General features: G+C 37.7%; 5 protein-coding genes and 2 non-coding genes across 13 annotated transcripts; all 7 read left to right on the top strand.

Moving 5' to 3' along the window:
* Positions 1–20498: 20498 nt before the first annotated feature.
* Positions 20499–29954, top strand: LOC110767851 (serine/threonine-protein kinase TIO-like). Of its 5 annotated transcripts, none has more exons than XM_021971514.2 (22): positions 20502–20812; positions 20905–20979; positions 21066–21158; positions 21309–21383; positions 21502–21594; positions 22168–22231; positions 22339–22423; positions 22841–22913; positions 22996–23064; positions 23165–23245; positions 23441–23543; positions 23636–23767; positions 24053–24191; positions 24871–25042; positions 25342–25440; positions 25521–26057; positions 26259–27419; positions 27651–27887; positions 28446–28589; positions 28693–28773; positions 29014–29202; positions 29314–29954. In XM_021971514.2, the coding sequence occupies exons 1-22, from the start codon at positions 20723–20725 to the stop codon at positions 29557–29559; spliced, it is 4038 nt and encodes a 1345-aa protein (XP_021827206.2). In that variant the 5' UTR covers positions 20502–20722; the 3' UTR covers positions 29560–29954. The 5 variants fall into 5 exon arrangements, with proteins under 5 accessions (XP_088106884.1, XP_021827206.2, XP_021827204.2 ...); XM_021971512.2 differs by having other exon boundaries at positions 23624–23767; XM_088250757.1 differs by lacking the exons at positions 20502–20812; positions 20905–20979; positions 21066–21158 and having other exon boundaries at positions 21234–21383; positions 23624–23767.
* Positions 29955–30819: 865 nt separating this feature from the next.
* LOC110767863 (CASP-like protein 1C1) lies at positions 30820–31933 on the top strand. The gene is made up of 3 exons (XM_021971528.2): positions 30820–31044; positions 31166–31268; positions 31397–31933. The coding sequence occupies exons 1-3, from the start codon at positions 30890–30892 to the stop codon at positions 31628–31630; spliced, it is 492 nt and encodes a 163-aa protein (XP_021827220.2). The 5' UTR covers positions 30820–30889; the 3' UTR covers positions 31631–31933.
* A 3437-nt stretch (positions 31934–35370) lies between these two features.
* Positions 35371–38700, top strand: LOC110767842 (formin-like protein (DUF1421)). Of its 2 annotated transcripts, none has more exons than XM_021971500.2 (3): positions 35371–35732; positions 36606–36893; positions 37344–38700. In XM_021971500.2, exons 1-3 carry the CDS (start codon positions 35580–35582, stop codon positions 38487–38489), a joined length of 1587 nt encoding a protein of 528 aa, XP_021827192.1. In that variant the 5' UTR covers positions 35371–35579; the 3' UTR covers positions 38490–38700. The 2 variants fall into 2 exon arrangements, with proteins under 2 accessions (XP_021827192.1, XP_021827191.1); XM_021971499.2 differs by having other exon boundaries at positions 35372–35732; positions 36603–36893.
* A 14368-nt stretch (positions 38701–53068) lies between these two features.
* LOC148295823 (small nucleolar RNA R71) lies at positions 53069–53175 on the top strand. The gene has a single exon (XR_015834867.1). It is a non-coding gene; the product is annotated as a small nucleolar RNA R71 (small nucleolar RNA).
* An 8422-nt stretch (positions 53176–61597) lies between these two features.
* Positions 61598–68417, top strand: GSL05 (glucan synthase-like 5). The gene is made up of 2 exons (XM_021971527.2): positions 61598–67099; positions 68083–68417. The coding sequence occupies exons 1-2, from the start codon at positions 61796–61798 to the stop codon at positions 68086–68088; spliced, it is 5310 nt and encodes a 1769-aa protein (XP_021827219.2). The 5' UTR covers positions 61598–61795; the 3' UTR covers positions 68089–68417.
* Positions 64743–64822, top strand: LOC148295822 (small nucleolar RNA J33). The gene has a single exon (XR_015834926.1). It is a non-coding gene; the product is annotated as a small nucleolar RNA J33 (small nucleolar RNA).
* Positions 68418–72455: 4038 nt separating the features above from the next.
* Positions 72456–95885, top strand: LOC110767832 (two pore calcium channel protein 1-like). Of its 2 annotated transcripts, XM_021971490.2 has the most exons (24): positions 72458–72718; positions 72845–72988; positions 73094–73201; positions 74495–74590; positions 75761–75891; positions 76494–76554; positions 77747–77913; positions 79746–79851; positions 80022–80099; positions 81118–81179; positions 81446–81518; positions 83907–83972; positions 84080–84223; positions 85529–85586; positions 85955–86062; positions 87691–87754; positions 88902–89070; positions 89903–89967; positions 90090–90180; positions 91108–91194; positions 93785–93862; positions 94328–94365; positions 94466–94573; positions 95497–95885. In XM_021971490.2, the coding sequence occupies exons 1-23, from the start codon at positions 72584–72586 to the stop codon at positions 94551–94553; spliced, it is 2217 nt and encodes a 738-aa protein (XP_021827182.2). In that variant the 5' UTR covers positions 72458–72583; the 3' UTR covers positions 94554–94573; positions 95497–95885. The 2 variants fall into 2 exon arrangements, with proteins under 2 accessions (XP_088107066.1, XP_021827182.2); XM_088250940.1 differs by lacking the exon at positions 80022–80099 and having other exon boundaries at positions 72456–72718.
* Positions 95886–104087: the final 8202 nt, after the last annotated feature.

Raw genomic sequence — 104087 nt, 5'->3', positions numbered from 1 at the left:
TAATTGAATTACAACAAATGTGATAATGTTAATTCCCAAAATGGAGTTTGGCAATGTGATTGTCAAGCTGGTATTTTTTAAGTTACATAGAATATTTGTTTTTTCGGGAAACTGCAATGTGATTTGGGTTTTGGTTATATTTGTTTTGTTTTAGTTAACTGGTAATTTTTTTTTTTTTGGTTAAATGCTATTTGTTTTGTTTTGGTTAAATGTTATTTGTTTTGTTTTGGTTAAGTGTGTATGTAAATATTAGAATCTGTTTTAAGTGTCTTGAATCTATATTTTTTTTGCAGCTCCCTTAATAGATACAACTGAATCTGTTATGATCATTTAGCTTCAATGGAGGTATGATTTAGCTTCTTGGAAGGGTTCTGTTTGGATTTATTATTATGTATTTTGCAGTTGTTTGTATCTGTTTATTATGTTTATTGAGATAATGTGATCTGTTTTAAGAGTTTTAAGTTAAAAATGGGTTGTTTTTAATGTCTTGATTGAGTGTCTTTAAAATTTTGAAATTGATAGGAACCTGCTTCTAATGAGGCTCAAATGCATGGAAATGATACTTTTGTACCTTGTAATGATACTACTGATTTTTCTTATTTGAATCTATTTTAAGTATATTTGAATCTTATTTTTCTTTTCTTTTATTTTTGTAGAAGTAAGGAGCAAAACGTCCACAACAAGCTTGAATAATACTACTACTCCCTCTTTAGTATGATGAGGATATGTTGGTAGGTTTTTTGTTTCTTTTCTTGTATCTTATTTTAATAATGATTCGTTGATGGTGAAACTGTGTTGAATCTTCAAGTGTTGTTATGTGATCGGTTCATAATTGTATATCATTTTGTACCCTTCTAGCTTATGATTTGGTTATGTTTTTGAGTTAAACTTGTGCTTTTAATCCTTTTTGTGTTTATCTTTCAGCTTTAGGTAACAATGATGGCTTTGGATATGAAATGATGTAATCCATGCATGTTAAAGCCTGATTTGGATAAAGGGAAGAAGTGCTTAAAGACAAACTCATTTTGGCTACAGCCCCCTGCCAGTCCAGTTCCGTAGGTCATATTGCAAGCTTTGTTTTAGCAACCTACATAGCTCGAATGAGGCCACATTCTTCATGAAAGTTGTTCCAACTGGTGTGTACTATAACATATCCAAAATTCAGCCCCATTGGATAAATCTGGAGTCCGTTACCTAGCAAACACAGAACCATGCTCAGGATGGATCTTATCAGCGCGGAAAATGAGTTAGCAATTTGTTTCGGCCTTAACTTCTTCCTCCGACCTTGGATTGGCCCAAATAACATATGGCTGGAAAGAAGACATTCTGAACTTCAATTTCGAGTGCTTAAAGTCCTAATTTGATTAAGAGAAGCCCAAGTTGTAAGCCCTTGAAGTTGCTGGTCATGCTGACCTTAGCATGTGCTGGTTGGATGCTTGGTCATGGTGAGCTAGGTATGAGCTATCATTTCTGGTTGGAAGCTTGGTCATGGTGACATTAAGATGAGCTAGGGCTGCTGGTGGGATCTATTGGTGAAGTGCATCAACCAATTCAAGATTTTCTAATACAAGTGCATCACCCAATTTAGATTTTCTAATACAAGTGTTGTATGCATTAGCCATATTGAATTCAGATTTTCACTTCCCCTAGGCTTATAAATAGGGAAGTTCTCTAAGCTTGTAAACACACCCCAAGGGGGGGAGCTCTCAAACACTTCTCTAGAGCTCCCTTCCCTTCTCTCCCTCAAATTCTCTTAGTTGTGCTTTCTAGTTCTCAATTCTAGCTTTCTTTAATGTTTTCTTAGTTGTAATTTATTTTTCTTGTAATGTACATTCTTTCTTAAGTATTCAAGTTTAATTAGTTTCCAAGTTTCAATTATGGTTTTTGTTCTTATTCATTATGCTTATAAGTTAATATGCTAGTTTGAATGATTGATCACCATTTAGGCTTGCATGTTAGCTATCTTGGTTTGAATTAAGAGTATACACCATGCTTTAATTCGAATTGAACTATGAATAGGAAGAGTATGTATGGACATTCGACAACAGGGATTAGATACATGCTTGGTTGTTTAAATTGTTCTTCTATGCTTAATGGGTTCCTAATGCTTAATTTTAGGTTAGACAACAAATGATCAAATTAGGGAATTAGGAACACAAGGTTATGACCACACACCATGGCTTAATCATACTTTAGCTAGAATCAATCCATTAATCTAAATTGAACTTGGGAACTTATTTGCTTGAGTTACTTATTTCTTTCTTCCTTGTTTTATGTTCTTTGTTTTTGTTTCTATTTTGTGTAGGGAAACTAAATTGGATCATTCAATCACCAATCCTCGTGGGATCGACCTCGCACTTACATATGCTATACTACCTAACGGCTCGTGCACTTGCGAGTATCACAAGTTGAGGATGCAACTGAATCCATTTTGGTGCAGTTGTATCTACACAACATTATGCATGTTTCTTTGTTAAGGCTTTTGGATGGATGCAACAGCTGTTTTGTATTTTGTATCTTTATATGCATTTTTATTATGAATTGTAAGATGTTACATTTGTTTCGTTGGTTGATGATTGTATTAATTTGTGATGGATTTAGTTGTTTAAACACTTAGATTATAATTTAGAATGATGGATGAATATGCATGATTTGATATTCTAGAAAGAAAGAAAAAAGAAAAAAGAAGGGATTTGATTTTAGCAAGTTTTAAAGTACTTGACGCTAAATTTTGACCTGATCCGACTCGAGAATCGCCAATTTGATCGGTTCGGCCCACGGGTCAGCCAAAATCTGATCCGACCAAAACCGTGCCCAGGCCTAGGGCCTTTTGGAGCGGGGGTAACATGTCGGAGGATGCCAAGCCTTTTACCCTTGTGTTAGCTGGCAAGGAACGAGTTGGTGGCTTCTCGAAGGCTTACCATGCTTATTGGAATCACTACTTTGCCTTCTTCAATCGGTTCCATGCTGCTAACTGCGATAGACTGTGTCTCACAACAATTCGTTATGCTCGCTTAGTGTCGAAAGAGAAAGTCGTCTCGTTGAGCGAGAAGCGAAACTTGCCTTTCACTTCCAAGAGTGGCGAAATTGTCAGGGACTTCTCCAAGTTGAAACATAAACTGGAGAAACTGGGAGGAGCGTTGTATGGGGAAATCGAAAGCGGGAGGAGAGTTGCGGTGCTGAGTAGAATGTCAAGGAGCCGAAGAGGTTCATCCCCAAGGTGGCAGCAAGTGGTCTGCCTAGAGCCAAGGGGAATGTTCCCTCGGAGCCCTCACTACATCGGGAACTTGTGGCTTCTGGTGGCAGCAAACATGTTGGTGAGACGTTGGAAGCTTTGCCTTCTCATAGTGAGTATAGATAGTTGCTAAATATTTGTAACTCGTGCTCATGTCATTTTCACCTCTCTTTTTTTATTCAATTTGTTTTGAATTCCTTCTCTTCCTCTTTTTTTCTATTCTCGCAGGTACCCCTTGGAGTAAAAGCAGAGACAACAAAGCCCCCATGATCCCGAAGAGCTGGAGCATGCACATTCTTCAAGCGAGGTTTGCCGATACTCGCAGAGGTAAGGATGAAAGCTTCGGAGCCAAGGTTGTGGTGACGGTTGATGACAGTATAAATGACGAAGGTGATGCTGCAGAGATCAAGACCGGCACCCATGAGCAAGAGAGCATCCGCGACGTAGGTGGCACGGACGAGGATCTTGATGAAGATCATTATTACAACCGTGATGAAGGCGCATACACGAGTCTTAACACTCGTTTGGAGGAGCCGGATAACTTAGGCGTCCCTCTTGGATTTGTTGGTGACCACGAGCGCTATGTTAGTGTCGAATCGGTATTCGACACTCTCTCTGCTCGTTTTATTTATATATACATGTTGTATGTTGCCCGTTCCAACTCATAACTCATGCCCCTGCCTTCCTTTTGCAGGTTGCCCATATTGTTGAGAACAGGGTAGATTGTTCACCAGAGGCTTGCCCTAGCCTTCTTGCTGCTATCATTCATTTCACGTAAGATGCCGACAAGGTATCTATTGCTTGCTTGCTTCCGCATACGTTGTGCTTCTTTCCATCCTCTATCTTCTCTCGTGCCTTCGAGCTCTATCATTTCATTTGCTCTCCTCTTCTCCCCCCCCCCCCTGATCGGTTCATAATTGTATATCATTTTGTACCCTTCTAGCTTATGATTTGGTTATATTTTTGAGTTAAACTTGTACTTTTAATCCTTTTTGTGTTTATCTTTCAGCTTTAGGGAACAATGATGGCTTTGGATAGGAAATGATGCAATCCATGCATGTTAAAGCCTGATTTGGATAAAGGGAAGAAGAGCTTAAAGACAAACTCATTTTGGCTACAGCCCCCTGCCAGTCCAGTTTCGTAGGTCATATGTCAAGCCTTGTTTCAGCAACCTACATAGCTCGAATGAGGCCGCATTCTTCATGCAAGTTGTTCCAATTGGTGTGTACTATAACATATCCAAAATTCAGCCCCATTGGATAAATCTGGAGTCCGTTACCTAGCAAACACAGAACCATGCTCAGGATGGATCTTATCAGCGCGGAAAATGAGTTAGCAATTTGTTTCGGCCTTAACTTCCTCCTCCGACCTTGGATTGGCCCAAATAACATATGGCTGGAAAGAAGACATTCTGAACTTCAATTTCGAGTGCTTAAAGTCCTAATTTGATTAAGAGAAGCCCAAGTTGTAAGCCCTTGAAGTTGCTGGTCATGCTGACCTCAGCATGTGCTGGTTGGATGCTTGGTCATGGTGAGCTAGGTATGAGCTATCATTTCTGGTTGGAAGCTTGGTCATGGTGACATGAAGATGAGCTAGGGCTGCTGGTGGGATCTATTGGTGAAGTGCATCAACCAATTCAAGATTTTCTAATACAAGTGCATCACCCAATTTAGATTTTCTAATACAAGTGCATCAACCATTTCAGATTTTATAAAACAAGTGTTGTATGCATTAGCCATATTGAATTCAGATTTTCACTTCCCCTAGGCCTATAAATAGGGAAGTTCTCTAAGCTTGTAAACACACCCCAAGGGGGGGAGCTCTCAAACACTTCTCTAGAGCTCCCTTCCCTTCTCTCCCTCAAATTCTCTTAGTTTTGCTTTCTAGTTCTCAATTCTAGCTTTCTTTAATGTTTTCTTAGTTGTAATTTATTTTTCTTGTAATGTACATTCTTTCTTAAGTATTCAAGTTTAATTAGTTTCCAAGTTTCAATTATGGTTTTTGTTCTTATTCATTATGCTTATAAGTTAATATGCTAGTTTGAATGATTGATCACCATTTAGGCTTGCATTTTAGCTATCTTGGTTTGAATTAAGAGTATACACCCTGCTTTAATTCAAATTGAACTATGAATAGGAAGAGTATGTATGGACATTCGACAACAGGGATTAGATACATGCTTGGTTGTTTAAAATGTTCTTCTATGCTTAATGGGTTCCTAATGCTTAATTTTAGGTTAGACAACAAATGATCAAATTAGGGAATTAGGAACACAAGGTTATGACCACACACCATGGCTTAATCATACTTTAGCTAGAATCAATCCATTAATCTAAATTGAACTTGGGAACTTATTTGCTTGAGTTACTTTCTTATTTTCTTCCTTCTTTCATGTTCTTTGTTTTTGTTTCTGTTTTGTGTAGGAAAAATGAATTGAATCATTCAATCACCAATCCTCGTGGGATCGACCTCGCACTTACATACGCTAAACTACCAACGGTTCGTGCACTTGCGAGTATCACAAGTTGAGGATGCAACTGAATCCATTTTGGTGCAGCTGTATCTACGCAACAAGTTTTTGGCGCCGTTGCCGGGGATTGGCAACATAGTTTGGTTCTATTTCTTTTCCCTACTTGTTTTATTTTTATTTTTCATTTTCATGTTCTTCTAAACAATTTCAAGTTTTAAAGTTAATGATGTTAATGGACCAGTTGTGTTTGTAGTCCAACAGAAAAGGACAATTGCCCAACAAGCAAGAGAACTGGGTTTAAGTCCCAGCTTACACAACCCATTGATGCTTGTTGCTTTGAAGCATGGAATTGGATGTGTGTTGATATTCCTTTTCATTTTAGTTTTTATTTCCTAATCCTTTTAATTCCATTTCAAGTTTGTGTGTTTGTTTTAGCAATTTATGGTAGCTTAATAAAAATGGAGAGAGATGGCAACCTCAATCATAAGAATGGGAAGTGTGGAGCAATGGGAGAAGTCGCGACCTCCAAGTGCATCCATGCTCGACCTAATCGCTTCAAGGGGGAGCATTTCAATCCTTTCTCTTCTTTGAATTCTGTTTATTTCCGTAGTTGTTTTTGCCTTTTGGTCCGCGTTAAGTTCTTTGTTTTTCTATGCTGAATCCAACCATATAAAGAACGTAAAATTTGAACTTACGGTTGGAAAGTTATAGCCTAAAAACTGAACAGAGGTCGAAGCTGAAAAACATAGAAACGAATCTGTCCAAATGGTGATAAATAGGTGATAGAAAGTGCTGTTTGTTTTTTTTTGTTTCTTTGGTTTCTTGGTTTGTTTCTTTTAGTACAACAATTTATTGAGTTTGTTTGAGTTTGTTTAGAGTACTTAGTTCATTTTCGTTTATGGTTTGTTGTTTCATTTATCTTAATTTGTTTTTGTTTCTTTTTCTTACGAGAATATCTTTAAAAAATTTATTATAAAAAAAAAAAAAAAATTATTTTTCATATGAGCTAACTTTTGGTAACTCCAGTAAGCACTTCCGTCAATACAGTGTCTAGGAGTTCTTTAGGCGACACCTTCGGTGTCTAAGAAGTTTGGGTTTTAAGCGGGACCATTGTGACCCCTCCAACCTTCCCGGATCCCCTGGCTGTGTTTTCTGAGGCCCTTAACTGGTCATCCGTGAGTTGCTTGTATATTCGTGTGTTTTTAAATTAAGTTTTATTTATTTATTTATTTTCTTTGTTTTCTTTTCTGTATAGTCTTTGTTTTTGTTTTGTTAAGTTAGTTTATTTATTTATTTACGTGGTATGGTTAGTTAGTTTATTTCTGAGTGTTAAAACACATTTTTATTTCAAACGCTGCATTAAAAACAAAACAAAAAAAAAAAACAAAAAAAACAAAAAAAACAAAAAAAAAAAACAAAAACAAAAAACAAAAAACTTATTCTTCTTCTTCTTCTTCTTCTTCATCTTCATCATCATCATGGCTTGCCTCTATTTTCTCTTACTTGCAGAATCTGCAGCAGCTCGACATGGTCCTCATTTTTCCTCTGCAGTGCTTCCACGTGCTGATTGGCACAGTAGAGCCGCTTCTGCAAGTCCGCCACCATAGCCTTCAAGGAAGCTATTTCCTCGCTCATCGCGGCACACTCCCTTGTCCTCGCTAGTAGGCGCATGCCCAAATTGGTAGCGGAGACCGCGTGGAGCACAGTTAAATTGTGGGACTCCTCTACCGCTGCCTTATCAGACCTCTGTGCCACATGCAGATGATCTGTCGGAGTGAGCTTGCTGCTAATCATGCCTCCTAGCAGCACTGCTTTGTTCGACAGTACCTCAGAAAAGTTCGGTATTACCTCAGCAAAGTTTGAGGCCGTGCCGTGATGATATGAAGAGTTTGGAAAGACAGTGTTTGGAGGAGCCCTTGTCTGGGCATTCGGTGGTGCAAGTGAGAGCTCAAGGTTGAGATCATCAAGGTGAGTGCATGAGGATGCCATTTTTTTTTGTTTCTGAATTTTTTGATGTTTTTCCTTGAGTTTGCAGGAAGAAATGCTGGGTATCATCCGCTTGCAGAGGTGTGGTTTAAATAGACATACGCTGATGAGAGAGAGCCAACACCATTTCGGATTTCCCGGGCATGCTCGACCTAATCGCTTCAAGGGGGAGCACCTTTACTTTCACTTTACTTTTCTTTTTTCCGTGTTTTCTGGTGTTTTATGTTTTTGCCCGTTACTTTCATTTTCTAGAGCTTTGTGTTTTTGCTTTTCCCTTTCGGCTGTCATCTTTATTTTATTTTAGTTAGGGAACTGTGCTTTCTTTTCCGTTTTCTTTTTCCTTCTGCAACTTTACTTCCGAAAAAAAAAAAATAACGAAAATACAAAAACAACAAAATAAAATAAAAACAACAAAAATGCAGTAGGAAATCATTTCTTCTCAGTGCTTGGTGTCTCGACCATTGGAGCTTTGAGTTTGGCCCTCTGGCTGTCCTCTTCCTGGGCTTCACGCACAGCTTCTTGGGGCTCATCACTTGAGCTCCCAAAGATCGCAATCTTAGCTTGAGCGTAACTACTCTCGCGATCTGCTTGTTTGCGTTTACCCGGTCGGTCTAGGTCCTCCAGTTGTTTTCGCATGTCGCGAGAGTACAACTCTACCATTTTTGATAGGTTTTTATTCTCGTCCCGCAATACTTCTAGCTGGTGTCGATTCACCTCCACTATCCTTGACCTCTCCCTTTTCAAGCTTTTTATAGCAGTCTGACACTCCTCAACCATACTTCGCTCCGCCGCCAACTGACCTTTCAGCACCTCTACCTCATGGGACTTCGCAAGTAGGCGATGACCCAAACTTGCGACTGTTGCCGTACTCTGCACGCTCAGTGCCAGGGCATCGCTCACGACCCGGTTGTCATCCCTTGTCCCCAGAACACGTATATCTTTAGGAGTCACTAAATTTCTAGCCACTCCAATGGCAACATCGTTGTCCAGGAGTATTGAGTCAGTTACTGTCACAGGCCCCCGTGCGGAAGCAAAGTAGGGCATCCATACTGGTGCCGCTGCTTGGCCTCGTGTCTGAGTCGGTGGAGCTAGGTTGAGATCCAACGAAAATGGGTAGTTAGAGGCCATTTGATTTCTCACTCTCTTTTCTCTTTTGTGTGTTTATGAGTTTGTGTTTTTTTTTACCCTTTTTTTTTACCTTTTATAGACTTAGTCTGCTAAACCCTAGCCGCTGCGGTTCTGAGTTCTGTGCGGCCCTTACGGCTTATCTCTATATGTCGCCGCACCCGTTTCCCAACCCCCTTAATTGCATTTTCACCTTTCACCACCTTCTAGTGAAAAAGTCGTCCCGCTTCACCCAAGAAGCCAATAATTCTGGCTTGGGGGATGTGACAGCTGCTTCTGCGCGCCGACACGTCCCTCACCCCTTTCACCCGTGACTTCCCAGGAACCAAGGCATCAGGGACCACACACTTTCTTTTCAGAAATCCCGCCTTCGCGCTCCCAATTCAAGTTTCATTTTATTTATAAAAAATAAAATATAAAAAATAATATAAAAAATAAAAACATGTGGGCTTTAGATTTCATTGTGGGTTGGGTTTTCACCGTTGTTAGGTTTCAAGGTGGTTTAACTTTCTTTTGGGTTGGGCTTTCAATTGTTTGGGTTTTGGTTTGCGTAAGACTGTCTGTTTAGGGCTTACTGTTTTGTCTGTTTAGGGCTTTCTGTTTCGAGTGTTTTACTGTTTCTTTTTTTGTTTGTTTTGTAATTTTTATTTTTGTAACTATTTTTTTTTTTTTTTTTTTGTGTTTTTTTTTTTTGTGGTTTATATTGTTTTTATTTTTATTTTATTTTGTTTGAGTCTTGCTTTTATTTTTATTTTTATTTTTATTTTATTCACTTTCTGAACACATTTGATGAGATTGTGATAAATGTTTGCATGACTTAAATGAAAATTGAATTTTATTTATTTATAATTTATTTTATTTATTTATATTTATTTATTTATTTATTATTAATTTTTATTGTAAAAAAAAATTAAAAGCAACCCTTAAAATTAAAATTAAAATGAATAAATAATTTTGGCATCGTTCTAGCATTATATGTTTGAAACCTTCTTTGCACTTGCCATTTGTTTCCTAATTTTCCAATTAAAGGATTTGCATGATCTAAAGAATTGTATGAAGCATAAATTAGACTTATATAACCATATAATGTGAGCTTTTTGAGCCTTGTGCTTCATTTCATGAGTGTTATACACATACTCTTATTTTCTTGTCATCAAAGTTGTTGTTTGATCTCATTATTCATTGATTTGGTTGAACACTTAAAAGTCATTCATTCTTATGCAATTTGATTTCATGACATTTAAGAAATGATATTAAGGCCCTCTTTGGATCGCTTGTGCCTTTCAAGCTAACCTTATGCATGCTTAAGCATGATTTTCCATTGTTTACCATTTTGAGCCTACATGTAAACCTTTTCTTTCATTTTACCAATTATATTTCCTCGCCTTAGCCTGAAAAACAAATATTTACCTTTCTAAGGAATTCATGAGCTCTAATTCGGATATGTTTTTCATACTAAGTTTGGGAAGGGGTGTTACATTTCGAAGAAAAAAAAAATTAATTGGTGAAAGAAAAGAGAAAAATTGTGATTAAGTGGTGGTTGAATGAAATTTCATTTTTGGGTTTCATTTTTGGGCCTTCAAAATAAATTGGTGTTTGTTCAATTCAAGGAAAGGAGTATGAATCAATGTAAATGAAGGTATAAGGAGTTTTGATCATGTAAAAGAAAAAAAAAATCTAATCGTGATGATTCGAAGTCTTGTAAACAATTATTTTATGCTCTTATATTTTGAGTTTCTTGGACTTTGTTTTACCCATACCCTTCATTTCTTACTCACCTTACACCCTTGGCCCCATTACAACCTATGCTAAAGACCTAAATTGATCTTAAATGTCATGTGGTTGAATTGCATTTATTTTTCTACTTTTAAGTGTTTGACATCCTTCTTGAGATCATATTAATGCAAGTTCTTCATCTTTCTATTGCGAGTTAAGTCCCTTATGGTTTAACTCTAATCTCATGTTTATAACTGAGTGTTGCATTGTAGCCCTCTTCCGAGTGATTCATTTATGAGAGGACAATTTTGGTGAGATTTGAAGTTGAATTTGTGCTTTGTATGATTTTTGAAATTATGTGGAAACTAAGATTGGAGAATTTGTTGCATTTGGCTATCACACTATACACTTTGAGCATGTTGTGTTTTGAACTTTGCCACCTTGTAAATAATGTCTAAAATTGAGTTTTTATTGTTAAAACTTTTGAGTCATGTGCATGAGTCATTTCTCTTCAGAAAATGTTCGGAAAGATTGTTTTGAGTTCTTTTTATTTTTGTTTTTGTTTTTGTTAATGTAATTTTATTTATTTTGTTTTTTGTGTTTTGTTTAAGAACTAACAATTTTTTTTATTTTTTATTCTATTAAGTTTTCTAACCATTTTATTTTGTAGAGTTAGAAAAACGTTTGTGGGTATCGTATCTGTTAAACCCTCAGGAGACACAACTCCTCCTACTAGGGATGCCTAGAGGTTTAAAGGCTTGTTGCATACGCTCAATGCAATCGAGTTACCTACGAAAGTGGTCTAGTTAACTTCTTGTTTTGTTTTTAACTTTGTTTTGTGTTGTTTTGCTCGAGGACTAGCAAAATCTAGGTTTGGGGGTATTTGATCGGTTCATAATTGTATATCATTTTGTACCCTTCTAGCTTATGATTTGGTTATATTTTTGAGTTAAACTTGTACTTTTAATCCTTTTTGTGTTTATCTTTCAGCTTTAGGGAACAATGATGGCTTTGGATAGGAAATGATGCAATCCATGCATGTTAAAGCCTGATTTGGATAAAGGGAAGAAGAGCTTAAAGACAAACTCATTTTGGCTACAGCCCCCTGCCAGTCCAGTTTCGTAGGTCATATGTCAAGCCTTGTTTCAGCAACCTACATAGCTCGAATGAGGCCGCATTCTTCATGCAAGTTGTTCCAATTGGTGTGTACTATAACATATCCAAAATTCAGCCCCATTGGATAAATCTGGAGTCCGTTACCTAGCAAACACAGAACCATGCTCAGGATGGATCTTATCAGCGCGGAAAATGAGTTAGCAATTTGTTTCGGCCTTAACTTCCTCCTCCGACCTTGGATTGGCCCAAATAACATATGGCTGGAAAGAAGACATTCTGAACTTCAATTTCGAGTGCTTAAAGTCCTAATTTGATTAAGAGAAGCCCAAGTTGTAAGCCCTTGAAGTTGCTGGTCATGCTGACCTCAGCATGTGCTGGTTGGATGCTTGGTCATGGTGAGCTAGGTATGAGCTATCATTTCTGGTTGGAAGCTTGGTCATGGTGACATGAAGATGAGCTAGGGCTGCTGGTGGGATCTATTGGTGAAGTGCATCAACCAATTCAAGATTTTCTAATACAAGTGCATCACCCAATTTAGATTTTCTAATACAAGTGCATCAACCATTTCAGATTTTATAAAACAAGTGTTGTATGCATTAGCCATATTGAATTCAGATTTTCACTTCCCCTAGGCCTATAAATAGGGAAGTTCTCTAAGCTTGTAAACACACCCCAAGGGGGGGAGCTCTCAAACACTTCTCTAGAGCTCCCTTCCCTTCTCTCCCTCAAATTCTCTTAGTTTTGCTTTCTAGTTCTCAATTCTAGCTTTCTTTAATGTTTTCTTAGTTGTAATTTATTTTTCTTGTAATGTACATTCTTTCTTAAGTATTCAAGTTTAATTAGTTTCCAAGTTTCAATTATGGTTTTTGTTCTTATTCATTATGCTTATAAGTTAATATGCTAGTTTGAATGATTGATCACCATTTAGGCTTGCATTTTAGCTATCTTGGTTTGAATTAAGAGTATACACCCTGCTTTAATTCAAATTGAACTATGAATAGGAAGAGTATGTATGGACATTCGACAACAGGGATTAGATACATGCTTGGTTGTTTAAAATGTTCTTCTATGCTTAATGGGTTCCTAATGCTTAATTTTAGGTTAGACAACAAATGATCAAATTAGGGAATTAGGAACACAAGGTTATGACCACACACCATGGCTTAATCATACTTTAGCTAGAATCAATCCATTAATCTAAATTGAACTTGGGAACTTATTTGCTTGAGTTACTTTCTTATTTTCTTCCTTCTTTCATGTTCTTTGTTTTTGTTTCTGTTTTGTGTAGGAAAAATGAATTGAATCATTCAATCACCAATCCTCGTGGGATCGACCTCGCACTTACATACGCTAAACTACCAACGGTTCGTGCACTTGCGAGTATCACAAGTTGAGGATGCAACTGAATCCATTTTGGTGCAGCTGTATCTACGCAACACCCCCCCCCCCCCCCCCTCTTTTTTTTTTAAGGTTGGGAGTGCTTCATAAAGCGCAGAGGATATGCTTCATGCTCCTCCTCCTCCTCCTCCTCCTTTTTGAAGTGCCCGACACAGCTACCGACATAGTTCCACATCTTCCAGTAATGCCGCCCCGCGATGAGATTACTGATGGTGGTTGTCAGGTTGGTGATGCCTCCATTAAGATTGGTTCTTCCGAAACCATCACCACAACTAGGCCAGTCACCCATTCTCGACATAGTCTCATTTCCTCAATCGTTGCTGCCTCCAATGAAGCTACGACATCGGCTTTGGCCAACTCTAACTCTTCCAGCCGAAGCTTCTCTCGAAGCTCATCCAATCTATTAAGTTGGGCTTGCCTTTTGTTTGCCCATGCAAACTCTGCATTGCAAGTGGCAGCATATTGCCTCTAAGCTCTTCTTGTTTGAGTTTTCCTCAGAGGTATTGGAGGAAGCTTTGAACCTCTACTCCTATACCATTGACCCACCTTGGTGTTTGGCATCTTGAAAGTTGGAACACACTACCATCTGCTGGGTGAGGTCTTGACACATAAGCCACATCTTGGCTTTTTCCTTCCACCACCGAAACCCACATGCTTCTATTTTAGTTTTGGCTTGGGTTCAACGGATCAACATCCTCATACCTCAGTGGCACTTGTTGATTTCTTCTCTTAGGCTAATATCGTGGTCTCTCGTGCCTATCTTGGTACTTATGTAATGGTCGTTTGTTCAACCTTACTTATATCACCCTCTTAGGTTATGCGGGCCGTAGTTCTCGGCTAGGCTTGTTATATATTCCTTCCTGAACTTCTAGGTTTGCTCACCTGGACGTGATCCTTGATTGGCTCCCTAGTTGGCTCCTTGGTTGATTCCTTAGGCTTTGGCGGAATCACCTAAGGTGTAACCTCACATTGGCATCAGTTGCATAGCACGATCGCCTTTGGAGGATCTTTTTTGGTTGGAGCCCTCTGCTTGAGAACCTTGGCCACCTCTAAGTACATATTGGCCTTGCCTTTTGCCTTGGGGTTCATCGAAATCTCCCTTGCTCTTCTCTCCGCCGTGGCCTTCGCTGAACCACCTAAGTCCAACCTTGATCTAGGTTGATTTGGCCTTGGAAAGTTGGCATTCACCATGTTGACTTAAGCATTTGGATCGACACCCATTATAGCTTTCTCCGGAAACTTCAAGATCTTTTGATCGATGAGGTTCTGCATGACTCTCAAACTTGACTTACATGGATGAGACAAACAATTGAACTTCTTCTTATTAGGATTTCAAAATAAAATGGATGAGAATGTTTTTTCATATTCTGGTTTGGATGAGAAAACGTGATTAGATTTTCAGTTTTTTGTAAGCTTAGATGAGAAAAATTGAGAAAATGTTAGAATAGATTTTGAGTTAGCTACAGATTTTTATTCATGTCCATTGCATCATTTTATATGTTGAGTGATTGTAGATGATTTTTGGGTATCCATGACTCACTCCAGGCAGATTACAAAGTAGCCCAACTCCATTTGCCTTTTTGAAACAGATTTATAGTTGTGCCTTATAATGGTTAAAACTCAATTTTCTTTAAACCTGCACTTCTATCCCAGTGCATGCTTTTAGCTTGATCGTCTACATTTAGTCATCATTTTTTTTTCATGTCATCTACTAACCTATTTGGACTCAAACATGAAATAGAAATAGAAAAGGAAAAGAGATGAAACAACAAAATCAAATAGAAACAGACTTTTGGTAAAGTTTACACTGCTGAAGACTTTTTGCTATGTATTCCAGACACTTTTTTCTTATTTATGTACAACTACTTATTAAGTATCATAATTGCCTATTCATTTCCTCAAACTAATGCAGGAGCTATCCAAGCAAAAATATCACCACTAGGGTGGTGCAAAGCCATTCATCCAACATGCTATGAAGGCCCGTAAGGTAAATGAAACTACAGTACATAGCTTAGTAGTTAATTTGGTTATCCTTATGAGATGTCTTAACATCCTCCATACTCATAGTATGCCAACCATACAACATGGTTTCCAAAAATTGCCCATATGAATGGAGTAAAGAACGCAACAAAATCAAAACTTGATCATCATCATCAATTTTCACATCCATGGCCTTCAAATCCATGAAAATCTTATTGAACTCATAAAGATGGTTTTGAATATGAGTACCTTCAACCATACGAAGAGTGTACAACTGTTGTTTCACATACAACCAATTTTCAAGGGATTTGGTCGTGTGCAACTGCTGCTCACAGCCGCTCCAATCGTGGGGGGGTACTAATGGAGGGCTACTTTGATTACTTCATATTGGCTTTGATTTGGCATGTCACAACATGCATCAGAGGGGCGTCGACGACTAAAGGGAAAAAACCGGAATATTACAACCCAACAGTATCTAATCACTTTGTGCTCTATGGCCTTTGGTCTGCAAAGGAAAGTACTCGTGACTTTACCGACTGCTTGTCTCCTTATAAGTAGGATGATACCTTGGTGGAACTTTTAACTATTTGCTTGTGTTGTTTTTTTGTTTCTTTCCTTTTTCTTCTCTTATCTATCTTTTTTTTTTTGCAGGTGAATAATATAGCTCAAACATTGTTGACTGCATGGAATCCATTGTTTCCTGACAAGAAAAATACATTTTGGAAGGGTGAATGGCTTAAGCATGAGACTTGTTGCAAGTTTTACCCTGAAAGAGTACTTTGACTAGTCTCTAAGCCTTTACGTTGGAGTTGTTTGGAAAGAAGAATATCAAACCGGTGGCTAGTTGTCTCATGTAACTGACGTAAATCCAAAAGTGGTTCCTTCTGTTATTGATATTTTATTGGAAAGTAGGTTGCTCGAATAACATGCTATAAGAGAAATCTACTGAGGATTCACATTTGCTATATGTTGGATCTAAAGGAAGTCAAGAATCGTGATTAGACGGAAGAACACCAATTGAAACCTTTACTAGTCGACGGCCGTGCAAGGCGATTCTCTATTCGAAGAACTGCTTCTTGTCGCCACCACAATCGGGGTTCATTCAGGCCAATTTCGTCCACCTCTAACCACTCTGTTTGTTGCAAAACAATTCCTTCACTTTCCTTTTCAAAGCCCCTAGACTACTCATTTGGTCATCGTGTGTGGCGGATTGAAGTTGGAGATTTTCATGGCCACCAAAGTTGTTCTGATGATTTTCCGGCCATATGGCCACCATTGACCTCCAACCTATGTATAAAAGTTGTTCCCTTGTCATGCTTGATCTTTTGACAATTTGTCTATATATACGGGGTTTTCACCTATTTTTACTTGGTTTGCATAATTTTCCTCTTGATTTAGTTTACTAAACCCTATTGGGAAGCGAAAATATATAAAACAAACATGAACAATTTTTGGAAATGGAGCATTAGTGTGGCTCCCTAAACACCTAATATTTATTCCAACTTATGAAATTTGTCATCTTTTGAAAACAAGAGATGCAAATCTAACTCTATTATAAACATAAGAGATAAAGATAACTTAAATAAGAACTCTCTATGTAATAGGCGAACCTACCCAGTCTCCCTTCTTTTTGATTCTATTTGTTTTACATTATATGTATTTATTTTAATTTTTCATTGTATTGTACCTTATAAAATGACAAATGTGCACTCATAATTAACATAAAATTGGACGGAGTTAAAAAAACTTAATGGGAAGTTCTAAAGTGGAAATTATTATAATAAAGTTGACTATCCCTTTCAAATTCATATTTCCTTACTTGCAACCCATCTTTTTATTTTTCTACATTTAAAACCTTATTTTTCTAAGTTAAACCCAATGACTACGATTCAACTCAGCAAGTTACCAAATTAAGCTTAAAACCTGATTTATTTTACTTTTCACATTCCAAAAGTACCCATAATTAAAATTGAAAAATGTTAGGGACACCAAATTTATGCACCAAATGACGTGGCACACACTGCATCATCATGTTTTAATTAGTTGACACATGTATTTAATAAGAATTTACTTATTTTAACATAAATTTTTTAAATAAAATTGCCACATAATCAAGTCACCACTGCAGAACAATATGTTTTATATCCCTCGTCGCCCCCACCCCCCCACCTCAATTGTGTCGCCTGCCACACAACCTCATTGCCCATCACCACTATGGCTAGCTCCCCAACCCAGCTGCACTGCCCTCACCACTACTACATATTGTTCTTACTTTTTGGGGGAGCATTTGGGTGTTCCATTATCAAAGCCAGAAGCCCAACCTTGAAGGCCCTCTTTGGGTTTTCATGAAACCCTTTCTACAAATCCCATAGCATAGGAAACAAATTTCCCTTTCTACTTCTTTATTTTTCTAATTCAATAATCTAAACTCTCTCAATCACCTGAATCAAGTTCTGATTAGAAGCCTCAAATTGATGAAGAATTTTCCACCAGTTGAGTTGAAATAATCCAAAATTTTGAGGATTCTTTTCTACTATCAATATTGTTTTTTTTTTTTTTTCAATTTTCCTTAAAGATAGAAAACTCCTCATTGCTCACATAATATTGGATGAAGTGGTAGTGAGGTGCGGCTGGGTTGGAGAGCCACAATGGTGGTCTAGTGGTGAGGGGTAGTGTCGTTGTGCAGCGGGTGGCACGACGAAGGGGAGGATTGGTGGTGGTAAAACACGAGTGTTGTGCAGGGGTGACTTTTAGGTTAACCTAAAAATTAATTTTTTAATTTGTGTTAAAAAATTATTAATTATTGTTAAGTATATGTGTCACTTTTAATAAAAATATGATGATATGGCAGACACCATGTCATTTGGGACTCAAATTTGGTGCATAAATTTGGAGTGCTGTTATTTCCACCCACCTGTTTTATTTCCCCACTCACCTTATCTTTAAAAATTTTAAGACAGATTTATCCCATTGTAAAATGACTTTTAAAGACAAATATACCCCTCTCTATGTTTCTCACTGTTGTGTGACTGTCCATTTGTCCAACCAAACACCAAACCATGAAAGAAACAACAAATGGGGAAACAGAACAACCGACATCTCATCTTTTCATGTTTTGCAAAATTACAAGCCCAAAACAAAAAAGCAGAACAAAAAAATACAAAGAAAGAAATAGAAAGATGAAAAGGAAACAAGTTAAGACCCATGAATGTATATATGTAGAAATCAATGTTGTTTGATGTTGTTGTCTCTCCCTCAATTTTGGCTTCGTATGCAAACCCTTTTTTGAGCTCCTAAAGCTGTGGGGTGACCTACCCTTTCTTGACCATCTCTTGATCTTAGCCGCCGATCTTCCGCCACCCCATATTTTTCCGATTGATCCATGCTGGCAGGATTTGGCAGTGGTGAATGGGTTGCATCCAGGGGCGGAGGTACTCTAGGGCCTGAGGTGGCCCTGGCCCCTCCACAATTTTTTCTTAACAAAGTAAAGCTTGGGTTTTAGTTCATATATTTGACAATGCAAACCATATAATCATTCTAATGGCCCCCCCAATTGCAATCCATAATAACTTCATTTATAATTATATGTAAAATGTTTGTGGGCCCATTACACAACTGACATAAAAAAGGAAGTATTAATCCTTTAATAATCAAACCGATGAGCCAAAGGAATAGAAAATAGTTTGACAAAAAAAAAAGGGAATATAAAATAAATATTTTAAAGGGAAATGAGATTTTATCAGTAGACTTTTCCGTTTTGATACATGAAATTGAGTATAAAGTTCTAAAAAATGTCCATTTTTTCTTATATATATATTATTGATGTAAGATTGAATTTTTTTTTCTATACTTGTATTACGGTTTGGCCCCCTACACATACAATTCTGGCTCCACCACTGGTTGCATCAGTATGAAGTGGGCAGCTACCTCAGCGTCTCCTCGTTTCAAGTACTTAGTCGATGTGGCCGACAATGGCTCCGTTGTTCTGGAGCCTTCTTCTTCTTCCCTGAAGAACAACGCTACCACTACACCAACAACAACAACAAAATCAACCAATCCAAATCCAGACAAAACCTAAGTCTAATTGAAATTCTTTCGAATTTAAGAAAACTGATAGTAAGAAGAACGTTCAATGGTAGGACTGTGTTTTTTCAAGGGTATTTTAGGAATAATGGTGGGTGGAAAGATGAGATTGTGTTTTTTCAAATTTACATGGTGGGTGGAAAGATAAGGTAGGTGAGGAAATATGACTCAGGGGTGGAAATAGCAGCACTCTAAATTTGGTGTCCATAGCATTTTCAATCCAAATTTACCGTGTTATGTGGGGTGTATTATTGTGTTGATTTTCTTCCCTCCTAAAATGTGCTTATTTGATGGAATTTATTGCAAATTTGTCTACTCACATATTAATCCTCCTAATTGTTTTAAATTTCAACTTGTTTCACACACACACATATATATAATCCATTGGAAACATAAGCCCTAAAATTAAAGAAATAATTATTCAACATTAAATAAAGTCTTTTTGTTTTTGTTTTTGATACGTTAAATTGAGTTGCAAATTTTGTAGGTACATTATCTTAGCCCAACAAAAAAAAACGAATTATAGGTAAGTTTTAGCCACAAAAGACACGTTGAGTTGCAAATTTGAATTGCAAATTTTGTGAAATATAGATAACTTTCATATTCATATAAATACACCGAAATCCGGAGCATCTCCAAGGGAGTATGCAGAGGCTCAGGATCTAGACAGTTTTGTAGATAGTACATGCCATATTGATACAAAATACCACCCCAGCACGGCATCATATATTCATATTGAATATGTTTTTTTTTTTTTTTTTTTAGACATATTGAATATATTTTCTATGATGTACATATTAGGTTAGGTTAAAAGTCACATGCAAACCAAGGTGGTTGGTGTGAGTGGTTCAACACTCTCATTCCTTAAGAGAGGTCAGGGGTTTGATCCTTGCTCCCGTATGGAGTCACCACTTTGGCCAGCACTTTACTCCTTACGGGGCGACCCGGTGTGAGCGGAGATTAGTTTGTGTTGTGGTTAAGGTTTAAAGGTGCCACCCATAATTAAGGCCCATCTAGGACCACCTCGTGGTTCAGACCAAAAAAAAAAAAAAAAAAAAAAGTCACATGCATGGGCGAGAACTGAAATTGATTATGATTTGAATTGTTAGAAACATAATCCCTAAAATTGAGGATATAATTATTCAACGTTTAAGTCAAAAAATAGCCTTATGGATATGCTATAAATTAGGAGCTGTTATTATGAAGAAAAAAAAATTGTAACATTCGTACACAAAACTTGAATGTGCATGTGGTATCGATTGTAAATTTGGGTTTTCGTTGGAAGTAAAAAAAAAGTTGAGTTTATGTCTAGAATATATTAACTTAATTTTATGAGGTTATGTCTATAAAAAATATAACATTAGTTCAGATGCTAAATTGGCTGAAAATTTAGTTTAGGTAAGTTCGATTAGGGTGAAATTAAAGTGGGCGGGAAAAAATCCAAAAAGCCCGACCTCTCTCTCAGTTCCACTCTCTCAGAAACCAATTTTTCAAAACTCTCTTCGCTCGCCCTCTCTCTCTAATCTCTGTTTCAGGTTCAGATTTTAGATTAAATGTTATGGTTGTTGAAACCTAGAGTTGCATCAATTTTTCACTGAACCTAGATTTAAAGGATGGGTGTCGAGGGCTACCATGTGATTGAGCTTGTAGGCGAAGGTTCATTTGGGAAGGTATACAAGGGAAGGCGCAAGTACACTGGGCAGGTAGGAAACCCTTTTGCACATCTAATTTTTCCTTCTCTATTTTTCTTCCTTTTCGTTTATGCGGCGGTTCATTGTTTTTATCACTGCTTCAGACGGTTGCAATGAAATTCATTATGAAACATGGGAAAACCGACAAAGATATTCACAATTTAAGACAAGAAATTGAGGTAATGGACTCATTTATCATCTCCGATTGATATTTCTCGGGGCGTTTTCAGTTGTCTGATGATATTCACTGTTCCTAAATGTGCAGATCCTAAGAAAGTTGAAGCATGAGAATATAATTGAAATGCTTGATTCCTTTGAAAGCCCACAAGAGTTTTGTGTTGTCACAGAATTTGCACAAGTACGGATCCCATTTTTCTTCACTATGACTGCATTAATTTATCTATGCTATCTTGTTATTTTGGAAACTCTAGCACGTGCACAGGGATATCTAGCCTGTCGTGGAATATGTTGAGACATATTAACTATCAACGAATTCCTTGATATGCAGGGTGAATTATTTGAAATTGTTGAGGATGATAAGTGCCTTCCTGAAGAACAAGTTCAAGCAATAGCAAAGCAGTTGGTAAAATCTTTATCAGGAATTTGGGTTCCATCTCAATTCTTTATCATATTTGACTGTTTAGTCTTTCCCATTGTGAATGACGAATATAGTAACCTTTCTTTGTTATTGAATTTTACAGGTGAGAGCATTGCATTATTTGCATTCCAACCGTATCATCCATCGTGACATGAAACCACAAAACATTCTCATTGGTGCTGGTTCTATTGTTAAGGTTAATTCTACTGATAATCTCAATATGTAATTTATGAACAATTGAAGCAAATTAATTGATTTTCTTAAGTAATCTTATTGTTGTTTCTGTTTTGTCCGCTCTTTATACTTTATACATGTGGTGTGCTGTTTAGAAGAGATAGCTAAGGTGGTTTAAAATAAACTTCATCTATGTTTAAAACATGTTTAATGGTTTGCCTGTTTAGAACTTTCAGTTTACCCACTTTATGAAAAATAGAGGTTTGCTTTTGCCTTATGATCATTAGTTCAATGTGGTTGATATTTGGAGTAACTTCTCAAAGTTGAGTACCCATGTCTTTCTCATGTCCATTGTATGAACTATGGAACTATGTAAATTACTTTCGTACTGGAAAATGACTACTGTACTGTTTTCTACATAGTTATTTATTATGTTATCATTTATATTACTATCTATTTATGTTGTTAAGTTCTCATGGTGAGATATCTAAGTAGTTCCTTGTGTTCCTGGTAGAGCTTATACAAGCATTCTTATGTAAGTGCATAAGTGCATATTTGGTATCAGATAACTTTTAAATTATCTTGTTTGTCACAGCTCTGTGATTTTGGGTTTGCACGTGCAATGTCCACAAATACTGTTGTTTTGCGATCCATTAAAGGTTAGCTTACAATTCTAGATTACCTTTTAGGAAACTCCCTGAAGATCCTGGAGGAATTATGGTACTTTGATTGCCCATTCAGTGAAGTTTTCATTAATGTTCATTAGGTACTCCTCTGTACATGGCACCTGAACTAGTACGGGAACAACCCTACAATCACACCGCAGATTTATGGTCTCTTGGAGTAATATTGTATGTTGCATCCCTACTTTTATCTTTCAAAGAACAATATTTCTTTGAGTTTCTATTCCACTGTTCTACTTCTGGTTTGTTAGATTTTGACTCTTGTTATAATATATTTCTGTACTTCAATAACTTAGTTCAAGAGGATTTCTAATTTAATCTATTCATTCACGTTATGTGCTTTCTTTCCTTATTTCATTTTTAGTCTGGCTGACGTGTAAGATTTCATAAAGGAACTCTTTGCAATTTTCAATATATCATAATCAAAATATAAATATAGTTTTGATTGCAAATTCCGCAGCCTATTTGGGTTTGCTCCTTTTTCTCCCCTATTTTCTTTCTTTTCTTTTATTTTGGTCACATATTTTTTCTTTTCTATTTCCCCATATGTGTTATATTTTTTTTTTGGGGTGTACTCAACAACAGATATGAATTATTTGTTGGCCAGCCTCCTTTCTATACAAATTCTGTATATGCACTCATCAGGCACATTGTTAAGGTACATGTAATCAAATTTTTGTATGAGTTTTGTTAGGTATGTCAGTTAAGGCATAATCTAATGCTACTTTGAAATGTTTCAGGATCCAGTTAAATACCCTGACAACATGAGTCCAAGTTTTAAAAGCTTTCTGAAGGGATTGCTCAATAAGGTTGTTGTAATTTGGAATACATGGCTTTTCAGTTGAAAATTTTCATTGTTTATCTCTGCCAACTTCCATTATTAACTGGTGTTTTTATTCTTGAGAGCAGGTACCTCAAAATCGATTGACTTGGCCAGCTCTTCTGGAACACCCATTTGTTAAAGAGACGTCTCATGAACTGGAGGCTAGGGTAGTGATATCTCAGTGCATCTACATTTTCCATGTTTGCTTTTATAAAGTTTAAAATAGTAAAAACCTTATATATTGTTTCACAGTGTTTTAATATAACATGACATCAAGACAATACCAGTTCTTTGTCTTGTATTTACAGAGACATCTGTCTGGATATCTAGTTCTAACTGTGCAATCATTAAACCTTTTCCAGGAAATGCGTTCTGCAACTGCTGCAGAAAGAGTATGTGTTGCTGCATGGAGGTGTGAAGGAAACACAGTTCAAACATCAGTTGGTTTGGCTGTTTCTTCTTCTGGTAGTTAACTTTTTTCCTTACTTCAAATGATTTCTTTTTCTTTTGTCTGTCATTAACTACTTACCATGTCATACGTAAAGTCAACTCTACAGCTTCTTCAGAGAACAACAGTGGAATAAGTTTTCAGAATGATGCTCAATCAGACATTTATGACTGCACAACAGTCAATTCTTCCCCAAATGAGTTCCCAGGATTTGCAAATCTTAAGGAAGTTAAACAGTCAGGTATATGAAGCTTCCATAACAAGGAAGATCTTCTGATTCTATTTTGAAAAGGAAGTGGATACCTTTTGATGGAGCTACAAAGTTGACATCCTGACCCTCTCTTGATTGTCTGTGTGTTTAAATATGTCAAGATTAAGAATTTGATTAAATTAATTTTGTATATCATGCTTGAGGCCCTGGATCTGTGTTCATTAATGGAAAAGCATAAGCATTGCAGTTATTACTTCATAAGTTTATACATGATGTTGCTATTATGAGGTGAGCTTAAGTAATGTTTTGCTTCAGGTTGCCAAATTTTGGACAGATTGGAAAATAACTCTGGTACAGTCAAAGGTGCACAAGTAATTGGTCAAGACAATGAAGCATTAGCACAGGTTTTGCTACCACTAAAAAGATGTTCCCAAGGATCCCTAGATTCTTCCTGGTAAAGCTGAATTGCACTCTTCGACTAAATACAATGTAAAATTTTGTTTCTTATTCTCCTGTCAAGTTATGTTTGGAACCATGCTCTACACACTCAGTATGGAATGCTTTGACTGCTTCTGTAAATGATGATAGCTTAAGCTCTTTTATTTGTTTTAAATGGTCCATAACATGTTTTATTCTTATTTTTAAATTAACAGATCTCCTAGTAGCTAGTCAAATGATGGCGAGAAAACAGTGTAAAGTTATTCTTATGTGTACTGTTACCACCAAGAACTACGGCAAATTAGTGTATATATAGGCATATCAATTCTACATAGTACTGCTCCAGTAGGGACTGTTTTTTTTTATAGAAGTGAAACAATTGTATTAAAACGAAGAACAAAACACAGAGAGTGGGATAAAGCATCCACAGCCAAACAAGACAAGAAAAAAACAGGAACAAAAAAACAAAAAACTAAACCGAAACAGAGAGAGGAAGCAGCACAGAAGCGAGAAGCACACTCTCGCTTCACAGCTGCTACCAAGTTCAACATAATTATAGAATATTAGGACTGTTATATACAGCTCTTGGAATTTTTTTTGGTCAATGCTGGTTCTTTATTTTTTGGACAATGGTATGACCAGATACCTACCAAACTTTTTTCTGAAAGACTTGATTGTTTGTCATATTTATACAGGGATCAAGATATTCTTAATTCTAACCAGTCTTTGAGAATCCTTTCAAATTTAGTTGCAGCTGGTGCCATCCATTCCAGTGCGCTGCTTGATGAAATTATACATGTACTTCTTGTTTACACTGGCATCATTGTGAGCATGAAAACTTCTGAAGTAAATGAGTTAAAAGCGAAGGTATTAGAAATTTCTTACTTCTAATCTTTGTCCACACATCCCAATGGCCTTATGCTTGAAATTGGTTTTTCCATTGGCTGTCAATAAATTACTGTGCTTTTTGCAGACTTCGAATTGTACCTTTCTCAGGCTTCTCTGTTATATTCCTTGCATCTGCACACTGCACCTCTCAATATCCATTAACATTTCGAAAAAAAAAAGGATTCTAGGCTATTATGTCCTCCATCCCCTGCCATGTCTACTTTAACTTCTGAAATGTGTTTTCTATATCTTTTGAAACTTTTAATTTACTTTTGCAGAGCTTCTCAATAATTAAACTTTTGGTAGACAGTGCCGGAAGTGGCACTGGAGACTCATATTTCAGGCACTGGGTTGCTTTAACTGATATTTTTTCGCAGGTATGGTTCTTTTTAATATGGTGCATATTGCTTTATGGATACAATTCGAAGGTCCTGTTCTCATCTTGTTGAATGTGTAGGTTGTTGGTTGCAGTGAAGATGCATCTGGAAGAGTTCTGTATGCGTCAATTGCTTGCATTACTGTAGTGTTAACAAGAGTCACTCAGGGCCTTAAAGCATGTTCTTCAACTTCAGCTCCTGAGGCGGTTTCTGATCTTAATGGAACATTGAAACGTATTTTGGATCACGCTAAAACATCTGGTCTAGTGGATCAACTTTGTCTCTGCTTAGTTACTGCAGGGTCAAGTCTTATTTCAGGTTCTTCAAATATGCTGCGTGCAGCTTGTGAAGCATGTAGGGCTATTTGGTTGCTGATAGATGCATCTGAAAATATTTCTACAAAAATAAATGCCTATTCATTTCCCCTAAGCACTTTGCGCAGTCCTTCACTCCAATTTGACATTAGGGATCAAGATCAAAGTTCATTAATTGGGACAGAATCCGCAAAACTTGTTGCTGCAGTGACTAGAGCATTCCTTGGATCAGAAGCAGTACAGGTTGCTATCCATTATTGCCTTCATCAACGACTTGAGGCTTCACTGTATGCTAGCATTCAGGTGTTTCTCTCATCCTAACCATGTTAAGAAAATTTCTTTGCCCATGTCAACAGCCATTTATGTGTAGTCTTTCAAAATTGTAAATAATGAGATGTCAATTATCTTGGAAAATTTTACCATCAGTTTTCAATTACCATTTGTGTCTGCATCTAGCTTTCATAATTTGACATAAAGGACTGCAATTTTTCTTCCATGTTTCAGCTGTTGTTGAGGTGCTGCTTGCATAATGGAACTGTTCCCGGTATGCTCTGTGGTGTGCCTAGTTCCCTACCTGTCACTACTGTTGTCAGTGGTGGGGGTGATGGAACCATTATTTCAGAGATATTCTCTTTGTTGTCTTTCTGCATTTCATCTCAAAATAAAGATCCACAAGCAATGGAGACAACCAACTTCAAGTGCAAATTAACCAATCCCACTACCTTCGTTCTGCATTCATGCCTCATCCTTGCAACAATTGCACAATGTTTGAAGGTATCTGGTAGAAATTCTGCATTATTTATGTTGACAACCTCCCCAAAGAAGCAGCTTTCTCGACTTTCTGTCCTTGCTCATCATTTTTCTTCTGATGAGACCACAAACACTTCCTTTCAAACTCATACTGCATCAGCCATGCTGGCACTGGCTTCCATATTGTCGCTTGAATCTGGAGCTTCTGTTAGCTCATCTGTCTCCAATGTAGCAGTGCCTTTGATTCCTCGAAGTACCACACTATGTGAATACCTCAAATTTTCATCAGGCAATGGAATTGAATTGGGTCCTAATGACACCAATGGTGCTCTCTCATACTGGCATGGTCTTCGGGATGGATGTGTTGGCTTGCTGGAGTCCAGACTGAGGTGGGGAGGACCCTTATCCATAAAACAGCTGTGTGCAAGCAATATCCCTCTGCTTCTAGTCAGTTTGTTAGCCAAAAACCAACAAAATGTGTCTCCACAAGAAGTTGACAGCATAAATGATCAAGTTGGGCTTTCCCCTATAGGAGTTGTGTGGACAATATCGTCAATATGTCACTGCCTCTCAGGTGGAGCCTTAACTTTTCGTCAGGTTCTGCTCAGAAGTGATCACATCAAGAACATCTCTGACTTGATATCTGATATGCATCTCAAGCTTGTAAAGTCCTGGGTTGGGCCTGGTGGAGGGAAGGATGGTGTGAGAGATATAATAAATACAGTAATTGATCTCTTGGCATTTCCTTTTGTGGCCGTACAGAATGCTCCAGGATTTCCACCAGCCACTGCTTCAGTGAACAGCGGGGCCCTTCTCAACATGGGTTCACGAGGTGCGAGAGTTGGCATGGAAGACAAAGACATGGTGAAAGTAATTGAGGAAGACCTGGGAAAGTATATTAGAAACCTTTTGGAGGTTAGGTCTTCTTTCGTTTGTTTTCCTCTTTGTGGGCCTAGGGGCTGGGTTTGTTTAGATTCTTTTTCCAGGATGGTGTCGTGAGATACTTGACATTATCATTTGGAGGATACACAGCTATAGCTCATTATTTTATTAGATATGCAGATTGAGTTAATATGCTGAATCTTGATACCGTCATGTACTCAGGTGCTGATATGTTTCTCATTCAATTGCTTCTGAAGTTTTCAGGTAAGAGTGCCAGGCATCATTCTTCGATGTTTAGAGCATCTGGAGCTAAAGGATATAGGAAGGCCTGTGGCCTTGCTTGCTAAAATGATTGGTCACCAACCATTGGCACTTCACCTTGTGCGTAAAGAAGGCTTGTTGGAGCCTACTAGAATGAGAAGATTGCTTGATTGTTCAAGCCCAAGAGAGGTGGTGCTGGATGTTCTGATGATTGTTTCTGATTTGGCTCGCAAGGACGAGGTCAGATTTGGTTTTGATTGAATAATCGTTGCTGCATTTAACATCCTGGGTCAACATATGTTCTCCTTTCCTTTTTACTATAAAGTGTCCGAGCTATGGAAGGAACATCGTATTGTTTAGGGGAATCCTTGTCTTCTAGGTAATACCAAACAATATTGACGTCAGATCTTGTTGGATCCTTGTCTTCCAGATATTTCCACTTAATTCCTCAAATATTTAAGCACAATAGTCAGATTTCAGTGGTCTTTTTTTCTCGTCTATGTGGTGTTGCATCCTCCGTAATTTAATTTTTTTTTTTATTAATACAATTTTAATTTCTATCAAATTTTACGACATATTTCGGGGACCTGTATTGTGATTAGACATCTCCAAACCCAATTTCATATACTTTTTGTGAATGGTTATCTAATATTGGGGAGTAAGAAACCTAAGAGAGGACGCACTTGATTTTGTTTTGTCCCGCATTTGACAGCCTGATAAACAAACCATTAAATGGAAGAAGAGTAATGCATAAAACAGTTTTTGTTTTCTTCTTACTTCTTACTTTTTGGTGTTTAGGGATTCTATGGATGTATTAATGGAGCTTCTGTACTGGAGTTCTTCAAGGAATTTCTTACCCATGAAGATTCCAATGTGCGGTCAAAGGCTTGCAGTGCTCTGGGGAATATGTGCCGGCACAGCTCCTACTTTTACAGTGCCCTAGTAAGTAGTGAACAACATATTGTTTTAAGGTTCTGTCAATCTGTACGTATGAAGGAGGTTGGATTGCTATTTTGGTATCTTACAACAGAATATGATGATATAGGCAAGGCATCAAATTATTGGCCTCCTTATTGATCGATGCTCTGATCCAGACAAACGGACACGAAAATTTGCTTGCTTTGCTGTAAGTTCTCTTGCCATGCAATATTGCTTTCAGCTGTCTGTTGCAAGCCTATTCTTTTTCACCATGCTATTAAGAAAATATGTCAACCTTAATTGTTTAACTCGGTTTCTTCCACAATAAGAAAAATTATGTAACTTTGGTTTTTGGGCTGAAAACTTATGTAGAGTCAGTCCCAAAGAAATAGAAAGAAACATATGCGGCCTTGCAGATATGCAGCTACTTATCTCTCTCTCTGTGCAGATTGGGAATGCTGCCTACCATAGTGACATGTTATATGATGAGCTACGAAGATCCATACCCCATCTTGCCAAATTTCTGGTTTCAACCGAAGAAGACAAGACTAAAGCAAATGCTGCAGCTGCACTAAGCAATCTTGTCCGCAACTCCGACAAACTTTGTGAAGATATTATATCTAAAGGAGCCATGCAGGTTTGTGGTCTTGATGCCTTTCTGTTTAGATAATTTAAGTATCCATGATTTTGGAAATTGAATCACTTTGCAAATGGAAATTCACTTGTGAGGTGTTTATATTCGTTGCAGTCTTTACTGAAGTTGGTGGCGGACTGTTCAGTGGTAGCACTGAACCCAGGTGGGAAAGATTCAGTAAATGAGTCACCTCTAAAAATAGCTCTCCTTTCATTGGCAAAGATGTGTTCGCATCCGCCCTGCAGACAAGTCCTCCGTTCATCAGAGTTATTCTCAGTGATTGGACGGCTTCAGCAATCTCCAGAATCAAGAATTGCCAATTATGCCACTGACATTATCTCCAAAGTTGCTGATTCCTGATCCTGAAGCACCAAAGCAAAGTTATTAGTTACTCCCATAAGCTTCGTTACCATTAATCAGCTGTGGCCATCGCAGGCAAGAAAGTTTGCAGATTATGGGTTATGATGCTAAATTACCAACACCTGTCATCATCATTATCATTCAAGAATATTGAAGTGGACTCTGTTTAAATGTCTATGGCACTGTTCATATTGAACCCCTTGACTTGAGGGCTAGGAGCTGGAACAAACATTAAAATATAGGAAAATGCTTTTGATTGTGAGCAACTCTCATGTAACGACCGTTACAAGTAAGTTTTTTTTCGTATTTCTGAGAGCCACTGAGTGAGTCAGTAACTCAGCTTTGATTCAAATCCACTTATCCACAACTCTTTCAAGTGGTCCCCAATCTTTCAACTTCTCCTCTCATGTGATCTCTTCGAATTTTCTCCTCCCTGCTCCCATCTTGTTCATAGTTTATGGGTTCTATTGTTCTATTGTTCATTCATACCACTCTTTCGGACATGGCTTTCTTTTCTACATCAAACTTACAGGAATCAATGACTTAGCCAAACAAGTGGGGTGGGACGAGTTAAAATATTAGCTTCGTAAATCGAAAAATTATATTGAGGGGCATACGGTCAAAATTTGGATGAATTTGTAAAAAATTAAAGTGTCCTCAAATTACTTTGAATTGAAAACTATAATGCTAAAATTGAAACTATGAAGACCAAAATGATAAAATCGACAAATTACATGGACCAGTAGTAAACTTTTTTGCCTTGAATTTTTGTATTAATATTTACATAGATGGACCTAGCTAGAAACTTTTTCTTTTCTTTTTTTTTTTCTGTTCTTTTTGTATTAGACACTTTAGTTTTGAGTTTCAAATATATGTTAAGGTCTGTATGGTTGAACTCCTAAATCTGCCCAACTTTACAAACACAACTCTTTTTCAGATTACCCACATCAAGATAGATTAACCTACATGAGGAAAAGAACTTGTATATTACGGGATACCCAACTAATTACATGAACTAATTACGTTTCACCATGGGATATATAAGTTGTTCTCCTATAATAGCCAACAAATTATCACCATTGGCTTACACTTTGAAAAGTCTAATCTTACAGCAGAAGTAGATGAACTTCTACTGGACTGTGGTGGTGACAGTTGAGAATTTCAACTAACAAAAGACAAAGAAGTAAGAATCCGTACACCCCCGTCATTTTCCTTCCTAACACTCTACCCCACGTAGGCTTCCATACAAAGCAGCATCAACCTCTTTGCAAATTACAAAGCCAAGCTATAGCTATTTCCTTGTGCACCCAAAAATCTCATTGTAGAATCCATGGCCAATACAAAGAGACTCTGCACCCTTTTGTTGAGGCTCATGGCTGTGGCTGCTACCCTTTCGGCCGCCATTGTCATGGTTACAAGCCATGAGAGATCCAACATCCTTGGATTATCTTTTGAAGCAAAGTATAACCATACACCAGCCTTCAGGTATAAGTTATTCCCAATTATCTCTTCTTCTTTTTCTTTTCTGGGATTATAGACTTGCATAATTGCACATTTTCTTCAGATATGTATCTATGCTTGTTGCTGATAGCTTTCCCTTTTATAGGTACTTTGTAATTGCAAATGCTATCGTAACCGCATACGGGTTTCTGGTCCTTTTTCTTCCTTCTAAGAGTCAGCTATGGAGACTAGTCGTGGCCTTGGATTTGGTAAATATGATCTTATATATAACATTTCTTTAGAAATGTTTCTGTTTTGATTTATATGATCTTTTTGGTTAAAGGAGTCGGCAAAGGACTTATAAACTAAGCTGCAGTTAATTTGTTTGAATCATCAGGTGCTCACCATGTTACTCACCTCAGGCATTTCAGCAGCTTTGGCTATTGGCAGTGTGGGCAGGCATGGAAATTCATATGCAGGCTGGCTGCCCATTTGTGGCCAAGTCCCCAAATACTGTGACCAAGTAAAGGGAGCTCTGATTGCAAGCTTTGTTGGCCTTATAATATATGTTGTGCTGCTTCTTTATGCCATCCACAATGCCCTAGATCCTCTCTTCTTGCATAAAACTTAGGTTCTGATCAAGGGGTCAAGATCTCACTCAATTGTATCCCCTTTCTCAATGAGTTATAGAAGACAGAGAGACAGCAAAATAAGTTATAGCCTGTACCATTTCTAATTGATCATCATGTGCACACATCAGGATTGAAATACACATTTTTCATGTGGAACATGTTTTGACTATTGGGCTATAAGTTAACTCATTTACTCATATATTAATCTAGACAGAACATTATCATAATTTCCCTTTGGATTAACTCCATTGTACTTTCCGCATTAAAAAAACTCCATTGTATCTTCCTGAACCTTTCAAAATTAAAAGTTTTTAGCAAATTGCAGTTGTGGGTTAGGCCAGTTCGTCAGGATGGTGTGTTTGCCCCCTTTGTATCCAAGTCTGAATCCCCCTCCCATAAATTAAAGTAATTTAAAACATCTCTTTAAAAAGCGAAGAAGTTTTTAGCAAATAATTCGCTATATTAAATTGAGTAGAGAGAATATAGTTGCACTTTTACAACTTTAGCTCTATGACCTTAGTCATATTGGGTGTACCTAATCTTTAGGTTTTTCTAAAAGTAACCTTAGAGAGAGGAATAGGGGCACACAAAAATCAAAAAACCCGGGAAGGAACATACATGGGTTGACAAATGCCAAAACCAAGCGAAAATAAAAGCAAGTTACATAAGACTAACGGTAAGAGATGGCAAAGCATTTGCCTTGCCTCACCAACTTATTAAAAGGAGAAACCACATCTAGAACACAGTCCTTATCAAAGCATTTGCCTCACCAACTATCAAAGTTTTTTCACAATAAAGGTTGGAAAAACTATCTACCAATTGCCAAATTTTATTGAAAGAAGCTCGAGTTCGAATTCTCCCATTTGATACAATTAATTAAAATATGTTTGAAGTTTTTTTTCTCTTTTTTTGGTCAACATATGTTTGAAGTTGTTGGAAACAACGTAATGACGTGAAATTCACCGTCTTGGAATCAAGATGCAATGTTCTAAAGTTAGTAATTTCACTTTTTCTCTGTGCTTGAAAGAGCCCACAAGGCTCATGCCCAATCTTTTGATAATTAAATATTATTTACCTACTAAGCCCAAACTAAAAGTAAAGCCCAAATTAATAAGTGAGACACAAAAAGTTACGTAATGCTTGAACCCTAAATATTTTTTAAATTAAAATTGTTGATTTTGAATGGCTATTACCATGTCGTCATCCATAGCAATATTGTCATCCTTGATAGCTTCAATGTCTAACCTCAAACTAAAAATGTTGGGCAAGGCCGGTCCTGAGAATTTGAGGGCCCTATGCGAACTGAGCCCCTTACATCATCTAATACAAAACTCAAAAACCACAATTTACCATGAATTAATTTATGCCATAAACCAATAAAAGTAATCAACACTATTTTTCATGGAGACATCAAACAAGGCCTTCACTAACAAACTATGGAATGCTGGAAAGTTTGTATTGTCGGTCAACATGACGCATTAGCTTGGGAAAATATACTTGATATAACTATGACATATGTATCCATTTGTGAATGTCTGTGCCTGCTTGTGTTTTATAGAACAAAAGAGAAGAAAAGCAAATGCTTGAAATACTGCAGAGACTTACATTATATAGATGTTTATTTCTTTATTCTTGCATTAGCTAAAAGCTTTCATTATCTTATGGTAGCTTTAAAACAATTTCCATGAAACTGCTGCCGGCTGAGGAAGATATAAATACATAATGTCTCTCTAGTCCTCAGAAGTGCATTTGGATCTCTTGTATCTTTTTCATGTAGACAATTAAATCACTAAAGTTGGCTTCTCTGCATTAAAAAGAGGGGGAGAGTGGATCACAAGACAAATTTGGGGTTTGTTATGTTTTTATTCGTGTGGACTTAATTCTCTTTTAGCTGTTTTTGCGAAGATGGTTAGCTCTTAAATGTGTGTACGGTTCCATTTTAGGTGGACTGCTTGCTTGTTCACCTCCGATGTACTGTCATCCATGCTAATTGTTGGTGCAGAAAATAAAATAAGAGAACAATATTATCCGAAAAATACAATATGTAGCTATGAAAGAATCTTGGGAAGAGTCGTGGACTAAGTTGCATTCTTTAAGACATTTCGCGGCTCTACCCCATTTATGCAAGTAGTTCAGAAAAGGCCACTATGTCCGCAGGATAAAACAACCCCATAATCTCCTTTGTCTAGATTCTTCCTTGTACTGAGTAAGGACCCAAATATGAACACATTTTTGACTATGTTGCTCATAATCTCAGTACATGAAGTGAAAGAAAAAGAGGATGTGAATCAAAATGAAAATTGGAAGAAAGGATCCTTTGTAAAATTCTCAACATTCATCATGCTATATAGCTATATATATAGTGTGTAAAAAAAGAAAAGAAAAAAAAGAAGCGTTGTGGGGTAATAATAGGAAACTAGCCATTGAGAAAGATCAGCCCAAATTAAATTCCTGCTATTAAAGATATTTTAACTCTCATTTTTAAAGATAATTTAATGTCATTATTTAGAATTTTATTTTTAAAATAAAAATACCAAATTTCAACAATCCCCGCTTGTTTATTTTAGAAATAAGTTCATTGAGCAACATATCAAGGAATCTGCATAAGAAGGTGTCTTTCAACTTGAACCTTTACTTAGTGACAAAGCTCCAGAATATACAAGTGTAACATATAGTTTTGAACTCTTTCTCTGACAGCACCACACAAGCACAACCCTGTTAAGGTGAAGTTCAAAAGCCAACACGTTACGACCATGTGCTTATATCTCGATATAGTGAATCCTCTAGAAAATTTCCTCCAAATTTTCATAGAAAGCGGCCTCACTTCCACATTCACATAGGTGAGACTGTCAATGATATTCCTGTAGCTAGATATCCCACTCAATATAGAGACTCATTAAGAGTTATAAATAACTCAATCTTAAATCGCTTCAAGATTTCATGCTTCTAAGGATGGATTTGGAACAATACTAGCATGACTCCACTCATATCACTAAATGACTTGTTATTACCCATTGAACCAATTTCTTGGAATTTCTAGTCTATAGGTTGGGTTACCATCACAAGTGACTCAACTTTCCAGGGGTTTTAGTTCCATTCCTTTTGAGGTTTTCCAAACATTTTCTCATGCTAGTCCTTTCGTCAAAGGATTAGCTAACTTCTCATCAGACCGTACATAATCCAGCATTACAATGGATAAGGACAATTGGTATTGATCTCTCCCACAAGGGGGTATCAGTAAGTTTTTCAACCAACTTGTTTTCACTAGCCATTGCTAGAGCTATCATCTCTGATTTCCTTATAGATTGAGTCATAATAGTTTGTTAATTTTATATGGAGGTTAATTATTTTTAACTTAATATCAAATATTTTTTAATTAAATAAATTGACGGAATTGAGACATTGTACTGAATTTGTTAACTACTGCAATTACGGTGACAAAATCGAGAAAATTAAATCATGGTGACCAAATTTAATTTTGAGCCAAACTCCAATAACCAAAAATGTAATTAATTCATTAAAAAAAAAGAGAAAAGAGAAGAACAAAAACAAAGTCAATGTATTGTGATATAACACTTTGAGATTTGGTGATTTTATGAAAATAAAAGGAAATATGGGGAGAAATTAGAGAAGTTGAAAAGTGGACTTTTATACAAGCCTATATCTGCAAAATCAAAAAGCATGGTCGGTGAGCCTCATCCTTATCTTACCGCAAACTCCAGCACTATCTTCCTCGTGTTTCTTATTTTTATGCAAAATAAATTAAAAAATTCCTGTTCCCATTTTATTATTACGAAACTTGCTTTTGCAGGCAAACCCAAAACCAAAAATCAAAGTCTCTCTCTCTCTCTCTTTATCATTCTCTGCATCTCTCTATCTTCTTCACCTCGATTGTCTCTCTCTGGAAAACCCTAACTTTCTCTCTCTACACTTCCGATCACTCCCAACATGGCGTCTGGATCATCGGGTCGGGCCAACCCAGGCTCACAGGGCTTCGATTTCGCGTCGGACGACATTCTCTGCTCGTACGAGGACTACGGCAACCAGGACTCATCCAATGGCAACCACAGTGACCCAGTGATGGGAAATAATCCCAGCAAGGTACTTTTACTGCTTTCATCTATGGACGTTGTAGAGAGGCTTTGGTTCTGGAGGTTGCCGGATCTAGGGCTTGGCTGATTGTGCATTAATTTCGTGGGATTTTAAGGGCTTTCTTTCTATTGGATTAGGATTTCCGATCTTTTGCATAATTGCGGATAATTTGTTTTATGGCATATTTAGCATATATATTTGGTATGGATTGGTAAAGCTCTGATTTTTTTAGCTGTAAGTTAATCCCAACGAGGACGAGGAAAGCAGGTAATTTTTAAAATCCTTTATTTTCCTTTATTTTTCTAAAAATGAAATTGAACAATGGGGGGTTGCAAATTGGTAATAAAATGACACGAGCTTGATTTTTTCCCTCACGGGCAATTGAGAGAGGATTGGTTTTGTGCGTGCTTGTATATTTTAACTGAGAATTGCTGATGAGAGAGGATAGTTTTTGTGCGTGCTTGTATATTTGGACTGAGAAAGATGGTAGTTAAGAACCAGAGCGTTCTATTTTTTTATTCATTTTGTTGGGGAAATTACTGTTTTATTCTTTTTTTTTGGGGGAAATTACTGTTTTATTCATTTTTTTGGGGAAATTACTGTTTTATTCCTTTTGTTGGGGAAAATAATTGTCACCCAAAGTAAGTACTATAGTTTTGTAGTTCAAAAGGTTATTGGTTTAACCACTCGCTATGTTGGAAGTTGAAGAACCTTTCTACTTCTCTTGTTACAAAGTTCCATTTTTATCTATTGCATTCATCAAATCTTGCATCTCACCCTAATACACAGTTTATTGTTACCTAATCTTAAAAAAGGTTTTAAATTACAAGTATAATAGAACTTGTTCATTTTGCTAACTAGTGGCTATTATGTAAGCAGCAGGATTTTCATAAAAGTAGGATGGCGAGACAATCAATGTTTTCTTCTGCTGCCTATAGCCAGCCGGAAGATTCTCTCCACCAAGATGTAATTGCTACTGTTGAAAAGAGCATGAAAAAATATGCTGACAATCTCATGCGCTTTCTTGAAGGAATAAGTTCACGGCTTTCACAATTGGAATTGTATTGCTACAATCTTGATAAGTCAATTGGTGAGATGCGTTCTGATTTAGTTCGTGATCACGGGGAAGCAGATTCAAAGCTCAAGTCTCTTGAGAAACATCTTAATGAAGTGAGTTGCAACTCTGAATTAAGTGTTTCAGAATCTTCAGATTTATGTTAAATTTGTTCAGTTTGGGATATGATTTATATGTCTTTCTTGTTGTCATTGTTTATCGGTCTTTTTATTCACCTGCATAATTGTGTTGATATGATGCTTTTGGTATTCAACTGTAGTGATGCTATATTATTTGGGTTTTAAAGGTTCTGTGGTAGAAAAGTCTTGGCGGGAACATGAGGATGATCCTGTAGCCCTGTATAGTTTTTTGGATAGAACTGTCTTTTTCTTAGTTCTTTTTGGAATATGACATGTCTTGATTTTGCTTTTCAGTACCTAAGGTTTTTGCATCTGATAAATAGTTTTGGTGTGATGTATACTGATTTGGAGCCTCAGTTACACCAGAAAATTATTGTTTGATGGCAAAGAATTCTGTTTCATTGTTGTGTAATTGACCCATTTCAGGTTCATAGGTCTGTCCAGATCCTAAGGGACAAGCAAGAACTTGCTGAGACTCAGAAAGAATTAGCCAAGCTTCAGCTTGCACAGAAAGGATCTGGTTCATCAATCCATTCCCAGCCCAATGAGGAGAGAGCTTCCCCACCTACCTCTGATGGTCAGAAGACTGACAACACACCTGAGACAAATAACCAGCAATTAGCTCTAGCCCTGCCCCATCAAGTAGCGCCACAACCACAGCCGGTGGCACCTCCCCCACAGGCCCCAACTCAGAATGTGACCCAACAACAATCTTATTATTTATCTCCAACCCAGTTACAAAACCCACCCCCACCACAGCATTCTCAGAATCAATATTTGCCTTCTGATTCTCAGTATCGAACCCCCCAAGTGCAAGACATCCCTAGGGTGGCACCACAGCCAACACAATCTCAAGTAAATCAGACACCACAAGTCCAATCTTTCCCTCAGTATCAGCAATTACCACAGCCTCAGCAGGTGCAATTTCCCCAACAGCCCTCTATGCAACCCCAGATGAGGCCTCCATCGACGACAAATGTATACCCTTCCTATCCACCAGGTCAACAGACAAACCCATCTCCTCCAGAGGCTGTGCCAAGCAGCATGTCAATGCAAGTGCCATATTCCAGTATTCCTCAGCAAGGATCTGGTCGTTCTGATGCCATGCCATTTGGATACAGTGGAGCTGGTAGACCAATACAACAGCAGCCTCCACCTCAGCAATTGAAGGGTGCTTTTGGAGCGCAAGCAGGTGAGGGATATGCTGCTGCTGGGCCTCACCCTGCACTTCCTCCAGGGAGTACATATATGATGTACGATGGTGAAGGGGGTAGAACTCATTATTCTGCGCAAGTGCCTCATTATGGATATCCTCCGACAAGTGCCCCTCATCAGACTCCACAGCCAACAACAGCTCCGAATCTTATGGCTCGGAATCCACAATTCATTCGTAACCACCCTTACAGTGAGTTGATTGAGAAATTGGCATCCATGGGCTTCAGGAGTGATCATGTTTTAAGTGTGATTCAGAGGATGGAGGAAAGGGGGGAGCCCATTGATTTTAATGCCGTGATTGACAGGTTGTCAAATGTACATTCGTCTGGGGGTCCTCAGAGGGGATGGTCAGGGTAAAAGAATCAGCATATTATCTATCTTCCATTTGGGTGACAATCATTGCGTGTGTTTTATTACGCATTGAATAAAGGCTTATGGTGTCCTCATATATATGGTTTGAGAGATACTAGGATTATTGTATATTTGTGACCTCATTCGAAAACGTTATTGGTTGTTTTATGCCATGCTTTGCTGTCGAGCAATAGTAACATGATCTCTGTTTCCCTTACCTCGCATGATATTGCGCAGATGACTTAAACAAATATTCGGAATTTGCAGGTGCTGTGAAGTCTAACTCGATGTTTGGGACATATATATGTGATGCTAGTACTTTCGCAAGTATGCACTCTTGTCGAGATTTAGCAAGTTATGCTGGTGTTTGATGAGGTTGAGCTTTTAGATTGGATTGTTATGGTCAGTGAATCGACTTATTATTGGAGGCATAGATGTGTCCCTAAAGATTACAAGGGCCCTCTTTGGTCGAGAAAAGTTTCATTACTTGGAAACAGAACATTAGACAGGCCAAAAGTCGGTTCTCTTTCAGGTTTTTGTCCAAGTCCAAGTGTTTAATTTTGGGCAAAACTCAGGTAAGATCATCCGGATGGGTCATGCTAGGGAGACAATTTTAGATACCAACTTGTGTACCAACTCTCTAATAGAGGTGGAGCCCACCAATACAATGGGTCTCACACTCTATTAGAGAGTTGGTATCTAAATTGGTCTCCCTAACATTTTCCTTCTCAAAATGCCAAAATTTGAATTTGGATATATGGGGTCGATGGTGGGGTCCATCCAGCGTATTGATGCTTCAGGTTATATTTGACATCTTCATTATTAAAGAAAATATTCTTTTAGTACCTTACCACTACCTCAAATCATTGAGATTTAATGGCCGAATGATCTTGTTCAATTTCGATGTGTGCAATTTGGATTGGTTCAACCCAAAACTCGACTTTTGACCCAATTGGGTGGGTTAAAATAAGGTGAAAAGTGAACCGAATTGAAACCTAAAACAACCTCCACTCAATCATTTGTTGAGTTCGGTTCGGTTGAGTCTTGCCCTTGGATGCTCAACTCAATTTGTAACCTAAATTCATCCCAATACATATTACCCAGGGCACTTCATATTATACGATCTATATGTATATTTGGATAATAGATGATGGTGTTGCTTTTCTGTTTCTTTAGGTTGAAACTTAGAACTAGAGTTGTTTTGTATATGTTATTTCGTAGTTTAATTGCAATTTTGCATGGTTGAAACTAGACCTGGCAATATTACACACGACCCATTAACACGATACGAATTTGCACGAAATTATCAGTATTTGGATTGAGTTTAATAGGTCGGGTTGAATACGGGTGAACCTGTTAGCCACCCATTAAACTAACGGGTCGTGTCGGGTCAATTCGCGAATATTCGCATCCACCTGTTAAGGAGGGTAATCTTGTAATATTGCCAAACATTTTTTAAAAAAAATATCTCAATTCCTAACACCGAATAGACATTTTGTTGTTTTCATTTTTCATCTCTCCATCTCTCCTACTCTCTTTTTTAATATTATTTTCATCTCTCTTCATGACTCACTTTTTTTCTTCTTTCCCCTTCTCTCCATCTCCCTTTTTTTCCCTTTTCTTCTTCCCTTTTCCGTCATTCTCTATCTCTCCCTTTTTTTTTATTCTCTTCTTCTCTCCACTCAATAGACTCAGCCCAGCTAAGAGAAGACTGTGGTGAAACGGAGACCTCCATCATGGCGACGTCACTTGAGATTTTAGATTTCTTCATGTACTTCCCCATCTCTCTCGGCCTAGGGCCTCTATCTCTTAGTCAATTTTCTTTATTCCTCTGTTTTTTCTGTTGTTGTTGGGTTTTAGGGTTAGATTGAACGACTGTTAAAGTGGTGACGCGCGAGAGAGAGAAGGTTTTTTTTGGGGGGGGAGGGGGGTGGGTGGGTTGAAATGATGAGGGAAAGAGGGAAGAAGAGTTAGCGTTGGGCGACAGTTTTATTTCTAGTTTATTCTTGACGGGTTGTGCAGGTTTTTCGCGAATTGTAACGGGTCATGTTTGGGTTTAATATTTTTCACTCGTTAAGTTAACGGGCGTGTCGTGTCAACCCGTTAACTTAACGGGTTAATACGAACACGACCCCAAACCCGTTAAAATGACCCATTTGCCAGGTCTAGTTGAAAATTTGGAACTCGTACTGATGCTAATTTATTTTAACTTTTGAGTGGATGTTGATTTGTGGAATTTAGTTTTGAGTTTGTATTAATCTAGGATTAAAAACGGTGATGGCAAATCAAGTTATAGGCAAGCAAAATCTTGCAAGATAAGGTGTTCTAGGGTTGAGCCCGACCTGATAAAGCTGGGCACTCCGAGCTTAGCCTACATTATGAAGTTTGGGTTAGGATTGTGTTGAGCATCTAAACTGCTCGAGTTGCACACTTATGATTGAATGACTCTCATATTTTTTTTTGAGTTAATTTCAGCTTGATATCTTGTAGTTGTATTCTTAAGGCATGTTAGTACCGTGTTTCAATTTTTACAATCATGTACCCTCAATTTGTAATTATTATTTTTTTACAATGTGGCTTTGCCATTACAATGGATAGAAGAGAAAATAGAGAGGAGAGAGGAGAGAGAGGGGGACGAAGTGGGGTGCGATGGAGGTCCCAACAATCGCCAAGTCTCAATAAGAATTGTAATAAGTTTCTACCAAGTGCATTCATGACTTGTGTTGTGATGTTTTAGACAACCTGCAAAACATAGATTATTTCATACATGCATTATACTCGCAATTGCACGAACCGTCGGTAATAAAGTTTATGTAAGTGCAAGGTCGATCCCATAGGGATAGGATTGCCTAATTCCATTTGATTTCCTAGTGAAGATAAGAAAAGAAAAAGAAAGAAAAACAAAAATTACAAAGTCAAACAACTCCAAGGCTAAAATTACACTTTATACACACAACACATTTTGCCCGCTTGTGGGGTGGGGGGCTTGAAATGAGAAACTAATTCTAGAAACACTTGTGAAAAGAAATGCTAACTAAGAAGATTAACAAACGTAAGTGATAAAATGTAATCTAAGACAACTAAAACTAGAACACTTGGAAGTCATCCCTACACTTTTACTCATGTTATTGAATACTTAAAGCAAATAAACTCTAAACACATTGATGATCACAATCAAGACCAGGTTTAATGGCTCAAGATGCATGATTCTCTCTAAAATAAGTAAGGTGTGTGTTTAGTGCTACAATACTCTTGCTTCCCGTAAAATCAATCTAGATGTGCTTAGTACTTCAATTTAATCATATGAAAAACCCATTAAGTTTGAAGAGAATATGAACATCACAAGAACCCTAATAGCTGGTGTTTCCATTAGGCATTTAAGAAACCATTTCACATGGATGATTCTTACTTCATCCATTAGTTGCTTAGGAAAACATGAAGGTACATATAATCCCAACAATCTTAAGAAGCATGCTTTCAAAGGTGATCAATCAAAGGAAAACATACATCAAGGATAAATTATTTTAGTGAAGAGGAATTCATCATTTGTTGTCAAGAAACCAATTTATATGATGCTCACTTAGAAAAGATTCAATCATTTGTTGATAATTAGAAATTATGTTTTTGGGTATCTTACACAACTTCTCAACTTTAGCTAGAAGCATACAACCTAAGGTGATCAATCAAAGGAAGTAAACACATAGCATATGATTAATTTAGTGAAAAGGAATTCATCAACAATATCTAGAAATCCATAAACTCAAAGCATCAAAACAAAAGTGTAATCATGTTTAGGGCTTCAACCTAAGCCCCAGAAAAATAAGAAGTTACAATGAAACTAAGAAAATATAAGACAAAAATAAATTAAAAGAAACTAAAAACAAGGAGGAGAAAGAGAATTGCATCTTCAACCCCTTGGATCCTTGCCTCAAGTCTCCCCAAGGTTCTCTCCAATTATCATGTCATTCACCCTTCTCTTTGTTTGCTCCTTGCTCTCCTCATTCTCTAAAAATCAGAAATTGTAAAGTGTAGAGTGAATGAGCTTGCTTGGCTGCTGCCCCTTAGCTACCTTCTCCTCTTTCTCTCTTCCTACTCATTACTCCATAGAATACTTCACATTTCACCCAAAGTTCTTTGGCCCTTCTCTCCACTTGTCTTCACTTTCATCATTTCTTTGACTTTCAATATCTTGAGGGAGATTCCAGCTTATCTAAGTGAAACTTACCAAGTGGTGTGGTAGCGGTGGGAATCGAATTTTAGCAAAACTCTAGGTCAAATATTTCCTTCCATTTGGGGATTCTTGCCTTGAATTAGGGATTTGATTATCATTAAAATCCCTAATTGATTTAAATCTCTTAAAATTAGGAAAAATAATTCTTTTCCCAACAAGGATTATTTTTCTCCAAACCCTAACCCTACGAGGCTCTATAAATACGAGGCTATGCAAGGCATAAGGTAAGCCATTCTAAGCTCACAAAAATACTTCAGAAATCCCCTCATTGCCGACTGCTCTCTCTCTCTCTCTCTCTCTCTCTCTCTCTCTCTCTTACACAAGGCTCCGGCCGCCCGGTTCACACCATACATACATCTCCATACCCTGCTTAGCTATTGTTTCTTTATGAATTAATCGAACTAACTTAAGCATCAGAGTGCCTTTGGCCAACCACCCCGCCCCCGCCCCCCCCCGCCCCCCCCGCCCCCCCCCCCCCCCCCCCCGCGCGCGCGGGTGTGGTCCTCTTATTCCAATTTGTTTTGTAGGGAGAAAGAGCTAGAGGAAGAAGAAAAGGGATTCTATTGATCGAATATTCTCGTGGGACGAAAATCGCTCCCACAAATTGGTGCTTTCATTGAGATTGCGAGATATACTCAAAGCGTGCTCCAAACTTATTTTTCATACTTTGCTCCTATCAACCATGGTTGATACAAGACGTACGAGGAGCAATACCACCACGACGAGTCCCAACCCTCCATTTCATGATGCCATGACGGAGACCTTGCTGCTACAGCATGGAATTGCAACAGATTCCGCCTCATAGCCACTTCTTGTGGTGGCCGGTACCTCGCAACCTCCAGCTGCAGTGGCTGGAACAACCCAACTACTTGCCAAGCAGCACCGCGCCACCACTGCTGAAACGCAGCAGCAGCACGCAACAACCACCAGAACCGCAGCACAACTCTCATTGAGGGTCGACGACCAAAACAATCTAATTGGGCAACTACTCAGACAGTTCAACTTGAATCAAGGCCTTGACCTTAGAGCCCTCGACAAGGAGAGAAGGATCCGCGAGCATACCGACGAGCATTTTGAGAGATCGCAGACTAGTCGGACAGGGATAAACGAGCAGGGGAGATAACGAGGTCGTGCTGAAGAGACGCAGACATCTGCAAGCCGTACTCTGAGCTGGTCAACAATCCATTCAAGGTTAGGTCCAAGGACCAACGTGCACAAGAGGTTAGGCCACAACCCAATGTCCATGTTCGCTTGGGTCCGCAAAGAAGTATCCATTCTAGGTTGGGCCCACAAAGGGCACGAGTTCGTGAATGATTGCGTGACGAACGCTCACCAACTCGCTCGAGAACCAACTCACGACGACAACTCGTGGAGGAATCCTTGCAAGCTAAATCTACTAATCTGCCCCATAGGCAGGGCAACCAAGGAGGTCAACCTCTGCGAGTCAACGAGGAAGTCAACCATCTGTTGTTAATATTATGTTAACTCGCAATTGTACGGGGCAATTAGTAGTATAGCAAGACAAGTACGAGGTCGTACCCACGAAGACTGAGAAGTTAAAACTAGTTATGTACTTAGATTACCAAATTCAAGAAAGTAGGAGGTTATGTCTAAAACAGAATTTAAAACAAGAGTGGTTGTGATTGTTGAACAAAAGAAGCAAAATGAAATTGCAAACAAAAACAAGTAAACAAATGTAACAAAGAGTGGTTTTAAGAGTTGGAAAACAGATTTTGAGACTAGGGCATTCGAATCACCATAACAATTCAATTCTGGGTTATAAAGATTCAAGTAACAAGTCTAATTCAGATTCAAAGATTGATTCTAGCTAAAGTATGATTAGGCCATGGTGTTTGGTCCTAACCTTGTGTTCCTAATTCCCTAATTTGATCATTTGTTGTCTAACCTAAAATTAAGCATTAGGAACCCATTAAGCATAGAAGAACATTTTAAACAACCAAGTATGTATCTAATCCCTGTTGTCGAATGTCCATACATACTCTTCCTATTCATAGTTCAATTCGAATTAAAGCATGGTGTATACTCTTAATTCAAACCAAGATAGTTAACAAACAAGTTCTAATGGTGATCAATCATTCAAACAAGCATGTTAACTTATAAGCATAATGAATAAGAACATGAATCATGAATCAAACTTGAAACTCCAAACTTATAAACCCAGAATATTCATGTTAGGTTACATCGAAGCCCTAGTTATGGATTTAGCTACTCATAATGGAAAAGAGACTTGAACAGAAATGAGAAAACATAATGAATACAATAAGAGTAGAAAAACCCTTTTTCTGAAGTTCTTGTGGTGTCCAAGGCTTCTCCAAGTGCTTCTCCACTTCTAATGCTTCTCCAAGAGCTTCCCCACTTCTAGAAAGATGTATGAAGGATATGGAGGTGATTTGGGATGAGTTTGAGTGAGTGGTGATGGCTAAGGAAGATGAAATTCGTAGGGAAATGGAAGAGAGGTTTGCTGGAGTTGTTTTGGTGATTGTTGGAGTGTTTGGGATTTTGAGAGTGTTTGAGGATGGTTGGAGTGAATTGTGGGGGTTGTGAATCTCAGGATTTGTTGTGTCTTGAATGTGGAATGGATGTGGTATTTATAGGGAGAGGGGAGTGACAAATCTGAATTCAATATGGCTAATGCATACAACACTTGCATTATAAAAGATGAATTGGTTGATGCACTTCACTAATGCATACAACACTTGCATTATAAAATCTGAATTGGTTGATGCACTTCACCAATAGATCCCACCAGCAGCCCTAGCTCATCTTCATGTCACCATGACCAAGCTTCCAACCAGAAATGATAGCTCATACCTAGCTCACCATGACCAAGCATCCAACCAGCACATGCTGAGGTCAGCATAACCAGCAACTTCAAGGGCTTACAACTTGGGCTTCTCTTAATCAAATTAGGACTTTAAGCACTCGAAATTGAAGTTCAGAATGTCTTCTTTCCAGCCATATGTCATTTGGGCCAATCCAAGGTCGGAGGAGGAAGTTAAGGCCAAAACAAATTGCTAACTCATTTTGCGCGCTGATAAAATCCATCCTGAGCATGGCTCTGTGTTTGCTAGGTAACAGACTCCATATTTATCCAATGGGGCTGAATTTTGGATATGTTATAGTACACACCCATTGGAACAACTTTCATGAAGAATGCTGCCTCATCCGAGCTGTGTAGGTTGCTGAAACAAAGCTTGCAATATGACCTACGGAACTGGACTGGCAGGGGGCTGTAGCCAAAATGAGTTTGTCTTTTAAGCTCTTCTTCCATTCATCCAAATTAGGCCTTAACATGCTTGAATTGCATGAATTATGCTCTCTTGCTCTATTGGCCTACAAAACACACAAAGGGAGGGAAATAACTTAGAATTATAGGAACTAAGCAAAAGAAGTAAGTAAATTGGGCATGTATATGTATGAAATTATGAGCTTAACACACCCCCAAACTTAGATTTTGCTAGTCCTCGAGCAAAACAAAAGAGAAACAAAGATAAAAACAAAACAAGAAGTTAACTAGACCACTTTCGTAGGTAACTCGATTGCATTGAGCGTATGCAACAAGCCTTTAAACCTCTAGGCATCCCTAGTAGGAGGAGTTGTGTCTCCTGAGGGTTTAACAGATACGATACCCACAAACGTTTTTCTAACTCTACAAAACAAAATGGTTAGAAAAACAACTTTGAAATCAACTAATGAAAATGAAAGAAAGTTTTAGTCATACCTCCAACACCATAGAGTTGCCAAGATAGGTCATCAATCAGTGTGTACAAGTGGAAGCTATAGCTCAAAGGCACACAGTTTCAAAGCAAGCACACTCAAACCTTGAATAGAGAACATGCTTCGACTCTAATTCTCACAGATAACACTCAATCACTCAGAACCTATGTTTTAATTCTCTCAAGAAAGCATAAGTGAGTGTATGAAATAGAAGCACAAATTTGGTTAGATCTCATGAAAGGAATTAAATACTAAGAATAGAGATACACACATACTTACCAGCACCCATGAATACATCCTCAAAGATCAGCTAGGTCTTTCACAATGTTGTAATGAAAGGCTAAGGTTTAGGGGAAATGGAAGAATTGGAAGGAAAAACAAATAACTTAAGAACATACCAAGGTTGCATGCTTCATTAATCTGCAAGGCATCATTGATTTAGATTGGCATGGCAGCAAACTTCATGGTATCTCCTGGCATAGACTTTATTTTTCACACTTAGATCAAATCGAAACACTTTCATCTTCGTTGATTTGATCTGCATCTTCATTAACTTCATTGCACAGATTCACATCATCTTTATTTAGGTACATGGCTGCAACTTCCTTGCTTCAAACTTTATCTTGGCACACCTTGGTATATTTCTAAGCTATAGGGTATGGCTACAATAGGTCAAGTATCTCAGATTGAGATACAAAGGTAGGGAAATGATGAGGGTGATAGAAGAAAAGGCTTTAAGTGTTTGGCTTCAAGAGGGTTGATGGAACACACATATAGGTAGGGTGAAAAGAAAGCACATAGAATGGTTATGCACACATAGCCTAGCATCACTTCAATGAGTTCATTCATGAATGAGAGCAAGCATATGATATCTGCAAAAGAGAATCATCCTTAGTATTCGATCAAAATGAAATGATGAGATCAATTAGAGTGAATTGAAGAAAATAAGTATGGATGAGAAATAGAACACTTTAAACCCTCTCAAGAAAGCAATTAGGCTCGATATAGCTCACTAGGGTAGTCTCCACTATTTTCCTTCAAGAATTTGAGCATGGTACTTTAGCCACCAGAATTCTAAGAGCCAAAGCTTTGTGAAGTGCAAAATTCTGATATGAAAACCTCAAATAGCAGCTCCATAGCATTGATTGTATGACATTCTTTAAAAAATAAAAATAAAAAAAATAAAAATTAAAAAAATTAAAAAAAAAAAAAATTGTGACAAGAGAACGAAAATTGAAAACACAAATGGATAAGAAAATTGAAATTGAAAACCTTCCCCCCAGACCTGAATTGAACATTGTCCTCAATGTGAAAGCATACAAAAGATGATTGAGAACAAACAAATGATAAAGGGAAAAGTTTAGAAGAAGGTTTAGGAAAAATAAAAAATAAAAAAAATGAATATATAAGCAACTCATGGATGACCAGTTAAGGGCCTCAGAAAACACAGCCAGGGGATCCGGGAAGGTTGGAGGGGTCACAATGGTCCCGCTTAAAACCCAAACTTCTTAGACACCGAAGGTGTCGCCTAAAGAACTCCTAGACACTGTATTGACGGAAGTGCTCACTGGAGTTACCATAAGTTAGCTCATATGAAAAATCTTTTTAAATTTTTAAATTTTTTTATTTTTTTTAAATTTTTATAAAAAAAAAAAAAAAAAAAAAAAAAACAGAAATTTAAAATAATAACAAGTAAAGAGAAAGGATTGAAATGCTCCCCCTTGATGCGATTAGGTCGATTGCTACCAAGCACCTTCTTCTTGAACACATGGGTTGCCTCCCAAGAACCGCCTTAGTTACTGTCTTGGCAAGACATTGTGCAATCAGCTAAGTTGATGGTACGAAGGGAAGTTGATCTACCACATGGCCAGTTTGGATGCCAGCTGAAACTCCCTCATAGAATGGCTTTAAACGTTGTCCATTTACTTTGAAAGTCGAGCCATCTTTAGGGTTTTGAATCTCCACAGCTCCATAGGGAGAAACATTGACCACGGTGAATGGGCCTTGCCATCTAGACTTCAATTTTCCTGGAAAGAGACGCAAACGTGAGTTAAACAAAAGAACTGACATACCTTTGGAGAACTCTTTCCGTTGAATGTTTCTGTCATGGTAACTCTTGGTTCGTTCTTTGTAAAGCTTTGCATTCTCATAAGACTCATGTCTAATTTCTTCCAATTCATTGAGCTGAAACTTTCTTGCATGGCCTGCCTTGTCTAGATCAAAATTTAACTTCTTGATGGCCCAAAAAGCATTGTGTTCAAGCTCCATTGGCAGGTGACAAGCTTTCCCAAACACAAGACGATAAGGGCTCATTCCAATGGGAGTCTTATATGCAGTCCTATAAGCCCATAATGAATCATTGAGCTTAGCTGCCCAATCTTTCCTTGTATTGTTCACCACCTTCTCCAGGATGTGCTTAATTTCTCTATTGCTTATTTCCACTTGACCAGAAGTTTGCGGATGATATGGTGTAGAGACTCGATGGGTGATGTTGTACTTCTTCATGAGTGCTTCGAATGGCTTGTTACAGAAGTGGCTGCCTCCATCACTAATGACAGCCCTTGGAGTACCAAACCTTGTGAAAATATTATCCTTCAAGAACTTCAGCACCACCTTATAATCATTGGTTTTGGTGGCTATGGCTTCCACCCATTTAGACACATAATCAACAGCAACAAGTATGTAAGTATAACCAAAGGAAGATGGGAATGGTCCCATGAAATCAATACCCCACACATCGAAGAGCTCCACAACAAGTATGTTATTCAATGGCATTTCATTCCTGCGACTTATGTTCCCCATCCTTTGGCACCTATCACACTTAACACAAAAATTAAATGCATCTTTAAATAGAGTGGGCCAAAAGAAACCAGATTGCAGAATTTTAAGTGCTGTTTTCTTAGCTCCAAAGTGACCTCCACAGGCCAATTCGTGGCTATGCCTAAGTATGCTTTCTTGCTCTTCTTCTGGAACACATCTTCTGATGAGTTGATCCGGGCAATGCTTGAATAAGAAAGGTTCATCCCATACATAATGTTTCACCATGGAAAAGAACTTCTTCTTATCCTGAGAAGTTAGATCATTTCTAAGAACACCACAAGCAAGATAATTAACAAAATCAGCATACCATGGCTCTTTGACTTGGGCAGCATATAGTTGTTCATCAGGGAAAGTCTCATTCAAGGGTAGCACAGCTCCTCCTTTTTCTTCAACCACAATTCTGCTCAAATGATCAGCTACCACATTCTCACATCCCTTCTTATCTCGAATCTCCAAATCGAATTCTTGCAGCAAGAGAATCCATCTAATCAAGCGTGGTTTGGCATCCTTCTTAGTGAGCAAGTATCTAAGGGCTGCATGGTCAGAATAAACAATTACTTTAGAACCAACAAGGTAAGAACGAAATTTTTCTAAAGCAAAAACCACAGCAAGCAACTCCTTCTCTGTTGTGGAGTAGTTGATTTGAGCATCATTCAAGGTCCGGCTAGCATAATGAATCACATGGGGCAGCTTGTTCTTCTTTTAACCTAAAACTGCACCAATAGCAAAGTCAGAGGCATCACACATTATTTCAAATGGTAAAGACCAATCCGGAGCTATGATAATAGGGGCTGAAGTTAGCTCCCTCTTCAAGGTAGAAAAAGCTTCCATGCAAGCTTCATTAAACTCAAAAACAGCATCCTTAGCAAGGAGATTACACAATGGCCTTGTAATGCTTGAGAAATTTTTGATGAACCTTCTATAGAATCCAGCATGACCTAGAAAGCTTCTAATTCCTTTAACAGAGGTAGGGGGTGGAAGATTTGAGATGAGGTCGATCTTGGCTTTATCCACTTCGATTCCCTTGCTTGAAATCACATGGCCTAGTACAATGCCTTGTCTCACCATGAAGTGACACTTCTCCCAATTCAAAATCAGATTTGTTTCCTGGCATCTTTTAAGCACTAGAGACAAGTGGTGAAGACAATTATCAAAAGAGGAACCAAAAACTGAAAAATCATCCATAAATACCTCAATGAATCGTTCCACCATATCTGAAAAGATTGACATCATGCATCTTTGGAAAGTTGCTGGGGCATTGCATAAACCGAATGGCATCCTTCTATAAGCAAACGTACCAAATGGGCATGTGAATGTGGTTTTCTCTTGGTCTTCCGGAGCAATGGGAATTTGATTATAACCTGAAAAACCATCAAGAAAACAATAGTAAGCATGGCCAGATAAACGTTCAAGCATTTGATCAATAAAAGGTAAGGGGAAATGATCTTTTCTAGTGGATGTGTTCAACTTCCTGTAATCAATGCAAACTCTCCAACCAGTGACAGTTCGTGTAGGAACTAGCTCATTCTTCTCATTCTTCACAACGGTGATTCCGGACTTCTTTGGAACAACTTGCACAGGGCTCACCCACTTAGAATCTGAAATTGGGTAGATGATTCCTACATCGAGTAGCTTTAAAACTTCAACTCTAACCACCTCTTTCATGTTGGGATTTAGCCTCCTTTGGGCATCACGAGATGGTTTGCTGTCTTCTTCCATTAAAATCCGGTGCATGCACATGCTTGGACTAATTCCTTTGATGTCTGCTATGGTCCACCCAATGGCTGTTTTATGCTCTTTTAGAACTTTAATTAAGCTCTCTTCTTCATGTGAGGAGAGACCTGCAGCAATTATAACAGGGAGAGTTTCGTTAGCACCCAAATATGTATATTTAAGATTATTGGGAAGAGGTTTAAGTTCTAGCTTTGGTGGGATGACAATGGATGGCTCCAATTTCGTGGATGATGGTCCAAGAGGCTCGATTGGTGGCCTAAAGGATGGTGGGTATGGCGGAAACACTTCTAAGGCAGCCACCACTTCTTGGAACTCCGGTTCACAAAGATCTTCCTCTTCTTGTGTTAAGACAGCTTCTAGAGCATCATTAGACTTTCTCTGCAAAATTTTGGAAGAAACCTCATGATCCACAACATCAATTGAAAAGCAAGAATCAAGAGAGATAGAAGGTTGAGATAGAGCATTAAGCATTTTAAATTCAACAGTTTCACCCAAAACAGTCATGGAGAGAGTGCTATCTTTCACTTTGATGATTGTGTCTGCAGTGGCCATGAATGGCCTGCCTAGGAGAATGGGATCAACACGATCTCCATTTGGATTGTCTTCCATGTCCATCACTACAAAATCAGCAGGGAGAATTAGTGTATTAACTTGAACTAGAATATCTTCTACAATACCTTTTGGATATTTTATAGAATGATCAGCTAGTTCAAGTCGCATTGAAGTCTTCTTCATCCCTTCTAAGCCAAGCTCTTGATAAACTGAATATGGCAAAACATTGATGCTTGCTCCCAAGTCCAACATGGCTCTTCCAACCTTCTTGCCTCCAATGTTAATGGGAATGTCAAAGCTGCCAGGATCATCTAGTTTTGGTGGAAGCTTCCTTTGCAATACAGCACTTACATTCTGGTCGAGCTTTACTCCTTCATTTGGAGCGAAATTGAGCTTGTGAGTTTTCAAGTCCTTGATGAATTTTCCATATGCAGGAATCTGTTCAATAAGATCAAGCAAAGGCAAATTGATATTAACTTTACTCAAAATATCATAAATCTCTTTAAAAGCCTTATCTTGCTTTGCTTTCTTAAGACGGCCTGGAAATGGAATCTGTGGAACATATGGAGCGGGTGGCACGTATCTATCTTCTTGAAGATGTGGTGGCACAAATTTGTCATCCCTTTTATGCAATTGGAATTGATCGGATTTCTGAGAATCTGATTTGGCCTTAGGAGCAGATTGAGAAGTTTTGAGTTGTTCTCCTTCCGTGGCCATGGTCTCCTCCTCTTCATTTTCTACAATCACAACATCATTTGAAAGATTAGAATCATCTTTATTATCAATGATCTTACCTGATCTGAGCACATGAATTGCCTTGGCTTCTGGGTTCTTTGGATTGATCTCAGTTTGGCTTGGCCATTTCCCAGGCACTCTTTGAGTTATTTCAGCAGCTATTTGGCCTAATTGGACTTCCAATTTGGAGATGGCAGCTTGTGTAGTTTGCTGAAAATTGGATTGGTTGATTGCCATCTGCTTCACTATATCTTCCAATGATAATGATGATTGTTGTGGCCTTTGGAATGAAGGGGGATTTGCTTGATTCTGGGTATTTCTCCATGAAAAGTTTGGATGATTCCTCCAACCTGGATTATAACTTTGAGAGTATGGATCATTTCTTGGACCTTGGTTGTAGGAATTTACCAACTTAGCTTGCTCTTGCACAAATTCTGGATATCCAGCCCCAAGTGGACAAGCTGTGGTAGCATGGTCATGAGATTCACAAATGCTACACACTTCCTTCGGAGGGCTTCTTGAGTTTAATGCAAGAAGAGCATCTAGCTTTTGTTCCAGTTTTGAAATCTGCACACTAGAAGCATCATTAGAACCACTAATAACACGTTTACCTCTTGTATCCGTATGTTGGGTCTCCATTGCTATCTCCTCAAAGAGTTCGTACGTTTCTTCTGGAGTTTTGGTTTTAAAAGAACCACCTGCAAAATTGGTGACTATATTATGACTAGAAGGGGTTAGTCCTTTATAAAACATACGCATTTGAAGCTTCAATGGAATCCCATGATGAGGACATTGGTTGAGCAACCCATTGAATTTCTCCCATGCTTCACAAAACGATTCATCATCTTGCTGTGCAAATAACAAGATCTTGTCCCTAAGCATGTCGGTCTTTTGCGTGGAGAAGTATTTTTCTAGGAACTTCTTTTGAATGGCAGACCATGTAGTGAGTGAACCAGGCTTCAAAGAATTCAACCAATACTTCGCCTTATCCTTTAAAGTGTATGGAAACACTCTCATTCGAAGTTGATCTTCTGTCACACCTGTCAAGGGAAAAGAACTCACAACATTAAAAATATCCTTTATATGAGTCAATGGATCTTCATTAGGTAAACCATAAAAGGAAGGCAGCATATTAAGATGAGAAGATTTAAGCTCATAATTTCGAGCTACAGTGGGCAGCAAAATGCTTGAAGGAGATGCTGGAATTGTTGGGATATCAAGTTCTCCCATGAACTCAATGGCAGCCATCATTTCTTCTTCTTCTTGGTCTGAACTTGCTTCCGAATTTGAAAGTGAAGAACCGGGAAGTTCAGTGTGGAGAGCAAGACTTGTAAATGTAGCAAGAGCTTGCTCTTTTGCAGTTGACAACTCCCTTTCTAGACGATTCTGAATTTCAGAGGTCACTCGTCTGGGTTGCAATGATGGTCCTGCGTTCAAAGATCTAGAACGTTGGAACGAAGACCTCACTTGTTCAAGTAATGGATTTTTAGACATAAACTACCTGAAACAGAAAATTAGATTAATTAGAAACACTAAAAAGAATAGGGTAACCTTGGGCACATAACCAGGGAAGAACTTTCGTTCAGTCCCCGGCAACGGCGCCAAAATTTGTTGTTAATATTATGTTAACTCGCAATTGTACGGGGCAATTAGTAGTATAGCAAGACAAGTACGAGGTCGTACCCACGAAGACTGAGAAGTTAAAACTAGTTATGTACTTAGATTACCAAATTCAAGAAAGTAGGAGGTTATGTCTAAAACAGAATTTAAAACAAGAGTGGTTGTGATTGTTGAACAAAAGAAGCAAAATGAAATTGCAAACAAAAACAAGTAAACAAATGTAACAAAGAGTGGTTTTAAGAGTTGGAAAACAGATTTTGAGACTAGGGCATTCGAATCACCATAACAATTCAATTCTGGGTTATAAAGATTCAAGTAACAAGTCTAATTCAGATTCAAAGATTGATTCTAGCTAAAGTATGATTAGGCCATGGTGTTTGGTCCTAACCTTGTGTTCCTAATTCCCTAATTTGATCATTTGTTGTCTAACCTAAAATTAAGCATTAGGAACCCATTAAGCATAGAAGAACATTTTAAACAACCAAGTATGTATCTAATCCCTGTTGTCGAATGTCCATACATACTCTTCCTATTCATAGTTCAATTCGAATTAAAGCATGGTGTATACTCTTAATTCAAACCAAGATAGTTAACAAACAAGTTCTAATGGTGATCAATCATTCAAACAAGCATGTTAACTTATAAGCATAATGAATAAGAACATGAATCATGAATCAAACTTGAAACTCCAAACTTATAAACCCAGAATATTCATGTTAGGTTACATCGAAGCCCTAGTTATGGATTTAGCTACTCATAATGGAAAAGAGACTTGAACAGAAATGAGAAAACATAATGAATACAATAAGAGTAGAAAAACCCTTTTTCTGAAGTTCTTGTGGTGTCCAAGGCTTCTCCAAGTGCTTCTCCACTTCTAATGCTTCTCCAAGAGCTTCCCCACTTCTAGAAAGATGTATGAAGGATATGGAGGTGATTTGGGATGAGTTTGAGTGAGTGGTGATGGCTAAGGAAGATGAAATTCGTAGGGAAATGGAAGAGAGGTTTGCTGGAGTTGTTTTGGTGATTGTTGGAGTGTTTGGGATTTTGAGAGTGTTTGAGGATGGTTGGAGTGAATTGTGGGGGTTGTGAATCTCAGGATTTGTTGTGTCTTGAATGTGGAATGGATGTGGTATTTATAGGGAGAGGGGAGTGACAAATCTGAATTCAATATGGCTAATGCATACAACACTTGCATTATAAAAGATGAATTGGTTGATGCACTTCACTAATGCATACAACACTTGCATTATAAAATCTGAATTGGTTGATGCACTTCACCAATAGATCCCACCAGCAGCCCTAGCTCATCTTCATGTCACCATGACCAAGCTTCCAACCAGAAATGATAGCTCATACCTAGCTCACCATGACCAAGCATCCAACCAGCACATGCTGAGGTCAGCATAACCAGCAACTTCAAGGGCTTACAACTTGGGCTTCTCTTAATCAAATTAGGACTTTAAGCACTCGAAATTGAAGTTCAGAATGTCTTCTTTCCAGCCATATGTCATTTGGGCCAATCCAAGGTCGGAGGAGGAAGTTAAGGCCAAAACAAATTGCTAACTCATTTTGCGCGCTGATAAAATCCATCCTGAGCATGGCTCTGTGTTTGCTAGGTAACAGACTCCATATTTATCCAATGGGGCTGAATTTTGGATATGTTATAGTACACACCCATTGGAACAACTTTCATGAAGAATGCTGCCTCATCCGAGCTGTGTAGGTTGCTGAAACAAAGCTTGCAATATGACCTACGGAACTGGACTGGCAGGGGGCTGTAGCCAAAATGAGTTTGTCTTTTAAGCTCTTCTTCCATTCATCCAAATTAGGCCTTAACATGCTTGAATTGCATGAATTATGCTCTCTTGCTCTATTGGCCTACAAAACACACAAAGGGAGGGAAATAACTTAGAATTATAGGAACTAAGCAAAAGAAGTAAGTAAATTGGGCATGTATATGTATGAAATTATGAGCTTAACACCATCCCTACTCGAATCACGAAGATCACCAATGTGATCGGCAAGCCATGCGCACGGAAGATGTCAAAAAGCTTGTAAACGACCGACTTCGAAACTTAAAGATTGGCGAAAATTTCGAAGATGCTCTATGCCTTTTACTGCCGAATGTGGACAGACGTAGGGAGTCTCGGGGTAAGAATCTCTTGGAGGATTACTTTATCCCAAATTCGTTATATCCTAAATATAAGTTTCGAGAGAGATATAGAATGCAGCCACATTTGTTCCAAAAAATCATGCATGATATTTGTAATTACGACACATATTTCATTCAAAAGCATGATGTTATTGGAGTTTTGGGTCTTATCCCGGAGCAAAAACTTACAGCTGCTTTGCGAATGCTTGCTTATGGGGCATCTGCAGAGCAGGTGGATGAGATTGCAAGGATAGGAAAATCTATTATCCTAGAGTGCTTTGTGAGATTCTGTGATGCAGTGGAAAATTTGTACACGAGGGAGTACCTTCGCAAACCCACGCCGAGGGACCTGCAAAGGCTTCTACAAAAAGGCGAGGATCGAGGTTTCCCAGGAATGATTGGAAGCATCGATTGCATGCACTAGCAGTGGAAGAATTGTCCTACTGCTTGGCAAGGAGAGTACGGGAATCGAAAGGGCCAAAAAAGTATATTTTTGGAGGTCGTAGCTTCATTCGATTGTTGGGTTTGGCATGCCTTCTTCGGGGTTTCCGGATCTTAGAATGACCTTAATGTCCTTGGTCAATCCTCGGTGTTCGACGAGGTGTTGCGAGGTCATTCCCCCCAGGTCACGTACCAAATCAACAATACTGTATACTCTGGTGCGTACTACCTTGCCGACAAAATTTATCCTAGGTAGACGACATTCGTGAAAACAATTCCGAATCCCCAATCCGAGAAGGAAAGAAGCTTTGCTTCCTTTCAAGAAGGTTACAGGAAAGACGTGGAGGGGTGTTTCGGTATCTTGTAAGCTCGTTGGGCAATTATTAGGGGTGCTGCTCGGATGCTAGATGAGGAGGTGCTGCGAAGTATTATGATGACTTGCATCATCCTCCACAACATGATTGTGGAGGATGAGTATGACTACGATGCTCCAGAGGTGTTTGAACCCGATCCCATGAACACAGCGTTGACAAGAATATATGAAAAGCCAATGGGACCAAATGGACTACCAATGGAGCCCGAACTGTTACTTCGGGATGGTCGATTCAACAACCCCATGATTGATCGTTATCAAGAAATGCAATCTTCATATGTTCACGAGAGACGTCAAGTTGACTTGATCGAGCACTTGTGGGAAATGAAAGGCAATCACAATGGATGAAGTCAAGATTAGTGCTTTATTTTTAATTATGCTTTATTTTGTGTGTGGTGTTTTTTGGAATTATGCTTGTTTTTATTATTATGCTTTTATGTATGGTTTGTTTTGTGTGTTGTTTGCAATAAATTAAGGTTTGTTTTTAATTAATCTTTGTTTTGATGCTCAAATGTTTTTAATAAATAGACATATTATTTAATGCTTTATTTATTGAATAAAAAGGAAACAATACAACAAATTAAAAGATAATACAACAATACAACAATACAACATATGGCAAAGGTGTTTCAATACAACCTAATGGCTTTCATCATTTAACCAATCCGTATTGATAGGTCCGTCGTCTTGGAAAAGTTTTCTTCTCATCACATCCCTTCGTCTTAGCTTCCAATGGGCCTTTGTTTCAGGAGACATATGGCTTGTATCCATGGCCATAATTTTCATCTCTCTATCTTCCATGTCTTTTTCTTGTGCCTGCTGCTGTTGAATTGCAAATGCTTCCTCTCGTGCCATGTCCAATTCATCTATTTTCAAGTCTCTCTCAATTCTTAGTGAGGTGTTCTTAGCTATTTGCTTCAATAATTGTACACATTCATTGTTCGAAGTGCCACCTCTCTTGGCCTTTGCCTCCTTTCTCCCAATAGGTCTCGGCGGACGTGGGAGTGGTGACTCCGTTTCCATTGGGGAGTCCAATGGCGAATCGTGGAGCGACGTCTCATTCAACACAACCGGTGGACTGATGGGAATAATTTTGAATCTCGAACAATCCTTCACAACTTCCCAACATTGGAAATGCACGAAACTTTTTTTGCCTTGCCCCATGGCACCGAACCACATTTGTGCTTGTATGATCTATTAAAAATAAATAATTGGAAGTGCAAGAACAAATTATTATTATGCAAGAAAATATAAACTATTTTGAAATGCAAGAATAAAATTGATTATGCAAGAAAATATAGACAAATTGGAAATGCAAAAAGAAAGAAAAAAGATTATGCAAGAAAAAGAAATAGAATATGCAATAAAAAAAAATGTTACATTAAATTGATTAAAATGGCAATTATAAATATTTTACCTCATCGGATAGATTTTGACCGTTTCGAATGTTCTCTTTTGCTTTTGTCAAGGCATTTCTCCATTTCCCTAACTCTTTATTCAGAATTTTCCATCTACTAGACAAGGCCATTTCGGTCAGAATGGAACCCAATCTTTGACAAAATTCTCCATAAATTTTGCTCCACATATGATGGAACTTCATCTCATTGCCCGTGATAGGGTCATGACTAACATTCACCCAAGACTGACACAACGCAATATATTCTTGAGTTGCCCACGAGCCTCCGGCTTCGACAGAAGATGCTATTTGTTTTTTTTATACAAATGGAAAGTAGCAGAAAAATGTGAGTGGAGAGTAAAAACTATTGGAAGGAGAAGAGTTTGTATGGAGAATTGGTGTGGAAAGTGAGTAATGTGAGTGGAGAGTAAAAAATATTGGATGGAGAAGAAATTGTATGAAGATTTGGTGTGGAAAGTAAATAAAATGGTTAGGTATTTATAGGGAAAAAGTACATAATTTTTTGGTTTTCTTTTTTTTAAATTTTAGAATTTTTTCGATTTTTTTGCAATTTTTTAAGCCAAAAAAACGAGGACCGTCGGATTTCTGGAAAAAAACCAATCGGAGAGTCCCGATTGTGACACGTGTCACATGCTCGTTGGAGTCTGTCAGGGGCTACGTCAGTGCGCGGAAGTCAATTTTTTTTACCATTGGCGTGTAATTCACGCGCCAACGGTAAAAAAAAATTGAATTACCGCGCTATGACGTCAGCGCTGACGTCACCGCCCTCGGGCTGAAGCCCAGGCGAAACTTGCCCTTGGGCTTGCCAGGGTTGGTAGGACCCAGGGCTTGCCCGGGTTGGTGGGACCCAGGGCTTGCTCGGGCTTGTTGTCGCGCACTGGAGCTCCCTTGGGCTTGGTCGGGGGGCCTTTTGCCCGGGTTACTGGCAGCACTGGAGCTGCTCTTACAGTGGGGTAGTGGCAGGCGGCGGTGGGCAGGTCTAGGGGAATGGTCAACGATGGGCGACGACGGTGGTATGTTGAGGTGGCGTAGGATATGACACGTGAAAGCATATTATGATAACACATGACAAGTGAAAGGTTGTAGAAACCTTCGCATTTAGAAGAGGGGAATATGACCTATTATTTAAAATCAACTAGCCTCTCCTCATGCGCTTTCGTGCTTGCGAGAGGCTTTTGTTAAAAAAAATTAAATTTATTTTAGAATTAAAAAAGATAATGGGTAGTTGTGTTCTCTAAAAATAGGATCTATTATCCGATTTTTCTTTTAATTTTAATTTTTTAAATATGAAAGAGTGTGAATTTACCATATTATCCTCATTTAATTAATAATTTCAATTCTTAATGTTTGCATTAACCAATGGCATTTTCTAGTATTTTGAATGTTTGACCATTCTCTGCCTTTTGCTTTATATATATATATATATCTAAAAATAGGATCCATTATCTGATTTTTCTTTTAATTTTAATTTTTTAAATACGAAAGAGTGTGAATTTACCATATTATCCTCATTTAATTAATAATTTCAATTCTTAATGTTTGCATTAACCAATGATATTTTCTAATATTTTGAATGTTTCACCATTCTTTGCCTTTTACATTTTCTAATATATATATATGACGTTGACCTAATATGAAAGATCAAAACATAACTTGATGAAATGCTAATATTAGCCTGTTCGGTCATGTTTTAAGAGGTTGTTTTCATTTTCAGAGAGCAAAAATGAGACAAAAACATGTTTGGTGGCCCAAAACAGGAAACACTGAGAATGTTTTCATAAAATGAAAACAAGTTCATGTGTATTTGTAGAAAACAGAAAAAAGTTGTTTTCATTCTCGTGGAAAACGTTTTCATAAAAATAACTCACATATTATTATTTCAAATTGTATTACCAGACACGTTTTCATTGTTTTTGTTTTCTAAAGATGTTTTCTAATTAATCTACCAGACGCATTTTCATTTCCTGAAAATGCAAATTCGTTTTTTTGTTTTCATTCTCTGTAAATATTCTCAGAAAACATTATCAGAAAACGTTACCAAACGGGTAGTAAGTTTTTGCTAACTATACACTAATTTGTCTAATTATAAATAAAATGAATCGTCTTTATTTAAAAAAACAATCCTCAAATACAGCTCCAAGACAGGATCCGGCCTAGACAGATTCCAGAAGCACCGAAACGACCCTTTCAATTTGAAATTTCTCTTCTTATCTTTAAAGAAAGAAGCGCGTTTGACCTTATCATAAATCCTAAATGAATGCATAGATCTAGACGTTAACTTAGCATTGGCCGTTGGATGGGGACATTTGCCAGCGAGACGCGGAGCGCACACAGACACCGTAGAAGAATACAAATGATTGTCGGCTTGCGAGTTGAAAAAGGGCCTCAAAAGAAGCAAATTAACATTTTCTTAATTTAGAAAGTATTAGATGCTCTTTTTCTTTATGTTTTTATTTCCTTTTACCAGTCACCTTTTCTAGAACTTCAAATATATAAGCAAATAAATCTTGGAATCCCTAATTTATCAAATAAATCATTGCATTAGTGCTTCAGCTCATGGGTCGGTCTACAATTTCTTTTTTAATTTTTCGTCACATAAGTAGCGATATTCAGTACAAATTTTTTATTTTTTTTGTCACATATTATATAAATTGTTTTTGGTTTAACTATGCCAATCTCCCCTGAAAAATAATCCATGTCTCATATTTTCCTCTAAAAGTCACTATGACCCATATTCTCTAATAATAACTCATTTTTACAGTTCATTCCCCTCTTTCCTCCATTTTTCGATTCAATTGTCAAGTCGTTCAACAAGTTTATTCCACTTTTCTTATAACATGTATACCCAAAAAGAGTCATGTATCATATGTAGGTTAGAATAATAGGCAAAAGTAGTGAACTCCCACTTGCACTCAAGTTCGAAATCCCCTTGTCAAAGATTATATTAATTTAGAATAATTCATGCTATCGTTATTTGAATCCAAAATTTTCATTATTCAACTTGATGCTAACATATATTAATCTTAAATATATGAGTAAACTTAGAGTATAAGAAAACTTAACTCAAAATAACACGATTTGGCGTGTAATTGGGTACCAGTACGACTTCCCCACATATGAATGCCAGAAAAATAGTCCATACCATAAGTTTACGCTCAAAAAGAGAGAACAGGAAAAATTAAGAAAACGAAAGCTAACGGAAAGAGCCAAAATATTTGAAATTAGACGGTAACTGGTAAAACAGAAGAAAGAGAAAGAGGAGGATCAGAAAAAGGAAAAAGCAACGAAACGACAGCGTTTCAACCTCAACGCGGCCCCCATCTTCTTCCTCTCTCTCAAAAATTCCTATTGCACGTCAAAAATTCCTTCTTCTTCTTCCATCTTCTCTCTCTCTCTCTCTCTCATCAGAATCCAAAACAGCAAGCAGAAAACAGAAAACTAAAACCACCGCCCAACGCACACATTCTCCGTGCTACCTCCTCTGCCGAACCTCCAGGCCATGAGTATCCGCCAGGGTACTCAATCCTCCTCCTTCGACCCGGACTCGGAGCCCTACAACATCATCCCCGTCCACAACCTCCTCGCTGACCACCCCTCTCTCCGCTTCCCCGAGGTACGCGCCGCCGCTGCTGCTCTACGCGCCGTCGGAAACCTCCGGCGTCCCCCTTACGCCCAATGGCAGCCCCACATGGACCTCCTCGACTGGCTCGCCTTGTTCTTTGGCTTCCAATACGACAACGTTCGCAACCAGCGCGAGCACATCGTCCTCCACCTCGCCAACGCTCAGATGCGCCTCAACCCTCCCCCGGACAACATCGATACCCTCGACGGCGCCGTTTTGAGGAAGTTCCGGCGTAAGCTGCTCAAGAATTACACCGAGTGGTGCTCGTATTTGGGGAAAAAGTCCAACATTTGGATTTCCGACCGGCCTCGTGAGACTGCCTCTGACCAGCGGCGTGAGCTCCTGTATGTGTCGCTGTATCTCTTGATCTGGGGCGAGGCGGCGAATCTGAGGTTTGTGCCTGAGTGTTTGTGCTTTATTTTTCACAATATGGCCATGGAATTGAACAAGATCTTGGAGGATTATATTGATGAGAACACGGGTCAGCCCGTGATGCCTTCGGTTTCTGGGGAAAATGCTTTTTTGAATTCTATTGTGAAACCCATTTATGAGACCATTAAAGCTGAGGTTCAGAGTAGCAAGAATGGGACTGCCCCACATAGTGTTTGGAGAAACTATGATGATATCAATGAGTATTTTTGGAGTAAGAGGTGTTTTGAGAAGCTCAAATGGCCTGTTGATATTGGGAGTAACTTCTTTGTTACTTCTAGTAAGAGTAGGCATGTGGGTAAGACTGGGTTTGTGGAGCAGAGGTCGTTTTGGAACTTGTTTAGGAGCTTTGACAAGCTTTGGATCATGTTGATTTTGTTCCTTCAGGCAGCTATTATTGTTGCTTGGGAGGAGAGGGAGTATCCGTGGCAGGCTTTGGAGGAGAGGGAAGTGCAGGTCAAGGTTTTGACTGTGTTCTTCACTTGGGCTGGTTTCAGGTTTTTGCAGTCCTTGCTTGATGTGGGGATGCAGTATAGTCTGGTTTCGAGGGAGACTTTGGGGCTCGGAGTGAGAATGGTGTTGAAGAGCATAGTTGCTGCGGGGTGGATTATTGTTTTTGGGGTGTTCTACGGGAGGATATGGACCCAGAGAAATCAGGATAGGCAGTGGTCCGCCGAGGCAAATAAGCGTGTGGTGAATTTTCTTTTGGTGGCAGCGGTTTTCATCCTTCCAGAGCTTTTGGCCTTGGTCCTGTTTATTCTTCCTTGGGTTCGGAATTTTCTTGAGAACACAAACTGGAAGATATTTTACATGTTATCATGGTGGTTTCAGAGCAGAACTTTTGTTGGCCGTGGTTTGAGGGAAGGCCTTGTGGACAATATAAAGTACACTTTGTTCTGGATTTTCGTGCTTGCGACAAAATTTTTTTTCAGTTACTTCATGCAGATTAAACCCATGATTCGCCCTTCAAAAGCACTCATAAAAATGAAGGATGTGAACTATGAATGGCATCAGTTCTTCGGTAACAGCAACAAGTTCGCAGTGGGATTATTGTGGCTTCCAATAGTTTTGATATACCTCATGGATTTGCAGATTTTTTATGCGATTTACTCCTCTCTTGTGGGGGCAGGAGTGGGCTTGTTTGCACATTTGGGTGAGATACGGAATATTGGGCAATTGAGGCTGAGATTCCAGTTCTTTGCAAGTGCAATTCAGTTTAATCTCATGCCAGAAGAGCAACTGTTGAATGCAAGGGGTACTTTGAGGAGTAAGTTTAATGATGCTATCCACCGGTTGAAGCTCAGGTACGGGCTTGGACGGCCATATAAGAAACTCGAATCTAACCAGGTTGAGGCAACCAAGTTTGCCTTGATATGGAATGAGATAATTCTGATCTTCAGGGAAGAAGATATAATTTCTGACTGCGAGCTTGAGTTGTTAGAGCTGCCACAGAATTCTTGGAATGTCAGGGTTATACGCTGGCCTTGTTTTCTTCTGTGCAATGAACTGCTGCTGGCACTTAGTCAGGCCAAAGAGTTGGTAGATGCTCCTGATAAGTGGCTCTGGTATAAGATATGCAAGAATGAGTACAGGCGCTGTGCTGTTTTAGAAGCTTATGATTGCATCAAGCACTTGCTACTTGACATTATCAAACGTAACACAGAAGAGCATTCCATTATGACAGTCTTGTTTCAGGAAATTGATCACTCTGTTCAGATTGAGAAGTTCACGAAAACATTTAAAACGACTGCGCTTCCGCAGCTCCATGCCAAGTTGATCAAACTTGTTGAGCTTTTGAGCAAACCTAAGAAAGATGCTAATCAGGTGGTAAATGCTCTGCAGGCCATTTATGAGATTGCCATTCGAGATTTTTTCAAGGAGAAAAGAACTACTGAACAGCTGATGGAGGATGGTTTGGCTTCTCGTAATCCAGCTTCTTCTGCAGGGCTGCTTTTTGAAAATGCCGTTGAGTTGCCCGATCCTAATAACGTATTCTTCTATCGGCAGGTTCGGCGATTGCACACAATACTTACCTCTCGGGACTCGATGCAAAATATCCCAGTTAACCTTGAGGCAAGACGCAGAATTGCCTTCTTCAGTAACTCCTTATTTATGAACATGCCCCATGCCCCCCAAGTTGAGAAAATGATGGCTTTCAGTGTTCTGACCCCTTACTACAGTGAAGAAGTATTGTACAACAAGGAACAACTGCGCACTGAGAATGAAGATGGGATTTCTATCCTGTATTATTTACAGACAATTTATGTTGATGAGTGGAAAAATTTTAAGGAGAGGATGCGCCGAGAAGGAATGGTGAGTGACGATGAAATATGGACAACTAAGTTAAGAGAACTCAGGCTTTGGGCATCTTACAGAGGCCAGACCCTTACTCGGACTGTAAGGGGAATGATGTATTATTATCGGGCTCTTAAGATGTTGGCTTTTCTGGATTCGGCATCAGAGATGGACATTCGGGAAGGATCACAAGAGCTTGGTTCCATGATGCGAGACATTAGCTTGGATGGTTTGACCTCGGAGAGGTCACCTTCTTCCCGGAGTTTAAGTAGAACAAGCAGTCGTGTGAACTTGTTATACAAAGGTCATGAGTATGGAACTGCTTTGATGAAATATACATATGTGGTTGCATGCCAGATATACGGAACGCAAAAGGCGAAAAAAGATCCCCATGCTGACGAAATTTTGTATTTGATGAAAACCAATGAAGCGCTTCGAGTTGCCTATCTTGATGAGGTTTCAACTGGCAGGGATGAGAAGGAGTATTACTCTGTTCTTGTGAAGTTTGATCAGAAATTGGAGAAGGAAGTTGAAATCTACCGCATAAAGTTGCCTGGTCCCTTGAAGCTTGGAGAGGGAAAACCAGAGAATCAAAATCATGCCATTATCTTCACTCGTGGTGATGCAGTTCAGACGATTGATATGAACCAAGACAATTATTTTGAGGAGGCACTTAAAATGCGGAATCTATTGGAAGAATATAGGCGCTATTATGGTATCCGGAAGCCTACGATCTTGGGAGTCCGGGAGCATATTTTTACTGGTTCTGTCTCATCACTTGCTTGGTTTATGTCAGCTCAAGAAACAAGTTTTGTCACATTGGGACAGCGGGTGTTGGCAAACCCTTTGAAAATTCGAATGCATTATGGTCATCCAGATGTGTTTGACCGGTTTTGGTTCTTGACTCGAGGTGGCATCAGTAAAGCTTCCAGGGTGATTAACATCAGTGAAGACATTTTTGCTGGCTTTAATTGCACATTGCGTGGTGGAAATGTCACACACCATGAATACATTCAAGTGGGCAAGGGAAGGGATGTTGGGTTCAACCAAATTTCCATGTTTGAGGCCAAGGTTGCTAGTGGTAACGGCGAGCAAGTTCTCAGCAGAGATGTCTATAGGTTGGGTCATAGGCTGGATTTCTTGCGGATGCTATCATTCTTTTATACCACTGTGGGATTCTTTTTTAATACAATGATGGTTGTTCTTACTGTGTACGCATTTCTTTGGGGCCGGCTTTATCTGGCTCTTAGTGGTATTGAAGGTTCTATATTGGCAAATGATACTAGCAACAGAGCACTCGGTACAGTCTTAAATCAGCAGTTCATTATCCAACTTGGTCTGTTCACTGCCCTTCCAATGATAGTGGAGAATTCTCTTGAGCATGGGTTCCTTCTAGCTGTGTGGGATTTCTTGACAATGCAGCTCCAGCTTTCATCAGTTTTCTACACATTCTCCATGGGAACTCGTACCCACTTTTTTGGGCGAACTATTCTTCATGGTGGTGCAAAGTATCGAGCGACTGGTCGTGGCTTTGTTGTGCAGCACAAGAGTTTTGCAGAGAATTATAGACTCTATGCTCGTAGTCATTTTGTGAAAGCAATTGAACTTGGTTTGATACTTATCGTTTATGCATCACATAGTCCTGTAGCTAAGGCCACATTTGTTTACATAGCCATGACCATCACAAGTTGGTTCCTGGTTTTGTCATGGTTTATGGCACCCTTTGTTTTTAATCCTTCTGGCTTTGATTGGTTGAAGACTGTAGAGGACTTTGATGACTTCATGAACTGGATTTGGTATCGTGGGAGTGTGTTTGCAAAAGCTGAACAGAGCTGGGAAAGATGGTGGTATGAGGAGCAGGATCATCTAAGGACAACTGGCCTCTGGGGAAAGATTTTGGAGATAATCTTAGACCTCCGCTTCTTCTTTTTCCAATATGGGATTGTATACCAGCTTGGTATTGCTGCCGGAAGTACCAGTATTGCTGTTTACTTGTTGTCTTGGATCTATGTGTTTGTGGCTTTTGGAATTTTTGCGGTAATAGCATATGCTCGGGACAGATATGCAGCAAAAGATCACATTTACTATCGGTTGGTCCAATTTCTTGTCATTAAACTTGCAATACTGGTTATAATTGCCCTGTTGGAATTCACAGAGTTCAAGTTTGTGGATATTTTCACTAGTCTTCTGGCATTCATTCCCACTGGGTGGGGATTGATATTGATAGCACAAGTATTCCGGCCCTGGCTACAGCACACTATACTTTGGAACGCGGTTGTTTCTGTGGCTCGACTGTATGATGTATTGTTTGGGGTGATTGTAATGACTCCTGTTGCAGTATTATCATGGTTTCCTGGGTTTCAGTCTATGCAGACTAGGATATTGTTTAATGAAGCTTTCAGCCGGGGCCTTCGTATATTCCAGCTTGTTACAGGAAAAAAGTCTAAGGGGGACAAGGTAAATTTTAATCATTGATATTTAGGAATATCTTACCATCTCCTTCTATTATTTAGGAATGTATTCCAGATCGTGTCATGCTCAATACATTGTGCACTTAAATGATAAACTACTGTTGTTTTGTTTATTTGGCACTGGGCATAAAGTATGTCATTACTTGAAAAGTCTGTTCTGTTTACCTGATGAATAAAATTTTTTATCTTTTATTATGTCTTTATATCTCAGTCATGTTGGAACCATTGATCTTGATTGGATGCTTTCTGAGCTAGTATGTACTGTCAAGCAACTGCTTCAAACCTTTGGAATTTATATATTTCCTTTTAGTCTCTGCGTCTGCTTCAAACCTTCAGATTATTTCCCCGTACTCTCTGCATCTGCTGCTGTCTCATTTTTCCTACACATTTATTTCTGGTTTTCCATTGGTTTGCATTTGAATTCTTTCCAGAACTAATTATTATGATGAACTTGCATATAATTTTTGCTTTTCTACTGCTGTACTTATTGTTGAACTAATGTGACATCAGATATGGTTCAAGTATCTAGAATATTAAATTATACTTATAAAGTTGTCTAGCTTGTTATATTTGGAGCCGTCATTCCGTGTTTCATATGTGGTCAGATTTCATGTTGGTTGGGGAATAGGTACTGATTCTTAAGTTTACCGTGCGCTTCATGGATATTGTGGGTTGATGCAAAGAAATTTAAGTTTTACCAAATTTCTTTTAAACTCTCAAAATTTATTTTATTTCCTGTTTGGACATTGATGTCTGCACACTGGTTTTGGAACTTCACGTAGTTGCTTCCTGGAGTCATGATGCTGTTATAATGTTTTAGAAATTAGTTCTGCTCTATTTATTCGGTTTGCCTCCGTTTGAGCATGAATGGTGAAATTATCGTTTGCTTAAACCTTTTGTTATATGCAGTCGATGAGTTTGTATGCATAAGTTTTCCATGTTACTAATAGGATTGCATTCTTTTTGCAGGTTTGATGTCGGCAAGAGGTGTAGAAAGTCTCTAGAGATTGCAGAGTTTGATTTTGGTTTTGATTTGTGGGGGGCTCTTGTCAATACCCATTTGTTCTTTGATGCTGGCTTCACCTTCCCAATTCATTACTTGTGTAATTAGTAAGTTTTCTCACAGATATAACTGGTCTCTAATTGGGGAGCGTTTAGTATCATGAGGGGTTAACCTCCTGCATCTCAAAGGGTACAACTTTTTGCATTGTGTGTATACCGAGTGTAGTTTTAGTGTGGTAGCTGCTCAGAGATGGTTAGAAACATTTTTTATTCTTTTGTCAGAAATGCATCTCTTTTATTCATATTTTTTGACCTCCTATACTTTCGGTCTTGATCGACAAAACCTGTGCTTCGATGTTTTCGTTTGGCATGGAGTCATTTTAACAGATGGAAATGTTGAAAAAGAATAGACTGCTGCCATTATTTGCAGTTCAACGATTTTACCAAACATGTTGACATGTGATGCCTTCTGAGGGTATGAGGTGTTTTTCTGTAGTTAAATAATGGCATAAATTAATAGGAGCTGTTTAATATGAGGGTCAAACAAGACACGTGTATGGTTACAACGATCCTTCTGGAACATTACCGTTGGAATGTTGTGGCCCACATCCGGTAGACAGGGCCAGCTGCAGAGTAGTGGTGCCCATGAACCTGTCTACTTGCAGCGTAGTGGTGCCCATGAAAAGGAAAACCGTAAAGGGGTTTTTATTAAAAAATATATATATGGGCTGAAATTATAAAAAAATGAACATCACTATTATACCCAAAATATGGGCTGAAATTATAAAAAAAATCTCACATGGAATGCACTTTCAAAAATTACTTTACAGATCAAAGGAACACAAGAGCCAAAGTAAGGCCCATGAACTGAAATTTCCAGAAAAAATACAAAGTAAATCTATTAAAAAATTGTAAAGAAAATTAATTTTCTATAAATAAAAAAAGAAGATTTTAAAAATAAATATAAATAATAAAAAAAGCATCCCTAGCCCCTCCCCTCCCCTCCCCTCAACCCTATCCTGTCATATAGATGCAGTACAAAATTCTCATGCTTTACCTGAACTATTAAATTATGGTCTATTTCATTTATCTAAAGCTGAATTCTTGCTTATTCTTACAAATATGTTTTGGGACTCCGATTCACAATATGCGAATTCCTACACGATCCTAGAGATGCCTAAATCAACATATTTGAAATTGGAGTCGATCCAAAGGTCCGAACATATCGAACCTGGATAACGTCTAATATGCATAATCCGATCGACAGTCAAACGATAACCAAATTCAAATCCGAGCATACCGTCGTGCTCGGGACAACATGGGGATCATTTTAGGACCAAATGGGTCACCCAAACAATGCCCACACAAACCCTCATCATCCAAAAAGAAAACCAAAAAGAAGCCAAAAACACCTAGACAAAAAAGATGGGATGACCCGAACTATGTGCTGATCAAGAGCAACATGCTCACTTTTGCAACAACGATCGACAACATCAGGGGGAAACTTCAACAACAAAAAGATGTCTTGACACTGTTTTCAAAAACACATTTTTGGACTCTCATCGAAGCATATATCCAGAAAATGTTAACAAAGGTAGAGTGCATGAAGTTTAATTATGACATCGTAAGATTCATACAAGACTATGACAAAAAAATAGGAAATTCAAGTTTCATGATGGTAATAGTGAGATGAAAAGCCAAGATGTATTTTCACCAAAAAAAGAAAAAAAGAAAAGCCAAGATGTGGTTGAAATTTTTGGCTTGCCAAATAGAGGCAAGAAGCTACCAAGCACAACAAACTCATCAAGGCCGGAGTTGGATTTCGTGAAGAAATAATTCAAAGGTTATCAGAAGATAACAAAGACTTCAATTGATAAGTACTTGAACTTAGCATTTGAAGATAAAACAGAAGATGATCCTATGGATGTAACAAGATTGATAATCCTACAACTCTTCATGACCGATCTCTTCTGCACTGGCCTTACAATTATACTCGTCGATGATTCTTAAACCTTTACATCACGATTGTGTTAACATTTCTTTTTTAGTTATTCGTTGTTCTTATTGATGGCAATTGTATCTGCCATAAACCCTCTGCCATTAATGTATTGAGATTAATGTGCCTAATATGTTGTATAATTATGCCCAATTTGCAGATAGGGTTGAGTTATACACTCTTGAAATTCACCCTGGGGTGTTTTGGAAGATGGGGTATATAAGGGTGGGAGAGTGTGGTTTTAGGACAAATTTGTCGATGACTATCTTTCACTGATGGATGGTACACAGACGACGGTGAATCACCGTCTTCTAAAGTGTCACAATAGAAGGCGGACACCTATGTAACAGTCTAATTGATGTGTACTAAGTGATTAATGTTTTATTTTCACTTGTTTAGGTCTTCTCAGTTGTAACTTTATATGTTATATATATGTTGTGGCTTGACGTCACATAATATTTCATCTCATAGGCAAGAAATTTGTACCTCAACTACCTCAATGACTTCAGTTCTGAAGCCATTAAAGTATCTTCGTCCACAACCCTCCCCAAATAAACCCTAGCCCCTCTCTCCCAAAAAACCCTCCTAGAGCCGTTTTCATTTTGAGGGGGGAGGAAGCCATTGTTCTTCCTCTCCTCTCCCCTCTTTCTCTTCCTCCCTCTCTTCTCCCCTCATTGTTAGAGACAAATGGTTTTCCCTCCTAGGCGATTGCGATTTGTTATGATTTTCCTCCAACCATTATAGGCGATTGCGTCTCAGCGGTGGATCTCCATCTGCGTTTCGACGTCAGATCTTCATCTGCGTTTCGGCGTTGGATCTCTACCACCATCTTTTTTGAGGTTTCTTTATGTTCGGAATAAGTCACAGAGACTCTGTAGGTTCTCTGTGTAGTTTTCACCTCTCCTTTTGTGAGAGCTTTTCACCTCTCCTTTGTGAGAGGTTTTATCTCTCATTTGTGAGAGTTTTATTTGTATTGTTATGGCTTGGATAAATATTCGTATATTACATATTTGTATAACCGTTTTATTGTTGGATAAATATTAAATACTTTTTCTTTATAACGTATTGTGGGGTGAGGGCAAGGTATTAAATATCGATAATATCCCCGATATTATCCCGATAATATCTGATTTTTGGGGGTCCGAGATTTTAACAACTAACCATAGTGTTATCGTCAATATATCGATATTATCCCGATATTATCGGGAAGATATTTTCAACATTTTTATGAATGATTTGGGCAATATATCGAGATATTATCGATAATATCCCGATACGAAACCCAAAAATATTTATATACATGGTATTTGTGAAAACCATTTTACTCATTCAACACCTTAACCACCATATCACTTATGTTTTTTGTGAAAATACTAAAATATTTATATATGTACATGGATTTGTTTTGAATTCTTTTTGCAAGAAACAAATTTTCACATGAGATGAGTAGTAACTATGGTTATACTCATAACCAACCATTTCCCTACCCTTCATATCCCATTCCTGTTGGGATGGAATCAAGCGACTCATGGAAAGAATCTGAGACTCAATCTTCAAATGATTTTGCTTATGGACAACGTCAACCAATCTCGAATCCATATGGGTGGCATGTTAACAATTACATGCAAAACTATTTTGGGGATTTATCATTTGATGACTACTTTTCAAAATATACTTACTCTACACATAGAGATGATGAAGATAATAAAAATTTTGAACCTCATAGGAACTCTATGTGGTACTAAGTCACTCATGTATCTTACCATGCAATATATAAAGTGTAAAATATTGTAGTAATTCATTATATATAAATGATTATGGTGTGTTTAATCTTCTTTCATTAATTAATACATATTTTCTACACTTACGGTGTTTGCCAGCTCGCTATATAATAAACTTAAATTAGTAAAATCCATCATGCAATGCATTTCCTTCCAATTTTTTGTGATAAACTAATAGATAATTGACTAAATAAACATCCTGCAAAGTTTCAATAAAAATTTCCAAGTTTTTCTTACAATTTCCGTGGTTTTTATTCAATTTTTTTCGATACCGATAATATCCCGATATTTCCTATGATATTTCCGTATTTTTTGACTTCCGATATTTCCGATACCTCCGAAATTTAAGACCTTGGGTGAGGGATACTATTGCTATGGGGCCATGGCCTTTGCCGACATAAAACATTCAAAATCTAGATTCAGAAGGTCACGGGCCCATTAGCCTTTGCCGACGTAAAACATTCAAAATCTAGATTCAGAAGGTCACATCCGTAATAATTCCACAACCGATCCCCGGTCCTACACGTAATACTTCCGCGGGAAGAGTCCAGCCGAAAAAAGAAGAAAATAAAAGAAGATAATATTAAGCAGCAGACAAAGCGAGTGACAAACCGCCGCAATTAACGTAGTTTCACCAGACGAAGCAACCCATTTTCCATTTTGGGTCGAACTCAAAAGCGCGACGAAGAAGATGGAGAATGAGCGTCTGCTAGGCGGCGAAGCCAGCGGCGTTCGTTCCTACGATCGATCGGCGGGCTTCAGACGCCGCTCCGATGCCATCACCTTCGGCTCTCGTTATCAGAAAGCTGCCGCACTCGTCGATTTGGTTTGACTCTCTCTCCTAAAACCTTCTTTCAATCTTGCTCTTTACTCTTTGCTCTTTGCTCTTTGCTCTTTGCTCTTTGAGTTGCAAATGCATTGCAATCATTGCTGATATTGCAATAATCTGCAGGCGGAAGATGGCGCTGGCTTGCCTGAGCAGATACTTGATCAAGAAAGTTTCCAGAGTGCTGCAAAGTATTACTTTCTTTATGTTCGATTTAGCTTCCTTTGGGCCCTCCTATATTTTGCTCTCATAATACTCAATTTCCTTGAGGTGAGTTTTTGCTTTTATTTTTATTTATAGTTATTTGGGGTTATTTATTTGTCCAATTTTAGTATCCCCTTTGATTGTTGCTTGGTGTTGGTTAATTCTGTGCAGAAACCTCTGTGGTGCGCGAGGTATACTGAATATACATGTAGTGACAGAGACTACTACTATCTTGGGGAGTTGCCATACTTAAATACTGTTGAGTCGCTTATTTATGAGGTAATTTTAGCTTTTGGACTCTCTTGCTATTGTAGTTTCCTTTCGAATAAAGTTCATCATAAATGTTGGATACCCCATTGGACATTGCTTTTAAAGATTTCAATGAGTTGTTTTAAGTTTACCATTTTTTTAAGTTTTAAGTTGACCATTTTAATACCTTACAAACTTTAGAACTCATTAGTTTACTTACGCTATATGTATATGTGGAAGGTGAAGTTCTTCAAAATGTTCTGTCCTTGTGTCCAGGAGTGCTGCAAAAATATTTGCACCACTCACATTCACAATGCGCATATGGAATAGTTAAATCATGATAATTAAAACCCAACATGTGGAATTCAAATTGACATTGGAAGGTTGTAATTGCTTTCATTAGAACTTAGGGTCTCTTGATCTGATACATAGAGTTGGTTGGTTTACCACTATCCCAAAAGTTTAAGCTGTTATAATGCTGGATAGCAATTGCTTTGAGTTCTATTATTTAGCAATTAGATCACACTAACATTTGTCATCCGATTGAGATATTTTGTTCTCCTCTGAAGATGAATTAGGTTTTGTGCAATCCCCCAAGCGCTTGTGGTAATATTGGAAGTCCAGTAGACAGTATCAATAAATTAGGGAGAGAATTATTATAACTCTATACGGGTTTAATAGAATAGAAGCTTAATTGGTTATATTTTTATTTCCAACAGACAGAAAACGTCATATATACTATGTCCTTGCATTATAGTTTTATTGAAAAAAAACACTCTGCTATGAATTATCTCAAACCAGAACTTTGGATTTTCTAAATAAATAATGTATTTCATTTTCTTCCTGATAATATTGGGTTGTGGGTGAGGTAATAATTTTGAACATTGGTCTCACATTACTGGTATAGATGTTTAAGGATATTGATTTTAAACTTTGTTTGACTATTATTTTCAAGTTTCTAAACTTATCTCAACCAGTATTAGAATTTAGAGGTACCTTTTAATGACAGTACTCCTTTACAAGTAGGGCTGGATACCATTAGTATGCACAAACAAAATTCCATCTTCTAACAAGCTGTAGTTAAAGTTAGAATGCATAAACAATTTATTAACTAATGTATATTTGTTGTTTACTTAGCTGAAATTGAATATGGATACTTTTTTCCTAAGTGTAGCCTGACTGCCTGATCAGTGCTGGAAAGATGTTTGAAGATTCATGTGGTCTTTTTTTATGTGTGTCTATTTTCTGTTTTATATAATGCATTAGGTAGCTAGTTTTCTATTATCTTTTTAAATTTTTAATATTTTACCTTTTCCTGTGCAGGGCATAACACTCATTGTACTCATGGTGCACACTTTCTTTCCAATTTCATACGAAGGGTTCGATCTCTATTGGAAAAATCATCTTAATCGATTTAAGGTAGGTGTTTGGTTTTGGCTTTATTGTTGGCTGTAATTATGGTCTTGTAGAACCGTTTATGTGATTCAAATCACACTTACTTGATTTGCTACTTGCCAAATCCAAATAATCTTAGATGACTTGGTGGGTTGGGTGGGGGAGCTGTGGGTGGTTAGATCCTGGCTACTGTTGGTGCTACCAACCAAGGATGACAATGTTGGCGTACAAGTTGACATTTGAGCCAAAGTGTCCCTTTTTACAAGTTTTAATTTTTTGGTCAAAGTTTTGATTTATTTAACTGTTATGCAAAACTTTATTCTATTAGAATCAACCATCTTAGCATAATTATTTCTTCAGTTTCATTTCTACCATAATGAATTTTTGGCCCTCAGTCTTGTAAAATTTTATTGCTTCTCCTGATGGCTGCTTGATGTTTGCTTCATAAGGAATGCAATATAATCCAAGAAGGAATTTACATGAATATTACAAAGTATATATATGTTTTGCATGTTTTATCACACAAGACATCTTCATATGCCTTTCATATTCAATATTTGAAATCTGTATACTAGACTTTTCTTCGTAATAGAAGGCAGAAAAATATGGTCTAGGGTTCTGGGTTTTGTACAGATAGAAAGTTATCTTCTTATAAAAGACAACTAAGCAAAGAACCATCCAGCCAAAAATCCTTGAGAAATTGATTTAGGCCTTTTGTCCTTTGTGACAACATTTGGTTATTTCTAGAGGCCACAGTTGTACAAAAAAAGTGAACTGCTAAAATGGTAGTGGTTCATCTTTTCTAGGCATGTATATTATAATATTTATTTAGTGCATTTGGACTTGCATAACTTTTGATATCTTCAGCCTTATAAATAGGGGAAAAGATCTCGAATAGAACTTTTACCGTAACATGGTTCTCAGATAAACTGATTATATCGATTGAAAATAGTCCCAGAAAGTCTTGATATGGCATAAATAAAGTATGTTGATATTGTCGATTTGCTACAGTAATAGTTATATTCAATAGCTTTTTCCCTATAAAGAGTTCAGAAAAGAGAGCAGTTTTTGGTGTAGAAATGATAAAATCAAGGTTGAATTTAATATTTTGATTTGTCCACGGGCCATAAAACCCTTATGATAATTTTGTTCTTTTTAGTAACAAATTTGTTTGATTTTGATTTTGATTTTCAGGTCCTGTGCCTACTACTTTTGGTTGCTGATCTGGTGGTTTATGTTCTCTATTTGTCTCCAATGGCCTTTGATTCCCTTCCTCTCAGGATTGCGCCATACATCAGAGTTATCTTTTTCATCTTAAACTTTAGGTATTGTGTGTAAAACTTGATTCATGTGTTTATTTGGTGTGGAGTACATAATCATACAGGGAGATTCTTTCAAACTTGGTGGAAAAAAAGCCTGGGGCAAGAAGGGAGATTTTTCCATCATGCAACCATCTTAGTTATTTCTTTAGTTTTGCACAAGAAATTTACTTATATCAGTTTAAGCAAGGATGACCATGCAACCATGACATGTAATTTTTTCTGACTTTTGCACAGGAATTTTGCTTATATAAATTTGAACAAAATTATTTTAAGGGACTGTAATTAGACCAAACAGATCATTTGGTTGAACTGTAATATCTTTGTATGGTTTAGCTCTTTGACATCACGTTAGGTGGTTTTTCTCATTGTTTTTTTTAGGTAACATACCTGTTATGGAGGAAAATAAAGTAACCCTAGGGCAACATCAGATGAACAGTTAGTTTGACGCTGCGTTTTTGATTTTTTTTAGTACTAACACGACACGAATTCGCAATATCGTACTTATATTAACAGTTCTTTTTATTGTTAACAACTTTATCTTGATTTAGTTTGATGCTGCGGTTTTTTTTTATTTTTACTTTTTCCCATTTTACTTATATTAATAGGGAGTTGCGGTCGTGCATGCTCATCCTAGCAGGAATGCTTGGCACATACTTCAACATCTTGGTTTGTTAACTATCTATTGTTGTGCCATCATTTTGTTGTTCCTTATTGTCTTACCTGCTACCTTTATTTATATTATTGGTCCCCTCTCCTGAAGCTTGTTGTGGGTAATGGAGGAGAGTCAGATTTTGGGAATATATTGTGTTGGGAAAGTTGTCTTTCCATTATTTATTTCCCACTTTGTATCGACCTTCTTTGAATTGCAATGCTGCCATCTCTTCTTTGGCAGTTCTCTCTTCACTTGGTGTTATTTAATTGAACTTACAATTTTATATAAGCTTCAATGCTAGGGAGTTCCAAGTATTTGCAGATTTGTTCTCTCTTATATGTAATGTCTCCTTGAGCTCGAGTCTAGTTGACCAAAGTTCATGGTCAGCTCATCCTTCTTGTAGCTTTTTCCTGCAAATCATTGTTCCTTCATTGGTACAGATAAACTGGATTCGCCCTCTGAGACATTTAAGATCATTTGGATGGCCTGTATGCCAGCTGTGGTGCAAATTTTCTCTTGGGTGGTGGCTCATGGAAAATTAAATACCTGTTACATGTTGTAGAGAAGACACTTTGTATAGTTATCTCTGTCTTGTTGCGTGGTGTAAACTGGATGAGGAGAATGCAGACCACATTTTTCTGCACTGCAGGTTCATTACTCAGATTTGGAGAAACTAATAAATTTAGGTCGTACGTGTCCTGCATCAATTTCAGGAGGTGATTGGCTTGGTGTGAGTTTTCTCTAGAAACTGCTTTGTGTTGGTAGGGGGTTTCATGAATGAAGGGGTTAAGGGTTTAAGGTTTAGGAATTGAACAAGAGAATCTTTAAAGACAAGGAAGGGGGTTTGGAGGAGTTAGTCTTTCTGTTTAGAGACATTTCTCTTAGTGCAATCCTTCTTGATTGGGGAGGAGCGTTGCACTGAGCGTGAGTGTATCTTGGGAAGCTGCTGCTTCTGGTTTTTTCCTGGTTGAGAGATTTTGTTCACGTATTGTAGTTTTTGTAGGTTGACCCTAGATTCTGTTCATCTTTCCGAATTCTATTGTTCTAGTTGCCATCAAAACAAAATATTCTTACTATCTATTACACAGTTCCTAAGGCTTCTGTGATGGTAAAGTTCCATCAGTTCTGTTTCAATATCAAAATTTTAGTTTTCAATGAATAAACTTCCTTTTTAGGCTTTGACTGTTTAATTTTCTTCAATTGCAGGCTCTAGGGCTTTTATTTCTTCTGTTTGCCAGTTGGTTAGCCTATGTCATGTTTGAAGATACCCAACAGGGGAAAACAGTATTTACTTCGTATGGTACCACCTTGTATCAAATGTTCGTTTTATTCACCACGTCCAACAATCCAGATGTCTGGATACCTGCCTACAAGTAAGTGTTGTCTTGAAAATTGATTAGAATCTTACTCTTGTTTCTTTCTCTTGGTTTTGAGTTCAACCAATAAAGTCTGCCAAGCTGAGAAATGTTAAATTTTGCTATAGATACTTTTCATGCTTTTCCCATTATTTGAGGCTCCATTTAGATGGAAGGATCTGAAAGAAAGGATTTTTATTTGACAACAAGGCTAAATTTGCTACAAAAACTCTTACCACATTAGATTGAATGTATTTGAAATAAATAGATGTAGTACATTTGAAATGACTACATGCAAGGAATCATTTGAAATCCATTTGTTTTCTTCCTTTCTTGTCCAAATCTTGGCATTCATGGATTGTAATAGTCTATGCAAACAATTTGACCTTATAATCTCATCTAAATCCATAGATTTTGAATCCCTCCATTCAAATGTAGCTTTAGGGATCTGATTAGGGATTTTAATTTGAGTTGATTTGGATGGTAAGTAACTCTTTGGAGATAGACGGGAATTAGGAAATATTGAAATCCTATTGCCTCACAATCTCATATGCTTCTGTCAAGTTTTGCATGATGCACCTTTCATTAGTGCGGTTATCTAGCTGGTGGGTTTCTCATCCACCTTGTTTTTGTACTGACTTTGGGCACTAATAAAATTTTGTTTTCGTGTACTAAAAGAAAAAAGGATTTCCAACAAGTGTACATCTCTAAAACCATTAGATACAGAGGCCCATAAGGATGACCACAACTTCACACAGCTCTTCCACCTCTGCCCCTTTATGCTCTTCAAAATTTTTTCTGTTCCTTTCCATCCAAATCACCCATTTACCTTTAACCAGAGTTAAATAACAGTTTGGTGATGATGGACTTGATTGAAAATTTCACCCTGCTCTCTGCACATCACTCACTAGTTTGGAGCTAAATGCTGATCTGGTCTTCTTTGTCGGAAGCTGATCACACATGTTTAGCTTCATATGAGCAACTCTGAGCTTGGGAGTGGCTTTTGCCTTCCATTTTATCCGAGCTGGTTCAAATCTTGAAACAGTAATATCCTTTTCTAAGATGCCTGAAATATGATTTGCAGGTAAATTCCCCTGCACTTTCGAGTCCCTAAGATGCCTATTTGTTTAGTTAGCATCTGCTACCTAGACTAGTGGACAATTTGTTCGTTGTTCTCTTCTTCTTTAAGGAAATTACGTTTCTTATAAAAAAAAAAATTTCCCCTGCACTTTCCATTCTCCATAGCCTTGAATCGGATCACTTTGTTGTCAATCTAGCGGTCCATATGAGCTGGTTCAAAATTTATTTATAGACAGTTATCCTTCCAGAACTGTTATGAAAATTTGGAGGAAGTTTTTTTTTCTTATTATTCTGTAATAATTTTTGAACATGTGGGTAATGTTAAAAAATCAAGAAGGTATTGCTTTCATATTATGGACACATTATGGGATAAAAATCAATGAGAAATAAACAAATCAGCATAAATGCAAGAGAAAAGTCAGGAGGAGGAAAGTGACCACGAAAAGTGAAGGGGGATCAGTCAAGCAATAGGCAAATCAACACAAATGCAAGAGAAAGAGGAAACTATATCCAGCCCTGTTGGAACAGAGAGAAGAAAATTTTCTCTTTAGATGTCTACTTTAAAGTGCTTGTAGTGCATTTAGAGCTTTATTTATTTATTAAGTTCTTTTAATAGCATTTCTGGAAGTTTAACATTGGCATTTTCCTTTTATTTTAGCTTCTAGAGATTGTTTACAGTTTTATTAATGTTTTCTTATTACAGGATTTGCAGTTTTATTTCGTTGGTGCCACTATTTAATGAAATGTTATTATATTTATTTCTTATTTAGGGCTTCACGTTGGTATTCCTTGTTTTTTGTTCTCTACGTGCTGCTGGGAGTTTACTTTGTCACTAATTTGATCCTTGCTGTTGTATATGACAGCTTCAAAAGTCAGGTGTATTTCATTTATCTACTATGCTCACTTACGCTGTGTTTAACTACATGACTGCAACTGTTGTATTTGTATTTGGTCTTCACTTGTTTAGCTGCGGCTAGAGCTTACTACACTAGCAGTGTTGATGAAAAAATATGAATGCACATTCTTGTATCTTATTTGTTTTGTAGCTTGCAAAACAAGTTTCTGAGATGGATCAGTCGAGGATAAGTACACTAAAAAAAGCCTTCAATTTATTAGATAAGGATGTAAGTAATGGTTGCCGCTCATCCTTTAGATCTTCCTTTGGACTGCTTTTCAATAACTTTCGCTGATTTCTTTCATACAGGAAATAAGAGATATGAGCATCTTTTATACATTTATTATTCAGTTTCTCATCTCTATATTTAGTGACTGCTCATCTATCAGACCTTAAGTGCTTAAGAAAATAACGGAAAAAGGGAGCGGAAAATTTGAGGTTTGGGATAAGGTACAAGCGAAGAGGGGTAAGGAAGGCAGAGGGAAGCAAGACATATTTGCATTAAGATTGTTAGTTGGACTGTATGAAGATTGGGGGGCACAATGAAAAGGAAGGTAATAAAGAAAGTGATCGTAAATTGTGGTGCAGATTTAGTGTTACCCAATAGTCATGTAAGAGAAAGAGTGGTCACCAAAGTGACTTTTATCAATTGTATGATTTTTATTCTATTCTAATCTGAAGAGGTGGTGAGTCCGGCAATCATCACCAAAGCCTTTTAGGCATGTAGATATGTGGCTTGAACATCAATCTTCTAAAAAATGTTTTATAAAATGGCGGCCGGATGGGGAGGAACAAGTTTGGGGAGGGTTCAAATTTATGAGAAAATTGAGAGGAGAAAATTAAGTTTATGGGTTGCTACACTGCCAGTTGGATTTTTTGAATGCCAAACAAAAGAAAACTACTAGTTCCATCTGAATTTTATTGTAAAAGATGTACTTTTTATGTGCATGTTTGTCTCAGATTCTGTAATTATAGTGAGTTATCTTTCCTTGAACTTCCATCCTTGTTATCAGTTTTTTCTTTCTCCTTTTCCCCCCAGGGAAAACACTGTTTATTTCATTTGCAGCTATGCCATAAATCTTTACCTGGGATTGTAGGTCAAACATAATCATCACAATTATATTCACATTTATATGGAAGTTTCTTCTGTTGCGTGTGGTGTGTTGATTATGTTTGAGACTACTGCTATTTTCATTTTGTTGCATGTCATAATTGGTCTAAGTGTTCTATCATTTTGTGTTTGACAGAATGTTGGATCTCTCAATAAGGATCAGTGCATTCAACTATTTGAGGAACTAAATAAATACAGGTATTGATGATTCAATCTCATCCATATGCTGTCAATGTTCCATGTATAATTTTGAGGTCCTTTTGCTTGAATGTGCCCCTTTTGTGCTTGCCTTACGTACACATACCAACTAGTTATTTCTTATACTGTGTCAGTGTTACATTTTCCTGATCTATCTTGTGTTGTAAAACATTTGCATGTGTCAACTGCTAGTTTGTGATTTTTATTATTTTGTGATATTGACCTCACAAATGTTGAACTGTGCCTTTTTTTTAAATTTTGTTTAGGACTTTGCCAAAAATATCAAGGGAAGAATTTGAGCTGATATTTGCTGAGCTGGATGACAGTGGTGATTTCCGGGTAGATTAATTTCTTTTAGGCTCTTAATTAGACTAGTTTTTGGTATCTTTTATTCTTTAGTATGAATTTGACACATTCATTATTTTTATTTTTTCATCACCTAGATTAATTTTATTGATTATTTTGTTTTCTAGTATTTATAATTCAACTAGCACTGCCCTTTTTTAGTACGGTGTGCACTTGACATCTAAATGCAACAATCCACGGTTGTGGACCCAAAACTTTATGCTTGAGTGGATAACCTATGGGTAGAGGGTTTCATAAATTTTAGTGAGTGATACCATGATGAGTTTTACAAATTTTACTTTGGCTCCACTGACATCCGCACAATTGCTCTCCAAGCCCGCCCTCTAAAAAGTTTCCCTTACTTGCCCATTTTACTGTCACATAGTCCATTTTTCAAATTTTCTTTTTCAAACATTCAAAATTTGAAGAAAAAAGGTCCTGACCGCCCAGCGATAGGGAGAAGGGAGAAGGGGGAAATATTTATTATTTATTTTAAAATTAGAGGAATGAGGGCAAATGACGCAGGGTTGTAGAGACGAATTATCTAGGTGCCCCGAGAGCCACCATTATGATAATGCGGTCCTTATGGTAATCCTGTGAAATTTTATAATAATGCACTGGTGCATGCCAAAGGGAGGTGCGGGGTTGTGCGACACACCTCATTCCAACTCAATGAGCGTGTCACTTTTTAAAATATTTTGTATGGATATCATTTTCCCATTTTGATACAAACATTGATTGATATGTATAATTAATTTATACAAAAATTAGTTATGCCAATTATAAGCAAGAAAATTGGCTTTCCAAGTAGAAATTGGGCGTGTTCTTAGTCAAGAAAATGAGCCAATTTCCTCTAACAGGGAAAAGTTGGATGAGGATTAACAATCGTTTTCTATTTATGATAAGTAGTACAAGCTCTCAACCATTGGTGTTACCGTTCATAAGGAGTTCTTCCTTGTATTCTGATCACGAGGCACTTAAGTACTTGAATTCGGACAGGAAGTTGAATGTCCTATGTGTTAGATGGAGTTATTTCTAACAAGAGTAAACCTTTATTCTCAAACATAATACTGAAAAGGCTGGTTGATTCACTTAGTCATAATTCTTTGTCTGTGAAAGTTGTGGGATTTAAACAACTAAAAAGGGGTCGGTTGCCTGTTCCACATGAACTGTGGCAGGACATTAGTATGGATTTTATTCTGGGTCTTACAAAGACTATCAAAGGCTGTCAATTTTCTAGTAGTAGACAGACTTTCTAAAATTAGTCATATCATTCCCTGTAGCAAGACTTTTATGCAGTCTACATTGCCATAATATTCTTCAAAGAGGTGTTGCGTTTACATGGACAGTCGTTAACCATAGTTTGTGATTGAGATGTGAAGTTCATGTGCTCTTTGGGTGAACTTTGTTGAAACTATTGTGTACTGAACTTCTCTTTCCAGCCCTTTTCATCCTCAGATTGAGGGAAAATCCAAGGTGGGTGAACAGAAGGGTGATTGTTGAGACACTTAGTGAGAGATCATGTGACCAATTGGGATCTTATTCTTCCCATGGCAGAATTTGCGTATAGTAGTTAACCCTGTTCTAGTAATTGGTGTTGGGATTCATCTTGAGGAAATATGTTTTCGGTAAAACTAACCCTAGCTTACCCAAAGTAAATACAGAGAGAACACATTCAGTTTTAGTAAGAGTAAGATTAACATTTTTCATGATCCATTGATGCAACTCTTGGACTATTATCTAGAGTCTCAACTCTTCTGGTTGAGAATCAGCGACATTTTGCCATGTAGAGATAAATTGTACTACAATCTTTGTAGATAAGTCTCATCACCGGTTGGGATCGTTGCACAATAACTAGTGTTTGTGATTTATATCTCCTGCTATGCAATACTTTCATAATAGGAGATCTTAATTATGTTCCAGCACTAATCTCGCTCATTGTTAATTTGTTACTAAAGTACTGCCATGATTTTCCTATAGCTCATGATTATCTGTCCACAATATGAATTCCAAACTAACTTGTTTTGAGGGCTTACTGTGGAACACACTTCACACTTCTCTTACGGGCTTTTGGGAAAATCAGTTTTTTCCTCTGTTTAATTTTTGGCAGATCCAATCTGTTAAGGAGTTGAAATAGTTAAATAATTCTCCTATTAAATCGTGAGTCTACTGATGAGATCTGGGTTTAACATATCTTTGCTAGTATCTTTCTGATTGAAATTTTTATTATTTTTTCTATATACTGCCCTTCCTTTGACACATGTGCATGTTAGCATGTATCTTGTGTGTACTTTATATATTAAGTTTCATTTGGTCACTATCATTTGTTAACTCTGCATCTCCCTGATTTATTTGCTGAACATTTATCTGTTTCACTGGTAGATCAACTTGGAAGAATTTACAGACCTTTGCAATGCCATTGGTCTAAGATTCCCGAAGGAGGATACTGTAAGTTGAATTGCTTAGATCCAAAACACACGAAAGTTGCTAGTTCATTTAATATGATGATGAATTGTTCTTATACTGGACTTTGGTGCTGTAAATTTTGGGTGCAGCCATCTCTGTTTGAAAAATTCCCTTCATTCTACCATTCAGTATTGTCTGAGAAGTTGAAGGCCTTCGTACGGAGCCCCAAATTTGGATACATAATATCCTTCATACTCATAGTCAATCTGGTTGCTGTTATTGTCGAAACAACGGTATGGCTTGAAACTCAATAGAAATTACACTACTGCTCTACATAAATCAGTGTGCAGTGTGCACACATACACATGCACAAATACATGTATTCATATACGGAGCTTCTAAAGAGAGATCCCCTTTTACTATTCACCAAGAGGGATTGCAGGTTAGGCCAACCATCGATGCAATCCGATGATCCAAACTGTTTAATTTCTAGGACATCATTCAAGGATCATACTTGCAAAAAATCACTGAAATCTGAAATTATCAAGACATCTAACAATAACATAGCAGATGGACGAACACAATGTTTCCACTAAAACAGCAAAATGTGCATTATGATAATAAAATGCTCCAACAATCTCAGATTTTGCTAAATTTTTGTTGGGAAGATTCTAAAATGGGGACCTAAAAACTAGGGAGGTTCAGATCCTTGAACCACATTGCAGTGTGCTCCCAACAATGGTATCCCTTTCAACTATTCATCCCTAGGGATCCCTCTTACAAAGTGGATTGATGCAACATTTATCATTATATAACATTAAAAATTTGAATTGTCAAAGTTCTACTAAATTTAAGGGTTAAATACCAAAATGGTTCCATGTTTTATTATGTTGGCCAACTTGGTTCCTGTGTTTTCAATTTGGCAAATTCTTTCCTTGAGTTTAGAACTGTCAGGCGATGTGGTGCATTTCATTAAATTCCTTTTTAATTTTTTTTAAAAATAAATAAAAGATATAACTATTTGAATTCAATTTAAAACAAAATAAATACAGCCTGAACTAATAAAAACAAGATTTAAAATTACATAATTAAAAAGGAAAAGAAACCAGCATCCCATCCCAGCCCGCCTCCCCCTCCCCACCTATGGCAGCTGCCATCACCCTTCTGCCTTTCTCTCTCTCCCCCCGACAACAACTCACCATAGTCCATCTTGACCCCCAGCCACTTTCCCCACCAAGGCCACAACCCCATCTCCAGCAGCTCCTCCAGATCTTCCACCCGATCTACAGCCCCATCTCTTCCCACCTGGTTGTCGTCCCACTCCACCCAACCCCGACACCCCTCTGTTGTGCCCCTCCACCAAAAAGACTACTGATATCTATTCTTGTCAATGCAAGAAAACTATCTCTTTCACCTTTTGTTTTTATCTGCATTCATGTTTCATTATTTATGAAGGGTTCAATGGAATGTGATGCCACTTTCTTGTTAACCATGGTTCGAATCATTTGAACATTTTATGGCTCATTATTAATTGCTGTTATTATTTATGTATCGACTTGTATTGCGATGTATGTTAATTTTGAATTTGGTGGCTTCAGCTTGATATAGAAAACAATACTGGTCAAAAGGCATGGCAAGCGGCAGAGTTTGTCTTTGGTAAGGGCTTCCTACAGCATTAATTCTTCTGGTACTGTCTTCCTTGGAATAGGAGTTGAATAATGATGCATTTAGTTTTGAAGATGTTTATAGCCATCTAAATTTCAAAATGTTCTAAAATTTGTGGCCTGGGGTTATTATATATATATCAAAGAAAGCATAATCATATATTCCAACCAGTTAAAAGTACTTCAATTTCCAGTTTTTGGTTGCAGATGAACAATTAGAGTACATTATCTGGTCGTTATTGACAATCATATGCATTTTCTTTAGTTTTCTCTCAGCCAGTTGTTGATGTCAGTTATTGAGAGCTATTTCTGGGGACCTTAGCTTTAAATTGTTCAAATGGTTTGTTTTGTGTCCCACAGGGTGGATATATGTACTTGAAATGGCTCTGAAAGTCTATTCTTTTGGATTTCAGAACTATTGGAGGGATGGTCAAAATCGCTTTGATTTTCTGGTCACATGGATAATAGGTAACCAGTACGGACAATCACATACAATATTTAAAACTTTCATGATGAATGAAGTGCCTTAATTGTAAACCACAATAGTTCTTTTGCACATGTACCCTCTTATAAATTATATTATTTGGTCATTGTCTTGAATTGGTTTATAAAGCAACAGGATAAGAAAAATGTTTAAGACAACATGTGGCCCAAAGAGGCTCTTGGTAGGGGAGATCTCTATACAGTCCTAATCTTCATGGGAAGCACTATCAAGTGATTCACAAGTACAAAACTGCATGACCCAGAAGGACATATTACTTGCTAAGCATATATCTGAAAAGATTCGCTTTTTATTTTTATGTAAGCTTAATTATTGTTTTGCCTCCTAGACTATCATCCGAATCTCACTTTCTCCCCTGAATTTTATTTTGTCTCACTTAAACCCCTGAATTTAACTTCCATGTCTGACATTTCCCACTTCCAGTCAACAAATTTGTTAAGTTTGATGACATGGCACAACTGGGTTGGTGTTTTTTGGCCTACATGTGATCTTTGTTGGCGCCAAGCGGACAAACAATTACTAAGAAATTCTTTATGAAAATTCTTATCTTTAAAAAAAATTAAAACAAAGTAATACTAAGTTGAAACAGAAAATTTAAAATAAAATAGGAAAACCAAAACAATCCCTGCTCGCTGGACACCTCTCCCTCTCTCTCTGCATACTCCATCGACAGAGAGCAAATAAATTCAACTTGGAAGAGACAATTAATAGCACTTAAGGCTACAGAGGGCTGTGGCAGCCTATGAGGAGTTGGATAACAGTTGAGGGACTTCAATAACGCCATTGAATAGGAAGAGAGAGGGATTTTTTTTTTTTTTTTTTTGTCTTGGGAGGGTGGTTTTGGCGGTGAAGTTGGTTTTTTGATTATAATTTGGTATATGATCTTAAAAATAATTTATAATGTATCAAGATCTTCGAAGTATTGTTCAATATATAACTTGACTTTTTTTCCCCCACAAACTATTTTGCATATACGTCGTCATGGGTTGACTTTAGACTGTATCTAGAACCGTCGGATGATTGTAAGGGATTACTTACCGATTTTATACCTCTCTGTATAGCTATTTGCTCCTTTTACTGGTCAATAATGTGCATCAATTAAATCCCCATTTTCTCTACTTTCAGCATTCTTATTAGACCAAATTGATTTTTACCTTCATTTTCGACAAGTTCAGAGTGAAGAATTTTAAAGATGATATTCTTTAAGTCTGTCATATGTGTTTTTCGCTGATTGTTGTGGCCCCATTCAACATTATGTGTGTCTTTCCTTGTAAGCATTGCCCTCCCCTTTCCGTCTCCCTATTTGGTAATTCACTGTAAATTGCATAGGTATTTCACCTTTTCAAGAATCTCATGTTTCGAACTGGGAAGTTAAAGCAGTAAACCTGAACTTTCAGACTAGGTATCAGTCTGGGAACACATCGGAGCAAGAAAGCTAACTAAAAAGATGTCATTTACATTTATTAACTTGATATGTGCAATCATGTTTTTAACGTTTTATTTCTATTGCTAATTAAATTTGGATTTTGTGCATATTTCTTATCATTATTAGATTGCATAATATATCTATGACGAATGATTATCACTTTTGCAGTTATTGGAGAAACTATAACTTTTGTGACTCCTGACGGACTAATTTTTTTCTCAAATGGAGAATGGTAGGGGCAATCTAATTTTTATACTCTGTGCTATTAGCTTTCCTATATTTCCGCTTTTTACTGGTTCTAATTTTTTGTTGATGAACTATCTTCAAGCCAGAGATTTCTTGTAGGCTCAGAGTTCTTGTGTCTGCAATTTTAGGTGCAAGACTCCAAGCAGGATTCTTTCTTGTGCCTAGAGTTTGGGCACATGACTCCAAATAGGACAGTCTTTCATTGCCCTACAATTGAAGTGCAAGAATCCCAAGTATGGGTCTTCTTGTGCCAGATTTTTGTAGGTGAAAGACTCTTGCCTATAATGCTGCACACCCTTATGACTTGGCACAGGCCCCTACTGTATAATTATGAGCGTTCATGATTCATATCACCCTTATGTAACATTCTTGCATAAGTGAATCAGGTAGATAGAAAGCCAGAATCTAGGATATTGTTGTAATCTGGATGAGGAGAGTGGATCATGTGTTTCTCCTTATTCCGTACATGTGTGGTGTAAGCTGTTTAAGGAAATTAATGCATGCTAGGTCATTCCAAAGGGTTGTTTCGAGTTACTGAGCATTCTTTTTAAGGCTTCAGAAAGGGGGAGAAAAGCCAAACTTGTAGGGTTGTTGGGTATTTCCAATCTTTTGGGCGTTTGGATGTGCTTAATAGAGAATTTTTGAGGACTAGAAACGGGTTCTTGTGGAATTTGTTTCAGATCAAATTAGATTTTTGACAGCATTGCAGGCCTCAGTGTCTGCAGATTTTAGGGGGATTCCTTTTTCATGCTTTCTGTTGGATTTGCTATCTGTGATTGCATGACATTTTCTTGTAATTTGTTTTGTTGTGATTCAGTTTGTTCTGTGATGATGTGAATTCTGTTGTCAGATTAGACTGTTTTGGCCTTTTTTCTTACTGTAAGGTATCTGTGGATGTTTCATCTGCGTTTTTGTACATGGCTTTTTCTTTTGATAAAGTTTCTTTCTTTCAAAAAAAGCAAGGCATTAATTTAAGATAAATTTATAGTTTAGGAGCATTCGCCATTCATTCATATCTATAGTTATGAGCATTCCTGATTCGTACTTTGTTAGAAAGATGTTCAATTAGGTTTTTGTAAACACTTTGTACAATTTCATGTATCTAATTGAATTTCTGATTTTCTTGTTCACAGGATTCGCTACCTTCTCATTGCAAGAATGTTACGATTGATTAGGATCCTGATGCATGTCCAGCGTTACCGAGCATTTGTTGCCACGTTTTTAGCTCTCATACCAAGTTTGATGCCGTACCTTGGGACCATATTTTGTATATTGTGTATCTATTGTACACTTGGGGTACAGGTAATACAGTGCTTTTTTAAACTATCATTTGTAACTTTTTTTTTGGTCTTTCATTTAAAAAAGAGGACAAAGGGTTCCTCTGGCCCAACAGAACAGACTAGCAAACTCTAGAATTTAAAATAGCAACCAAAAAGCTACAAAAAATAAAATAAAAATAAAAATAAAAATATCACAACAATACTCTAAGGCACTACAGCTTTCCAATAAGACGTGTTCTTTTTAGTCGTACAAAAAGTAAAAGATAATATTTTCCTTTTACTTGAATGATGTCACACACTTATTGACTCTATTATCTATATATCTACCGTCCCAAATTGTGGTATTATTATTATTATTATTATTATTAATTTTCTTATTTGTAAAGAAAGGCTGAAAACTTCTACATCTTTTACCATTTGAGATACAAAAATGAAGCTGATTTTCATTCAAGAGTACTGCTATAAAACCAAGATAAATATCAGAATTCTGGATACCAACTGATGTCGCAGCATTTCAATTGTTCATATTTGTTCCCACTCTGAATCAAACTTATGTCTAATGTCTAAGATACTGTGATTATCTGCCCTATGATTTTTTGACCAAAATTGAGGAATACTTTTGGTGCCTCTAGTATTCTTATTTATTGAATGATTTTATTCTCAGTTTGAAAGGTTCCATGTTGTCTAAGGCAGACATTGGTTCCTGAATCCATTTGTAATTATATGGCATGGCATGTCTTCCAAACCCCTTCGTAATACACTTACGTTTCTGAAACTATAGTATAATCAAACCTTCAACCTTTATTCCAATTATATAGCGGTCTCTAAGGATTTCTTTATTTTCTAATTTGCAGGTATTCGGCGGAATTGTTAATGCGGGAAATGCCTCTTTGGAAGGAACAGATCTTTATGAGGATGAGTATCCTTTGTCATTGATGGGACTCCTTTCGTTAAACCTGCGATATTTGGTAGAATGTCAAACAGGATTGCTATTATCTCCTTGTTAAATGTTGATTTGTTGACTTTTCTTAACATAATCAGCTATTTACTTTTCAACTTCAATGACTTCCCAAATGGGATGGTGACACTTTTCAATTTGCTAGTCATGGGGAACTGGCAAATTTGGATGGAGGTATATAAATGTCTCTTATCTTTTTGTATTTTGTTTAGTAACATATCCTGTATTTTCCCCCCTAGCCCCCATTAGGCCCACTGGATGGGGAAAAGAGAAATGCCCTTTTCTTTATTAACTTGGCAATTCTTAGGACCTATCTGACTGCTGAGACGAAAAATCCTGGGAATCTGTCATAAACAAATCATACGTAACTGAAAGCCAAATGGTCTGTCTATCTGTAGTCCATAGTAGATTGGACTGGTTATGTTAAATCCCCGTCTTAAACTTTAAATCTGCGGGTGATAGATCAAGAGCAGAATATCCTTGTTTGCAATTTTTTTTAGGATGCTTTTCTTTTCGATGTGTAGTGCTCATCCTTCTGTGTTTCCTTCGCTGTGGGTTGGTTTACTTTAATGCCTCTAGCTTATTTATTTCTTTATATTTCTTGCATAATTTTGTTATTATACATTTGTTGCACATTTCACTTCATTTGCTGAACCACATATGGTTCATGGATCAGATTTCAGAATTCAGACTTTTTAAAGTTGTTCAGGAACACTTTGGCCTCGTTTGGTGGGTAGGATAGGTAGTAGGATTGGATTAGCTTAATCCAATACTATGTTTCGTGCTAAGAACTGAATGTTGATAGGATGAAAGGATAATCCCACCATAATCCCATTACTCCAACCCTTTTGACCTCGGACCCAAGACCCGGGAACCGCGACACAAACCCGGGACACTAGTGCCGATAAATGATATTTATCCTTTCTATCCAGTGTAATACATCTTACCTCCTAATCCAATCTAATCCTAGTCACCAAGCATGGCCTTTGAGCACTTATAATCATTTTTGCCTTATATTTGTATTGAATCAGATAATGTGGTTGGTCAAAGAAGAAATAAATGGCTATTATGTCACTAATCATTTATGTTTTACTATTTCAGGGTTACAAGGAATTAACAGGAACTTGGTGGAGCCTGGCATATTTTGTCAGCTTTTATCTTGTAACTGTCTTACTGCTATTGAATTTGGTGAGCTACAAAAATGTTACTGCAATATCTTATCTGTACTTTATTATATGCATGCATGCAAATATATCCTATATGCATGAAAGCATGCTTATCCAAAGGGGGAAGACTCACAATGATTTAGGCAGTGTTGAGTAGTATTCCGATTTACTACATGTCCCTTTTTAGGATTCCCATTGGAGTAGCCAATAGAATTGAGAAACTTATGAGGGATTTCTTGTGGGAAGGCTTGGATGGGAAGAAAAACCACGCGGTGAGATGGGAGATTGTGGGTAAAGCAAAAATCTGTGGAGGACTAGGAGTGGGTTCGTTGAAAGCTAGGAGTGAGGCTTTGAGAGCCAAATGGCTGTGGCGGTTTCCTAATGAAACTCATGCTCTCTGGCATAAAGTGATCAGAAGTATTTATGGAATGGATACAAACGGGTGGGATGCTAAACCTGCGAGACAAGGATCTTGCCGCAGCCCTTGGAGAGATATTTCTAGTGGCTATAATTTATTCCGTCAAGGCTGTGTCTTTGTGGTTGGAGAGGGAGTTAGGGTCAGATTCTGGGAGGATGATTGGAGCCGGGGTGGTGTTTTGAAAGAGGTGTTTCCAAGACTTTTCAATCTGTCCAGGAAGCAAAACCACATAATTTCCTCCTTTACCGTATCGAATGGGTTCCCTCTCAGTTGGGATTTTAGTTTCAGGAGGAATCTTAACGAATTAGAGATTGCGGAGGTGGCTAGATTATTGGACTTATTAGAGGGAGTGAGATTGGTCACTTCTAGAGTGGATAAGAGAAGATGGAAGCTAGACCCCTCCGGGTTATTCTCCTGTCAGTCTCTATGTTCCCATATTCAGAGTAGAGGTGAAGGGGAGATTTTCTCTCTGTACACTCAAATTTGGAAGGCCAAGACTCCTCCAAAAGTTAAGATCTTTGTGTGGCAAGCGGTGTTGGGAAAACTTAATACAGGAGATACACTACAGAGACACTGTCCCTATGTGTGCATTAGCCCGCACTGGTGTGCTTTATGTAATAAGGCAGAGGAGAGTGTGGACCACCTCCTCCTTCATTGCCCTTTCTCCCTAAAATTGTGGGAGATGTTACTAAAGGAAGTAAACACGGTGTGGGTAATACCGGAAGGCTGCTTTGAACTTTTTTCAATCAGATTTGATGCTTTGGGAAGGGGAAAGAAGGCTAAAATTCTCTGGGGCAGTCTGATGCAAGCAGTGGTCTGGAACCTTTGGCTGGAACGTAATAGGAGAATATTCGAGGAGTATAAGGGAGTGGGGGTGGAAGAGTTATGGGAAAGAGTGAAGTTTTGGGCTGCTCTTTGGGCACCAACTTCACTTGCTTTTAAGAATATACCCTATCCTACAATTATGCGTAATCTGCTAGCTGTAGTATCGTAAGGGGTCTCTTATGTTTGGCTGTTTTATTTTCTGTGTTGAGTGGCATTGTGTCTGCTCTTCAGGATAGTGTTTCGTTCGTTTGGTCTAAATGTTCTTATTTTATCCTTCAATTTTGAATAAAAAGTGTTTCTATTCAAAAAAAAAAAAAAAAAAGCTCATGCCATTCATACATTGATGGATACAACTGTACGCCTCAGATTTCACATTGGGTGAAACAATCCTCTTCTAAATAAATTTTTCTATGAACATTATAAAATTGCAACTAGGGAGTTGGAAGCTCTGCTCCAGTTCCATTCCTTATCTAAGGAGCATAAGCTCTTTCCAACAATGATTGGGGAAAAAGGCTGCTATCCCCTCACTCAGACTTGAAATTGGACTGAGCATACAGAGTTGAAAGATGAAATATAACAAGTAAACTGTGGGCCTTGTGTATTGCAGAGAGAAGCGAGAGAAGAAAAAAAAAGACGGGGGTGGGGGGTGAGGGGAGCAAGGTCTATCCCAATCTCACATGGATTGGTGGCAAATCCACACCTCGTGCCCTATGAAAGTGCTTTTATGCTACCTAATTTCCTAACACTTGGCATGGTAGAAGACTGTAAATTTTAGTCCATAGGCATAAGGTACCCGCAAACAAGAAAATGGTTTATGATAAACTCAGTTGATGCATGGATAAAGTTCTCAATGAATTAAATTCAGTCAACTTGCAAAAGGGATTCTCAGTTTCTTTTTTAGTTTGTTTCTTGATTATATTCGCACTAAAGCCTTTGAAACTAAGATGCATACTAGACAGCAGTATGTTTCAGGGTACTGAATCATTCTCAGTACAGTTTCTTTTCTTTATATTATATTTTTTTGAAAAGAGAAGAAGAGATATATCTTTTTCTCTATATTTTATTGTTTTAAAGCATCAAAATGAGGTTGGTAAGCTTTTTATTTATCTGTTGGTTAGCAAATGTTGTAAGTAAAGAAATTTGAGATTCTACACATCTATATGCGAACTCAATCATTGGAAATGATGTGATGTTGGCATTTGTAGGAACACTTTAATCAGAAAGATTGAATAAAGTGGTCTTAGATACTGAGGCTGCCTTGTACTTAGCATGGGTGTTTTGTGTCTCGTCATGCATATCTCTGAGTTTCCCTAAAGATATAACAGAAAGTAATCCTGAAATTTGTTATAAAAAAAAAATGTAATTTCAGGTAGTAGCTTTTGTCTTGGAGGCTTTCTTTGCTGAAATGGATCTTGAGACATCAGAAAAATGTGAAGGAGATGAGAAGGTAAGTATATTTTGGGTTGTTATTCATATGATCCCTGTTTTTGTCTCCATTTATGCTGTTGGGACTCCTTGTCTAGACATATATCAAATGTACATTTTCAAATTATAACCCATAAATTCCCTGGTGTCAGATCAAAACTATTCATGCATTAAATAGTTGATGTGACAGCTGGCTAATTTTGAATTGACTTTTATGGTCTCTATAAAGAGCCAGCACAAGTAGTTTTCTACATGATCTGGTTTTTTTGGTAGAGTTTGGCCTTAATGATTTCTGAGCATTATAAGGGTTGACCTCATGCCAACCCTGAAATTTTAGGATGAAAAAAATTCTTGCTGGGTTGGAAGCTTAGAATCAACCCTGAAGTTTTTCATTTTTCCTGCTTTTATGGAGTCATGTATAATAGACCTGTGGTCTTTATCAATTCAGTGCTACTAAATGAGTTTAAACCTGTCTTACTTTATTTAGGAAGTGGAAGGAGCAAAAGATCGACGTCGATCTTTGGGGTACGTATTTCTAAAAAATTGTGGCTATGTCAAGTTGTTACCTAAGCCTATTCTTAAAGTGTTACAGATAGTCTAAACTCAAATCTTGCATTTTGTGCAGCTCCAAAACTCGAAGCCAGAGAATTGATGTTCTTCTCCACCATATGTTGAGTGCAGAGCTAACTGAGACACAGCCCTCTAATGCGTAGCTTCCTACATTTCCATTGTGGTAATGAATTCCTCTTTATCTCAAGTCGACTGTTAAAATATTTAATTCTTTCAAAAATTTCTCCTATAGCATCTGATCTTGAATATGAATGCACCGAATTGTGGATTAATGAGTTATATTTTTCAAATGGGTGCTTCTACTCATGCACCACTAAAAACTTTATTGAATGTCAAATTTGTCCTTTTTGTGAAAGAACATACTAATGACAAAGGCTATTTGAAAAGTCATATTCGTTTACTGTTCATATCCCCCACCAAAATTGGTGGCACGCGCACTCAATTTCTTCACCCTAAAACCCTCAAGTAAACCCTAAGCCACGCTTTAACTCACAGGCTCACAGAGGGATGCAAGTAAGTTATTTTCGATGAATGGATGCTCAAACTGATTTCATTAGTCTTCATACCCCCCACCGATAAGGCGAGTGAGAAAAACATTATAATTGACAACTTAGGCTAAGCCGCAATTTTTCCTGATCTTAACCTGATCCAAATTAAGACCAAAAAGCCTGTCACACTCAAGATATGTTGAACGAGCTGGTGGTCTAGGCCTCCACCAGGGCATAGGGTCCTGGATTGACTGCTGGTTAAGTTGGAGCTCTGACAATAGAAATCATGGGTAACTAAGAATATCCTGATATTTATGGCAATCAAAGATATAGCGTCAAATTGTGGGTGCCAGGAATATTTCATTTTAAGATTCCATGTTGTTTAATAGGACTTGTACAACACTTGACTTCCGGTATCTTAATGCCTTGGCTGAGTGGTGTAACTTCGATTGTGCTTCTCTTTTTAACTTTTGGGCATTGTCGATACAGTTTTCAGATAACTGAGCATAGCATTGACATAGAATAAGTTTTGTTTTTGGCACTGCATCAATTAGCTAGGTTGGTCATTTCGACTTATATTTTATGTGATTCTTGGCAGATTGTGTTTATGGAACTATAGAAACAGTGAAGGAATTATCGACTCAAGAAGGCTACCTGTCTGTCTTCAGATTCTCTTGCTGGTCTGAGAATGAAATCTTCTTGGAAGTGAGACCTTGCTGGAGACGAATACATCGTTGTTGTGCAATGGACTATGTTCCCACGTTTAGGTTCGATCAATGAGTGCTTTTACCATGATCCTGTTTCTGGTCTTTTTTTTTTTCTTTCCTTACATTTTTGCTATTATGCACACATTTTTCATCAAATTTGTAAATTTGTTGTAATGTTAATTGATTGTACAAGAAGGTATTTGGCGTTATGAGTGGCATCTCCTGTAAATACTTTATATATTTTCAATCTTTATTTAATATTTTAAACTCAATTAAATTAGCAATTTATCCAGAACCTCCTTTGAATTTAGGGATTCTCACTGTTTGGAATTTGTTTTGTCAATTCCAGCTTATTTATTCCTGGCGTTTTGGGGTCTCTAGTAAGAGGGTGGCAGCCGGAAGCCAACTAATTCATTCCCAAAGGATATAATGCAGTTAAAAAGTTCAAATTCTAGCTTTTGGGGGGAAATTTTTTGGACCGATGGATGGAGAAAGAGAGAAATTGCAATCTGACTTCTTTTTGTTGGAATATAAAAGCGTTCATTGAATTGGAGACCAAGCCTTTGAGTACAAGCGAAGACTAGTGTGAGCAACTATAAACAACTTAAATGATAGGACAATTGAAATCTGAGTGGAAGCTTCACCTGCCAAATTAAATCGAGAGTAAATATATTTTGAATCTCATGGATCATTGCATGCAAGGGGTTGCAGGTTTTGGTGATGTTGGTATATGAAGTAGTGTGTATGCAGAGGGTGGGGGAGAGGGTTAGAAGGAGTGGGTGAGTACTCGGATAACAATAATTAGGTTATGTTTTTTTTTTTATAGTGATAATTATGTTGGTTTTAAAATTTTAATTTTTAAGTTACAGAGAATTGATAGAAATGCCCTTAAATTTAAAGGAAGGTTTAACATAGTTAGACGTATGTGGTATATTGAACACTATAAAGTTCGGGTGGCTCATAGTAAAAATTAAAAGTTCAAGTGGTAATTGCACTCACCTAAAAAGTCAAGTGATATTTATGCAAATTTCCTAATATTTAACATAAAGAGACATTGATCTATAAATTAGTGATGGTGGCGGTGGCGGTGACATCATATGCGATATTGGTAGTTGGCCTACTAGTGGTGACATGGTGGTGGTGATTAGGCCTCGTCAATGGGTTGCTCGGCCCAAATTTAATGGGCTTGGGCCGAGTTGGACTGGACTTTAAAAAGGAGAGAGAAAATAACGGGTCAAGCCAGGCCAGGTTTTTAAAAAAAATTCAAAGTCCAAGCTCGGCCCATGGGTTAGGCTTGAAAAAGCCCATCGCCCAGGCAGGGCCGAAATGGGCCTACTTTATTTTGTATTTTTTTTTAATATTGATTTTTTTTGTCAATTCTTTATTTTTTATGTTTTGGTGTGTTTCTACCTTTTCCCTTTTTTTTTTTTTCCATATTGAAATTCTAAATTTCTTTGTTCAGGAATCTAAATAAGTGAATTGGTGTATGCCAATCTAAGCATAGGGTTATTCTTCAAGTGCCAAAAATTATTCTGAAGAAAATTCCTAATAATATGATAACTAAAAAGGGTTAATCGTTTTATTAGTTTTTGAATTTAGACCCAATTTGTATTTGAGTCCCTCAATTTTCAAAATCGTTCCCGTGATCCTTCAACTCAGTTTCATTTGTACAAATGGTCCTGCCGTCAATTTTGTTAACTTTTCTGTTAAATGCAGGGGCAAAATTGTATTTTTGTATTAAATTGATTAAAATATGAATAAAAAATTAAAATTAAACTCTCTCTCTCTCTCTCTCCCCCCCCCCCCCCTTTATCCCGATTTCTACTCCCCCAAAACTTTATTTTTATTTTTTTGGTTTGTATTTGATTTTCTTTTATTGTTATTTTAAAGATATGATTTTTATTCATTTTTTTTGTTTTAATATAAAAATACCATTTTGCCCTTACATTTAACAGAAAAAGTTAACAAAATTGGCGGCAGGACCATTTGTCCTAACGAAAGTAAAGTTAAAGGACCACGAGAACGATTTTGGAAATTGAAGGACTCAAATGCAAATTGGATCTAAGTTCAGGGACTAAGAAAACGATTAACCCTAACCAAAAATATTGTAGAAATAAGGGTTAATTACTGTAGACGTCCTTGAACTATGGCCCTAGTTGCAATTGGGTCCGTGAACTAATTTTTGTGGCAATAACATCTTTTAATTAGACAATTAGTTGCAATTAGGTCCTACCGTCCAACTCTGTCAATTTATATGTCAAAATGAGGGGTAAAAGCGTCCTTTCGCTCTGTCTCTCCCTCTCTCTTTCGCTATCTCTCCCTCTCTTTCACTCTGTCTCCAAACCATTGTCTACCGACCACCACCTAGCCATCGCCAAAAACCATCAAGGCACCCATGCCTACCACCCATGCCTACTTTTTCGCGAGTTCATAGCTTTGCCGACCAAACCCCTTCCTTGTTGCGAGTTCATAGACTGAGATAGAGAGTGACAGAGACAGACAAAGACAGAGAAAAAGAGAGGAGAGAGAGAGAGGTTCACAGAGAGACAGCCAAAACCTAGCCTCGACATAAATGACCTCTACCTTCCACTCTCGCCCAACCCCCAACTCCCTCCAAACCCGACACCCATTCCCACCCCAACCATAGATCCAGCCCCACCCCTTTGCCCCAGAAAATATAAAACCCAGCCCCACCCTGTTGCTTCGATTCAGCTGCACCAAAATGGTTTCAACTGCATCCTCAACTTGTGATACTCGCAAGTGCACGAGCCGTTTGGTAGTATAGCATATGTAAGTGCGAGGTTGATCCCACGAGGATTGGTGATTGAATGATCCAATTTGTTTCCCCTACACAAAATAGAAATGAAAAAAAAGAAAATAAATAAAACAAGAAAGAATGAAATAACTCAAGCAAATAAGTTCCCAAGTTCAATTAGATTAACGGATTGATTCTAGCTAAAGTATGATTAAGCCATGGTGTTTGGTCATAACCTTGTGTTCCTAATTCCCTAATTTGATCATTTGTTGTCTAACCTAAAACTAAGCATTAGGAACCCATTAAGCATAGAAGAACAATTTAAACAACCAAGCATGTATCTAATCCCTGTTGTCGAATGTCCATACATACTCTTCCTATTCATAGTTCAATTCGAATTAAAGCATGGTGTCTACTCTTAATTCAAACCAAGATAGCTAACATGCAAGCCTAAATGGTGATCAATCATTCAAACTAGCATATTAACTTATAAGCATAATGAATAAGAACAAAAATCATAATTGAAACTTGGAAACTAATTAAACTTGAATACTTAAGAAAGAATGTACATTACAAATAAAAGTAAAGTAGAACTTGAAAAACTTAAGGAGAATTTCAGCACAAATATTTCATTACAACAATTGAAAACTAGAAAGGAAACTAAGAGAATTTGAGGGAGAGAAGGGAAGGGAGCTCTAGAGAAGTGTTTGAGAGCTCCCCCCCTTGGGGTGTGATTTGAAGCTTGAAGGCTTCTCTATTTATAGGGCTAAGAGGGAGGAACAACATGATGAAATCCAACACCACCATTCCTCTTTTAATACAACCCATAACTCACACTTCATCTTGTCTATGTTAGTGTGGTTGGAATCAATCTCATCCCATACTTCTTTTGCTGCACCTCAAGCTTTCTTCACATGGGATCAAAGGTGATCAATTGTGGCTGCCTTTTGCTGCCAACCCATGTGGTCTTCTTTTGGTTGTTGAACAAAAACGAGTCTTCTGAACCAGACTTGGTGTAGGAAGGCCAGAGGTTTCAAAACTTATTCAATGGGGCTCAAATTTGGATATGTTATAGTAGACACCCATTGGAACAACTTCTATGAAGAAAGTATTCCCATCGGAGCAGTAGAAGTATGCGTTTTGGGCCTTGCAATTTGGCTGCCGAACAGAGACTGGAATTGACTTCATTTCATTTATGCTTTACATGCATGCACATGCTTTCTCTATAATAACTCCAGCATGTACCAACTTGATCCTTTAGACTTTCATAGCTGGAATGCCTCCCCACTTCACTCATTATGTTGGATCCAAAGTCAGTTGCAGCATGGGTGAGGCACATGGAGGCACATGACAAAGCTGGCAGCTGCAAATCCTCCTGAGCAGGGTTGAGTGTTGGGCGGGCTGAGCACTCCACAAATGTCCAATTGGGCTGAAATTTGGATATGTTGTACTAGACACCCATTGGAACAAGTTTCATGAAGATCTTCACCTCATCCAAGCCCCATAGCATGCTGATCCAAGGCCAAGAAGCTGACCTACGAAATTGGGCTGGAAAGGAGTTGTAGCCAAAATGTGTTTGTCTTTAAGCCCTTCTTCCATTCACCCAAATCAAGCCTTAACATGCATGGATTGCATCATTTCCTATCCAAAGTCATCATTGTTACCTAAATGTCAATTAACTGAAAGATAAACACAAAAAGGATTAAAAGCACAAGTTTAACTCAAAAACATAACCAAATCATAAGCTAGAAGGGTACAAAATGATATACAATTATGAACCGATCACACCCCAACACTAGCCAACCTCCCTCTCTCCAGATCCGACGAGCCCCACACTAGATTCGTCATCTTCGTCTTCATTGCCAAGGCCACACCACCCTCTTCGTCAAGGCCACGCCATCGTCTTCGTCACCAAGTTCTTCGCCTGCCGTAACCCACATATCCATTCGCACCAAGTCTATAGAGAGAGAGAGAGAGAGAGAGAGAGAGAGAGAGAGAGAGAGAGACGAAGGTGAAAAAAAAAAACTTAAAAATAAAAATCCCAATATGAGGTTTTTCAATTTGAAGAGCAGCGATAAGCCCATGACCCGGAGTAGCCGGAAGAAGCTGGCTAGACAAATTATTGGGTGGCAGCGGAGGCAGAATGTTGGGGATGAAAGTATAGGAGGCTTAGTTGTTGCGAAGCCTGGGCTGCTGCTGTTGTAGGTTGGGTTGGGATTTGGGTTTTGAGGGGGGTGGGATAAGGAGGGGGGAATGGGTTGTGAGAGAGAGGGAGAGACAAAGCGAAAGAGAGAGGGACTTTTTTTTCTTTTTCTTTTTTCAGTTTTTTTCTTCTTCTTTTTTTCCAGTTTTTTTCTTCAGACTTGAAAGGACATTTTTACCCCTTATTTTGACAGACAAATTGACAGAGTTGGACGGCAGGACCTAATTGCAATTGATTGTCTAATTAAAGGATGTTATTGCCACAAAAATTAGTTCGCGGACCCAATTGCAACTGGGGCCATAGTTCACGGACGTCTACAGTAATTAACCCTAGAAATAAATATTACACTTTGGCACAAGGGTGGGTCTGAGATTTTGAGGCCTTGTGCAGATTCAAAAATGAGGCCTTCTAAAACATTTTTTCTCGGGATCACCTCAAATCATTAATTGAGGTGATTTAGAGAAAAAAAAATGTTTTGGAAATGTAGCTCAAACCATTAATAAATTAGGGAATCCTTGTTCATTCTACAAGGCATAGGACACCAATTGGACATAAATATATGAAACTATGGAGAGATTGGCATCTACTTTTGATCGTTGAATTCCACCTACACATAATAATCTGTTTTCTTGATTTATAGGTATTGGACATGGGAGAATATATAGGCACTAACCTAGATGGCTACAAGGCCTCAAATGATCAAATATATAGATATATAGGACCATTGTGGTCACAGGCCCCCACTCAATTTTTTTATATTTTAAAAGTAATATACTGTTATGCATTTCTATATGTATATTATTTCAAATACTTTACGTTTTGATATATACCCACATGTGTTGTGGCGGACCTATTAAGGCACAAGGAGGTGCTTCAAGTGTACAGATTACCTTATTTCCATTTTCAACATTTAAGTAAATGTCTCTGTTCTTTTACTTTCATTTATTTTTATATTACTCCATTTACTTAAGTTTACAATGTAAATAAGGAAGTATCCCTATTTGGATTCAAATAAAAATACTAGAAAATCAAATTCCCACCAAATCAAAATATGAAAAATCGGTTTTAGTGCGAAATACGATTTAGGCTAAAAATGATGGCTCAGTAAGTCAATATATACTTCGTACTAAAATCCCATAAAATCAAGTTTTCTTATTTGATTTGTAAGGAATAAAAGCCGGCAAAAATTATCTTGAGAAAATGATTATTTCGAAAAACCATTTTTCATACTTAGTCAATATTTTTACATAAAACATTTTTTCATGTATGATATGAATGCATGAAGGGACCTAAGGTTTTTTTTTTAGTTTGTGAAATTTTGATTTTGTTTCTTTCTATTTGCTAAAAGCTTTAAACATTTTTCCTTTACATCACGATTGTGTTTGTTGCGTAGATTCAGCTGCACCAAAATGGGTTCAACTGCATCCTCAACTTGTGATACTCGCAAGTGCACGAACCGTTGGTAGTATAGCATATGTAAGTGCGAGGTCGATTCCACAGGGATTGGTGATTGAATGATCCAATTTAGTTTCCCTACACAAAATAGAAACAAAAACAAAGAACATAAAACAAGGAAGAAAGAAATAAGTAACTCAAGCAAATAAGTTCCCAAGTTCAACTTGAAAACTTAAGAAAAGAATTTACATAACAAAGAAAAATAAATTACAACTAAGAAAACATTAAGGAAACTAAGAGAACTTTGAGGAAGAAAGGAAGTGTTTGAGAACTTTGAGGAGGGAGAAGAAAGTGTTTGGGAACTTTAGAGAATTTTGGAAGAACATGTGTTTGAGAGCTTTGAGGATTTTGGAAGGGAATGTGTTTAAGACATGGGGAATTTGGAAGAGAACCAAAGTGGATTCAGTTGCATCCTCAACTTGTGATACTCGCAAGTGCACGAGCCGTTGGTAGTTTAGCATATGTAAGTGCGAGGTCGATTCCACAGGGATTGGTGATTGAATGATCCAACTCAGTTTTCCTACAAAACATAAATGAAAACAAAAGAAACAAAACAAGAAGAAAGAATGTACATTAAGAAAAATAAATTACAACTTGGAGAACATTAAAGAGAGCATTTGAGGAAGAAAGGAGAAGTGTTTGGGAAAAGTGGTTAAGGACATGGAGGCTTTTTGGAGAAGAAAGTAGAAGTAGAGAATTGTTTGAGAAAGTGTTTGGAGAATTTGATGAAGAAAGTGTTTGGAAACTTGGAGGATTTTGGAAGAGAAAGTGTTTGGGACATGTTTGAGAGCATGGAGAACTTTGAAGGAGAATAGAGAAGTGTTTGGAGAATTTAGAAGAAGAGAAGGGAGAAGAAAGTGTTTGAGAGCTTTGAGGATTAGAAGAAGAGAAGAGAGATGTGTTTGAGAAATTTGGAGAATTTGATGAAGGAATGTGGAGAAGTGTTTGAAGAACATGGAGACTTGAAGAAGAGAATATTGGAAGAGTAAGGAAAGTGGTGTTTGGGAACTTTGTGGATTTTGGAAGAACATGTGTTTGAAAGCTTTAGAGAATTAGAAGAAGAGAAAGGAAAAGTGTTTGATATTTAGTACAAAGAAAATTTAATAGAATGATCTTATTACAACAATTGAGAACTACAAAGGGAAACTAAGAGAATTTGAGGGAGAGAAGGGAAGGGAGCTCTAGAGAAGTGTTTGAGAGCTCCCCCCCCTTGGGGTGTTTTTACAAGCTTAGAGAACTTCCCTATTTATAGGCCTAGGGGAAGTGAAAATCTGAATTCAATATGGCTAATGCATACAACACTTGTTTTATAAAATCTGAAATGGTTGATGCACTTGTATTAGAAAATATAAATTGGGTGATGCACTTGTATTAGAAAATCTTGAATTGGTTGATGCACTTCACCAATAGATCCCACCAGCAGCCCTAGCTCATCTTCATGTCACCATGACCAAGCTTCCAACCAGAAATGATAGCTCATACCTAGCTCACCATGACCAAGCATCCAACCAGCACATGCTGAGGTCAGCATGACCAGCAACTTCAAGGGCTTACAACTTGGGCTTCTCTTAATCAAATTAGGACTTTAAGCACTCGAAATTGAAGTTCAGAATGTCTTCTTTCCAGCCATATGTTATTTGGGCCAATCCAAGGTCGGAGGAAGAAGTTAAGGCTGAAACAAATTGCTAACTCATTTTCCGCGCTGATAAGATCCATCCTGAGCATGGTTCTGTGTTTGCTAGGTAACGGACTCCAGATTTATCCAATGGGGCTGAAATTTGGATATGTTATAGTACACACCAATTGGAACAACTTTCATGAAGAATGTGGCCTCATTAGAGCTATGTAGGTTGTTGAAACAAAGCTTGCAATATGACCTACGGAACTGGACTGGCAGGGGGCTGTAGCCAAAATGAGTTTGTCTTTAAGCTCTTCATCCATTCATCCAAATTAGGCCTTAACATGCTTGAATTGCATGAATTATGCTCTCTAAAGCCATCATTATTACCTAAAGCTCAATGAACTGAAAGATAAACACAAAAAGGATTAAAAGCACAAGTTTAACTCAA

Source organism: Prunus avium, chromosome 3 (genome assembly GCF_965620075.1).
Source record: "Prunus avium chromosome 3, drPruAviu1.hap1.1, whole genome shotgun sequence".
Taxonomy (NCBI): domain Eukaryota; kingdom Viridiplantae; phylum Streptophyta; class Magnoliopsida; order Rosales; family Rosaceae; genus Prunus; species Prunus avium.
Note: the sequence above shows the minus strand (reverse complement) of the source record. Positions and strands in the feature narration are given on the sequence as shown.

What these genes read in the sequence shown, in the direction of transcription:
- LOC110767851 (XM_021971512.2), top strand. Translation starts at nt 20,723, where the DNA reads ATGGGTGTCGAGGGCTACCATGTGATTGAGCTTGTAGGCGAAGGTTCA. An exon ending in TTTGGCTGTTTCTTCTTCTG is followed by an intron (nt 23,544 to 23,623) that starts GTAGTTAACTTT and finishes TCATACGTAAAG; the next exon opens with TCAACTCTACAGCTTCTTCA. An exon ending in TAAATGAGTTAAAAGCGAAG is followed by an intron (nt 25,043 to 25,341) that starts GTATTAGAAATT and finishes TTACTTTTGCAG; the next exon opens with AGCTTCTCAATAATTAAACT.
- LOC110767863 (XM_021971528.2), top strand. Translation starts at nt 30,890, where the DNA reads ATGGCCAATACAAAGAGACTCTGCACCCTTTTGTTGAGGCTCATGGCT. An exon ending in AACCATACACCAGCCTTCAG is followed by an intron (nt 31,045 to 31,165) that starts GTATAAGTTATT and finishes TCCCTTTTATAG; the next exon opens with GTACTTTGTAATTGCAAATG. An exon ending in TAGTCGTGGCCTTGGATTTG is followed by an intron (nt 31,269 to 31,396) that starts GTAAATATGATC and finishes TTGAATCATCAG; the next exon opens with GTGCTCACCATGTTACTCAC.
- LOC110767842 (XM_021971499.2), top strand. Translation starts at nt 35,580, where the DNA reads ATGGCGTCTGGATCATCGGGTCGGGCCAACCCAGGCTCACAGGGCTTC. An exon ending in TGGGAAATAATCCCAGCAAG is followed by an intron (nt 35,733 to 36,602) that starts GTACTTTTACTG and finishes TTATGTAAGCAG; the next exon opens with CAGGATTTTCATAAAAGTAG. An exon ending in TTGAGAAACATCTTAATGAA is followed by an intron (nt 36,894 to 37,343) that starts GTGAGTTGCAAC and finishes GACCCATTTCAG; the next exon opens with GTTCATAGGTCTGTCCAGAT.
- GSL05 (XM_021971527.2), top strand. Translation starts at nt 61,796, where the DNA reads ATGAGTATCCGCCAGGGTACTCAATCCTCCTCCTTCGACCCGGACTCG.
- LOC110767832 (XM_021971490.2), top strand. Translation starts at nt 72,584, where the DNA reads ATGGAGAATGAGCGTCTGCTAGGCGGCGAAGCCAGCGGCGTTCGTTCC. An exon ending in AGCGGCAGAGTTTGTCTTTG is followed by an intron (nt 85,587 to 85,954) that starts GTAAGGGCTTCC and finishes TGTGTCCCACAG; the next exon opens with GGTGGATATATGTACTTGAA. An exon ending in ACTGGCAAATTTGGATGGAG is followed by an intron (nt 90,181 to 91,107) that starts GTATATAAATGT and finishes TTACTATTTCAG; the next exon opens with GGTTACAAGGAATTAACAGG.